Source organism: Nelumbo lutea, chromosome 6 (genome assembly GCF_056320005.1).
Source record: "Nelumbo lutea isolate HS-2025 chromosome 6, American lotus-T2T, whole genome shotgun sequence".
In the NCBI taxonomy this organism is placed as follows: domain Eukaryota; kingdom Viridiplantae; phylum Streptophyta; class Magnoliopsida; order Proteales; family Nelumbonaceae; genus Nelumbo; species Nelumbo lutea.
The window spans coordinates 140,701-284,879 of record NC_142689.1 but is presented as its reverse complement, the minus strand read 5'-3'; the positions used below and the strand labels follow the sequence as shown (position 1 = coordinate 284,879).

At 40.1% G+C, this 144,179-nt stretch overlaps 1 protein-coding gene and 1 long non-coding RNA gene across 14 annotated transcripts; one reads left to right on the top strand and one right to left on the bottom strand.

The window, feature by feature from the left end:
* Positions 1-13,843: 13,843 nt before the first annotated feature.
* LOC148846700 (uncharacterized) lies at positions 13,844-26,221 on the top strand. Of its 6 annotated transcripts, none has more exons than XR_016100348.1 (4): positions 13,844-13,917; positions 14,346-14,470; positions 17,051-17,139; positions 25,851-26,221. It is a non-coding gene; the product is annotated as an uncharacterized LOC148846700 (long non-coding RNA). The 6 variants fall into 6 exon arrangements; XR_016100343.1 differs by lacking the exon at positions 13,844-13,917 and adding an exon at positions 13,924-14,171; XR_016100346.1 differs by lacking the exon at positions 13,844-13,917 and adding an exon at positions 13,924-14,183.
* An 18,870-nt stretch (positions 26,222-45,091) lies between these two features.
* Positions 45,092-143,455, bottom strand: ATMIN7 (HOPM interactor 7). Of its 8 annotated transcripts, none has more exons than XM_088950728.1 (34): positions 143,293-143,455; positions 142,746-142,891; positions 121,401-121,476; positions 121,040-121,298; positions 120,479-120,600; positions 120,322-120,380; positions 107,798-107,855; positions 107,603-107,687; positions 107,279-107,515; positions 107,100-107,158; positions 106,930-106,999; positions 106,785-106,853; positions 93,734-93,856; positions 93,583-93,636; positions 93,383-93,471; positions 93,139-93,235; positions 92,934-93,032; positions 92,622-92,825; positions 89,735-89,845; positions 89,480-89,664; positions 77,772-78,398; positions 77,209-77,626; positions 58,142-58,381; positions 57,905-58,028; positions 57,641-57,789; positions 56,143-56,499; positions 55,715-55,881; positions 55,322-55,623; positions 54,992-55,167; positions 53,588-53,704; positions 53,153-53,289; positions 52,736-53,060; positions 46,545-46,640; positions 45,092-45,510 (listed from the first exon to the last, which is right to left on the bottom strand). In XM_088950728.1, exons 2-34 carry the CDS (start codon positions 142,852-142,854, stop codon positions 45,448-45,450), a joined length of 5,463 nt encoding a protein of 1,820 aa, XP_088806854.1. In that variant the 5' UTR covers positions 142,855-142,891; positions 143,293-143,455; the 3' UTR covers positions 45,092-45,447. The 8 variants fall into 8 exon arrangements, with proteins under 8 accessions (XP_088806854.1, XP_088806852.1, XP_088806855.1 ...); XM_088950726.1 differs by having other exon boundaries at positions 142,746-142,882; positions 143,293-143,454; XM_088950729.1 differs by having other exon boundaries at positions 142,746-142,877; positions 143,293-143,454.
* Between the last annotated feature and the right edge of the window lie 724 nt (positions 143,456-144,179).

The following is a 144,179-nucleotide window of genomic DNA, read 5'->3' as shown; positions in this document are numbered from 1 at the left end:
AAAGTTTTATTGCTTGATGCACGGTTTCCTTTTTCAACTCTTGGTTTTAAATAAGGTTTTCAATTTACCTTCTATTTTGTCATTGGTGGTTCGTGTACTCTGTATTTTTAATAAATGTTTTAAACTTTTGATTTGTTGTTTGCTGTTCTTTCCAAAAATAGATTTCAACTATGAAGAAATTTATTTCTATCTTATTAATTGATGAGGGGTAATTTGGCCCGACCTAGTAAGCAACATATATGTGGACTCAACCTAGTGACTAGATGCATGACTCAACATTCCCGACCACCTGGCAGGTTGAATTACACCTCGACAGGTCGGATCACTCTGAGAACCTCGACCACCCCTGGAGCTCTGAAGTCCGAGCATCTCGGGATGATTTGGCCCGCTAGAGTGATGCATGGCACACATCTAAAAAACTGTCAACTGTCTCCGAACACTTCGGAATCATGTCGTCATCCCGCTCGAATCGGATGGACATGATAAGCCTTATCGGCTACCTCGTCATCCAACTTCTAGAGTGGAATGGACTCCTAGGGTTCAGGCCGAAGATTTCGGGAGTGTTTTGTGAGAGCCACGACAACTCAGCTATATAAGGGCATTAACCCCCATAGCACAAGGTACGCGCGATTACTTGCTCACTAGCTTACTTACATTCAAGCTTTTAGCTCGCTACCAAAACACAATATTAACTTAAGCATTGGAGCGACCTCGCTGGGTTAGCCACCCCGGGTACGCGCGACAACTCTGCTTTATTGCAGTTTGAACCAACTCGCTCAGCGACCAACATCCAAGTAACCTTCTAGCTAGGAGCTTCCAGATCGTGCACCATCAATTGGTGTCGTCTATGGGAAACGATCAAAAAGCTAACCTTCATACCTTACTATTTTACTCACTTAATGGCTTCTACAAGCAACACTGTGAAGAGCGTCGAGATGATCGTCTCTAGGGGATGGGAACAGATTGTGGCTAGCTAGGAGTTCCCCATGGTCTGCATCAGCTAGTTCACCATCCCCCTCACTGTCTCGGGGATCCCTACCATATCGACTCAACAGACTCAGTATCGAACACAACCGTTCCCGCTACCCCAGGTAAGCGCTACCTTCTCCGTGCCAAAGCCCTCTATGGTCCCTCCTGGGGTTAGGCCCTAATAGTTTGATGATCTGGTCTAGAGTGTCCGAGCCATGCAAATACATATGAAACAAATGCACCAGTTCCAACAGTTCCAGTAGTACTATTTTTACCAACAGTACCAACAACAATTTCCACCGTTGTAGTCGAACCAACATCAGAATAAGCAGTAGAGTCAGTACCAGAACCAGGACCAACACCGGGCCCATAATTAGTAGCAACAGCAAGGTGTGCGTCGATCTCCTCCATGGAGTGTGGGAAACCCATAGGTCCCAATCCCTCATCGGGACTGGACCCCACCTCGGGGCAAAGTTGACGGTCAACGTACACCCCCACCTTCTCATAGAGGAAACTCGAAAGATAGGCCCAAAGTCAGTCATCACATGAGGACCGATCAGCAACAGCACTCGCGGCCTAAGAATTGCGAGCGATAAGTTAGCGACCGCCGGCTCGGGTCAAGAGGTGCGGGCTCGCGACAAGACCCCTCTGCCCCCCGTAACAGTTAGGATCAAGTTCGTGATTAAGAAGATGCTGGAGGTAACTCTCGCCTTGTGACATTGTTCAGGAGCAAGAACAAACTAGATTTGAAATACTGGACAACACCGAGGTCAACAGTAACTATGTGAAAGCAGCAAAGAAGCGACAACATTGCAAGACATTCCGATCATCAGCCATGAACAACCCGCTGCCAAGAAGTAGTCAACCATTGGTACCAAGCAAGGTGAGGGAGGAAGAGAGCTTGGTAACTGCACAATCGGCTCTTGCATTGTTGAGCTGGCCCTCCCCTTGTCACCCGAGATACTGGCGGCCCCAAGGCCGAAAGATTTCAAGACGCCTACACTAGAGACGTACGACGGAAAGTTTGATCCTAATGACCATGTCGATGCATTTTGAACTTAAATGCACCTTGCTGTAGTAGATGAGGCGTGCATGTGGGTGGCCTTTTCCACCACCTTTAGAGGATTAGCCACACATTGGTACAGGAACATTGCTCTGGGCTCGATCAAGAGCTAGGCTTAGTTCGCCGGCATGTTTATTGCCCACTTTGCTACTAGTAAGAAGTGCTCGAAATCAGAAGAGAGCCTTTTGAGCATGGTCCAGAGGGAGAATGAATCAATCCGAAGCTACATCAAGCGCTTCAATGAGGAGTGTTTGCAGATACTAGACCTCGATCCAGCCGTGTGCTTCACTACGACACAAAAAGGAGTTAAGCGCACTGAGTTCACATGGTACCTCGGAGTACACTGTTTGCAGACAATCGAGAAGTTCATCGACTAAGCCGATAGGTTCATGAGCACAGAAGAAGCTCTCGGCTCAAAGACAGAGATCCAGAAGGTCGAGAAGAGAAAGAGAGAAAACGAAGGAGCCAATAGCAGCAAGTACCGACGGAAGAAGAAGCAAGTCTCCTCGTAAGAGAGGTAAGTCACCACCTCGAGGTTCTAGGTCAGGTTGGTGATTTAGGACCCCTCTTGTTGAAAAGACCTCCTATAACCCCCTTCAATGCAAAGCAAGGTGAGGTTCTAGTGGCGATCAAGGATTCTTCTTATGTCAAGTGGCGACTCAGACTATGGGGAGATCCAGCAACCAAAAACTCGAACGTCTATTGCTACTTCCATCGCGACATCGGGTACAACACCGAGAATTATCGGAACCTCTGCGACGAGATTTGAAGAACTGATCTGCCACAGATACTTGAAAAAGTATATCCAACATGAAGGCAAGGAGTTGGCAGACTGCCAGGCCGACCAAAGAAGAGAAGCTCCGGAGACGAGTAGAAGGAACGATTAGCCACCTCGGCAATCACAACCAGATGAGGATAGGCCTATCCGCGAGGTGATTAACATGATCACTAGTGGGTCCATTGTTGCGGGGTGCACTACAACAACAGGAAAGACCTCAGTCCAGGAACTTGAGCATGAAGAAGAGAACCCACTGAAGCAACCTTGGGTAGAGGAGCCCATCTACTTCATCGAAGATAATGCGCGTGGGATACAATATCCGCATGATGATCCCCCTGTCGTCAAGGTTGTGATCAATGACTTTGAGGTAAAGTTGGTCTTGGTAGACTCAGGGATTTCGGCGGACATCCTATTCCTAGAAGCCTTTGACAAGTTGCAGCTACAATGAAGTGACATGAAGTCGACAGATTCACCCGTGGTAAGATTCAGTGGCGAAGTAGTTAGACCCCTCGGCCGAGAGACAGTACCAGTCGTAGTAGGAACATGGCCTAACTCTATGCGCTTTGAGCACACATTCCTAGTGGTCACAACTCCGTCCCACTACAACGCATTTCTAGGTCGGCCCATTCTGCATGCCCTACGAGCAGTAGTGTCCACCTATTATCTATCGATGAAATTCCTGATGTGCTAAGGAGTGGGGGTAGTATGAGGTGACCAGCTGGAATCGAACAAGTGCTATGTGGCAGCGTTGAAAGGCAAGGCGAAGTTGGTAGAGGATGTTGAACTAGAGCTTTTACCCAAGCACATAGAGGAGTGAGCTACCCTTATGGAGGAAACAGTCCACATACCGATCTCCAAAGTCGAACCAACGAAGACCCTCTAGATCGGCGCTCTGCTAAGCGAACCTCTTAGGTCGCAGCTAGTAAGTTTTCTGCTTAGTAACTTAGATGTTTTTGCTTGGTTCGCAATAGAAATGCCCAGTATTGACCCTAGTATAATTACTCATAAACTTAATGTGGACCCCTCAGTCATGCCAACTAGACAAAAAAGAAAAGAAACCTCACCACAGAGCAGTGGAGGGTAGTTGATGAAGAAGTTGGGAAGCTCCTCGCAACAGACTTCGTTAAGGAGGTCCATTACCCGAGCTGGGTGGCCAATCCCATGCTGGTGAAGAAGGCCAACGGAAAGTGGTGCATGTGTGTCGACTACACCATCCTCAACAGAGCCTGCCCGAAGGAATGCTTTCCACTTCTTAGAATAGACTTCCTAGTAAAGCGACCTCGGGGCTTGAATTGCTGAGCTTCATGGACGCCTACTTCGGCTACAATCAAATTCTCTAATTAATGATTTAAATTGCTTTTTGAAAATCTTTAGAAAATTCAACATCAAGCTTAACCCGAACAAATGTGTCTTCGGGGTCATGTCAAGCAAGTTCCTTGGCTACATAGTAAACTGACGCGGCATCGAGGTCAACCCAGATAAAATAAATGCCATATTAGATATGAGACCGCCCCAAAAGATAAAAGAAGTTCAAAGGCTAACTGGCCAGGTAGCTTTCCTAAATTGGCTTATGTATAAATCGACGGGTTGGTGCCTACCTTTCTTTATAGCAATAAAGAAGAATGAAAACTTTTTATGGACAGAAGAGTGCTAGCTTGCATTTGACGAGCTGAAAAAGTACTTAAGTATTGCACTGGTTTTGTCCTGACCTGAGGATGGCGACAAGCTAAAGTTGTACCTCTCTGCGAGTGACGAGGTGGTCAGCTCGGTACTAATCAGAGAAGTAGACCGGGTTCAACGGCCTGTCTATTATGTAAGTAAAGTCTTGCAGGCTGTAGAGACTAGATGCCCCGACATTGAGAAGCTAGCGTACACGCTGGTAGTAGCATCTTGGAAATTACGCCTATACTTCTAAGCCCACATGATTATCGTCCTCACCAACAAGTCTTTGAAGTACATTCTGTAGAAGCCCAAGGTGTTTGGTAGATTGACGAAGTGGGTCATCGAGCTGAGCGAGTATGACATTCGGTTCAAGCCACGTTCAGCGATCAAAGCCCAAGACTTGGCGGATTTCATGGCAGAACATACGTTCAGCACGCCGGCCTCTGAACTGATTGAGCCGCTAGCATGTCAGAGGCGTTAACTAGTGTAGCACCGGTCTAGGTCAGAGTTGGACCGACCTGGGATGAGGAGCCTTGGATACTCTATGTAGACGACTCATCTAAACATCAAGGAAGCGGTGTTGGACTAATATTGTACGGGTCGAACGAGGTGAAGCTGGAGTATGCTCTCTAGTTCGGATTTGAGGTATCAAATAATGAGGCGGAGTACGAGACATTGATTGTCGGGCTAAGTCTAGCAAAGGAAATTGGCGTGAAGCACCTCGTAGTGTGCAATGACTCCCAGTTGGTGGTGAACCAGGTCAACAGTGACTACGAAGCTCGAGACCTGACTATGGTAGCCTAGCTAGCTAAAGTAAGAAAGCTCTTGCCGACATTCCTCTCTTGGTTCATCCGACAGATACCGAGATCCGATAACGCTGAGGCCGACACCCTGTCGTGGTTGGTGAGCACTAGTGACAACATGACGCGAATAGTGTACTTAGAAGACCTGCCTCGGACTAGCATTTTTGGGGGAGGCGGAAGAGGTCACTCTCGTGTTGCAAGCGGAATCGAGCTGGATTGATCCACTCATCAATTATCTGCCCCACGTAACCCTACTAATAGATCGTATTGCAACTAGGAGGGTAGAGCGTTAATCATCTCGGTATATTATTATCGACGAACGGCTGTATATGAGGTCCTTCACGCTCCCTACCTACGTTGCTTGCGACCTTCGGAAGACGATCGAGTATTTCATGACATCCATGAAAGACTTTGCGGAGGACACTTGGGGGTAGGGCGCTAGCCCAAAAGGCATTAAGACAAGGGTACTACTAGCCCACTATGAAGGCAGATGCACTCAAGCTTGTCAAGAAATGCAACAACTGTCAGAGGCACACCAACATCCTTCACCAACCTGCTACCGATTTGAAGTACCTGACCAGCCCGTGACCTTTTAAGCAGTGGGGGATAGACATCCTCGAACCATTCCTGTTGGCAACAGGGCAGAGAAGATTCTTGATCTTGGCGGTTGACTACTTTACGAAGTGGGTGGAGGCTGAGCCGCTAGTAAAAATTACAACCTGGAACGTGCAGAATTTTTTTTAGAAGAACATAGTGTGTTACTTCGGACAACCCAATGTGCTAATATTGGACAACGGGAAGTAGTTCGAAGACATAAAGTTCCAAAATTGGTGCACTGAGATGGGGATCCAATAGAATTTCACTTCAGTTGCATACCCTCAAGCGAACGGACAGGTTGAGGTGACAAACAGTGCAATCCTTCGCAGAGTGAAAGCTTGTTTGGCACGAGCTAAGGGGTTGTGGGTGGACGTGCTACCTAGTGTCCTCTGGGCCGAACGGACAACCATCAAGATTATAGTCGGGGAAACGCCTTTCAACTTGTCATACGGAACGGAGGCTGTAATCCTTGCCGACATCAAAGTGCTGAATCTGAGCCTTGATGCATTTGACAAGGAAGCAAACGATGACGAGCTCCAAACTAACCTGGACCTGATCGAAGAAGTACACAACCTAGCCTATATTTGGATTGCGGCCTAACAGTAGCGGGTAGCTCGGTACTATAATGCCCGGGTCAAGAGACGACAGTTCCGAGTTGGCGACATGGTGCTCTTTAAGGTGATGGTACCTAAGCCCGGCGTAGGTAAGCTCTGCCTGAACTGGGAGGGTCCGTACAGGGTGAGACGTGTGTTCAGAGAAGGCACGTACAAGCTAGAGACGATGGAAAGGAAGCAGGTACCCCGAGCGTGGAATGTTGACAACCTGAAGAAGTACTACCTGAGAGGTCGAGAATTAGACATCTGCCAAAATTAACCAAGTCTAGAAGACCACCAAGCTATCCGAAGTTACGCATCAAAGAGTGGACTATGAGTCGCTCCCAGAGCCTAAGGGCCATGATGTCGAGCTGATGACCTCAGCGCAACCTAAGACCTAGTCACTTCGACATAGGCAACCTAAGACCTAGTCGCTTCGGCATGGGCAACCTAAGACCTAGCGCTTCAGCATGGGCAATATAAGACTTAGTCGCCTCTTCGGCATGGGCAGGTGAGAAGTAGCTCGTGTGCAGACAGGTCGCTCACATACCCTATAGTGTCTGCTCACTTCGGTGTACATTGAGATTGGATTATTCTTACTTATGCATAGCTCCCTAGCTCGACACTTAGGAGTAATCCACACATAGAATTTTTTTTTTTCACAATCAAGATTTTTGCACAAGGAGAGGAACAAAAGGATTCAATTCATTCAAGGCTCAAATTTATTACATTACAAAAATAACACAAAAGGGAAAGTTACAGCTAGTTAATCGAGCTCGGAGGCTCGAGCCATTAAATATATACCGGACTTTTGGGTTCATGATGCTCTGCTGCACTTTGAGGCCCTCTCTTGAAGAGCTAGCCCCGCGGTTGGCTTGGAGCTCGGGTGCCGGAGTCTCCTTGGGTAGGTGAGGTGGGGAACTTTTACCTTGGTCCTCTTTGACCAGGTCGATAATGGGAGGTTTCACAGTAACAACGGTCTTGGCGACGGGCGGGGCAGGAGTGTCTTGAGAGCAGGCCTTCTTGGATGCCCTCCTCTTCTTCCCCTTCTTCTTGCTCCCGAAGAGTTCACCTGCGGGGATATCCTCCATGGCTCCTATGGAAAATAACAATCAGATTAGCCAATGCAATTAATGATGAATTCAAAGGAAAAGACAAGTGTGCACCGAGGTGGCGACCTACCAGGAGGACTTAGGCCGACTTTATGAGTTCTTCGGACAAGAAGTCTTCTAGCTTCATATCGAGCTACGCCCAAGAGCGGATTTCCACCTTTGTCTCCTTATCTAACTTGATGCCGGAGTCCGAAATGGTTGGCCTCCAATGAGTAGGGAATGGCCACCTCGCGGTGTTGTGAACCACGAAGTAGCGCCTCTTCTAGGTCGAAACCTTACTAGGGGCGTCATATAAGACAATATACCCGGGATGAGGAGACATGCAATAGCTACGCCTGTTCTTTGGGAGGACACATGCAGAGTTCTTTTTAATGGAGCATATCGAACTAAAGATGTCAAGGGTCAATGGCCTGTTATAGTCATGGAAGAGGGAGATGGTACCTACAATGGTGTGGATTGAGTTGAGGTGGAGTTGATCTATGGCGATGTAAAAAAACTTGACGACCTCAATGATAAAGGGGTGGAGTGGGAAGCGCAGTCCAACCACGAGCTGCTCCTCAAACACCACAATCTCATTGTGATCATGGTCCCAAGGATACTTTCCTAAGGGAATGCTATATACGAGGTTATCAGGTAGCCTGTAGTGAGCAGCCAGAGTCAGGAGCCTGTCATCCGTCATGATCGAAGGGTCGAAGCTATCTGGTTCCCGAGTGTGGCGCGAGGTGGAGGCTCCCTTCTCGGAAGCCTCGCGCTCTTGCAGGGGTTCGTCTGCCTCGGACAGGTTGGAGTAAGAACCATGCACCGAAGTGCTCACCTTCGCAGGGTTCAACTCTTCAACCTGTGCCGAGGTCCCCACCTCGATTTCGGTGGACTCATCACTTAAGCTGAAGAGACTACCAGTACTGATGCTAGACATGGCGAACTAAGTGGAAAGGAAAGACAAACAAAAAATAGAAGCGGAGACAAGACGAACTCGCCTAAAGACAGAAGAAGAGAATGAAGCAACCTCAAGAACAAGGGTAGGTGGCACCAACCTGGAGATAGATGCACGACTTCAAAACTCGAATACGCGAAATATGAAGAAGAAGATGGATCCCAGAGACCCCCTATTTATAGCCATTATACCTGGCATCGAACCGTCCAGATTTGCATGATGCAACGACTCTCATGAAAACCGGCTGCATGCCTGCCAAGGCCGAATTCGATTGAGTGCGCGTTTTGGCATCTGCGGAGTTTATAACTCGCGTGACATCCACGCGTCCCCGATATGTGACCTAGTTTTTTCTAACCAAGCCGTGCGAGTCATTGTGGTCTGACCATTAGGCTAGGTATTAGACCAGAAGGATATTAGGCCAAATCCACTTGAGCTTATCATGAACTCCCCGCACCGGGTTGAGACCCTTGGCACGGAGAGTGGGGGACAATTGATGAGGGGTAATTTGGCCCAACCTAGTAAGTAGCAGACACGTGGACTCAACCTAGTGACTAGATGCATGACTTAGCATTCCCGACCACCTAGTGGGTCGAACTACACCTCGACAGGTCAGATCACTCTGAGCACCTTGGTCACCCTTGGAGCTATGGAATCTGGGCATCTCGGGACGATTTGGCCCGCTAGAGTGATGCATGGTGCACATCCAGAAGCCTGCCAGCCATCTCTGATCACTTCGGGATCATGTTGTCATCCCACTCGAATCGGATGGACACGATAAGCCTTACCGGCTACCTCGTTATCCACCTTCTGGAGTGGAACGGACTCCTAGGGTTCATGCCGAAGATCTCAGGAGTGTTTCATGAGAGCTACACGCGATTACTTGCTCACTAGCTTACCTACATTGAAGCTTTCAGCTCGCTACCATAACATAGTACTAACTTAAGCATTGGAATGACCTCGCTAGGCTAGCCACCCCGGGTTCTCTGATCCGCTTTCTTGCAATTTGAACCAGCTTTCTCAACGACCAGCATCCGTGTAACCTTCTATCTAGGAGCTTCCAGATCGCACACCATCATTAATCATAAATCTTATTTTGGGGGATTTTTATCTAGAAAATATTTATTCAAGTGTTTCATATGTGTTTCTATTTAACTTGTGAGAAAGCCCGTTTGGTAACTAGGGACTTTACATTTTAGATTGTTTGGATTTTTTCTCAACAACCAAGGTGTTTTAGGCTACCTTTCACTATTTACAGTTCAATTTGCTGATTAGCTAATCAGTTTCAGTAGTTGTGTTGCTATGGCTGTTTTGATTCATCAGTTTAGAGATGACAATGGAAGGAGAAATAGAGAAGAAGGAGATAGAGACGACGAGAAGAAGAAGAAAGAAAAGGATAGGGCAAGGGTGACAGAATAGAAAAAGATTCCTATTTTTACTTGAAAATTTATATCTATAAGTATCTATAATCTATAAGTATATACATAAAGCAATGGGAAGGTGTATGGATAGCATTTAGAAGTTGGCAGTTTGGCACGTAGTATGCTGTTGGCTTGACAAGTATTCTCTAAAATTTTGACGTGTGTTTCTCCCTCCCTTCTCTCCTTTACCTCTTTTTCTCTCTCTCTCTCTCTCTCTTTACTCTCTTTACCTCTATAATTGCCTCTATAGTATTAAAAAATTATAGGAATGCCACATATAAGACAAACCTCCCTATAGGACAAATTCCTTATGTAATTGACTCTATGACATTTGAAAATTATAAGAGTGCCACATATAATTATTTACGAATATGCCATCATATAAAATAAAATGCCATCCCTCTTTTCTCTGCCTAATTCTCTTTCTCTCTCCTATTCTCTATCTCAACTTTTATTTATTTATTTATTCATTATTATTATTATTATTATTATCATCTGAACATTTATTAATTTAATCAAAGTAAATAGATTATTTACTTCAATAAAATAAAGGAGATTTGACATTGAGAGAGATTTTAATAAACATTTAAATTATTCTCTCTCCTTGAGTCCAATATGGGCTGTCAATGGGTCGAGTCTAGTTCGTGATAGCCTATACCAGTCCCATCTCAATTAGGGGTGTAAACGGATTGAATTCGAATTGAATCAAACAATATCCAAATTCGAATCTAATTAAATATTAGAATATTCAATTCAATTTTTTACTAATTAATTATTTTATATAATTAACAAATATATAAGATAAATATTTTATTGATATAAGAATATAAATACATAAATTATTTATATAACTTAATTATTATATATAAATTATATAAAATATTTTATATATTATATATAAGAATTAAATAATCAATCAAATTTGGATATTTATTGAATCGAATCTGGTCATATCTGAATTCGAATCCAATTAACTATTCGATTTGAATAGGATATCCCTTGACACCCCTAGTCCCAATAAAGTTTTTTTTATTCATTTATTTATTTTATTTAATTTAATAAATTATTATATAAATAATAATTTATTTTAAAAACTAGTGTTAAATTATTATTTATTTTGTGTCGATTAATAATTGGGTCATTTTCATTCTTACCTGTGTAGAACTGATTTAGATCTAGAATTGATTATTTTATGAAATATATAATTTTTTTTAACTTTCTTGTAATTTTTATCATTTTTTATGTTGGAATAGTGAATTTGATAGATAATAAATTAGATAATATTAGTTACAAATGTTTAAATTATTAATATAAAAATAATTTAGTATTTTTTTATCATTTTTATTAAGGTTATATTATCAAAATTTAAGTTATTATTTGAATAAATAACTATTGTTTTCAATATAATAGTGCCTAGGATTTTATCCCAATTAAATAATTGGTTCAAGACTGGTTCTACCTAGACTTTACCCATTGACAGCCTTAAACAAGACTGGGGCCCACTATAGCTATTTATTATTTATAGTAATATTGTTATAGTTATTTTATTTAACCAAAAACTAATTTATTATTATATCTCCCAATGGCGTTTTTCTCATAGGGGTCTCTCTGCTAGTATTTTATAAAAAATAGCGTTTAATTGTGATCTTTTCGTAAGTGCACCACAACACACTAAATGAATGTAGAGAGAGGACTCTTTTTTTTTGTGGGTTTCATGTAGGGGGCTAGTCCATCCCCCATCCCCTTAAAAGTCCCAAGCCTAGTGATGTAGTGGCAAAACGAAGGAGCATATGCACCAACGACACCACCAATCAGTTGGAGAGAGAGAGAATCCATATGTAGCTAAGAGCCTAAGACAAATTTTTGGCAAAAAAGAGAAGCAACTTCCATTAACTAGAATAAAGAGAATGTACAACAAGTGATATAGTAGGTTTATACACGTAAGAAAATTTTCTTCAATATTAATTACTTGAATTTTAGATATATCATAGTTAAAATAGAAATTGAAAATGAACAGAAGTAATAATATAATTAAAAATAAACTTAAATGCTTGTTGTAAATGTGTAAATGCATTGCATATGGAGATTTTAAATTATTATAACAATTATTATTGTTATTAAATTTTTTTATTCCACTTCTGTCATAAATAAAAAATATTTTTTATTTAATATGATAAATATCTAACATTTGAATTCAAAAAAATTTTATACTTTTCATTTTTGCTTGTGTTTTATCTATTTTTTAAATATTTTTATTCAATTATGACATCATGAGTTTTTTTTTTGAAAATTTTGATCATTTACCCACCATCTATATAAGAAAATATCTTTGCTTTTGGATCAATTTTAAATTACATATTTCCTCTATTTTATATAAATAATTTTTACTTGTCACACTTAATTTTTGTTTGTCATAATTAATATATATATTTTTTCTATATTCTTTTTATTACTTATACTTTTTATTTTTTATTGATTTATTATTTAACTATCATATCATTGATTAATCCCTTTGACTCAAACTACTAACCCATCAGCCAAAAAGAAAAATAGTTTGACTTCTAGGTTAACCTCACTACAACAAAACTGACCTATAGTGACGGATTGTCTAGTGGCGTATGTATATTTGCCACTAAATATATAATTTTTTGTGACAATTTTATAAAAGCGCCACTATAAATATGATATAGTGGCACTATATATATTTTGTTAGTGGCAATTATTCATAAGCGCCACTAAAGACCAATAACAGTTTCTCATTAAACATTAGAGGTGTAAAGTGGGCCATGTTGTGGCCGTGTCAGGCCGATCCCAAACTTTTCACCAAGGAGGCCAGCATGGCCCGTGACATGGCCCAAGCTCGATATGGCCGTGTTGATGGTCAGCCCAACATGGCCTGAGCTTGAGCGGGCCCGTGCCGTGTCGCGGGTCAGGCTGGCTCGTGGGCCAAGCCTTGACCCAAGCTGGGCCAAAGCTATTTTTGCCTATTTATTTATAAAAATTGAAAAAAGAACTTAAAATTTTGATGTATACAATTAGTTATATATATAATAGTTAAATAAATTAGTATAATAAAATTAAAAATATTATTTATTTTATTAATATATTATTATATAACTATAATTTATATAATATATTATATATTATATAAAAATATATATAAATAGTATATATAGGTTGTGCTGAGCCGTGTCACAAGCCGCAAGCAGTAGGGTCCGCTTGGTCATGCTGTACCAACCTGGCCCATGAACATAAAACCCTAGGCCTAACATGACATGTACCATTGTGCTGGGCCTGGCATGGCCCGCATGCCATCATGTGTTGGGCCAGTCCAGAGTGGGGTCGATCCGCAGGTGGCACGTATTTTTTGCCCTCTATTAAACACCTACGTCAACAGCTTGGATCATTTTAGATCATTTAACGAATGAAAATAAAAAAAGATATTGCACGGGTTTTTTGCCCGGTTGAATGAACTCTCCCACCATATTGGACGATTGAGTTCTTCGTCGTCTCCAACTCCGCTCCGCTCTCTCCTTCTCTACAATGGAATGGGTAAAGATAATGGTTGGAACCGATTAGGGTAATCGCGTTTTTTGTTTGTGCATTGATGGAGGGTCGATACCAGGTCGCAATAAGGGTTTGAGCTAAAATCATCCTGAACTATGGGCACATAATTCAGTTCGAGGTGTACGAGCCTTAGTTCGAAAACAACAATTTGAGGTAAAAACCAGTTCGGGTATACCGATCTATCCTCAATATAATCCCGAAAGTCACTTCAACGGTTCTCGAATTTTGCAGAATCACGCCTCATAACAACTAAACATTATCTTTTCATCCAATTCGGGCAGAAGTAATTGACCTTATCAATTGATAATGTTATTTCGAGTTAACACGGAAACAGATTCTATCAAGACAATGATCTCGGAATTACTCCACGAAACCCGCGATGACTCCATTATATAAAAGCCTCGCTCCTCCGGGGCCCAAGGTATATGCACTGTTTATCAACTCTTTTGCTTTTTAGTCACTTTCAGTACTAACTTAAGTATCCGAGTGACATCACCGGATTGTACGTCAGATTCTCCACGTCTGTCTACTCGGGGCCAAGTCACCTCCCGCTAGTCGGATTGCGTCGCATCATGCATGATTGATGAAATTCGGAAATTTTATTTTTAACCTTTTTTCTTCTTCTTTGCAATCAAACATGTCAACCTCTTTTTCTTCTTGTCTGCAACCGAGTAGGTAATAGATAATGTAATCGTTGAAACCGAACAAGGCAACCACACCACACTTTATTTGTTCGTGACTACTCTATTCGGTTTCAATCGAATAGGGTAATCAAGTTCCTGTTTGTGCATCATTGATGAAATCTGGAATTTTTTTTGACCTTTTGTCTTCTTCTTTGCAATCAAACAGGGCAACCTCTTCCTCTTGTCTGCAACCGATTAGGTATTGTAATCATTGAAACCGAACAGGGCAACGGAAGAGTGACCGTTTGAATCATTTAAGCAAGGTTTCTTGACCTCCCTCCGTATTCGAAGGTGCTTAGTATACTGTTTGCATTGGTTTCCGTAGATTGCTTCAGAGCTGAATTCTGATTTCTGCAATTCTTACTTGACCCTCCGTATTCTCTATGTTTATATTGCTCTTAGATCTGAGTAATTTGTCAATTGTTGTAAAGTAAATCCAGTTCATGCTGAGTTTGTAAGCTGAGTAATTTGCATAGTTCTTTGGCTTTCTTTTGAATGATATTTTCGTAATGTTTCTGTTAGTTCTTATAACATATGGTTTTATAAACTAATATTTATACCTTAAGATAAACAAATAAAAATTTTGTTTTTTATTAGTTTTACTCTCCAAGGGTCCTTTGGTTGAGAGGAGAAATAAGGAAGAGAGAATGAACAAAAATAATAGTAGGGCAGAGTTGAGAGACCGATGAATAGTACTTAATATTTAGTTTGCGAAGTTGCTGTATGAGACTTCCTTTTTGTAATTGTTGGATGTTGAAAGATTAATCTCAAAGTGCTACCTTACCACCTTAGTAGGGGTTGTAATCAATTTCCTTTTTTTCTTTAATGAAAATTTTCTTTTACTATAAAAAAAGAGAAAACTCTAAAGCTTTTGAAACCTAAAATGTATCATCACACACATTATCTTTAGTCCTCTAGCCCTAATCCCCCCTCCCAAATGAGTCCATAAATTTACGGCCAACGACCTAACTTCCGTTGGACATCAATTTTAGGATGATGCAATTGTGAAGGGAATTAAAAAGAAACAAAAGAAAAAACAAGCATATAAAACATGCGGGATTTATATGGTTTGACATTTTTTACCCATGTCCATGGAAGATCCCTACAAAACTCACCATTCTCAATTCAATTTTGTACAGTCCTAGTGAACAAGCTAGTATATATACTCAGAGATTACTGAATTAGGTTTTCTTGAGGTTCCTAATTTGTTTGCAACCAAGAATCCAAGAATGAAACATTTATTGAAAATACCACTATATTCAGAGATTATTGAATTGGGTTTTCGGTTTTTCTTGAGGTTCCTAATTTGTTTGCAACCAAGAATGAAACTTTTATTGAAAATACCACTCTATGGTTGGCATATGGATGAATTTAACATTACCATTTGGGTTGGGGTTCTGTTCCCTAGACCCTAATGCCCTGATGCCTTACCATCAATGCACAGATAATGTGTTTTGAGTGTAAGGGTGTAGTACCTTTGTAAAGCCTTCATAAAGTACTGGATTTGTACAATGTTGATTGCAGTGTGTGTGTTGAAGTCTTTCCTTGTCTCTCTTATTTTGGTCCAAAGACTGAGGCAAGAAGTGTACTTGGAAAAAGAAATTTTGTTTTTGGCCTGTCTCCCCTGTGGAACTTACTAATAGATCAAAGATAGGCCTTACATGAAAATGGTCAACGATCCAATGCTGTAAGGTGGATATAGGTCTACCAATCTCAAAACGCCCTCTTTCTAGAATGATCAAATTTTCTCTGCCAAAAAAATACAAGTAGCAGAAGTTGGTGCAGGGTTACTTGCATGTGGTGATATTATAGTGGAGGTTAGAAATCCTGAGTGAAAGGTTATCTCTCATGAAATTTTTATCTGGATCTGACCTAGTCAGTAATCCTGAGTGAAGGCAGATAATTATAGAACCTTTGGCAAGGTGCAATTGGAGATGTAGGTATGCCCTTGTGCTGAAACAATGAAATTGATGGCAATATGAAAAGCAACATTGAGAAGTACCCTGCAATGTGGAACATAGTGGGCTTCCCTTCAAGGGTAAGACAGAGCAAAATGCAATATGGTGATAATTCTATCCATTCCCCATCTCCCAGCATGACTTTAACTTTCTCGTACAAGGAGACTTTGTCAACACTAAACCCCAAAATCAAATTGTCATCACCATTTTCTGAAACAGAAGACAACACTTAACTTTCAGCTTTTGAGTACTTGTGTTGCTTTATTAGGACTGGAATAATTTAAGCATGCAATTCTTTTTAAGATTCCAAACCATATTTGTACATAGTTGTATGAATCTTCATTTTGGTTTGGGTTTTGGGATCTCATGGTGTTCATATGTTTCCAACCATATTTGTACAAGCAATGTTGCTTTAAAAATCAATGTTATTAGAAGCTGAACCAGATAGAGACCCCTAGGACCTGAACTAGAATGTGATTGGGTCAATTAGGTTCTTGGGTCAACCTGGATTTTAGGTAGATGCCATGACCCCACAACAGGATGTTGGTAGTCCTTTTCATTCTACTTTCTTCTCCCTTCCCAAGGAAAGAGGGTATATTTTATTGGGGTTCATGGGGGTTGGTATCCTTTGGTTTGATCTTGCTTAATGTATCTTTATCTTGCATTTCGTTATATGGAGATATAAATTTAATTCTGGGTTTTTGTATTTGTTATTTGATCTTGCTTAGTGCATCTTCATATTGATTTGTTTCTTCTTTTCGCGGTAATTGATTAGAAGCTTATTTGATTAATATTGATAGTTAGCTTAATATTAATTCCTCCTTTCTGGCAATTGGATTTCGTATCTTTATCTTAACAACATCCTTTTATCTCCCATGTGGACTAAATGTCCTTTGTTGGTTCCCCTTTATAGGTTTCTTCTTCTCAAACTGAATAGAGGCAACCACAGTTTCAAGTTTTCTTCCTTTAGCATTGGACTTTGGTGAGGAACTCCCTTTACAGGTATTTTCTTGTTCACAAACATGTAGAGCCGCATACAAAACTTCAAAAGTAAGGCTTAGTTTGTTTGCAGTATGGTATAGATGCAAGGTAGCATAGTTAGTCTAAGTGTAAAATCTGGTTTACTTTTGCTTTAGATTTAATTGTCTTATTTATCTGTGAAAAATAAAATAAGAAGAAATTGTTGAAGTTCGACCTGCCCTAGAATTCTGTCTTGTTCGTTGACTGTAAAGTAAAGTGAACAGCAAGAAGTAGAAGTAGGAGAGGAAAGAAGAAGAGAGAAAAGAGAGAAGGTCTGGTTCGAATTAGAGAAAAAGTTATCCATAGATTCGGCCAGACCTGTTATTATATTATTAACTTATTAGAAAAGACTTAAGTGCCCTTATTTAAGGAAGAGGCACTCGAACTAACATAATAATACACATCAACATTCTCAACAAGTGCAAAGACCAAAATACCCCTTCACTAACACCACTAACACTCCCCCTCAAGCTGGTGAGTATATATCATATAATCCCAGCTTGTTACATATGTAGTCCACTCTCCCCCGACTCAAACCTTTTGTAAACAAGTCTGCCCACTAGTTTCCCTTATTAACATATGCAGTTTCTATTACTCCATTCAGCACCTTCTTTTTCACAAAATGACAGTCAACTTCGATGTGCTTGGTTCTTTCATGAAACACCAGATTGGAAGAGATATGAACCACTACTTGATTGTCACAATAGAGCTTCATTGGAGTACTGATGTCATATCCTATTTCCTGTAGAAGGTTCCTTAGCCACACTAATTTACAAGCAGTATGTGCTATGGCCCTATATTCTGCTTCTGCACTGCTTCTTGCCACAACTGTTTGCTTCTTACTTTTCCGCGTTACCAGGTTACCCCCCAGAAAGGTGCAATAGCCTGTGGTAGATCGTCTATCAGACATAGAACCTGCCCAATCAGCATCAGTGTACCCTTCTACTACCAGTTTTCCACCACTCCTGTACAACAAACCACGACCAGGAACTCCTTTCAGATACCTCACAATCCTTAGCACTGCATTCCAATGTTGGACCAAAGGTTTCTGCATGAATTGACCCACCACACTAACCGCAAATGAAATATTTAGCCGAGTAATGGTTAGATAGTTTAGTTTGCCTACAAGTCGTCGGTATTTGCCAGGGTCTTCAAATACTTCACCTATATCATTGCTCAGCCTCGTATTTGTTTCCATAGGTGTCTCAGTCGGTTTAGTACCCAGCAATCCTGTTTCTTCTAGTAAATCAAACACATATTTCCTCTGGCACAAATTAATGCCATGCTTAGATCGTGCTACCTCTATGCCCAAAAAGGATTTCAACTTGCCAAGGTCCTTTGTCTGAAAGTGTTTCTGTAGGAATGCCTTCAATCTGTCAATGCCCATTTTATCATTCCAAGTCACAACGATATCATCCACATACACCACCAATATTATTTTGCCTGCTGGAGAGTCAAGACTGAAGACAGAATGGTCAACTTGGCACTGTTTCATACCAAACTTCTTGACCACCTCACTGAACCTACCAAACCATGCTTGAGGGGACTGTTTAAGTTCATATATCGCCTTCTTAAGTCTGCATACCTTACCATCCTCCCCTTGAGCAACAAATTCTGGTGGTTGCTCCATGTAGACCTCCTCGAGCAAATCACCATGCAAAAAGGCATTTTTGATATCTAGCTGATGTAGAGGCCAATCATGCATAGCTGCAAGGGAGGTGACGACACGAACTGACCCTATTTTAGTAACCGGGGAGAATGTCTCTGTGTAGTCAATGCCATAGGTTTGGGAGTACCCTTTGGCAACCAGCCGTGCCTTCAGGCGCTCAACACGACCATCTGGCAAGTACTTAACACTATACACCCACTTACAACCGACAGCCTGCTTCCCAGGAGGAAGAGCGGTGAGGTCCCAAGTGTGATTATGATGCAGAGCAGAGAGCTCTTCTTCCATAGCACGACACCACTCTGGAGAGGTAAGGGCTTCCTGGACATCCTTAGGAACAACCACGGAGGATAACAAAGAGATGAACTGGCGATGGGAGGCGAAGAGGTGAGTAAGTGAAACAAAATTGGAAATAGGGTGAAGGGTGCAGGTACGTTTACCTTTCTGGAAGGCAATAGGAAGATCTAGGTTGGAAGTTGGTGTCGGAGCTGGAGCTGGATCTGGATCTGTCGACGGTGATGAAGCCGGAGGAGCTGCAGCCGGTACACGCGGGCGATGTGTATACACGTGACGGATGGGTGGACGGTCAACAGACAGTGGCACCAGAGGCAAGGACGTACGCATGACTGGAACCAGAGGAGGTGGATCAGCCATAGGAAGAGGAGGAGGAGGTGGTGATGTGGAGGAAGTAGCATCACCGGACCCCACGAAGAATGGAATAGACTTGAAGAATGTAACATCAACACATACCAAGGAACGACGAGAACTGGGATGATAACACTTGTACCCTTTCTGAGTTCGGGAATAGCCAAGGAAGATACACTTCAGGGAACGTGCATCTAACTTGTCAGTCCCGGGACCCAGATTATGAACGAAGCAGACACACCCAAATACTCGAGGAGGAAGCGGAAATGGAGACATGTTGGGGAATAAGACACTAAAAGGAGAATGACCATCAAGAATAGACGTGGGCATCCGATTAATTAAGAAACAAGAGGTGAGCATTGCATCGCTCCAAAAGGTTTTGGGGACATTCATGTGGTGCATGAGGGAGCGTGCCGTTTCTACAGGATGTTGGTTCTTTTTCTCAGCAACCCCATTTTGTTGTGGAGTGTAGGCACAGGAAGTTTGGTGTATAATGCCATGTTGGTCTAAGTATTCTTGAAAAGATGAAGACAAGTATTCACAACCATTATCAGAACGGAAAATTTTGATGTTAACGCCAAATTGATTGCGGATCTCAGCAAATTTCTGGAAGATGGCAAATAATTCACTTCTTTCTTTCATTAAATAGAGCCACGTTATTCTTGAACAGTCATAAACAAAAATAACAAAATATCTGTATCCATTATATGACATCACTTTATAAGGACCCCAAACATCTGAATGAATTAAAGAAAAAAGACTCGACACACAGTTATCGACCCTAGAACGAAAGGGAACACAATGGTGTTTCCCAAATTGACATGACTCACAATCTAAAACAGGATGTTGACTCAATGAAGGGACTAAGGACTGCAACACTTTCAGCGAAGGATGACCAAATCTACAATGCCACTGGAGAGGAGAAATGGATGATTGAAAGGTCGTTGACGTTCTTCCACCACCATCAAGATAATACAGTCCACCGGCTTCATGCCCTCCACCAATCTTCATCCTCGTATTGAGATCCTGAAAAACACACATAGAGGGGTAAAATGTGATGGAGCACTCAAGGGACTTGGTCAACTTACTAACAGACATAAGATTAAATGGAAGCTTAGGTACAAATAAAACAGAGGATAGGGATACAGGGTCTAGGTCAACATTACCAACACCACAGATAGATGATGTGGAGCCATTAGCAAGGGTAACAGATTGTGATGTTGAGCAATGGGTGAGAGATGAAAACACACCTGGAGTTCCTGTCATGTGATCGGAGGCTCCAGAGTCAATAATCCAGGGGTTGGGTGTGGATGCCAAACAAGCCATACCTGAGTGTACAAGGGTAGTTGTGTTTTGCTGCGACTTGGATTGAACAAACCTTTCATACTCATCCCGAGGAACACTCACCATCTCCTTGCCTGGACCATTTGAGGGAGTAGAAGGCATCGGGTCAGTTGACCGGTTCTCCTGTCTAGAGCTGAAACTAGTGTCACTAGTCATGGCATGGTTGGCCCACGTCGAGGGAGGACCATGTAAGTCATAGCAGTAGTTAATAGTATGTCCATCCAAACCACAATGAGTACACTTCCGTGGACCCGAGCCACGTCCTCTACCACGAGCTCCCCCTGAATCTCTGCCTCCAGTACGACCACCACCACGGATATGTGTAGGTCCACCACTACCACTCTTGCCAGGCTGGGCTCCTCGAGCCCCACTTCTGCCACCTCGACCTCTCGATACTGTAAATGCTGATTTATCTGAGACATTAGAATCCATAGATCCAATGGAAGCCCTCCGAAGACGAGCAAACACCTCCTCTAAAGATGGAAGAGCATATCCCCCTAGTATCTGGGCTCGTACTGGTTCATACTCAGACTTCAGCCCCACCAGAAACCGTGTCACATCAAGCTACTCTCGCTGTTGCTGTTGAACTTTGACATCAGAAGTGAGAGGATGATAGACGTTCAACTCATTACGGATATTTCTCACACTGGCATAGTACTCCTCAAGGCTCTGATTTCCCTATTGCAGATTGAAGTATTCCTGATACAGTTGATATACCCTAGTGGTATTATCCTGACCCGAATACAGTTTCTTAGCATGATCCCACACCTCTTTGGCTGTGTCAAGAAACATGAAGTTCACACTGATTCTGGGTTCCATACTGTTCCACAACCATGTGATGATCTGTGCATCTTCCTGTTCCCAGTCTTCATACTCTTGAGAATTAGCAGGGGGTTTCTCCTCTCTTATGTGCTTCACTTTCTTCTTCGCCTTAAGAAAAACCTCTACAGACTTGGCCCAAGGGACATAGATCTCTCCATTCAGTTTAATGGAGGTCATTTGGACATTCAGGTAGTCAGTAGATATCATGACACTAGGTTTACTATCACTGTTATCTACCATTGCCGAACTCCCTTATCACTGAATTCTGAGCACTACACACTGCACACTAACACAAACACTTCACCGAAATCTGCACACTGATTTCAACAGTAATAAATGCTGAGAACTGCAACACCACAAACCCTACTCACCGAAATTTGCACCCTGATTTCAGCAATATTAAATGCTGAAAATTGCAACACCACAAAACCTACTCACCGAAGTCTGCACACTAATTTCAGCAATATTAAATGCTGAAAACCACACTTGTAACACCACAAACCCTAATCCACAGCTACTGGGAGCTTCACCATTAAGTAGACACTATTGCCCTTCGAATCACACACAAACCAGAATAAACCCTAGCATACTGCAATCTGAAAACCCATCATACGAACTGTACTACACCTCTCATGTATTCCATAACAGAAAATATGCATAAAAAAAAACTTTACCTCATCGCCTGAAGGCCAACCACACGAAGGACTGAAACACCACTGCACCACACGTACCAGCCCTAATTAGGGCTTAGAAACCACAGCAACCAATCACCAACGACACAATCGGAGGCATAGGAACCTCCAAGGGAAGAGGGCGATCACTCATTTTCAGCCCTTTTCCCAGTCTCCAACTCACAGCTGAGAAATCCAAGAGAAACCCTAGTTCGAATGCGCAGAAGACAGAATTCTAGCAAGTCAGATTTGTTCAACCTGGCTCTGATACCATGTTGAAGTTCGACCTGCCCTAGAATTCTGTTTTGTTCGTTGACTGTAAAGTAAAGTGAACAGCAAGAAGTAGAAGTAGGAGAGGAAAGAAGAAGAGAGAAAAGAGAGAAGGTCTGGTTCGAATTAGAGAAAAAGTTATCCCTAGATTCGGCTAGACCTGTTATTATATTATTAACTTATTGGAAAAGACTTAAGTGCCCTTATTTAAGTAAAGAGGCACTCGAACTAACATAACAGTACACATCAACATTCTCAACAACTGCAAAGACGAAAATACCCCTTCACTAACACCACTAACAGAAATGATTAGTTGGGATCAGAAATGATTTAATTGTCATATAGTTGGGGGGCTTAGATGATGATAGTCTATTGGATTTATTCTTAGTTTATTGGATTTAATTGTTCTCTAGGCCATCTTCACTCACTGATAGTCTATTGGACTTATTCTTAGTTTGATGTAAGTTGTTCAGGAGGGTTTTGGTTTCTTCCCCAGATCTCCAGAACTAACCAACTTCCATGTAGCAGGAATGACATGGTCAATTCTGTAGTAAGCTGATCCAAGCTAGATTTGTCCACATTATCTCTGTTCCTCATTATGAAGTACAATGAGAGAGCAATAGAGGGCATAGCGGTTTAGAGCTTGATATAGCAAATTCATTATACATGGGCTGAGGGCTGGAACTGTATGAGATCTTGTAGGATTGCCATAAATGTCTGTGGGTAGGAACACTGGTGTCAATGGGATAAAAGGCTTTTCAACTCTGCTCTCCATTTTCAGTGGCAGGTATGGCAGCAGGCAGAGCTTTCAAGACCTTTCACTCAACATTGATCAGTAGATTCAGTCTTACAACTAGAATCATGTTTATGGTGCTTATAGCTAGGAAAAGGTCCAAACCAAGACCACTAAAACAATGAAGATAATAAAACAGGAAAGAGTATCTTTTGCCTTATGGTAAGGTTAACAGTTGAGAAGAGCAGAACTTTGTAAGCTATGACAAATTAAGATGATCCAAGAAATTGAAAATCTTCCAACTACAAGAAGTATAAATTTAATCAAAGAAATTAGGACTACTGAAAAGCATTTTTTCTTGTTTTAACTAATCAGGACCCACCACTAGATGGGGGTCCCACTGCTTATCTATCAACTGATCAGCTTACTTTTTAAGTTTTTAACCAACTGACTTATCTATGATCCGGGGGTAGGGACAGAGCAGGGTGCACTTGAGGCCCAAAACCTCATTTTACAGGTTTGATCCCACACCTCAATTACCTAGTCAAAGCCTTCACAATATTTCCAAAAATGGTTTCTTGATGGCCTGGCTCTTGAACTATCATGCTTGTCTACCATGGATGTAATCTTTGTTTTTTGCTTTATGTACTTCAAAACACCACCTTTTCTCATCCTTCTTTGATGGTTTGAGGTTTTCTTGTTACTGAGGAAGTAGTTATTGATTTTATCTATGCACATATCCCGGAAAATCTTGATTGTTTCAATTCCCTTATTGAGACAGCCTATGGATTCTATCTCGAGTATCCTCCTTAAAAGTACCCTGTGCAACACTTATAAAAATGAACTTTTAAGTCAAAGTTCACATGAGCTTTTTTAAGTTAAATCTGGATTCTGATATTTATAGAAAAATGTAGGAAAAGGATGCATGGTTGTTGACACCATCAGATTTAAGGAGGAAGTTTTGCTTTACTGTTATTGCCTTCAGCCTATGTTTTGCTTTATCGGCCAACCATATGATAGACTGTTTGTCTTGTCCTGTGGCCAAATGCCCGTCAACACCAATCAGGTATAGTTTTCACCTGTAACCACCAATCAGGTATGCCCACAAGAAGTTGGGACTCATTTAGCTTGAAAAAAAAATCCTAAACCGACAAGGTAACCCCAAATTTCTACAATTTATGCAAGAAGCAAAGGATATAGAGACAAACCTGTTGTGCCGCTGTTGCTGCAGTAAGCTGGTTTGTATATGGAGAGCAGTTGGAATAGCGGTTAGGGGGAAATGAGGATGGCACCAGAGGAGGTTGGACAAGAGAATGGAGGTAAGGGGGACGGAGTTGTGTGGGGGATTCGAAGCCATTTCTAGCTGGCTGACAAGGACAGAGAATCACAATTTTGCCAAAACCAAAAACAATCGTTGGGCTAATCACAATTCACAAGCATCAGAATAAAAGGTATGAGAAAGGCATTAGTGGGTAATGAATATGATCCTACCAGCTTCTGTGAACTGAGAATTCCAGTTGCTACAGAAGTTTGTTGCTGATCTTGCTGAAGCATCTTGTCTGGTTGAATACCAATTAAAGCTTCATTCAGCTTTTAAAACTGAACTTTGATATAGCTACATGAGTGATCCGGGGAGAGCAGGCATATGGGATGTTTTCAGGTACCACTTGGGCTCGGTAGTGGCTTGTATTCTGGGCCAATTGGAAATGGTGACGCAGTCAGAATTGTTGGCACTACTGTAAGGGGATTCAAAACTGATTTTATCAAGTGCAATTGGGCACTATAATTCATTGATAGCAGAGTCAATGACTCTAACCAATGTCTTAAGCTGCTTGCCTTACAGAACCACGTGGTTGGTAATAATCAAATTATAAAATTTGGTACAAAAGAACAAAATCAATTTCTCAGTATTTGATTTCTTTTCAATCATGACACATAACCTCCCTCAAACATTCAATTAATGTGAAGTTAAAAGCTTCATTTACTTGGTATAGATTGGTTTAAAATATAGAGAAGCTTATGCTATCATAATTTTTTTGTTTGTTGGCTAATACTTCTATAAAAATTCAGCATTGTTCCTATTTTTTGATGAATAGCTGATTTGTGTTTTTTTAAAACAAAAACGAACAGTTAATATATGCAGGTTAAGTACTTAAAGTTTATATCTGTTTATCTTTTGTACACCTGCCTTTGTTGTTCTCCTTTCAACCAACCTTTGTTTGTCCACTTGTACAAGCAAATTCCTGAACTCTAAGTCCTTGCTATAAACTAGAGTCCATCAAGCACTACTTGGCCTTAGTATCCTTATAATCTTTTTGTTTTCTTTTACCTTTTGATACACATTTCTAGTACTAGATCAATTATTGTGATCAAGGAAAGAATTGGACTGCAAGAGCACTGAACTGAGTGGCCCATGACCCAATCATACAACTAGCTGGTTATTTTGATTAATTCTTCTAGACTTGAAATTGTTTTCAAAAAATTCTATTGTTCTTCCTATTTTACATTTTGGAAATTGTTTATTTTTATTTTAATGTGCTAGGTTGATATGAGGTGGCGATCACACAGATTACAGTTGTCCAAATCAACTTCAAATGAGCCCCAATCAAATGAACCTACACCACTACAGCAGAGCCAAATAGAGACACCACAACCTGAGTTACCACCTCAACAAAGCCCAACAAATGCACCACAAGTTGAAGAGGACTCTAGCTAATCACAATCACCTCAGCAAAATGATTCTATGGATCATAGTACATTTATTATGATGGATGTAACAAAACAACTAGTTATTAAACATTTATTATGATGGATGTATAGAAACTTTAAAATTTGGATACATATGGATATATTATATTTTGTTATTGAATTATTTGTAGTTTATAGTTACAAAAATATGATATTTTGCATCAATAGGTTTTACAGGTTTGGCAACTTACGAATTCATTGTTATTTAAATTAATCTGTACAAATTGATACAATGGCAGTTATAGTCGCCGCTATACATCACCTATCTGTCGCTATAAATATATAAACTTTTATAGTGGCATATATAAGCACCGCTATACATAGAATATACAACACAAAATAGTTTATAGCAGCAGTTATATCTGCCACTATATATCCAATATATGCCACAAATTAATTTATAGCGGCAGATATAACCACCGTAGATATGCCACCAATTAATTTATAGCGACGAATATAATCGTTGCTATATGTAATATATATGCCACAGATTTGGTTATAGCGGCGGTTATATCCGTTGTTATATGTTTTATACTGACGAAATATCACTTTTAGTGGCGGTTACAAACGCCATTATATCATATATAGATATCATGATTTTGATCTATAGTGGCGGAGTTGCTATTGATTAATCCAACAACAAATGTCATATTTTTAGTGACATATTTCCGCCGTTAATTGTTGCATTTGTGCCGCTAAATTATAGGGATTTAGTGGCACATGTTTTATGCGCTGCAATTTGCTTTACCGATGCAACTTGTAGCAGCGTAAGTTTAACCGCCACTAATACGCCGCTACATTCCTTTAGTGGCGTATATCGGATGCTTTAGCGGCGGATAGATCTGCTGCTGTAAGTTAGTTTGTTTTTAGTGCCTTAAACTTTGTACTATATTTCCATGATTGATAAAATTATTTCTTATGTATAATATTTATTTTTGTTCAATATATTGAATGTATAATATTAGAGATGTACCCAATATTTTATTTTTTTATAAATAAATAACATTAGATATATGTCCGAAAATTTCTATACTTTTTTCTTTTGTAATTCTTTGTATTTTCTATTTTTAAAAGTTTTATTATTTGACTGTGGCATCATTTCATTTCTAGGTTGATTTTAAATTTGGCATTCCATTTACATCATTAATAAAAATACTTCTTACATTTCATACTTATTTTTGTTTAGTATAATGAATATACAATATTAGAGATATGCCCACTTCTTTTTATTTTTTGTATTATATATTTTATTTTATTATAGTTTATTTATGACATTATTTATTAACCCATTTGACCCCAAATGGTTGAATTGCTTACCCACCACCGGGCAGGAAGAAAAGGTTTTGTTTTCAAATTACTTTTTAAAATATTTATTTTATATTATTAGTAGAATTTAATGATGAGAAAAATATATCTTAAATATAGGATTTAAAGAGAAAATATACCATAGATATGAGATTTAATGAGAGAGAATAGGAAAATAGTTTTATTTCCAATTGGTTTTAAATTTTGCATTCTATTTACATCATTAATAAAAACATTTCTTATTTATCATACTTATTATTGTTTAATATGTTGAATATATGATGTTAAAAATGTTCCAAAATTTTTTAATTTATATATATTTTTTGTATTTTATCTATTTTTGAATATTATTATTTAATTTTGGCAACATAGATTGGCCCATTTGGCCCAAAATTGTTTAAGTATAAGTTTTTATGTAATTTTATACAATTGTGGTTGAAGATACTATTTTTTCCAGGTAGATTTTAAAACTGATTCAATGAAGGTGAATGCAAGTTAGGCCATGTTTGGAAGTGCTTAAAAATAAGTGCTTCCACGTAGACTATCCTCTTCGTCACATTGGTTGCACTGGCCAGCTTGGAAAGTGCATCGACCTCTGCGTTCTCGGTCCTCGGTATTTGCTAGATGTACCAAGAGTGGAAGCCGAGCAGGAGCTCTCTCACCTTGGCCAAATAGGTCGACATGGCGGGCTCTCGGGCCTTGTATTGTCCATTCACCTTATTCACAACTAGTTGAAAATCACTACATACCATGATGTGTTTTTTGTCGACCTCCTTCGCCAAAGTTAGCCCGGTTATTAATGCCTCGTACTCAGCTTCTTTGTTCGATGCCTTGAATGCTAACCAGAGAGCGTACTCCAACTTCACCTCACTAGGCACGTAGAGTATCAGCCCATCTCTGCTTTCTCGTTGGTTAGAGGAGACATCGACTTAGAGGATTGATAACTCTGCATTTTGATGACTTAAGGGCATCATTTCAGGGGTATTTTCGGCCTTAGAATAGTCAAAGCATGCCCTTTTCCTAGTTAAATTCAATGTTGTGACCTCTGAGGGTCTCTGTGCAAATTCTATGGAAAATTGGGAAAGTTACATAGCTGAAATGCAGTTTTTGGGAAGCTGGTGTGAAGTCTAGTTGAGAGGGGGTGTTTTTGTGAAAAACTAAGAACAGGAGGGCACTTCTTATCTCCACCCTCCACCTCTTCTAATCTCCACCATCCATTCTAGGGCACTCTCTTTGTAGTTTTTAAACCCTAGGGCGCCACCTAATTGCTAATCCTCACCATTCAGCCCCTAACCAGTAGATCTCAACCCTCCATTCCATCTTCTATCTCAACCATCCACTCTAGGGCGTCACCCACCTCTTTTAATCTCCACCTTTTAACCTTAGGCACCTCAATCTCCTCCATTCATTTATGGGCACCCAAAGCTCAGCTCTACATAATATTGGGCGCTCTCTTCTTTTGTTCTTAGCCCTAGGATCACCCTAGAATCATCCTAACCCTCCATTAGAAACTTTAGGGAACCCATAACTTTGCTAAAACCCAGCTGCTACCCCCATTTTTCTCTCTATTCCCAGTTGTGTCCACTCTTCTCTATAAAAAGAACCCCAGGGGCCCTGAGAAGGGGTTGGTCAATTCACCCAGTTCACAAGGCTAAGGTTTCTTGAGGAGTTTAAGGGTTGTAGAAGGGGGGATGCCTAGTTCTTGTTAATAGGGGTTCATGCAAGTTGTTCAACCAATTTGCAACTATCGCCACTGGATATGATCAATCGTCTTTTTATTTTCTTCATTTTATTTTTTGTTATTTTTATTCCAGCACTCCTTTAGATTTAATTTATGTTCATTTTGCTGATCCAAATTTGTCTGATTCAAGGCTAAGATGTCTCGAGGGGTTAGAGGGCTGAAGAAGGGGAGGACACCCAGTTCTTGTTAGGAGGGGTTCCTGCAAGCTGTCCGGCCAATCTACAGCTACCGCCACTGGATCTGAATTTTGGATCACTTTTGTTTATTTTTTTTGTTGATGTCAATACTCCTTTAATTTCTGATTTTTAATTATTTTCTTGTTTAATTTCGAACCTTTAATTTCAATATTAATAGATTTTATTTTCTTATTTTCTACAATTCCTAGTTCCATTTTCTTTTTATTTGTCTAGAACGAGAAAATAATAATATTTCCCTCGCTTCCTTGTGGGTTCGACCCCTTCCTCACCGCGTACTATGTTGTCTAAGGTTACGTGAGGATTGGAAAGTTATAAATTATTAAACTGGCATTCCGAAGTGGTTAACAACACGCTTTTGGATACACCAAGGATCCTAGGCCGAAACTTTCTTGGTCGGGATGGGTGCTGTGTTGGTTAACGCCTCTAACATGTTAATTGGATCAGTCACCCTATGGGCCGACGTGCTGAACGTGCACTCAACGATGAAGTTTGCCATGACATATGCTTTAATTGCAAGGCGTAACTCAAACCGGATGTCGTACTTGCTCACCTCGATTGCCCATTTCATCAACCATCTTGAGACCTCAGGCTTCTGGACAATATGCCTCAGAGGTCGATCTTTTTGGACTATGATAGTATGGGCTTGGAAGTAGGGCGTAGCTTCCAAGTTGCCAAGACTAGGGCAAAGGCCTGCTTCTCGATGTCGGGGTACCTGGTCTCAGCTGCATGAAAACCTTACTTACGTAGTAGATAGGTCATTGCACTCTGTCTACTTCTCTGATTAGCATCGAGCTCACTACCTCATCACTCATAGAGAGGTAGAGTTTCAGCTTGTCTCTAGGTTTAAGTCGGGTCAACAATGGAGGTGAACTGAGGTACGTTTTGAGCTCGTTGAATGCGAGTTGACACTCCTTGATCCACACAAAGTTTTTGGTCTTTTTAATTGCCTTAAAGAAGGGTAGGCACCGTCCATTCGACTTAGACATAAATTGGTTTAGGGCAACGATCTGGCCTATTAACTTTCACACGTCTTTTATTGACCTAGGTGGTCTCATGTCTAAGATGAGTTGGATTTTGTCTGGGTTGGCTTCGATGCCACGTCGGTGCACTATGTAGCTAAGGAATTTACTCAATGTGACCCCGAAGATACACTTGTTTGGGTTGAGCTTCATGCTAAACTTTCTTAAATTTTGAAAAGCAATATTTAAATCATTAACTAAAGAACTTGAAAATTGGGTCTTCACAACCATGTCATCAACATAACACTCAATTTTATACCAATTAATAGAGCAAAAACTTTGTTTACAAGTCGTTGAAAAGTTGTTTAAGCATTTTTTAGTCCAAAGGGCATAACTTTATAACAGTATAGCCCTAGTTTGGTTACAAAACCCATTTTCTCTTGGTCTTTGAATCCATCCTGATCTAGTTATAGCTGGAGTAGGTGTCCATGAAGATCAACAACTCATGCCCTAGGGTCGCGTCTACTAGGCGGTCTATTCTAGGGAGCAGGAAATTGTTCTTTGGGTAGGCTCTGCTGACTTTGGTGTAGTTGATGCACATGCCACTTACTGTTGGCTTTTTTTTTACGAGGGTTGAGTTGGCTACCCAACTCGGGTACTGGACCTCTCTAACGAAGTTTGCTGCAAGGAGCTTCCCGATCTCCTCATCTACTACCCTCCACCTCTCTAACGAAGTCTGCTACAAGGAGCTTCCCAAGCTGCCTCCGACCTCGGGGCCTCCTGACTTTTCCTAATGGCCGAGTTCCTCCCAATGGGTTCTAGGTCACTCCCAAAAAAGGAACGCCCCGATCCGCCTCTAGTCACCCCAGGGTAAAGACACTTTGAGTCAGTGCCACTAGTGTAGCTCGGCACAGGCGGCTCTGTGTAGCTCGCCACTTGCAGGGTAGCTCGGTGCAGGGTAGCTCACAAAAGAGCGGTTCGACATATCACAGGAAGATCTCCTGCCTAACAACTATGCCCGACAAACCTGGAGACTACGATCACGTCTTTTGTCAGACAGTGTCATGCCCACCACTTCTGGAAGATGTCCTACATCTGACAAGTACGTACCTTGCAACGACGGCTCCGCACGTGCCACCTCAGCCGTGGCTGTAACAGCTGCGGCAGGACAACAGTGGTGGCTATACCTGCCCTGACAGAGGCAGGTGAGCCTAATTTGGCAGAGTTCTGTTATAAGTAGTCCCAATCCCAAAGGGCAGGTAATTTTTTGATACTCGCGCTATCTGCACTCTTAGCATCCTTTACTCTCCTTGCATCTTTCACAGAGCTCTAACTTAAGCGTCGGAGTGTTCCCGCCGGGCAAGCCTCCCAGGGATTCCTTATCTTCTCCATCTCAGGTACCACACAGGAGCCACGTACCCGCTAGCTAGGAGTGACCGGATCACGCACCATCATTTGGTGTCGTCTGTGGGAACGACTTCAAAAGCCTCCCCTTAGTTTCTGCAACTACCTCTTAAGACTTAGCATCCATGGCTTCTTCAAGCAACGCCAGACGCAACATGGAGATGGACATCGCCAGGGAACAACTCCAGGCTCCCGTGGTCTGCATTGGGCAGTTCACCATCCTCCTCTCGGTGGACGGAGTCCCTAGCCTGAATGTGCCATGGGCAATGGCACCTATGAGTGTTCCCCTTCCCCCCTCTGTTGAGACAACCTTCGCTGAACCAATTGTTGTCCCTTTGGAGACCGGCCAAAACCAACTCGATGATTTGATGCAGTGCATGCGGACCATGCAAGCCCAGATGCAGTAGCTTCAGCAACACCAACTCTACCAGCAACAGGTGCTGCATCACGTTTCTCAGTATCACTATTAGCAGCAGTTCCCTCAGCAGCCTCAGCTTTAGCCTCAGCCTCAGCTCCCTCCTCGGCACTCGGCCTCATGACAAGCTAGGTCTTGCCGCCAGGATGAACGCCCTTCTCGCCAAGAAGAGGCTTCCCAAAACCCCCCTAAAAGCCAAGCCTCCTCCTGTGGCAGAAAGGGAAGACCAACCACTCCAGTTTCGCCGTGGGCAGTCAGGTCGGGAGGATCCCAACTCATTAGGTTTGCATCACCCTAGCAATCGAAGTTCGAAGCCCTACTTTTGGAGAACTGGTTCGAGATCTTGGCTATAGACCCTAAGCAGAACCCCTTTGTCCGCAGCCATCACCAGCAGCCTGAGTTGCTTCCTGCGCAAACTATCCCTGATAGTACGGAGGTGAGCAACACCAACGCGGAGCCCACCAAGAAGCAAAGACGCCGCCGCCAAGCTCGCTGAACCGCCACCCACAACCTGACCGAACTCAGAGGCAGGGAAGAGGTAAGCTCAGGTGAAGTAAAAGATCCCCTCCTTTCTGTTCCATCCCCCCTATCTCCCGAGCTCCTGGTTGTTCCAATGCCCAAGGACTTCAAGCTCCCCCCTCTCGATAAATATGACGGGTCGTTCGACCCGAATGATTATGTAGACGCTTTCCAGTCACAGATGCACCTAGCAAGGGCCAGTGAGTCTTGCATGTGCGTGGCCTTCTCCATCACTTTCAGAGGAGTGGTCCGCACATGGTATTGGAACCTTGTACCCAGATTGATAAGAAGTTGGGCATAGTTTGCGCAAGCCTTCACGTCCCACTTCGTCACCAACAAGCGGTGCCCGCGAACTGAGGAAAGCCTTCTCAGCATAGTCCAGAGAGAGGGAGAGTCCATCCGGGGCTATATCAAGCGGTTCAACGATGCATGCATGCAGATACCACGCCTAGACCCTGTAGTTCGCCTTGTAGCAGTCAAGAAGGGCGTGGCGCATAAGGAATTCAAGTGGCACATGATTGTCAATTAGCCGGTGACCATAACTGAATTCCTCAAGCTCACAGACAAGTTCATATCCACGGAAGAGGAGATCAACTAGAAGGGCGAGAGCGCGCCCAAGAAGAGAAAGAGAGAAGGGGAACTTTCCAGTCAAGGAGACAACCGAAAGAAGAAGGACTTAGCTCGGGGGGCCAAACTGGGTCAGCCGTTCTGAGCCCCTATAGCGGACCGAACTAACTACACCCCACTGAATGCTAAGTGGGCCGAAATCCTGATGGCAATCAAGGATGCCTCGTACATGAAGTGGCCACCCCACCTGAGGGGGAATCCTAATGAGAGGAATAAAAATTTATATTGTAGCTTTCACAGAGACCACGGTCATAGTACCGAGAACTGTAAAAATCTCCGCGACGAGATAGAGGAACTCATTCGTTGCGGATATCTAAGGAATTTTGTACAAAATAGTAATAAAGCAAGTCGGCAAGGGGAGCACGGTAAGGATGTTCCCGAGTCTAGCAACAGGCCGACAGAGCAGTCACAGAGGCAGCCCCGTAAGAGAGGCCAGTTCGGGGCACCATCCACATGATAGTTGGAGGCTCGATCGTTGCGGGCTGTACCTCGGCGGCAGCTCAGACATCAGTTCACGAAGCTGCCAGAGAAGAGCAGAACCCTTCGAAGCGGCCGAAGATAGAGGAACCAATCTTCTTCACGAAGGACGATGCAGACGGGGTCCACTACTCCCACGACGATGCGCTCTTCATAAAAGTAAGGATCAATGATTTTGAGGTCAGACGCGTCCGCGTTGACTCAGGTAGCTCGGCGGATATCCTCTTTAAAGCCGTGTTCGACCAACTTTAGTTGCAGGGAAGTGACTTGAGGCCCGCGAATGCTCCCCTGGGAGGCTTCAGCGGAGAAGAAGTCAGGCCCCTGGGGAAAATAACAGTACCTGTGGAAGTCGGCGCATGGCCCAATGTTGTAAGGCTCAACCAGGATTCTTATGGGTCGTAACCCCCTCCCCGTACAATGCCATAATAGGCCGGCCGATCACCCATGCCCTACGGGCAGTGGTTTCTACTTATTATTTGGCAATAAAGTTCCCTACAAAATTCTGAGTGGGGTAGTGTGGGGCGACCAACTTGAGTCTCTTAAGTGCTATGTTGCCGCCCTCAAGGGAAAGACCAAGGAGGCCGGCAATCTCGAACTGGAGCGACCTACGGAACAAGGTGAAGAACGAGTTGCACCCACAGAAGAAACAATTACTATTCCAACTTTAGCGGAAGACCCAACTCGGACAGTTCAGATCAAAGTTTTAGTCCAGGAGCCCCTGCAATCCGAACTAGTAAGTTTCCTACTTCAAAACTTAGATGTTTTTGCATGGTCCGTGACAGAGATGTCCGACATTTACCCTAATCTCATAACTCACAAACTCAATACTGATCCTGTAGTTAGGCCCGTTAGACAGAAGAAATGCAACCTAGCCCCAGAGCGATGGAAAGCAGTTGACGAGGAGGTCAGGGAGCTCCTCGCAGCCGACTTCATAGGAGAAGTCCATTACCTGAGCTGGGTAGCCAACCCCGTTCTGGTAAAGAAGGCTAACGACAAGTGGCGCATGTGCGTCGACTACACCGACCTGAACAGAGCCTATCCAAAAGACTGCTTCCCCCTCCCCAGAATCGACCGACTAGTTGACATGACCTCGGGGCACAAGTTGTTGAGTTTCTTAGACGCCTATTCGGGTTATAACCAGATCAGGATGGACCCGGCGGACAAAGAAAAAAACTGCCTTCATAATAGAGTTTGGTCTGTATTGTTACAAGGTTATGCCCTTCGGATTGAAAAATGCTGGGGCAACCTTTCAAAGGCTTGTAAATAAACTATTTGAGCCATTAATTGGCAGGAAAATAGAGTGTTATGTAGATGACATGGTCGTCAAAACCCAATTCTCACATGAATTAATACAAGACTTACATTCTGTCTTTCAAATTCTACGACAATTTAACATGAAGTTAAATCCAAACAAGTGTGTCTTCGGTGTTACCTCGGGTAAATTCCTAGGGTATATCGTCAACCGGCGCGGCATTGAGGCCAATTCGGATAAAGTTAAGGCCATCCTAGATATGAGATCACCCAGGAAATTGAAGGAGGTTCAGATGTTGAATGGCCGCATAGCCGCCCTGAGCCGCTTTATGTCCAAGTCGGCAGACCGTTGCCTAACTTTCTTTAAGGCAATTAAAAGCAAAGGGTTCGAGTGGACCCAATACTGCGAGCTCGCATTTGACGAGCTCAAGAAACATCTCGCTAGTGTACCCATCTTAACTTGGCCCGAAGAGGGCGATGTTTTAGAGCTGTACCTCTCGGCAAGTGACGAAATGGTCAGCTCAGTACTAATAAAGGAAGTAGATCGGGTCCAACGACCCATCTACTACGTTAGTAAAGTATTGTAGGGAGCAGAGACGAGATATCCAGAGATAGAGTAGCTTGCCTACGCGTTGGTCATCGCAACTCGAAAGCTCCACCCGTATTTCCAAGCTCATACTGTTATCGTCCTCACCGACAAACCTTTGAGGCAAGTCTTACTTAAGCCCGAGGTCTTTGGTCGACTGACGAAGTGGGCTATTAAGCTCAGTGATTACGACCTCCAATACAAGCTACAAATTGCTATTAAGGCCCAAGCCTTAGCAGATTTCATTGCAGAGTGCACTTTCAGCTCCGTAGTCCCCAGGCTGGTTGAGCACGAGGCCCCCAGTTCGGGTAAGCCCGGAGCTCCCAGGTCACTTGAGTCTGAGCCCCGTGAGACAGTAGCCAGCGCGAAATCTCTCCTAGTTAGGCCAAGCGCGAACTGGGATGAGAAGCCTTGGATCCTTCACGTATATGGCTCCTCGAACTAGCAGGGCAGCAGAGCCAGAATAGTTCTACTCGACCCAAGTGGCACAAAATTGGAGTACGCACTATGCTTCGAGTTAGTGGCATCCAACAACAAAGTGGAGTACGAAGTGTTGATAGCTAGACTAGCTTTAGCTAGAGAAGTGAAAGCCAAGCATATCGTCATCTACAGCAATTCCCAGCTCGTGGTCAACCAAGTCACAAGAGATTACGAAGCTCACGAACCAACTATGATTGCCTACTTAGCCAAAGTAAGAGAGACTCTGCTCAACTTCCAATCACACTTCATCAAGCAAATCCCAAGGTTGGAGAACGCTGAGGCCGACGCTCTGTCCCGGTTGGTCAGCACCAACGATATCACCATGAGAACCGTGTACATAGAGGACCTGCCTTGGCCTAGCATTCTTGGGGGAGGGGCAGAGGAGGTCGTTCCCGTCGTTCAAGCAGAGCCGAGCTGGATTGACCCACTTGCGAGCTTCTTACTGCACGGGACCCTCCCTACAGATCGCAATGCGACCAGAAGCGTAGAGCGCCAAGCGGCCAAATACGTCATAATAGACGAAAGCCTGTACTGAAGATCCTACATGCTCCCCTACCTGCGCTGCTTGTGACCTACCGAAGCTGAGCTCGTACTCCGCGACACTCATGAAGGTCTGTGCGGCAGACACTTGGGGGGCAGGGCCCTTGCCCAAAAAGCACTACGGCAGGGGTACTATTGGCCAACAATGAAAGTAGACGCCATCGAGCTCGTAAAAAAATGTGACAAATGCTAGAAGCATACAATATCTACCATCAGCCTGCTGCCGACCTCAAGTATCTCACCAGCCCGTGGCCTTTCGCAAAATGGGGCATCGACATACTTGGACTGTTCCCGCCAGCGACAGGCCAGAGGAAGTTCTTAGTAGTAGCAGTGGATTACTTCACCAAGTGAGTAGAAGCTGAAACCCTCGTAACCATCACAACCTAGAACGTCCAAAACTTCTTTTGGAAGAACATTGTGTGCCGCTTTGGGTTACCCAGGGTACTAGTTTTCGACAAGGGCAAGCGGTTCGAGGACATCAAATTCCAGAACCGGTGCCAAGACATGGGAATCCGACAGAATTTCACTTCAGTCGCACACCCTCAAGCAAACGGTCAAGCAGAAGTCACGAATAGAGCCATCCTCCGCAGACTGAAGGCACGTTTGGACCGAGCTAAAGGATTGTGGGCAAACGAACTACCTAGTGTTCTATGGGCTTACCGAACCACGGAGAAAACCGCCATAGGAGAGACTCCCTTCAACCTCACTTACGGCACCAAAGCAGTTATCCCGACAGAGATCGAAGTACCTACGCTGTGACTGGAAGCATACAATGACAAGACAAATGAAGACGAGCTACGTACCAACCTCGATCTCCTCGATGAAGTAAGGGACCTCGCATACATCAGGATCGCAACTTACCAGCAAAGAGTAGCTCGGTACTATAACGCCAGGGTCAAGAAGCGGAACCTCCGTGTCGGTGACCTGGTCCTTCGTAAAGTTATGGTACCTGAGCCCGACGTTGGCAAGCTCGGCCTAATTGGGAAGGAACTTACCGAGTGAAGCGAGTGCTCGGGGAGGGAACATATGAGCTCGAAACCCTTGAAGGGAAACGGATACTCGGGCATGGAATATTGTCAATCTGAGGTAGTATTACCTGTAGCCGCTGAGCAGACCACGGGTCACTCAGAGCCCAAGGACCGAAACGCCGAGCTAACATGAACCTCGGCAACACATGGAGACCAGCCGCCCCTTCGGCACGGGTGGATAGACTATAAGTCACCCCCACTTGGCTTAAGAGCCAAGAAGCCGAGCTAGTAAGAGACCTCAGTGCCGCGCACGACTTAACCACCTCATTTTGGCTGAGCGAACACCGAGTGATACATAGCCCACCTTGGCATATGCCAAGAGCGAATATCAGCCGAGTAGATAGGTCGAGCACAAGCCTTTCTATGTCCACCCCGACGTATGGAGTCTACTTGTAAACAATGTATATAGTCCAAAGAACAGCAAAGGAAAACCGTATGAAACATGTACTTTCATTAATTCTACAAAATTCTTTACAAGGATTGAAGAAGGAATCAAAAACTGAGCTCGCAGGCTCAGGGTACAGGGACTGAACTACTTTGGAGGCTCACTACCTTTGCTTGGAACCACTTCAGGGGCATCAATTGGATTAGTGGCCTCTGCATCATCATCGGTGCCTTCATCCTCGGAGTCCGGGTCATCCGCTGATTGACGCACCATGTCATCAGTGATCCGCGAAGTGGTGATGGCACTTGTATCAAGACCGGGGTAGGTATGCCTGATTAGCCACCGACTGAGCTTGAAGCCCTTATGGTAGGCCTCGGTCATCACACTGTCAAACCTTGGAGACTTGACATAGTCAATGACGGCCTGGACCTTTGTCTCCTTGAGGGCATCTTCGAAGATCTCGGTCTTCTCTTTGATGTCGCCTCTGAGGTACTCCACCTCGTGCTCTAACTTCCCTTTCGCTTCCTTAAGGTCTTGCACCTCGAGCTTTAGTGCATCACTGTCTACCTTGAAGCTGTCCACCTCGAGCCTCAAGGCCTCTTGGCCAGCCTTGAACCCATTCACCTCAGCCCTCAATCTGTCCTTGTCTCGGATCAACTCACTCTTCTTCACCAGCAGTACCTCGATGAAGCTCTTCTAAGCTGAGGCATCACTCTGCAAGCAGTGGATCTAACCATGAGCCGCCCTCAGTTCGGTGAGGGTTGTGCAAGATGACTTAGCTGCCAAAGCCCATTTTAGGTGCCGATTAGATTGAAGGGTCAAGGCATGCACGACTGAGTTCACCTACAAAAAGGAGACCAGTCAAAAAAAAAAAAAGGGAGAGAGAAAGAAAGAGAATCCTTCGCAAGGAACTCACCACCATAGTATGAGAAGTAGCTCGGGCACCGAGCTGACCAGGAGTGAGATCAGCCCATTCTGTGACCTCCTCCGGGTACGCAGTCTCCTTACTCTTCAGAAGGCTGCACTGGGGGTTCAGAATGCTTTGACCCTCTTGACTCCCCGAGCTGGATACCAACATCTCTGCCGCATAGGTGGACTCCTCGAAAGCTTTAGCGGCGACATCAGCAGGACGAGCTTCGGCTGTAGCCTTTGCGGGGCGGATCTCAACTGCAGCTTCAGTGGCATCCCTGGCAGCAGTCTCGGCAAGATTGGGCTTTGCCGCCACCTCGGGCCCCTGAGGCACCATGTCTCCCTCCAAGTCGATCACGGGGGGAGCATCAGGGAGCTCGGGCTCCAGAGCTGGGACCTGTGGAGGCTGGGCCTCGGTAGGAGTTTGCGGAGACTCGGCGCACGCCTTCTTAGCTACGCGTTTCTTCCTCTTCATCTGGTGGAAGATCCTCTGGCTTTCTATCTTCTCTGCCTCCATGGGACCTACAGTGAAGCTCGGCGTTAGTAACTCTGAAGTGAGTATGTAACCGAGAAAGCCGAAGTAAAGACAAACCTACCTGGGCTCAAGCCAGCCTGGATGAGCTTCTCCTCAGTTGTGAAATCCTTGTAGTTCATCCCGAGTTGAGCCCACGACTATAGTGACTTCTTGGTCTTCCTATTAAGGATAACACTGGGGTCTTGAACGACCACCCTCCAGTCAGTGGGGAAAGGCCACCCCGTGTTGCTCCGAACTACGAAGTACTCCCGCTTCCAGGCCGGGACTTTACTCGGGAGATTGTACATTAATTTAAAACCCAGGTGGGGAGACAAGTAGTAGGCCCACCTGTGCCTGGGGAGAATCTAAGTCTATAGGGAAGGCGCGGTTGAAGCAGAGGGAAATGGTCCCAACCACACTATGTATGGAATTCGGGTGGAGTTGGTCCAAGGTAATGTTGAAGTGCACCAGCACCTTAACGATCAGGGGGTGAAGAGGGAGACGGAGTCCAGCGACCAGTTGCTCCCTGAAGACCACGATTTCATCAGGACTGTGCTCCCATGGAAAACTGCCAGTAGGAAGGCTATAAGAGTACTCCCTAGGAAGGTGAAACCTCTGTATGAGATCCTGAAGTCTCTCCAGAGTCATAGTGGAAGGGCCAAACTGGTCTGACACCCGACCTCGGTGGGAGGATGCCAGATGGCCCGAAGCCACTTGTACCTCGGACGGCTGGGCGGCAGAAGAAGCACCCTGAGCCGAGGTACCCACCTCGGGCTCGTCTATAAGACTGTCTACACTAGACAACATGAAAGCACGGAAAGAAAAGAAAGTTTAGAAAAGAAAAGGAAGCTCGAGGACTCGCTATAAAAGACGCAACCGAACTGAGGAAATGACTGAACTAGAAGACCCGAGCTAGGAACCTCAGACACGAGCTCAATACTGACGCTGAAGACTTTGTGGCGAAGAAAATGACTAGGGTCCCCCACTATTTATTGCCACTATATCCGGGCATTGATGGTCGAGATTGAGACAATCCGACGACTCTCAAAGAAATCGGCTACGGGCTCCTCGAGGTGAAATCAATTTAGCGCGTTTTTTTCCATTTGCAAAGTCCAAATTGCGTGATGTCCGCGTGTAAGCCGAATGTGACCCGAGTTTCTTTTGATTGAGCCAGGCACCAGATCGGTCTGGCCAGGCAAATCGCACCGAAGCCAAATCCACCGGGCGCATCATGAACTCCCCGCATTGGGTCAACACCACCAATACAGGGAGTGGGGGGCAATTGATGGAAGGTGATTTGGCCCGACCTTGTAGCACGAGGACACGTGGGTATGACCTTGCCTAAACGATGACTCAGTGTGACAACACAACAAGCATAACCGAAACTCGGTGAGAAGGGCTCACCGAGTTTAATCCGGCAACCCGGCGGGTTAGGCTACTCGCCGAGAGTTGTCTGCCTTGCACCTTCTTCCCAAGGCTGAAGCGCTCCGAGCTGCCTCCGACCTCGGGGCCTCTTGACTTTTCCTAATGGCCGAGCTCCTCCCAGTGGGTTCTAGGTCACTCCCCAAAAAGGAACGCCCCGATCCGCCTCTAATCACCTCGGGGTAAAGACACTTCGGGTTAGTGCCACTGGTGTAGCTTGGCATAGGCGGCTCGGTGTAGCTCACCGCAGGCAGCTCGCCACTTGCAGGGTAGCTCGGTGCAGGGTAGCTCACAAAAGAGCGGTTCGACATATCACAGGAAGATCTCCTACTTGACAACTGTGCCCGACAAACCTGGAGACTACGATCACATCTTTTGTCAGATAGTGTCATGCCCGCCACCTCTGGAAGATGTCCTACATCTAACAAGTACGTACTCTGTAGTGACGGCCCCACACGTGCCACCTCAGCCCTAGCTGTAACGGCTGCGGCAGGACAACAATGGTAATTATACCTGCCCTGACAGAGGCAGGTGAGCCTGATTTGGCAAAGTTCTATTGTAAGTAGTCCCAATCCCAAAGGGTAGGTAATTTTTTGATACTCGTGCTATCTGCACTCTTAGCATCATTTACTATCCTTGCATCTTTCACAGAGCTCTAACTTAAGCGCCGGAGTGCTCCCGCCAGGCAAGCCTCCCGGGGATTCCTCATCTTCTCCATCTCAGGTACCACACAGGAGCCACGTACCCGCCAGCTAGGAGTGACCGAATCACGCACCATCAAAATAAACTGTCAAGCCCAAGCTAACTATAGAAATTCGTTGACTGTGGCTGACTTCATTTTCAAACTTCAGCATAGGCAAGACTTCATGAACCCATTTCAACACTGTCCAGATTATCATTGGGGAGCATTGTAACTTACTATCCATTCTACGCCAATTTCTTTCCTTCCAAATTTCTCAAACTGCGAAGCAAATCACAAGGCCCACAAGGGAGGACCATTGATTATGCGACTTGTTTGCCGCTAGAAACCAATGATAGAGAAAAGTTCGCTTGCACTTGCAACACCTCTAAAAGGCAACCCCGATAATCAGTTAAAATGCATCCACACTTTTCTAGCAAGGCAACCATGCTCAAAGAGATGATTAATGTCTTCTATTGAAGGCCGTTGACAGCAATCACATTTTGAGACTAGAGGGACTAAGATCTCTTATGTCTGCATCCACTCCAACCTTGCCAACCATAATCTTCAAGAGAAACAAACTTATCTTTGGTTGGAACTGCTTTATTCTAGACTTCCTTGTACCAATGAACCTTCGCGTGCGGAGATTTGACTCCACCGTTCACATTATTTTATGAAGACGATTAGATCCCATCAACACCTAATACATCTCGAACATGTAATTGAAGATTAATAACGTCAACATGATTGACCCAGTCAATCAAAGGTCCCAAATCCAAGCCAAAAAATTAATATTCCCTTTCCCCACCATCCACCTAGATAATGTCACCAAGTCATGCCTCAATTCCAAGTTCAGCCTCCAAGTTCGAGAGGTAAACATTGGACATTCGACTAGGGCTTTTGACTTTTTTTTTTTTTTAATTTGTAATCCATCTCCTTGAAAAGGTCTTATTCCTTATCCCAAGATACCCAACAATGTTTTTTTCTCCAAATCTGTATTGGCCGACAAAATTCATCACGTGAAGAGGGATGCTATTAAGAACATGGAGATTTTGCCATATCTAATTTCAGCACCACATTGCCATATCTACTTGTAAGTACTTTCACCATAATCTTACAACAAAAATTTCCCAAACTTATAGGACGAAAATTCACAAACGAACTTTACATTTAGGTTGTGTTTGGTTTGTAAAGGCTTCCCTACATTTTCCTTCTTTTCACAATTTTTTTCTTTTAAATCAAACATAACCTTAGGGATTAAGGTAATAAAGGACAAAGTGTATCTCACCGACAAATCACCCTTATTGAAAAAGAACTGAGCAACCTTCACTACATCAGCTCCAATAATATCCCAGCAAGAAACATAAAAGTGACAAGTAAAACCATCTGGATCCAGACCACTAGCACAATTCATTGACCAAACCACCTTCTAAATTTCCTCAGCTAACGACATAGCCACCAGAAGATCATTATCCTCCCCTCCCGTCTCACCAACTTGGGGATAATGTCAAGCATCTCAGCATCAGGTTCCACAGCCTCTTCTAAAAAGGACACTAGAAAAATAATCCACTGCCTTGGATTTGATATCCACTATGTTCAGTTAGCCAAACTCTACCAGAATCTTTGATTTTACTTATTTTATTACACACCCTGTTCACCTTTACAGATAAATGGAAGAACTTAGAATTACGGTCCCCCTCCTTCAGCCACTTAGATCTAGCTTTCTGTCTCCAAAAGATTTCCTCTTAACATGTTCTCCTCATGGAGTTTTTTCCTTTATTCCTGTAGATGAGCAAGTATTTTCGGAATTATGGTGTAAATGGTTCATTTCAGCATAACACTTTTCTACAACTCTTATTGCTTGGTGAATATTACCAAAAACATTATGATTCCACTACTTTAGCTGAACCCTTAATTTATGTAAATTGAGGAAAAGTATTATTAGGCTGCGTTTGGAATTGGTGTAAAATATCATCAGTGTAAAAGTACATTGACGATATTTTACACCAAACCGTGAGAAAGTGACCATTAAACTTTGAAAAGTGTGATGATAAAAGTGTAAACTTTTATATTGTTTGATGAGGTTTTACATCGATTCACAACGTAAAACTCCACTCCATCCAAATGCCGACAAATCTAAACCGGGGAGTGGAGTTTTACATTGATTTTTATTTACACTACATCCAAACGCCGACAAACCAAACTGGCATAAACTTTTACATTGTTCTTGATTTACATTGTTTTGAAATGCAGCCTTAGCAGATTTGCATGAATTTCCTTATTCCAACACTCATCAATACGATTTATGATACTAGCATTTTGAACCTTGGCTATTACAAACCCATAAGCCATATTCAACCACTACAAACCCATCATTTATCCATTATAAATCATATTCAACCATCACAAATTGAGGCTCAATTGTTACAAACCATTATAAGTCAATACTCAACTAACCCCTACTCAACAATTACAAACTCATATGATTCAACTATTACAAAGCTCTACATACCTTTTTCTCATAGATAAGACCTCTATATACCTGTCTCTCAAATCTGATTTAGCCTATCAATTGATGCTACTATAAATTATATATACACATAAAGTGCAACCATTAAGACTTGATCACAAGTTACTACATGAACAAAAAAAATTTATCACCAAGTTATAATATTATAAATTATCAAAATGACAATGCTTCAAGTTTTAATTTTCTAAGCCATTTTATCAACATTTTTTTATTATTATCATATTACCAGAAAATAAAAATTAATTAATTAACTAATAATTTTCTTGACATGGACCATATTCAAATTCTTTCATCTGCCAATGTTTCCTTGGTATAATAGATAGTTTACACTACGCATAAACCATAAAAAATTATGTTGTGTATAATGTGTATATACCTCCATTACAGTGATTTTTGAGACGGGTTTAATTTTATTGATGTATTTCTAAGAATTATTTGATTCTTTCTAATGAATCCATACATACCTTGAATTTTTTTACTGTATTCATTGGACTCAATAATATTAATTCATAAAAACGATTTTAAGTTTAAAATACTTCGACATAAACAACCTTTGGCCAAAGAGATCACACCGGCAGCACTACTTTGCAACCCCACCTCCCACTATACACGATACATTTTCTGTTTTAAATTCAAAACGCAAGCAATGTTTTTGATTTGATCGACGGCACATCCACGTTTCATTGGCGAGGGGGTCACAAGGTGGTACTGTGACCGTGCTGTGACGTGACTCCAAAATGGATCCACCAGGAAGCGGCGCCGTAGAACAGTAGAAATAACATGGAACTTCTAGTTTTGCTAGTACTTAGGAAAAATGCCACGTAAGGAAAGAAATTAAATTAGTATGATGAGTATGAATTCGTTTTAATGATATTTAACCTTTCAATTTGAGTTGGTGCTAGATACTAAATGCTTCAAGGTTAACCCAACCAAGGCCCAACCTAGTACATTACCTGTGAATCAGTGATGTCGTCATCTTTTCACCTCTAACATGCAGCCCGACCATTTACATAATTATGGAATGGTAGAGGACATAAACTCCCCAAGTCAAAATGTACAAATTTCAATTCACAAAATAAGGCTTTGTTGATTACCCTTTAGCTATAAATCAAATAGGCTATAGTTAAAAAATTAAATAAAAGTAAAGAAAAACTATAAACCTCATTATCAGAGCAAGCTCCCGAACCTAGAACTTATTCTCTCTTCTGACTATAGTACATCCTCAAAAAAAGAAGAGAATGACAAAGCAACTAGGCTTTCGAAATAGACAGTTGCATGGTATGGGGCTTGCATCATTAATGAGAACTTGCTAGTTATGGAAAATGGATGTTGCAAAGGATCCACATACTTGAATTCCCACCTTCAGCATCATACAATATGGCAATACTGTATAAGAAAAATCATAATACAATATGCAAGATGGCTATGGTAAGAGTGTGGTAAGTTGTCTACTAAAGAGATAACCAAGGGCTGCACGAACATCCATCTGCAATAAAACAAAACAAAAAATCGGATTAACAAAAATAAACCTCGACGATAACTGTTGGAAGGAAGAAAACCCACCTCAGTGGGCAGAGCATACTAGACAATCTTCACTATGTAGTCAATAACACTCTTTTGGACTACCCATAAATCCTTGAAGTTAGTATCAACAAAGCGAAGTGATATTTGGTTCAGAGAGATTTACAGTACAATCACTAAATGGTAACCCTGAACGTAGTGCACGTCTATACAGAAAAATAGATATTAATTTTTGTTTTCCTCATCTTGAACTGGTTTGAGTATTGTTAAAAAATACAATGAAACAAATAAAAGAACTAAGCCTGGTCTAAAAGGAACACTTTTTTTTTTTTTATTGTTATTAATAAATATAAGTGCCAAGAGCAGCAACTCTAACCACCATCCTTCACAGGTAAGCGACAAACTACCAGCCATACCAAGTGGCATAAGTGGGAAAGCAGAAATACCTTCCCACTTGATAATGCACAGCCAAGATGGCCAGAACTGCACAAAAGCCTACACCAGTTGGATTCTAATACTAACACATAAGAAGTACATAAAATGCTTTAAAGTAGAAACCTTGGTGATTCAAGACAAGAAGTTGGAATCCAAATATAAAAATGTATTGCAGAAAAATGAGAAATTGAAAGTTCAGGCAAGGACATTGAATTTGACTTATTCCAAAAAAAAAAAAAGAACACAACTATGGGTTTTCAAAGATGGATTAAGATCAATAACAGAATTTTTGTTAGGATCTCCAAGTTTAAATCTTGCTGAATACTCGTATAAATTACATGATTTATAATCACTTTCAAGTTGCTTACACAAGTCCCTACATTCTTTTGCAATTGCAAACTCTACTCAATTCTGCAAGGCCCAAACAACAGCTCCAATCATATGGGCCATGTTAAAAATTTTCCCAATAAAAAATACAATCTCTAAATACTGATAGATGCCCATGAAGACAGGTCCTTTATCATAATTAATTTTAAAAGCATTTACTTGGAAGTACAGAGTTACCTGATCACAGCATACAAGCTTGGTGATCAAGGGATAAAACTCGCATAGATGTTTCCTGAAAATCTGATGGTTCATAAGGCACATCCCTTCAAGCACCTAGAAACAGAAATGAATACAAATAGAAATTTTTGCCTGTCATATGAGTGTTGGCAAGCAAGGAAGAGAAAAGGAATAATACCAAACTTAAAGTCCATACTATCCACTAAAGTCATCAAAATGAAAATAAATAAAGAGAAGATTACAAAATCCAATTAAACCATTCAATTAACATATGATAAAAGTCTAGGAAGTTGGGTATACAATACACCTTGTTGAAAACAAATGTGAATGGTCTACTCAAATTCTAAAGAGTAACTACATGATACATTTAAGTTACTTCGATAACCAAGCAACTCTAGTATTTTAGAATAACTAGTAAGTGTGCATGTGGTGATCTTTGATGATGATGATGATGATGATAGTAAATAATATGTTACCAAAATTTGTTACATTTTTTTATATTTCTATGTCTATAAAAATTATTGTTATTTGTCACACTTATTTTTGTTTGATATGATGAATGTATGATATTGGAGATATGCTCAAATGTTTTCTACATTTTTTTTTGTATTTTTTTATACATGTGTGTGTTTTCATCATTTTTAATTTTTATTATTATTTAATTATGACATCTAGGGTGACACATTTGGCCCAAAAGGTCGAATTGTTAACTAGCCACCAAAGAGCAAAACAACTCCATTCTGGGTTGGTTTTAAATTTGTATTTTATTTTATAGTTAATTACTATAGGATTCAATGAAAGAATGGGAGTTAATACCCTAAATATAAGACTTAATGAGAGAGAACAGAATGAGAAGTGTAGTAGTTCAAATTACATTTTGTTGCCTCACAATTAGAAAGGGACCAAATTCAAAAATAAAGGTATTTTAGTCAAGAATAAGATTCAATAAACGTTAATGGGAATTAATACTTAAATAAAGGACTTAATGAGAGGGATTTCAATGAGGAGAAAAGTGGTTCAAATTACATTCCTGTCCTTACAATTAGATAGGGACCAAATTCAAAAAATTGGGGTATTTTAGTCAAACAAAAGCTCTGTACTTACCACTTACCTTTTAAATTTTAATAGTAGTATGGGTATTTGGATGACAAAACAAAATCCACTTCAGCACCAAGCTGAGGTGACACATTATCCGTTTAAGTCACACTTTGTGAGGTAAAAAAGAAAGAAAAGAAAGAAATTAAGTTTTAACCTGGAGAGCTCAAAACTCTCTCGGGGTGCAGGGGTGTTCCAAAACTGTGTTTTCTAACAAATGCTTTAACCTCCCCTGCGTTCCAAAAAGTTGCTTTCTCAGGTGAACATATTTGGGGGTATTTTGGTCAATAGACACTAATATTGTCTTCATGGGAATATTAGGAATTTTAAAGTGTTCAAGAGCATGACATCTTCACTTTTGGTTAGGTTCTTAACTAATGGAAGGGGTCAAAGTACAGGCATTGTTAAAGCACTTATCAGAAAAACAAGGAAGATTTAAGTAATTTACTCATCAACTGGCTTTTACATTTATTTTTCATTTTTTATTGGTAACATCGAGTTAAATGAACAAAGAGTTTGTTTTGGCCTGGTAGTTTAAATCCCTCCCCCGCCCCCCCAAAAAAAAGGAAAAAACAATTTGTTGAGATTATGCACTGTGGGCAGGGGTATTTATGCATGTTCTCTTTATTTGTATTTGGGTACCCATTCAAGGGCATATATGTAATTTTTCTTTATTTTATTGGGTGTGAACAATAACACACCCCACTCTCCCAAAATCTCCTCTTCTCCTTCCTCTTTGTTCTCTCTTCTCTTTCTTCCTATAATCTTCACTTCAACTTGGTATCAAAGCAGGTTGGGATCTAGATGAGCCTCCTCTACTGACCTTCAAACCCAGGAAGACCTACCAACATCAGACCACCACTGGATGATGTTAGTAGTCCGTATAGGTGCCACCAGCAACCCTTGAATCTGGTTCAGCCTTGTGCGCCCTGATTCTAGAAACATTTTAGTATGAGTTTCATCTCTCCATTGGATGCTTCCTTGCTTTTTTCCTGAGCTTTTCAATAAAAAATTAAAGAAAAATGCAGTTTCAATATTTGGGATTTTTTCTTCCCATTTGGAGTTGTTTCTTACTTGAAACCTGTTGTCCTTAGGTTGTTTTACCTTTATGGAGGTGTGGAAAGTGGTTCCACAATTTTTTTAACCCTAGTTAATCTTTGGGAAATTTTATTCTCCCTTTTGTGCCACTAGTGGTGTTTTTGGCTTCCTATTGGCTCCTAACCGAGTGTTGACCTATTTTGGTGGCTTTATTGTGTCCTAGTTGGTTGTTGGAGTGCAATAGGGCTGTCAAGTTGCTAGTCCAAGTCCAATGGAATTGCCTAAAGAAGTACAGACCATTTCCGGAATGCTCCCGAGCAGTGTTTATGCTTCTAATGATATGATAACCACTATAAAACTTAATTGGAGCAACTTCCTCGATTGGTCTCAATCTTCCAAACTTACCATTGGAGGATGGGGTAAGATGGGAACAAGAAAATTCTTTGGTTATGTCATGGATGGTCTGTTCAAAGCAGCCACATATTGCTCGCAATTACATGTTTCCTCTAATGCCATGGACATTTGGGATCATGTTACTGCCACACACTCCAATGTAAGGAATATAGCTCGAGTCTACTAACTCCGAAGGGAAGCTTGTAATATGCATCAGGGGAATGGGTGTGGCTATGCACTTTCTCTTCCTTATAATCTCTTTGGGAAGAAATGGATCATCTGGAGGCCTTGGAATGGAAGAATCCTAAGGATGGTGAACAATATTGAAAAATATGTTGAGAAGAACCGAGTATTTGATTTCTTGGTCGACTTGAATGTTGAGTATGATTTTACCTGACAACACATCTTGAATATATTGTTTCCCTTGCCATTGCATACTCCTAGGTACAGGGAGAGGAGAGTAGAACGGCTGCCATGATGCAGACTTTAGTAGTTGATCATTCGGCTTATATGTCCTCCAAACCCAAGCTAATTGTAAACAAACAGGGTGTTAATGAGAAAATTGAGGTGGTGTGTGAATACTGTAAGAAGCCCAAACACACTAAGGACTGGTATTGGAAATTGAATCCACATCTAAAACCTAAGAAGCTTAAAACAACAATGAAGGGAAATGTGCATCTTGATATTGTGGGAATTGATTGTCCATCTCCTAGTGTTCAAGCTCCTTTACATGATTCCTTTGATGTGATGGAGAAGCTTAGGAGTCTACTAACTCAGCTTAAGAAATCTGGGTCCTCCACCTTAGTTGGCTCTAGAGATCCTTCCAATACTTTTGCTAAATCAAGTATTGCACTTGCTTGTCAATCTTCTTCTCCTGGTTCCTAGATTATGGACTCTGGAGCTAGTGCTAACATGATTGGTATGACTTCTCACTTCACCTCTTATAAATTAGCTCTAGGGAAAGGAAAGGTCATTGTAGCTGATGGATCTCAGACTCTAATCTCGGGTCTGGGTGAAGTCAAGCTCACTCATAAGTCATAATATTTCCCTAAACTTTGTCTTTCATGTTCCTATGTTGCACAAAAATCTTTTATCTGTTATTTCTTTTACCAAATTCCATAATTGTTTGGTTTCTTTTGTAGGACCTGAGGGTAAGGTCCTAGTGGGTGTATACAATTAAACATTGGGCGGATGACTCAATTGAAAGATACAAAGCTAGGTTGGTGGCAAAAGGATACACCCAAACATATGAGATTAACTATCAGGACACCTATGCACTTGTGCCAAAACGAACTCTATCCGAGTGGTTATGTCTCTTGTTGATCACTATTCATAACCTCTATACTAAATGGATGCAAAGAATGCCTTCCTCAATATAGATCTTCAAGATGAGGTCTAGATGAATCTTCCCCTAGGAGTAACTTGATCGTGAGGGGAAGGTTTTTCATTTGAAGAAATCCCTTTATGGGCTCAAGCAGTCTCCTAGAGCTTGGTTTGACAGAAAAGGCTATTCTTAAAATTGGATTCACTCAATCACAAGCAAATCATAAAAAGAGGTAATGGCCAGGTAACTCTACTGATAGTATGTGTTGATGACATTATTGTCACAACTCATAAGAGATGATAACCCTAGAATAGTCCAACTAAAGTCATTTCTTGCTTCTGAATTTGAGATCAAAGATCTAGGGAATCAAAAATAATTTCTTGGAATTAAAGTGGCAAGGTCAAAGGAAGGGATTTTCATTTCATAGAGAAAGTATGTTCTTGACTTCCTTCATGATGTTGGCAAGTTGTGGTGCAAACAAGTTGAAACTCCTATTGGCGCCAATCATAAACTAAATACTAATGACGAAGACATTCTTCTAGACAATGTTATCGATCAGAGACTAGTTGGTTAGCTTCTCTACTTGTACTTGACTAGACCAGATATATCCTATGTCGTGAGTGTGGTGAGTCAGTAAATGCATAATCCTAGAACTTCAATATATTTTAATGATGGAGATATTCTTCCATATAATATTTCCGACATTTTGACATGTTTCTTATATTTGGTGACCAACATTTTCACCGACACCGACAATTTAAACCTTGCAGTTAATAGGATCCTTGCCTACTTAAAGGGGTACCCAAGTAAAGGAATGTTGTACTCCAAACATGGGCATTTCAAGGTTGAGGTTTATATTGATGCTGATTGGGCAGGTTTTATAGATGATAGGAGATCCACCTCTGGTTATTATGCATTGGTGGGAGGTAATGTTGTGTCTTGGAGAAGTAAAAAACAATCAGTAGTAGCTCGATCCTATGTAGAAGAAGAATATAGGGCCATGGCTCACGGTGTATCAGAATTACTTTGGCTAAAGACCTTGTTATCTGAGATTGGAATCAAAGATGAAGCTCCAATGAGATTGTACTATGATAACCAAGCTGCTATAAAAATTGCACATAGTCGAGTCCAACATGATCGCACAAAACACATTGAGGTTGATAGACACTTCATTAGAGAAAGAATAGCCAGTGGAGAAATATGTGTACCTTTTGTCAAGTCAAAAGATCAACTTACCAAAGGCCTCCACAAGCCGAAGTTTGATAGAAACCTAGGCAAGCTAGGCATGATAAATATCTATGCTCAACTTGAGGGAGAGTGTTGAGATTATGCATTGTGGACAGGTATTTATATCTTTTCTATTTATTTACATTTGGATGCCCATTCAAGGGCATAGTAATTTCTCTTTATTAAGTAAAATGAAAATTTTCTTGGGTGCAAATAGTAACACACCCTATTCTCCTGAAATCTCTTCTCCTTCCTCTTTGTTCTCTCCTCTTCTTCCTATAATCTTCATTCAAGCTGATCTCATTACATTTGATCCTAAAAGAAATGTTCCCTACTTGTCCCTTGTTTTTCCGAAGTGTCAACCAAACCAATGGATGCTCTACACACCCAATTGAGATTCACATGCAATTCCCTAGTCAAGCACTACAATTCCTTTATAGTGTACTTAAATTTCCACAGCCCATTTTTTTTGTTCTTTAACCAGCTAACTACTACCTTCAAGTGCCCTTCCACCACAATGTTTCTGCACTTTAGTAACTACTCTCAAGTCTCAACCTATGTAATACTACTAGAAATTCTGCATATATGGGACTTCCATAGCCAACTAGACTGGAAAACTAAAATTGCTTCTCTTTCATCACTAGACTCCTACACCGTAAGGCCTTGGATTGCGCACACTACTTAGGCCTTTTTCTGAAGAATATTACAAGTGTTGATTTTTCCATAAAAAACCTCCCAAGAGAAAGCCATAATTTTTGGCAGCAAGTGTCCATCCCAAATTTGTTTCACCAGAAATGTTTGTGAAAGAATGGAAGCAATTTGTTCAGTTATTATCAAAAAGCAGCATGCAGGAGCTGGACTATTCACAAAAACACAAACAACAAATATCATTTTATAAGCAATCATTCACAACACACAATACATAATTTGAGTTGTTCCCAGGCAGTCTTAGTGGTCTGGGTTTTGTTGTATTAAGCATCTTTTTCTGTGTGGAATAAATTACATTACCTTTTTCCAAAAAAAAAAAAAACAATACATAAATATATTACGAATCAACAACTTCATATTCAACTGCAACGAAAAAAAGTAGATCATTCCAACACATACTCCATACCTTAACAATAATTGGAGAACGCAACTCCAGAACACGATGAATATCTACATTAGCAGTTTCTCCTGTGACAGACTGGAGGTCAGATGCCTCCTTCAGTATCTGTCCACAGAAAGAAATTAGTTTCTCTTCTGCTATGCACTCAAGCTGTTCTGAATTAGGATTTTCAGGATAGTGTGGATCGTTGACTGACGTCACATCAACATGGGAACCAACACTACCCTGCATATCCTCACTGTTGATATTAATTCTCGAAGTCGTCTTCTGTAAGATATCCAAATATATGCAAGTTCCTGCTAACTCTTGCCGAAGAAGATTCAAAGGTGGCCTGTCCAGCAAGAGTTAAGGTTAAAATAAATCATGCTCTCAAGGAATAAGCAGCAGAGATAGGAAAAATGAAAAATTTCCAAAATCACCTACCTCTCAGCCGGCATATGATGCATACGCATTCTAAGGTTTGAATATGAATTATACGAAGCAGAAAACTCCAAAACAGACAGCAAAATGTCCATTATGGTAACTTTTTGCAGGGCTTTTAACTTGCTCCAGTATTTCTTCTGTAATTGATAAAGATGTATTAATGAAGAACCATTCAAAATGAAAACCTACCTCCCCAGAATTTTCTGATTCTAAAGTCCACAATTTTAAACAATGTATTAGAACAGCAGAACTTGAGACATTTTCTTCCTATTACCAACTTGTCCTCTGAATGCAAATTAAAGCTATCAAGTTTATTTTTTTATCAGACAATAAATATCTGGTATCTCATTTTAAACAAAGCTAACAAAACTTGGATTACTAGAAGAAATGAGATGTTTAAAATTAAATGGAATACAAAATCAGTTAGACTTATACCTGAATACTATCAATGGCACCAAGTAATAGAAGTTGAGTGATGCATTTTCCCCTAACAGTTCCCAATAGTGGACTTTCTTTTTCAACTCTAGAATCAGATTCAGCAACATCAGGAACCTGCAACAGTGTGCAAACAAGGGAGAAGAAGTGAAGCATCATGTATCCACAAATATAATACAAAAAGAAAAAGGTTCACTGGATCTATATCTATAACAGCCAGAAGCTCAATATTTTGTGGACCAAGGAATGAAGAACCTTGGCAACTATAGCTTCAAAACTTTATGGAAACATGAACATTAATCAGATATTCACTTCTTATAATCAGCATCTATAACCTGATTTTTTTAAGTGTTGAGGTAAAAAGAAAAGGAAACCGCACCATTTGATAGTGCTACTGGAAGGGGGCAATGATGAAGACTTGACTGGCAAAAAGCCAACATAGAAATGCATTTTAATGCATGAAAATATATTGCAAGCACCATGGTCCAGGTACCCCACTTCAATTTTATCAGCCAATCTAAAGATTTATCTGAATGAACAGTTCATATTGGATTTTCTTGTAAGTAGAATGGTTGGAAATATTGGTAAGATTTTGCAAAATTTCCCTATTTCACCAGGGGGCAATATGAAATATTCTAATAATCTTTTTCACCCACAGATATTTGATACATTGCTAATATAACAGTGAAATTTTCAACCACATTCATAAGTTGCATATCTAAAATTCAGAATTTTAGAATTTCATTGAAACTTTCCCATATTTAATAAAATCATCATTTTGTTTTGAAAATCTTTTTCTAAAAGAACAAGTTGTTATTCTAAAATTTAATGATTTGCTTATTATTTTGAATATGATTCTCCAAGTCACTATGATTCAGAAAAAAAAAAGGAACAGAAAGACACAACTACAAAAAAGAAGTCACAATCTAATTGAAACACATGGTTACAAAAAAGATAAAAGGTAGAATAGATAGTGAATGACATATGTCAGAAAATAAAAAGGGGAAGAGGTTCTGTTTTATTTAATGCATGAGAGAGAAATAGAACAGCTGTAGGGAAAAAAATAAGAACCATTTTTTTCTTCTTATCATCTCAAAACCTTAGGATCTTTTAAAGCTCAATAACAAACCCCCCATAGAAAAGCACAAGTTATATATAATGTATAATAGGATGTATCAAAATACTTTTTTCTTCTTATGCAGCCAAAGTCCCTTATGATTTTTGCCCAAATGGAGGGATCTGTATCATCTAGGTGGGTGCCTAGTTGCCTAGACAGGTGCCTTTTGGATTTAAGTCAAGGTGATCAGGTGAGCCACTCAGCTAGTCACCTAAGTGAAACCTTGACAACTATATTATCAGCATTAACATACAAGCAAAAAGTTAAGATATTAATTACCACCTCACCTTAACAGGAGAAGGTATTAATGAATCTGAAGGACGGGTCCAAGATTTAGTGGTAAAACTTCGTAGCAAGAGGTTGTCCATCATATTTCCCATAATCTTTTGACCCAATGTTTGACTCCGTTGAAAGCCTGCAGCTTCAGCAGATTTTTGACCTTGTAGGGATGGTGATGGTGAACCTACAAGAGTAGTCTTTGTTAAAAATTATTGTTATTTTCAGATGCACGAATCAATTAGAGTCTCGCAGCATGCATTTTCCTGACTGCTAGGGTAGAAACACACTAATTTTCCCATATCTAAATTTACTAAAACATTGGCAATGTAATTGCAAACCTTCAGATTCCTCCAAGTTTGCAAATGAACCCATTTCTTGATTATGCTCCTGCAAGATTGACGCACTGTGTTTCTTCCCAGGACTGTCATTACCAATATTTATGGATGTATGACCAAACATTTTTGCATTCTCATTGGGATCAAACAAATGGGTCCCAACTTCCCCACTCTCAGCAGGCATCTGGGAAGGACTTCCACTGGTGTGGACCTCTGAATCTTTAATAACCTTCAAATAGCCCTTTGAGTTTTCAAAGCCCAAAGAATTAAGCAACTCGAGGGGTTGGGTTGCGTATGAAGCATCTCTGACAGTCAAAACATATAGATAATTTAAGTAAATATAGACAATAAAAAATAAACAGAAACAAAGCAACACGGAAAAGATGTGATATTTACCTAATACTGTTTAGTAAGGTATCCCAGTCATCAGCACTGAACTGGTGGCCTCCGACTTCTATGAGATGAACTAAAGCACCCAGAGAGAGAGAAACCACGGATTGATCTGTCTTTTTTGCACAATCCAAAAGTAAACCTAAAAGTGGTGGCAGCATAAAACAGACCTCCTGTACATAATGAACTTCCAATAAATAACTAAAGATTTCAAGCTATTCCTTGTACAAAATAGTAAAAAGAATCAAGTACAAAAAATATGTTCTCAAAAATTATATTGTTTACAGAATCTTTTCTTTGTCTATTTCATGTATAGACTTGTAGTTTTATATATGAACCCCCCTCCAAAAATAACAAAAAAAAAAAAAGGAAAAAAGAAAGCAACTATAGATTTACAACTTATTATCAAAATGAAGGATAAAATTTGTAGAAACCTTATAGAAAGTGTTAAAAAGGTTGCATAGTAACTGCAGTGAGTGAATGCTGGTTTCCCGAAGCCATTCATCGCCAGAAGAAGACAAACCATCCCTTCCAGCATATCGGACATGATCAAAAATGGGAAACAGGACGCGGTGGAAAATGCTCTCCCAAAATGCTGATGAAAACTTGTGACCTCTCTCATTCAACAAATCAAATAGCACTTCCAGTGCACAGTTTCTGACCTCCACTCTGGGATCTGATGTCAGGTCAGATAAACCAGCCAGCATTGGAAACCAGTAATGCTCAGTCACATCAAACATTGTATCGACATTGGCATCGATTGGTTTCAAAGCACCACCAGGTATAAGGCCCTGAAAAAAAGAATATGACGGTCAGAAGAACTTACAAGTAAAAAACGAATGCTAACCCAGATAAAAGGTACAATACTGAGCACTTCTAGAAGCATGTTAGGAAGATAGTAGATTTATGAAACATGGAAGTTCAAGATATTGTATTAGACTAGAACTTTTTTCTTATCAGCAGTAAATGTTTCTATAGATAGTACAAAGAAGAATCAATCATCAACTATCACAAAAGAAGAGGAAAAGTAAATTAGAATTACACCAGATGTAAACAGGAATGGAAAAAAGGGCAATCCCTCAGTAAATCAGAAAGGACGGGAACAGCAGACTCCATTTGGTCCTTTGAACACGCTTCCCGGAAAGACTGGCAGGCAATAATTTACCAGATCATAGGATCCATATGAACAATATGTACTCTGCGGATGCTGAAGCTCTAGTCTTCCTCATGTGGTAATCTAGTGAGTAACATATGAAAGAAGGGACTGTACATAGTTCATTTGTAGTGGGCTGAAAGTTTACAACTGATAGAAGAAAGCAACTCAAGCATGTACCAAAGTCCAAGCCCATAACCAAGACTAAATCCAATTTGGATTCATAGCCCATACCCATATCCAAACCCATGTTCATTACCCACAAACCTTTACCCATATCACCTATAAACGCATGCCCATTACCTATATCCAAACCTATGTCTCTAGCCCATTATTAAAATCCAGATCCATAATCAGTCAACCCACAAAATTAAAACATGAATTGGGAATTAATGCATGTTTCATGAAACTTTGTAGTTTGTATTGGAGTTTCTCAGAAACGAAGGTAGCACACCCCATGATATTTATTACCCATAGGAAATGATAGAACTCATCCACAATATTTTTTTATAAGAAAGCAAAAAATTTTATTGATACAACACAAAGACTAAGAGCAGATGAGAACATTTGTAGATGACCAAGCAATATGAGAGATGGATAGTTGCAAATTTTCTATGAATAATCAAAAAATTTTACTAATGAAAAGAATGACAGTGACTAAAACACAAGGTAAATAGGTAATGTATGCTATACATTGTAAACATTGCATTGCATAGGATGGATAAATATAATTCATTTTCTTAATAATAGATAAATTATATTTAAGTATTAAAACAAACCTCTGCAAGACGATCTTCACATATACGCAGGAGTGCAATAGCCTTCAAACTTATGCGGTGTGAACTTTTATTATTGGCAAATCCAATAAGACAGTTAACACAATCCATGAAGCAGTCTCCAACCACCTGATCAAAATGTTCCAAGATAACTGCATATACCACTTCAATCAGAATAGTGCACAACATGTGGACATGACCAAAGGAAGTACCTAATTTCAATGTCTACTGGTAGCTGTGAGGACTAGAATAATAAAAGGACCATACCCTGTTCCACATTCTCAAATGCACTTTCAACAATGGATTCCAACTCATCATCAGCAGCGGCAGTGAAGATCATAAATACACTACGCCAGCCTGATTTAATATTTCCAACCTTTGATTTTATCATCTGCAGTAAACATAACAGCAACCAATTTCAACTGACATTGTCTGTTGCAATGCAAAGGAGCTAAAGCCAGCTGATACAATGATTAAGCTTCAAAGCTGGGGAAGTATTCATACTTGAACAATGCAGTCGACAATTAAGCCCCGTAAGGATTCACTTCGACTATTACGCATAAGAACAACAAAAGGTTTTAAAATGTCATTTTGGAATGTGAAATTGGTGAGCTCTGCACGTTCCAAATACTTCATACTAAGCTGCCTCAGTGAATCAATGGCATACATTGCAATTTTCTCATCATGGTGACTCCCAGCTGAAATGAAATGATTTGCAAGGACATACCATATTCTAGCCCATACCTGAAAGATGTAACAATATAAATGCAAAGAGATGAGACTAATTACTGTTAATAAGACACCTCTCTTGACACAAAAGAAGAAAAAATCACAGCAAACCAGACCTGCACTTTCAAGTATTTGGTGTAAATGACATGATGGTGAGGTGGAAAATTGGGTATTGACTAATGATGAATCCGAAGGAGCTATCATGGACTCTAAATTGAGGGAGTGGTCATTGTTTGCTGGTTGAACTGATAGAACAAAACAGGTAATGATTGAACAGATACCACCTGAGGTGGACTGAATCAAACCTAATCCTGATAGATAATGCCATGGTTAAAATTGTCTAAAATATTTTCTAATATTTTCACAAAATACTTCTATTCCATGCATGCTAAAACGAAATATTATTGGTTTATATCTCGGCATATTCCTTAGTGCTTCAAAATCATTTATAATGTTTTCAACAAGTTTATTTTGTTAATTATATCAATGTAAGGTTTTCAATCTACATAAACATAGATATTATCCAAATCATTATGTTTTAATAAGATTCCTTTCTTTTTAAACTATTACTTTTCAAGTTTATCACTAAAGAAGACTTTTCATTCTCAGTTTCCTTTATAAAATATTGGCAATTCTACACAATTTAAAAACATATAGTCAATGTTTTAATATCTTAAATTTTATTAAAAGATGAGACAATATAAGTACTGGATATGTAAATTATAACTTTTATATTAAATAAAACATTCTAAAATAATAGTCATAACAAGAATATCAACAATGGATACTATTACAACAAATCTACACAATTTCTGATAATATTTATTACTTTGAAGTGGTCAATGTTCTCACTGAAACTGGCATTTTAAAACTTGGATGTTGGCATGTTGCCTTGGTAACCCAGGGCATTCTGGAGTTGGCAATGTATTTACAGGTTGTACAGGAACCATATTGCTAAGTTACTTAACACAAGCACGAGAAGCAATTTCCATTAAAGGCAAAACAATTTTCCTCCTCTAAGGGACAGAATTGATTATTGAAGGAGACTGTTAAATAGTAGTCAAATGGATCTCATAAAGGAAAGAATGTTCTTGGCCCCTAAGACATTCAACAAGGAAAGCTAAAGAATTGGCTCATAATATGAGCTGCTTGTTCAATTGAACACATTCCAACTACCTTCATCCCCACTTTTACTACCTAGCCCTCCCCTGCTCTACCCAAAGATTATTGCCCCTCCCTTTTCAACCCACTAGCTGCTCTATCATAGTCAATATCACATTTTTACCTCCTTTTCTGCTATATCATGATTGGACTCTCTACCAATTCCATATCAGCTACATGTGTCGTTCTCACAAGGTTCAGTGATTCACCATCCTCACAACTCTCATTTCCTCTCCCCATTCCAGCCATCACCAGTATCACTGAAGTTAGCTTCAACCGGATTTAGATTTTCTTCCCAACAGCACAATTTCCACCCCTTCCCCACTGTTCAAACCATTTAAAGTAACATTTAGTGTAGCTAGGGGAGAATGATGCTATGCAAGGGCAACGTTAATGAAGATAAAACCAGGATCCAACACAAGACCTATATTACATCAGGGCCAAGATTTTGGATTGGGTTGAGGAATGTTTAGGGCACTATGGTGTTTGTTATAATTCGGCCTGCCTTTGAGTTCTTTTAGGGCACTATGGTGTTTGTTATAATTCGGCACTATCGGTTGAGGATTGTAACACTTGTGCCCTTTTTGAGTCTGAGAGTAGCCAAGAAAGACACACTTAATAGAGCGTGCATCCAGCTTGTCTATTCTAGGACTCAGATTGTGAACAAAGCACACATAGCCAAAGATACGGGGTGTTAATGGAAAGGGAGACAAGGTGGGGAATAAAATAGAAAGGGGAGACCGACCATGAAGAATGAAGGAGGGCACCCGATTAATAAGGAAACATGCAATAAGTACAGCATCACTCCGAAATCGTTTAGGAACACTCATATGATGAAAAATAGACCGAGCAGTTTCAAGGAGATGACTGTTCTTTCGTTCAGCCACCCCATTTTGTTGAGGAGTGGATGCACATGAAGTTTAATGAATGATGCCATGTTGTTCTAAATACTGTTGAAAGGAAGTAAGAAAGTATTCACGACCGTTATCTGAACGAAGAACTTTGATTGGAACACCAAATTGTGTACGTATTTCAGCATGAAACTTTTGAAAAATGGAAAATAATTCACTCCTTTCTTTCATTAAATAAATCCATGTCATTCTTGAACAATCATCAATAAAAGTGACAAAATACTTGTAACCATTATAAGACTCTATTTTGATCGGGCCCCAAATATCTGAATGAAGCAAAGCAAAAGGACTCAACATACGACTTTCAACTCTAGGACTGAAGGAAACACGACGATGTTTCCCAAACTAACACGACTCACACTGTAACACTGACAAATGACTCAAAGACGGAACTAGTATCTTGAGTGCCTTGAGAGAAGGATGTCCCAGTCGACAATGCCACTGTAGAGAAGTGAGTGAAGTCTGAAGTGCAACTGATGATCCACTACCGTCAAGGTAATACAATCCACCAGCTTCATGCCCCCCACCAATCTTCTTCCCCGTCCTGAGATCTTGAAAAACACAAGAGGAAGGGAAAAAAGTAACAGAGCAGTTAAGAGTCTTGGTTAATTTACTAACACACATAAGATTGAATGGAAACTTAGGGACATATAGAACAGATGATAAAGAAAGAGAAGCCATGTCAACATTGCCAACACCACAGATGGGAGAGGAGGAACCATTGGCAAGGGTAACAGTTTGAGATGTAGAAGTTTCAGAGAGAGAAGAGAACACACTTGGAGTCCCGGTCATGTGATCAGAGGCTCCAGAGTCAATAATCCAAGGAGAGGGTTTGGATGACAGATAAGCTATACCTGAGTGGGCAAGGGTGGTAGTAGTATGTTGTGAAGTAGTCTGGAGGAACCACTCATACTCATCATGCGGTACACTCACCATCTCCTTCCCGGAAACAGATGTAGATGTGGAAGGAGTTAGATATGCCTGTTGGTTATCACTGACATCAACCCCACCAGCTACTGCATGATTGGCCCATGTAGGAGGGCCATGGAGATCATAACAAAAATTCACCGAATGTCTGTCCCTGCCACAATGGGTACACTTCCTTGTAGAGTTACTTTTTCCTTTACCACAGCCTCCCCCTAAGTCACGACCACCACCATGGCCAAATACGGAACCACCACGACCTCCTCAGGAGGCATGTCCTCCCCCTTTAGTACCACATCCACCTCCTCTGGCTATCACAAATGCTGATCTATCAGACTGTGTGGGATTCTCTGTAGGCCCCAAAGAAGAGTAGAGCCCCCTAATATTTGGGCCCTAACTGGTTCATATTCTGATTTCAACCCCACTAAGAACTTAGTGACATCTAGTTGTTCCCTCTATTGTTGCTGAACCTTAACATCTGGAGTGAGGGGATGATAGACATTGAGTTCATTTCTGAGGTTCTTCATACTAGCATAGTACTCTTCTAGGGTTTTATTCCCTTGCTGCAGATCGAAATACTCCTGAGAGAGCTGATATACCCTTGTAGTATTATCCTGCCCAGAATAAAGCTTCTTGGCATGTTCCCATATGTCCTTAGTTGTATCTAAGAACATAAAGTTGGCACTTATTTTGGGTTCCATACTTTTCCATAACCATGTCATGATTTGGGCATCTTCTTGTTTCCAGTCATCAAACCCTGAAGAGTCAGCAGGTGGTTTATCTTCCTTCACATGCTTCACTTTCCTCTTTGCCTTGAGAAAAACTTCCATTGACTTGGCCCATGGTACTTAGTTCTCACCATTAAGTTTAATTGAAGTCATCTACACACCCAGATAGTCAGAGGGAATCACCACACTAGGTTTTTGATCACTACGACCATCTCCAGTTGCTGCCATGATGCTCTTACAATGCTACTTCTAATCTGAATTCCCGGTAGCCAACTAAGTACTGCTGTTAGGAGTTTGATGTTCCAGACACTACAGCAGTCCCCAAACACAATTGATAGGTACACAAACTTTTGTTCTTGTTCACACCGCTACTGATTTCACAAAATCATGAATCACACTGACATTAATTCAGCAACTCACTGACTGTATACAAGCCCTCTTGAAGTTGCTCAATAGAGATTGAGCATCACAAGCACCACCACACAACCATAGCTGTCACACATGGTACAGATTTGTCTGACCTTTTCAGAGGGCACTACAAGTCCAAAGAAAACATCAACTACTGTCACTTCAGTAACCTGTCATTCAATTCAGGTCACTTGTGACCAACATGGGCTTCAAAACAACTACAGACCAACAAAAAAGGGTCAAGCATACCCTTACACCATTCGGCCACTGTAAACACAGCCTGTTCTTGGACCGTTCTTTCAAGAACCAAGGCTACAAACAACCTAGTTCTCTAGGTTCTGATCAGTCCCCGCAGATTTTGAAGGCTTTCAACCCAAAAATACCAACAACACAAAAAAAAAAGGAGGTAACCAACCTTCGATGGAGAGCTTCAGTCGACCATCCACTTTTGAAGTTGTTCTCTTGAAAAAACAATTAGGTTCTGCGTAGAGAAAGAAGAACTGAGGTGTTCTCAGACCTAGGTTGAATCTGTGTTCTTCATTTTTCAGCCCAAAAAGAAGAAAAAAAATGAGGTCACGAACAGAAAGGAGCAGGTCACGAATCTGTGAGGAGATTTAGAGAGCAACGTCCTGCTTTGATTCCATGTTTGTTCTGTAGCTACAGTAGTTCGAACCAAAAGAAGAGAAGAAGAAGAAGAAGAAGAAGATGAAGAGAACAATCAAACTTGATAGATTAAACCCTATTAGTCGACCCTTAATATGGATTAGCCTCTAATTAGTAGTACAAAGACTAAACCGCCCCCACTTAAGTATGGGATTGGAAGTCTCTATTAAGACTACCACATAAGCACATAACTTAACATAAATAAAATGACTAATCTACCCTTATTCGGCTAGCTCTAACAATAAAAAAAAAATCACCTAACAAACAAGAGCTGATCAGAAAAGCTCTGGCCATATCCAAACGCAACAACATCCCAAAACTGCTCATACCAAGCTCAGGGAGCCTGTTTCAAACCATACAGTGATTTATTTAGGTGGCACACCAAAGAAGGATCGTTGTAGTTACCAGGAGGAGGCTTCATGTAAATGGTCTCCTTCAACTAACCATGAAGGAAGGAATTCTTAACATCTAGCTGGTAAATGGTCCAAGATTGGATAATTGACAATGCAAAGAGAACATGAACTGCAATGCTCTTGGCAAGTAGGGAAAAGGTTTCTTCATAATCAATGTCATACTCCTAACTATAGCCCTAGGCAACTAATCGAGCCTTATATCGATCAAGGGATCTAACAGATTTTAGTTCTCACCATTAAGTTTAATTGAAGTCATCTACACACCCAGATAGTCAGAGGGAATCACCACACTAGGTTTCTGATCACTACGACCATCTCCAGTTGCTGCCATGATGCTCTTTCAATGCTACTTCTAATCTGAATTCCCGGTAGCCAACTAAGTACTGCTGTCAGGAGTTTGATGTTCCAGAAACTACAGCAGTCCCCAAACACAGTTGATAGGTACACAAATTTTTGTTCTTGTTCACACCGCTACTGATTTCACAAAATCATGAATCACACTGACATTAATTCAGCAACTCACTGACTGTATACAAGCCCTCTTGAAGTTGCTCAATAGAGATTGAGCATCACAAGCACCACCACACAACCATAGCTGTCACACATGGTACAGATTTGTCTGACCTTTTCAGAGGGCACTACAAGTCCAAAGAAAACATCAACTACTGTCACTTCAGTAACCTGTCATTCAATTCAGGTCACTTGTGACCAACATGGGCTTCAAAACAACTACAGACCAACAAAAAAGGGTCAAGCATACCCTTACACCATTCGGCCACTGTAAACACAGCCTGTTCTTGGACCGTTCTTTCAAGAACCAAGGCTACAAACAACCTAGTTCTCTAGGTTCTGATCAGTCCCCGCAGATTTTGAAGGCTTTCAACCCAGAAATACCAACAACACAAAAAAGAAAGGAGGTAACCAACCTTCGATGGAGAGCTTCAGTCGACCATCCACTTTTGAAGTTGTTCTCTTGAAAAAACAATTAGGTTCTGCGTAGAGAAAGAAGAACTGAGGTGTTCTCAGACCTAGGTTGAATCTGTGTTCTTCATTTTTTAGCCCAAAAAGAAGAAAAACAAAATGAGGTCACGAACAGAAAGGAGCAGGTCACGAATCTGTGAGGAGATTTAGAGAGCAACGTCCTGTTTTGATTCCATGTTTGTTCTGTAGCCACAGTAGTTCGAACCAAGAGAAGAGAAGAAGAAGAAGAAGAAGAAGATGAAGAGAACAATCGAACTTGATAGATTAAACCCTATTAGACGACCCTTAATATGGATTAGCCTCTAATTAGTAGTACAAAGACTAAACCGCCCCCACTTAAGTATGGGATTGGAAGTCTCTATTAAGACTGCCACATAAGCACATAACTTAACATAAATAAAATGACTAATCTACCCTTATTCGGCTAGCTCTAACAATAAAAAAAAATCACCTAACAAACAAGAGCTGATCAGAAAAGCTCTGGCCATATCCAAACGCAACAACATCCCAAAACTGCTCATACCAAGCTCAGGGAGCCTGTTTCAAACCATACAGTGATTTATTTGGGTGGCACACCAAAGAAGGATCGTTGTAGTAACCAGGAGGAGGCTTCATGTAAATGGTCTCCTTCAACTAACCATGAAGGAAGGAATTCTTAACATCTAGCTGGTAAATGGTCCAAGATTGGATAATTGACAATGCAAAGAGAACATGAACTGCAGTGCTCTTGGCAAGTAGGGAAAAGGTTTCTTCATAATCAATGTCATACTCCTAACTATAGCCCTAGGCAACTAATCGAGCCTTATATCGATCAAGGGATCTAACAGATTTTAGCTTGAAAGTGTAAACCCAACAGCTCCCAACAATGGAAGCATCTGAAGGAGTAGGCGCAAGATCCTAAGTGTCATTCTTATGAAGAGCCTGAATCTCAACATCTATGGGTTCTCTCTAATGAGGATTCCTAATGGCTTACTGATAAGAACGTGAGATATCTATGGAGGATGATAAAATCCCAAACTATTCCTTTGACTCAAAAAAGAACTAGACATAGAGGAACTAAGATAAGTTAAGGATGCTTCTGATTGAGATTTCAAAAACGCTAATGCAAATAGGCAGCCCACCCTACGCTCCTTCCCTTTTACCCTCCCAGCCTGTCGGTTCTAGATCAAACAACCATTATGAGAAAAGGTGAGAATATTTCCTTCGTCAACAAGGTGCCCAACAAAAGTTCAGTTGGTAGTAAGATTAAGGACAAAGAAGGTTTTTAAAAAGGAAAGGGTATAGTGGGGGAACGTTTCAAAAACAAGTTATTACTACCAATGATGCTTAGCTTTTCAGCATTAGTAATAACTATGGCCCCATTTGGCGCGTCTTTCCGCGTGGTGTTTTGGTTGTTTACAAGCCAGGCAGACCACACCACGGTCTTTTTCCGTGTGGTTCATAACAGATCTAGCTACCAAAAGTCGGTGCACCGAAAGACACGAGAAGCCCATTTTGGGCTGATTTCAGGAAGCTCCAAATGGAGCTTTTCACGTCTTTCTCGCTTTTTTCTCACATGGAAAAACACAGAAAGATGCGTGGTAGTGAAAAAAGCTTTGGGCTGCTCAGATCTTCATGCAAAAGCTCAATGCGTCTTTTAACTGTTAGAGCTACCAGAAGATCTTCCCAAAAAGACTTGCCAAATGGCCCCTATGTGTTTATCATGGGTTTCAGTAAGGTGACTTCAATGAGTGGAATAGGCTCTAGTCATATGGTTGGTGGCACCATAATCAATAATTCAAACATGTGAGGGTGAAGAACAATAGGCGGAGAACTTACCGGATTAAGGACAAAGAAGGTTTTTAAAGAGGGGACATAGTAGGTGAACACCTTGTGATTAAGAGCAAACTCTAATTGGAATTGTCTCCATTTTGCAACCATCACTCTACACTGAGCAAGGGCTATTCTCTGGCCTGCATACACCTTGTGATTAAGTCTAGGTTTGACAGAGGTTCTCCCCCCTTTTTAAATGTAGATAACATCCCCCCCCCCTTTTTTTTGAGAAAAGGTTTACTTAATTCAAAAAGAAGAGGTACATGAGGCAATGTACACAACAGATAAGCACTCAGAAAGTTACATAGGCATAGAACTATCACTAAAAAGATAATCCCTGTGAGCACCAGATTTAGCTAGACTATCAGCTTCAGAGTTTAGCCCCCTTGGAATCCAGACCACATGGGCATTTAAAGAAGCAAGAATGTCTCTCACTTCAGCCAGGTAGTGAGCTAAGGCCCAAGGCCCATTGTCAGGATTAGAAAACCAGTTAATGGTGTTGGTTGAGTCTCCTTTAATGGTAAGATTTAGTAAGTCCATGTCTTTTGCAATCCTGATGCCAGTTAGAGCTGCCATGACTTTGGCCTTTGTTGAGGAGGCAATTCCAATAGGCCCACTAAAAACCCAACTGATACCATTTCTATTTCGAATTACACCTCCAATACCCGCTACACCTGGGTTTCCGAAAGCACTCCCATCAAAGTACAAGGTCGTCTCGCCATCCACACCTGATCTGAACCTACAGGGAGTAATGAGTTGTATTTGATTAGAGTGAAGGAAATTTACTATGCTTCTTTGGAGGTCATCAAAGGTGACACCTCTGAAGTGAGTTGAGTTGGAAGTCCACAAGAAGCATCTGTGTATAAGGCTTTTGGTTTCTCCAAATTCTGTGCACTTGCTCCAAGAGTGATAACCCAAATGTAGTGGGGGCATCGCCTTTTCCAACCTCTAGAAACTTCCTACCTTTAGGGTTCAAAGAGTCTATCTAAGGTAGACAAGGATACATGTAGCAATATTGGGCCAAATAGGCTTGAACTTATTCCCTGTTTATGCCTTTTTTTTTTATGTTAATGGGTGTCCTCTTTATGGGCCTTTAGCATACTTCTTATTTGTTTATAAGCTGACACCCTCTTAAGGGCACTCTTGTAATCCTACAGTGGTTTCTAATTAGATCTAATAAAAGTTAAATAGGGGCTGGGATGAGACATAATCTTTCTCATCTCCTTCTGTTGTTTTCTTCTTTGTATCAAAGGCGCAAAGCGATACTACGTTTTTCTCTTTTTTCTTTAATTCCATATGTAGTGTATGGAGAACTGAGTTGGTGATTAACTGAAGATACATGCGACCTAGTTGTAGAAGATTTCTGGAGAAAATAGCCATTCATATTGGTGCCCAAAACTGTTCTTGGAGATTTTACCCAAAACCCTAGCCAATTGAAGAAACCAAGGTAACGGCCTTGGAGTTGGTTCCAACCTAGAGCTCAGAGCGTGAAGGGAAGTTTTTTTATCATCATTGAAATCGATCCAAGCTGAATTGATTTCTGGAATCTCTAAAAGGAATGGCTGTAGTTTCTTATTTTTCCCGGGTTGCAAGATTCTGCACAACCCCAGTTCTTGGTCCTATTCAGGTTAGTATTGGGTGTTCTCCCTTCCAGTTATCCCTGTTTTATATCTGAAGACTATTTCTTGAATCATTGAATTAATGGAAAACTCTGAAGTAAATATTAAGCAAGGCTTAGAGTCGAGACTAGGTCCAGGAGAATTTGCAGATTCTCTTTTGGCTGCGACCACTATGGAACTTGTTTTTCTTTTTTTTAGAGAAGGTAAAGTAAGAATATAATAAGAAAAACAAACATGTGCAACAAGATGATATACACGGACTAATAAAAGAACTTCCCTAGCAACACTATACCCCCCACCCTGCTTTACAAAAAGGGGACCGAAACCTATATTCTTAAAAAACGAATGGTCCATAAGCCAGGAGTGTATTTTCCCCAAAACTTGCAAAACAGAATCTGAAAAGCTAATCTTATTTTTGAAGATTCTTGCCTTTCTCTCCTTCCATAAGCACCAAAACACCACTGCTGGGATTATGTTCCAGATCACTTTTCCTCTTTTGCGCAGACCTCCCACCCTCCATCCTTTTAAAAACTCCGCTACTGATCCTGGGTAACAGCTTTGCACCTCAAAAAATTGAGCTACTCTGGACCATATCTCAGCAGAAAAACGACAATGTAACAGCAGGTGGTCCACAGATTCTGAGTGGCCTTCACAAAGGACACAATCTGATGAGTCCAAAAGCATTCCCTTCCGCAGATTCTTACACCAAATGATGTTGGCAGGAACTAACTGCCCTTCTCTAATGGTTAAAGCATCGTGAAAAGATTTGGTTGTGAACTTTACTGCGTTGTCCCGTTTCCAAACTCTATAGTCATCCCTCCCAATTTCTACTTCAGTGTTGTAAAGCAGATTCATTTTTTCCATCAACGCATCCACCTCCCAGTCATTTAAGTTTCTTCTAAAATGAGGAAAACACACCACACTTTCATCTTCCAAAACTTCACCCTCAACCCATCCCCAATCTTGAACTTCACCCCTTTTGCAAAAGCACCAAAAGCAACTCCTTTCTAGACTGAGCATCCATAGGACCGGCTAGCAGCTCCTTGGTCCCACCCAAGATTTCTGTCGCCATACTTAGCAAGGATCACTCTTCTCCACAAACCCCCTTGATTTTCTCCAAAATGTCAAAACCATTTTCCTATAAGGGCAGTACTGAAATCCCTGACTCTTCTCACCCCTAAACTACCCTAGGTTTTTGGTCTGTAGACTTAGCTCTAGTTAGCTAGATGAAACTTCTTTTCTTCTTTCCTACCTCTCCAAAGGAAATCCCTCATTTGCTTTTCTAGGATATTGGGCATTCCTGAAGGTATCGGGTACACATTGGGAGTAAATACAAAGGAAGGGATGACAGCACACTTTTATGCATTCTTACTTGCAGACCTGATACAATTTTGAATCGCCTCAGCAAATCCATTATATTGCGTAGTTGTTCTTTGGATTCATCACAAAATAGGACAGTGTCATCAGCAAGCATACTGCAGAAGAGACACTTCCACCCTTCCATTCCCCACTTCAAAACCTGTAGCAGCCCTTTTCACCATTCTACTGAGAGCTTCCATAATACAAATGAAGAGGAAAGGGGAAAGTGGATCCCCTTGTCTTAAGACTATTGAGATTTTAAACTTCCCACAAGAAGTTCCATTTATTAGAACCAAGAAAGTGGGTGTGGTAACACACTTTCATCCAATTTCTCCATTTAGATCCAAAGTTCCGTCTTCTAAGGATATAATCTAAAAAGTTCCAGTTCACACGATCAAATGCCTTTTCCAAGTCCATTTTGCAAAGTAGTTTAGACCTACCACTTCTCAGCCTTGAGTCTAAAAGTCCATTTGCAAAGGAGATTCAATGCAAAAGTTCATTTGCGAAGTAGTCTAGCACTACCACTTATCAAGGAGAATGATCCCTCCTATGATAAGTGGATGCAGGAGAACTATACTATCATAGAGTGGCTGGTAAATTCAATGCAACCCCACATCAGTCAACGCTACTTGTGGTGGACTTTGCAAATGAGACTTAGGATATTGTTGTAGAGAAATACTCCCCAAAACTGAATGTGGTCAGGACATATAAGTTGAAGAATGATTTGAACAATCTATGACAGGGGGAGAAACCTTTAGCAATTTACTACTATATGCTGAAATCTCTTTGGTAAGAGATCAATTTGATGGAGACAGTGGTTTGGGAAAGTACAAAAGATGGTAAAACATAGGAGAGTAGTGGATACAAACAGGGTGTTTGAGTTCTTGACAGGTCTGAATCTAAAGTATGGCATTACTAGGCAAAGTATCTTGGAAAATGATGATATAATTCAATCACAAGTGTATGCTACGGTTAGTAGTTAGGAAAGCAAGAGGTAGGTTCAGGTTCAGGGAACAACTCCAGTAGACCATTTTGCTAATGTTGGTGTGAAACCTAAGACAGTCGAGGATATGAAAGATGTTATATGTGAGTATTTCAAGAATAAAAAGCACACAAATGACACTTGCAGGCCCACACCTTTTGCCAGCCCGTTTCAGAAATTCCGACAACAATAAGAAAGCTAGGAATGGGAAGAGTGGAAACTCTAATGCAGACATGGTTCCAAATAGTGACAAGGGTTCTAGTGATAAGAAGACTACCATTGAACAGTTGGCAGCAGTAAAGACTGAATTTGAGAAGTATGGGAAGTCCATTAATCGCCTTAAGAACATAGTTGCAACTTCTAGCTCTTTAGACAATTCGACTTCCTCTGCTTTTGCATTTAGGTATTCCGGTTTCTTGGAGAAGCAAGAAATAGTAAATGGTTGCTAGGTTGCCACTGATGTTGTATTATGATAATCAGACTACCATCGATATAGCACATAATTCTATTTAGCATGATTGGACAAGTATATCAAGGTGGATAGACATTTCATCAGGGAGAGAGTGGCTTCCAGAGAAATTTGTCTACCATTCATTGCTTCTGGAGAGCAATTAGCTGATATACTTACCAAGGGAGTTCCCAAATCTAAGTTGCAGTAGTATGTACACAAGCTAGGCATGATTGATGTCCAGGCTCAAATTGAGTGTAGCAATATTGGGCTGAATGGGCCTTAACTTATTCCCTGTTTATGCATTTTTATTTATCTTAATAGGTTCCTCTTTATAGACCTGTTAGCATACTTTTTATTTTTTTATAAGATGCCACACTCTTAAGGGCACTCTTGTAATTCTACCATGATTTCTAATTAGATCAAATAAAAGTTAATTAGGGGTTGGGATGAGACATAACTATTGTCCAAAAAAGAAGGAGAAGAGAAGTAAGAAGAGAGAAGAGAGAGGAGAGGAAAAAGGTTTGAGAGCCAAAAAGTAAGGCTGGTGGGGCCAGCTTTTGGTATTTATATTAGGGCAACATAAACAAATAAAAGAAAGGGAGAAATTACAATAGTACCCCTACGGTACTAATTTGAATATAGTAGCAGACTTTTAACACTCCCCCTCACATTGGAACATATATGTCAATCATGCCCAACTTGTCACATAAATCATGATGCCGCAAGTGATGTAACCCTTTTGTGAAGATGTCTACAAGTTGGTCTTCAAAACTGACATAGGGGGTACATACTTCCCCTTTGACAACCTTTTCTCTAAAAAAATGTTTGTCGACTTCGATGTGTGTATTTCTATCATGCAGCATTGGATTAGCAACAATGTTTATAGCTGCTTTGTTATCACAATATAAGGTCATAGGTCCATCAACTATAAATCCCAACTCACTCAACAAATTTTTTAGCCACATAATTTCGGCCACTCCATGAGACATTGCCCTATGTTCAGCTTCAGCACTAGACCTAGCCACCACATTCTGCTTTTTGCTTCTCCATGTGACTAGGTTCCCTCCCACAAAAATATAGTAGCAGCTGGTAGACTTCCTATCATTTAGGGATCTTGCCCAATCTGCATCAGTATACACTTCAACTTTCAAGTGCCCATGCTTTTGGAACAATAAACCTGCACCTGGAAATTTCTTAAGATATCTAAGGATTCTTTCAGTTGCTTCAAGGTGGGCGGTCTTACGGGCATGCGTGAATTGACTAAGAGCACCTACTGCTAGACCTGGCAATTGGGTTGGGCGGTTCGGGTTCGGGTTCGGGTTCAGGCTCAGCCTTGGGCTCGGGTTCGGGTTAAGACACTTCGGTTTGCTTTTTGGCTCGGGTTGAATTTCAGGTTGGGTTATCAAATGCTAGACCCTAACCCTAAATGTTTGGGTTAGGGTTGAGCCATGGGTCAATTCGAGTCATCCCAAAAAATAAATGACATTTAAAAAATAAAGAAAAACTACATGAAAAATGACAATCGGGTCAGTGGGTCGACCCATGACCCAACCCAACCCAGTTTTTTTCATGTTGGGTCGGGTTGGGTCATTCTCACACTCAGGTAGCTAAATATGAGACCCTAACCCTGTTTTTTTGGATTGGGTTGGGTCAGGTTCGTGGGTTGAGTCAACTTTTTGCCAGGTCTACCCACTGCATAAGCAATGTTTGGCTGAGTCATAGATAGATATAGCAATCTTTCTACAAGCCTCTGAAATTGTTTCACATCCTTGATGAATTCACCTTGACAACCACCTAATTTGTGATTAGGATCAATAGGAGAATCAATAGGTTTCACTCCCAAGGAAGTACCTTAAAGGACCTAGATCTTTCACCTCAAATTGAGTAGCAAAAAATCCCTTCAACTTTTGAATTTCATCTTTCCAATCACCAATGATAACTATATCATCAACATGCACTATCAGGGCTGCAATTTTTCTTTCCTCTCTTTTCACAAACAATGCGTGATCAGATTGACACTACTTGTAGCCTCTTTGTTGAACAAATACATAAAACTTGTTGAACCAAGCTCTTGGTGATTGTTTCAGGCCATATAATGACTTTTTTAACCTGCACACTCACTGTTCATCACCTTGAGCTCGGAAACCAGGGATTGTACCATGTACACTTTTTTAACCTGGACACTCACTCTAATGGAGTTCATCTTAGCAATTGGTGCAAAATTTTCTACATAATCCACTCCATACATTTGTGTAAACCCTTTTTCCACTAAATGAGCTTTATACCGCTCCACTATGCCATCAGCCCTATGTTTTACTATAAAAACCCATTTACATCCAACCGGTTCCTTCCCCTCAAGAAGATCCACCAATTCCCATGTACCATTTTTATACAAAGCATTAATTTATTCCTTCATTGCATCTGCCCATTAAGGCACCAACAAAGCTTCTACCACATTCTTAAGAAACAAAATGAGAAATGGAATGTTTAGTGGTGCAAGACCTAACGCCTTTCCGGTGAGCAATAGGAAAGTCAAGGTCATCAACAATGGAGGTATCAATAGCAATAGGGTCAGAAACATCAATGGGAACCAAGGTACCTAGTTGGGTAGGGCCCAACCCCATAGAATTTGATGGCATTAGTGGTACAACTTCTAGGTGCTCCACAACTCTTGAACATGGTTGGTCTTTGTGACGACAAAAGAAAACACAAAAGGGAGGAGGAGAAACAGGGAAGATAGGCTCATTCTCAAAGAAAGAGACATCCATAGAAACATAATATTCCTGAGAGACTGGATCAAAGCACTAGTACCCCTTCTAAGTTGTGGAGTACGTCAAGAATATGCAAGGAATAGCATGAGGACCCAATTTTGCATGGGTGGATGAAAGGTTTTGAACAAAGCAACAACATCCAAACACACGTGGAGGAATAGAAAGAAAATGAGCCTTGGGAAAAAGGAGTTGAAGTGGAACTTTGCACTCTAACCAACGAGAGGGCATACAATTAATGAGATAAGCAGCACTAAGGACAACCTCAAACCAAAAACGTTTTGGGACATTCATATGAATCACTAACCCCCAAGCTACTTCAAGAAGATGTCAGTTATTTCTTTCAGCAACAGCATTTTGTTGGGGTGTTCGAGCACATGAGCTACGGCGAAGTGATCCACACGAAGCAAAGAACTCCATGAGATCATTATGAAAGTATTCATAGACTTAGATCTCAGTTTGAAATTGGGTGAAGATCATCCGTTGGAAAGCTTGGATAATTCTTGGTACTTCATCCCTAGTTCGCATTGGATACACCCATGTGTATTTGGAATACTCATCAATAAAGGTAATAAAAAACTTGTAGACACTCTCAGATGGTAAAGTAACATGGCCCCAACAATCAGAATGAACAATATGGAAAGGAAATTCAGATTTATTATTCTTTGAAGGAAAATGAGTTCTACAATGCTTACTCAATTTACAAGTTTGACATGTAAACTCTAACACTGATACTGACTTAAACAACTCTGGAAACACCATTTTCAAGGACTCAAAAGATAAATGACCAAGACAACTATGCCATAAATAGACCTAACTCTTACTAGACTGACTCTTAGACTCTGTGACTGTAAGACCAACCATATTCTCCAGCATGTAGAGTCCATCCATCGTACGTCCTCAAACAATCATCTTCCCTAATGCCAAATCCTGGATCAAACAATAAGACGGAAAAAAAAGGTCACTGAGCAGTTTAATGAATTAGTGATACTACCAACAAAGAACAAATTAATAGGGAATTTTGGAACATATAAAACATTAGAAAGGGTAAGGCCAAAGGAAAGAGAAATGGTTCATTGACCAGCTATGGTAGAGTGTGAACCATCAGCTACTCTCACCTTGTCTCTTCAGAGGGAAAATGATAGGTCTGAAAGTAAGTAGACTTACCAGTCATATGTTTTGATGCTCCAAAATCAATTATCCAAGGAGAGTCAAGGGAATGGGACGATACATTGAAAGCTGTGGCAGAATTACCTGATATAGACGCAAATGAAGTTGAAGGAGGAGGAGCATCCATCTGACGAATTGCCCCACCATAGATTTCTAAATGGTCGGTCATGAAGGAATTAATGACATCCTCCCTAGGGTCAGAACCAGAGGTGTGTCTGAGTCACAATAGTAGTAGGGGGCTGATTCTCCTGAGTAGTGATGTTTGTTGTAGTGAGCTTTCTCGGACCTTGCTGTCCTGATTTCTTATTCAGATCTGAACCTTATTTCTTACTCAATTCCTAAGCCCATTTTGGCTTCCCATGAAGTTCCCAGCATGTATCACGGGTATGTCAAGACTTCTAACAATGGGTGCACCATAGTTTGTCTTCCTCATCCACCCTTTTTTTAAAGTCCCCCTTCTTAAAGGGATTTCCCCCACCTGTAACAACATTCCCTTTCGTTTCCAATACAACTGCATCCCCCTCAGAATTATTCATCAAATTTCTTCTACTTTTCTCTGATTGTACTAATGCATATACCTCCTGGATAGATGGAAGATCTTTGCTGCCTAAGATCTAGACTCGAATGGATTCATACATAGGGTTTAAGCCATGAAGGAATGCAAATACTCGCTGATGGTAAACAAGGGACTTGTACGCTTTTGCATCTTCATCACACTTCCATTCCACTCTCCGATAGTGATCTAACTCCTTCCAGATGGAGGTTAAGTCTGAATAGTACACAGAGAGACTCCTTTCCCCATGTTTACAAGTAGATGATTCCACCTATAACTGATAGATCTTTGCATAGTGACACAATTTAGAATAGGTTGACTTTGCTTGTTCCCAAATCTCATAAGTCGTTTCATCCAACATAAAATTTATTCTCACCTGAGGTTGCATAGACACTTAAAGCCAGAACATAACCATGCTGTTTTCCTGGTACCATCTATCATATTCAGCACTCCCAGAATTAGGTTCTTTAATTCTCCCATTTATATACCCTATATTTTCCCTTGCAGTAATGTACAACCTGATCCCTTTCGACCATTCCAAGTAATTTAGACCATAAAGGGGTATGACAGCCATAGGGAAGGATAAATCCATACCCCCACTCAACCCATTCTGCATAGAGGAAACACCAGACGTGGCAGAATCTTCACCACTCATGATAACTGTTTCAGGTCACACCCAAAGTAGTCACAAAAACCTAAAACAGTGCAATCCACCACCCCAGAAAGTTAATATTTATTTAATTTGTCTCCAGTCCACACAATTCCCCCTTAGCACACTGTATTACTGTTGAAAAAATGGCTTTGCAGCAGGAAACTAGAGACAACCACCTTTCAGTTCAAACACAGCCTTTCAATCACTAAAGAAATAATTCTACTGCTGTTACAGCACTTACAGGTCATCAACAACCTACAAACCAACCACAGGGCTGCTGTCACAGCACATGCAGGTCATCTCCTGACCTACAAACACACACCATAGAGCTTCTGTCACAGCATATACAGGTCATCATCGACCTACAGAGCATCACAGGGATCAACCAATCCCACAAAAAAGGAAACAATAGGTGCTGATCACCTCACATCAGTTAAGTGAACCTACTACAGGTTCTGTCCTGGTACACGACCAGAAAAAAATAAAAAATAAAAGAGAGGCAGAGAAGGTACTTCTGGAATCAGTCCGATGCTGTACTCTGGATCTTCAGTAAAACAAACAGCAGCTGGTGAAGAGAGAAGACAGAAAAAAGGCTTGATCGATCTCCTTTCAGATCTAATAGTCCCGCTCTGATACCATATTGTCCAGAAGAGAAGGAGAAGGAGAAGAGAATTAAGAAGAGAGAAGAGAGAGGAGAGTAAAAAGGTTTGAGAGCCAAAAAGTAAGGCTGGCGGCACCAGCTTTTGGTATTTATAATAGGGCAACATAAACAAATAAAAGAAAGGGAGAAACTACAATAGTATCCCTGCAGTACTAATCTGAATATACTAACAGATTTTTAACAATAGCTCTTTCTCATCTCCTTCTCCCTTTTTCTTCCATTCTTCTTCTTCTTCTTCCTCTCTTCTCATTCTGATTTATCTTTCTATATTTCTCTCTCATCTTCTTTGATTATTTCTTTTTGTTCTACTGTTGTTTTCTTCTATACACTGTTGTCATCATCTACCTACAAATCTTTATTTTCCACAGTCATGTTTACTCAAAGGAACACATGCGGTCCAGCTGTGTCACTCCAGTTCATATGGTTCAACAAATCTAGATGTAAAGTGGAAAAACAAGCTCAGTTTACACACCTGGTATTTTTGGAAGCCATGGCTAATTTTATTGGAATCATTGGAAGATATGATCCTTGACATAAAGACATCATTCATAAATAGGTATGTAAATGGCTCCAAAATGTCAGATATAACCATGCAAAGTATAAATATTAACCGATAAAGGAGTTACCATGCGTATCCGAGCCATATTGTAGTAGCTGATCTCAACAAGTTTCTGCAAGCTGAAAACACGAGCCGGAGTTTGTTTAAGTTCTTCAGCTGATACACCACAAAGAGCTGTGAAAAACTCCACAACTGAATCACTGGGCAATTTTACACTGTTCACAAATACTTGTTCAGCTGGTTTCCCAGCCAAATCCTTGAGAGAATGAAGAACTGCATCCCTGGAAATTTGATTTGATCCATGCATAACAGTAGCTGCAATAGCTGGAGTTGATGTTATAAATTCTAACCGAGAAACACATTCTAAGACAGCATTCCACGTGTCTTGCAAGGAATCTGTCTCTGAGTCGCAAAGAGAAAGCAGAGTCCGCAAGGCCTCCACATTTTTACTACGCATATCCTTTGGGGCATGCAAGAAAGTAAATCTGAATGTAAATTCAAAAGCATGGAAGTTAAGGCAAAGAATGCTTTGTGTTTGCTTATCCAAAAACAAAACAATAATTATTGGGAAATACGTCAAAAGGAAATAACTGGAAATGCTTGGGGAAAAAGAATCAAAGGACGATTTACCTGACTAAGGACGTCAAAAAAGCATAACGCATTGTATCCATTCCAAGAACACGAGTCATGTGTATACCTGCTCTAAATCCCTCCATGCACAATAGAACCCTAGGCTTATTCTCACCTTCTTCCATTGTAACTGAGAATGTAGCAAGCAATGGCCATCCTACAGCTTCAACCATTGGCCTTACAATTTCAATATGCTCTGCTGTATAGAAAACACCTCTTTTTGCCCCTTGTTTTCTGAAAAAAGCCTGTGTTTGTTTTATGATATCTTCACTATCTGACTTACTATCACCAGCTGACTTTCTTCTGGGGAGAGCCAAATTAAGAATGTTGACAATACGACCTCTCTCTTCTGTCTCTGGCCTTTGTCTGCTGCTTTTGCCACCACTAGTTATGTCATTTTTCATTTTTATCTCCTCCTTAACAATTGAATCATAAATTTCCACCAGGAGATCCTTCGGAGCACACTCCTCTGCATCACTTACAGTATTCATGCGTATAAAATCATACTTCGACATTTTAGGCCACACCATCGGATTGTGTGCATCAGTATTCAACATGATAACTGCATATGCAAGAACATATGCAGTATCTGCATTCTTGAAAAGTCCAGGATTATCAGCACAATACCTGCATAAAATCCAATATATTGAAGATTAAATTGCAAATAGAAACAGAAAAGGATGTAGAAATAGGAAAGTGGGAGCCTCGGGGCTACATATCTTCTGAATGCATATGTATTATTACCTAATAGTATCTGAAGTAGGACTGAGATTAAAAAACGAAACCAAACTCATACTTTTTTCTAGGTCTCTATGGGCCTTTGTATGGTTCTCACAGCAGGCTAGCAATCAGGTTTAACTGAACCTGATCACATTCCATAGTCTTGAAAATATTCATTACCAAGTCCAAGCCCAAGCCCTATAAATCATTCAGTTGAGCCTAAGGCCCACAAATTTGATCCCATCTCAGCAAGCCCAATAAGTTAGTCGCACATTTGAATGGACCCATATTATAAACAAGGATTCACTACCAATCAAATCTTCTTAAGATTCCCATAATGAAATTACCAAAAATAGAAGATTTGTTTGGATACTCAAGAATTTGTGTATATTTATAGGAACTTAAAGACAATATTTTTTTCTAGCAAATCATTTTTCTTTTTAATAAAGATTAATACCTAAATAGTTGTAGGAATTCCTGAATAAGCATACTTTAAATCTAAAATGAGATGCATCCGCCATGTAAATACATGTAAACACTCTATTGAGCATTAAATGGATAATATAAAGAGCTTTCCCCATTGCTGTGTTTGGTGCTGACTCCAAACTTATAGAAATCCTAATAATCTCTAGATGGTAAATGTGAGTCTCTCAACTTCAGGTTTAAATTGGGACTTTGGGTTCAGAAGGGATCTTAGGGATTCGGAATGTGAGTCTCTTATGTCTCTTTTGGCCAGACTTGACTCAGTTTTTTTGGATCAAATTGTCGAGGATACCAGAGTATGGTCAATCTCCCCCAATGGTCTTTTTACTTGCGCTTCCTTCTTTAACTTCTTAACTCAGCCAGCTACCATGGGGGCAATTTTCCCGGTGAAAGAAATTTGGAGTAAGCCAATCCCTCCTAAGGTTCATGCTTTTTGTTGGTAAGTCTTCCTTGGAAAGATAAACACTTGTAATATGCTGCAGAAAAGAAGGCCAAATAAATGCCTCTCCCCTCATGTGTGCAGCCTATGTAAATGCAATGGTGAAACTGTTTCCCATATCTTTCTATTCATCCCTTTTGTGCTTTGTATTTGGGAGCATCTTTGTTATCTTTTTGGGTGCAGGTGGAATTCCCCACAGGAGGTGGTGGGCCTTTTTGACCCTAGATTCATGAGGCAACCAAAACAAAGAGCAAGATTATTATGGATATCGGCGAGGGCTGCCTTGGTTTGGACTATTTTGGGAAGAGAGAAATGGAAGAATTTTCAATGAAAAAAGCAGATCAGAGATGGAAATTTTTGAAACAATAAAGTTAAAAGCTGCTCACTGGGTAGAAACTCTGGAAGACTTCAAAGTCTTCTCTTTAAATGACATCCTCAGAACTTGGAAGAAAGTGGCTCTTTCAGCGCAAGGAAAAGAAAAAATATATATGGAGTGGAGACCCCCAGAAACAAATTTCGTGAAGCTGAATTTTGATGGAAGTTTCCATGGTAACCAAAATGTAGCTGGGATAGGAGGTGTCTTCAGAGATTCAGGAGGAAAGGTGTTAGCTTTGTATTCAGGGCCTCTAGAAAATGGGGACGCACCGACTACAGAGCTAATTAGATTCCTGCAGGGATTAAGATTTGCTAGGTACTTTGGGTTCCTTAATTTGGAAGTGGAAGGGGACTCTCAAGTGGTCATTGCTTGGACAAGATGTAGCACCCAAATCCCATGGATCTATAGGCATACTTTTAGGGAGATTTTGAGCATTGTAAGAGAGTTGAATGTTACTTTGAAATGGGTGAGAAGAACAGCAAATGGGATGGCAGATACTCTAGCTAAACAAGGGACTAGGAGACCCCAATTGTTTTGGGCTGAACTGTAAACTGTAATTTGGAAAAGAACACTCTCACCCTGTAGTAATTTTCTGTTCTAACTCTAATAAAATATTATCTCATTGATAAAAAAAATCTCTAGATGGTAAATGATGACTCCAAGAGAAACCCGGTAGTATTATGATCTATCTTTAGTTCACCTCCTCCATCTTTTCAGTTCTCATCTTATTATCTCGCTGTTTTCCTTTTCATTTTATTTGTTCGTTTGTTACCGAATTTCCACAATCCTCATATATATGATAGTATCATAAACATTCTTATCATTACAAACCCAAAGGCCCTTTACTAAACCTCTAACAAGCCCTTTATATTTACTCAAACATATAAGCAATGACAGACCATCTTTACCCAGCAATCAATTCTGTCTCCCCTTGTGTTATCATTATTTTAGAGATTCTCCAAAGTTCTTTCCATCCCATTCTTTTGTGAACGTTTAAGTTAAATATCAAAACTAGAAAGCTAAATCCCTCTTGGTTCCATTAGATATTCATGGTAGCCTCACCTTTAGTTTCGAGTTAAGTTTTTCAGTCACTTGTCTATCAGTCAAACATTAGTATGTGTGGTTTTCCAGTCATACACACAATTCAATGTCAACCCAGAACAATATCCTGTGGACCACTTGCTAAGCCCATAAGTAGTAGAGCAACCACTACAAATACTTTACAATAGTTCCACTTCGCAAGAAAATATGGAACGTCTAGACACATATAGCTGCTGTACAAAATTCTGGAGCCATCAAATAAGTAACGAGTCCTCAAGCAGTGCCTTTTATGATTAAATAGTCCTTTTTTCAGATAATGAAGGAAAACTTACGATTAAAACCAAGTTAAGGAGGTTTCACCTAAAATCAACTGTAAAATGAGTCATCAAGCAGTGTCTTTGATGATTAAATAGTCTTTCTTTCAGATAATGAAGGAAAATTTAAGATTAAACTGTTTTCACTTAGATCCATTAGAAGAATAGAAGAAGCAGGGATGGTGGCACCCTCAATGGTATTTATATGTATCAGCAAACATATAAAAGATATGGAGAATTACAAAAATGCCCCTATGGCACTAACTAATAATAAAACAAGAAAAATAAAACTAAGAATGAGCTGACAACAAAAACCAAGGCAAGGAGGTTTCACCTAAAATCAACTGTAAACAGCTTACAAACTAAGACCAAAAAACAGAGATCTACTATGATTCATCAAGAACATCTAAAGTTCAACATAAATCTGTTATGAAATGCAGTTAGTCTAGATGAATAGCTTTAGTTTTATTAGAAATACTTTATAACTATTTGTTAAATTTTACATCTGGTATATTTTTTATACTATTTTGAGTATTGATTTAACTGGGATTTCTATAGAGCAATTCTATGGGATCTATTGCTGCACTATTAGTTATTTTCCTTTCAAGTTCTGGTGTAATTAGAAATTTTAGGAAAAGAAACTTGCTCCTTCAGTTTTATTAAATATGAATTATTAATTCCTTTCCAAGTTCTGTGCTCGAAGTAGAAGTATGTCAATATGAAGGGACCCCAGATTACTCAAAAAAAGATCAAGGGACCCTCTCTATACATGATTCTTCATCCGTCCAATCACAACCTGTGAATTGTCTTGACCTCAATGCTCTCAAAACCCAGAGAACACCCAAACCCAGGCCCTTAGCAGAGCAAAGGGCTCTGCCCCAACAGACAAGCACCAAAAGGATTGTAATGGCCATGCCACTAAGAGTACTTTGGGCAGTATAATTGGTAGATTATGATGCCTACTAGTATTATGGAACAACCAGAGGTAGATTATGATTCTTCATCCGTCCAATCGCAACCTGTGAATTGTCTTGACCTCAATGCTCTCAAAACCCAGAGAACACCCAAACCCAGGCCCTTAGCAGAGCAAAGGGCTCTGCCCCAACAGACAAGCACCAAAAGGATTGTAATGACCATGCCACTAAGAGTACTTTGGGCAGTATAATTGGTAGATTATGATGCCTACAAGTATTATGGAACAACCAGAGGTAGTTTAGGATGCTAATATTGCTATTTTGTAGGGTCTTATGAGACTATAGAAGCTCTAAAATTTGTTCATGCATGTTCGTCTTATTGTAATTGAACTGTTTCTGTTTATATAGTGAACAAAAATTTCATTAGAAAGAGAAAAGAAGAAACATATATCATCATAAAATCCAAAAGTCAAAACTTATCAAGCACATCAACTCCAGAAATGGAAAAAAAAGGAATCAACATACACATTCAAGCCTAAACAAGCTCTCGTTCTCCTCTAAGTGGTCTTAGGAAAAGATAAGCAAACAAGACCAAATACAAACATATATCCACCCCATGTCGATTGAACCCCAAAAAGGAAAAAAAAAAACAAAAAAGAAAAGGAAACACAGGCAGCATAATCCACTATTGCTACAATACAACTATCTATGACCAAAATACCAAGCCTTCCCAAGAAATCATGAATCTAAATCAACTAAATGCTAACCCTTAACCAACTAACCGTTGAGCTTCTTACCAAGTTACCTCTACTGCCAAAACACCCAAGTAACTTTTCTGTCTGCAGAAAAAAAAAAAAAGAATTGGGTTCCTTCTGATGTTCTCTCTAGTCAGCTGCTATTAAGAACTGATTTGCTTGCTCTCACTCTACATCTATTGATTACTAGAAGAGATCCACTTCATCTGTTATGTGTGTGCTAGTTTGCAACTTCAGGTTACATTATCTTGCTCCTTATCTATTAGCTGTGGCTCAAATGAGTATGCTGAGATGGATGAGTAGAAAAGTTAGAAAGGATAGGATCAGAAATGAAGTCATTCAAAGAAACCTAGGAGTAGCTACAGTAGGTAATAGAATGAGAGAAAATAGACTAAGATGGTTTGGTCATGTGCATAGAAGACCACCAACAGCACCCATAAGAAGTGGTCTGTTGCAAGTTGAAGGGGAAGAAGGGCAAGGGACAGACCAAAAAGGACATGGTTGAAGTAGTAAGAAATAATTTAAGTGCCCATAATTTAACAGTTGATAATGGCATTAAACAGAACAGAATGGCAAAACAGGATTCATGTAGATGACCCATATAGTTGGAATATTGCTGGAATAATGATGGTTAGATTGCTCTTGTTTCTGCTATAACCCATTCACTTGTGATAATCAGGTTGGGGTTTCACAAGTTTGAAGTTGGATCTGTGTCCAGGACTGACAACAATGGCAACTGTGAACGGAGACGGAGGCAACTGTGAATGGAGGACTGACAACAATGGCAACTGTGGTGCAGGACAAAAGCTGTAAAGGTTACAAAAATAGAAAAGGACCAGCGTGGGAGGGGTTGGGGAAGAAGATGGGGAGCGGAGATGTGGTACAACCCAGGAAGGAAGATTCCAAACACCAGTAGGAATCTCTCCTACAAGAAAGTGGTGGCAGCGAGAGTTTGGCCAAACTTTGGAGCAACAAAGCAAAAGATTGTTGGGGAGAAGACTGTGCTAGAAATGTTGGTGGAGGGGGTTTGGGCAAGGACAGTGTTTTTGCAGGGGTGTTTAGTAGTCACTTTGATAGAAAGTGTCTGGCAGAGGAAGTGGAGGCTTGGGCGGAAAGGTGCTGGATGGCGGTGGGTGGAGTGAGGGTAAAAAAGCTAATAGAAGACCTTGTACCTTTTCATAGTTCCGCAAAGGAGGAGGTGGACTGGGCGCTTAAGAATGGACCTTGGAGTATTGACCAGAACAGATTGGTACTAGATTGGTGGGAAGAAACAATGGTGAACTGCACACCAGAGAAATTGGGGGAAACCAGAGAGCCGAAAGAGATTTGGATCAAAGTTTTTGGGCGGCCACTCCCCTTGTGGTGTCCGAGTGTTATGCAAGGAATTGGAGATGTTTGTGGGGGATTTCTAGGTACAGACAATTCAATGGAGGAGCTTAAGACCTATGAATGGGTTAGAATGAAGGTGAAGGTGAGGGGTAAGATGCCGGAGAAAGTGGAGATCGAAGCAGGGACTTGTCTTTCTGTGTGTGGCTCTGGCCTGAAAGAAGACCACAAGTGTTTTACAGAGAGTCTAGAGGGAAAGGGCCAAGGGAATCAGGGGGAGTGGGAGGACTTGATGGTGAGTAGAACGGTAGTAATTGCCGAGGAAGAAGAGGAGAGCAGAAGATAGAGGAGCTTGTCGGAGAAAGAGAAAACAACAGGAGAAGAAAAGATGGAGCTGCGACCCATACTGTGCACGATCCCTGATGAATCCCGTCCAACCTTATGGGAAAAGATGGTTCCAATCAGCCACAAGATAGCCATCCAATGGACTTGGGGGAGTAGAAAATAAACAAAAGGAAATTCAAATTTTAGACACGGGACAAATTTGGGAGGGCTTTTCAAAAACCCGGCTTAAAGAGGCAATGGTCGAGTGTCTTCTTGAATTGAACCTGCTGCCAGCTGGAAGTCATTCTGGAGAAATTTGCCTCAAATCCTTTCCACAACCCCTCTTCCCCAACTCGGTTTACAAACAAAGATAAAATCTCCATAACACAAATGAAGAGCAGTGGGTACAGGGGGTCTCCTTGTCTTAGGCCTTTGGAACTTTGAAGAAATCAGCCGGCTCTCCATTCACAAGAACCGCAAATTTAGGGGAAGAAACACACACTTTAATCCTATTCCTCCATTTCTGGCCAAAGTTCATCCTTTCCAAGACAAAATCAGACATTTCCAGTTGACATTATCATAAGCCTTCTCAAGGTCCAGCTTACAGACAGAAACTACAGAGGAGCTCCAAAACCAGAGCTAGAATATAGAGAACCAAGCCCAAAACTAGGTTACAGCTCAAACAAACTTCTAGACCTCAGCCGTGCACTAAGAGCCCTGGATTGAAACCCTTTCACAGCTGAAGTCCAAGACACTAATTTCCCCACACTACAAGATACAAGACTGTCTACATCTTTAGATTTGTTTTGAAAAACTCTTCCGTTTCTCTCTGCCCAGATGGTGCTGATCACTGCTGCAGGAATAGCCAACCACACACTTTTTGCCAACTTGAAGAGGCCTTGAAGCTCCCAGTTTCTTAAAAGATCCATCACTTTACTTGGCATGACCCAGGAAAGTCCCACAGAAGAAGAAAATGATCCCACAAGGCTGTTGAGACAGGACAATGTATAAAAAGATGGCTGTTGTCCTCTTCGTTTTGGCCACAAAGCACACAACCCAAATTTTGAATTTGCATTCCTCTTCTAACTAGATTCAGCTTAATAAGGTTTCTGTCCAAGGCCACAGACCAAAGTAGTGCATTTATTTTATGAGGGGGAATCTGGCTCCAAACTTTTTCAGCTGGGAAATTCTCACTATTCCCCCCTGACAATTTTTGGGCAAAGGACTTCACTGAGAATAAACCATCAGACGACCACTTCCACACCCAGGAGTCTTCTTCCTGCACTTTTAATATCTGATTTGAGAGCAGAGCAAACAGATCCATCACTTGATCCACTTCCCAATCTTGAAAAGCCCTTGTGAAAACAGGATTCCAGGAAACCACATTTTCTCTCAGCTCATAGCAGGATTCCATAATTTTCTTCCACAGAGAACATCCCAGAGACGGGAGGTTAGAAATGGCTAGCCAGTCCCCACTGTCAGTTTCATATTTAGCTGCTAAAATTTTCCTCCACCAGCTGTCTCTTTCCATACCAAATCTCCATATCCATTTCCCCAACAGGGCCCTGTTAAAAGTTTTCAGCTTCCTCACCCCCATTCCTCCTTTTTCTTTCGGAGTAAACACCTGATCCCATTTTACTAAGTGAATTTTCTTCTCCTCCCAACCTTTCCACAGAAAATCCCTCCGGAGCTTTTCTAACCTTTGAGCCACTTTTGTTGGGATTGGGAATAAAGAAAGAAAATAGGAAGGTAAGTTGGATAGGGATCTCTTGAGGAGAGTAATTCTGCCCCCCAAAGACAAGTATTTAGCTTACCAAGAGGTTAATCTTCTTTCCAACCTCTCCACCACTGGGTCCCAAACTAAGGAGGAAGTGAACTTAGCCCCCAACGAGAGGCCAAGATACATAGTGAGCAAAAAATCCAATCTGACAGACAAGAACTTCTGCTAGAGCCTCAAGATTCTCAACCCTCCCAAATGGAGGTATAGGTGATAAATGTTTCTGCCAGCCCACAAATTTCCCCACAAAACCCAACCAACTGGTGGGGGGCTTCTTATCTCTACCATCCAAAATCCCAATTGTTTCCGTTTTCAGCAATAAAGGAATTGAGATTATTGCTGAAAGAGATCTTCTATCATTTGCAAGATAGTTTGCAATTTCTGATTAAATTAGATGGGCATTGTTTTTGTTATAACTCTTTCTCATTTTCTTTTTGTTTTATCAGATGGGTCTTGTTTGCAGATTTCTCAGTTGATGAGTTGCTAAGGAATTGGAAGGAGATTGCAGAATCAGCTTCAGCTAAAAAGCTTCAAGTTCCTGCTGGATCCCTCCACCTCATGGTTTTACTAAACTGAATTTCGACGGCAGCAGTATGGGCAATCCAGGGCCCTCTGGAATAGGGGAGTGATAAGAGATGAAAAAGGGAATCTGTTAGCTATATATTCTGGTCCAATTGGGATGGGAGATTCTTTGATGGCTGAGATACTAGCAGCCCTTGAAGGGGTACAAAGGGTCAAGGACATGAATATTAATAAATTGATCATAGAAGGAGATTCTGAAATTGTGGTGAACTGGCTAAAAGAGGACAACTCTAGCCTCTGGAATTACAGCAATTAAAAGAGAAAATTTAAGTGGCTGACTAAGGACATTGAAATTCAATGTACATGGGTAAAGAGAAGTGCAAATTCATTGGCATATGGTCTAGCTAGGCAAGGGGTGAACAGAAACTCTATGTTTTGGGCTGTGCTGTAATTTCTTTACATTTTGGGTGTACATTGGTTGTATTTGGGAGTTAAGATTGTTTAGCTCCTTTGCTTTGTAATTTTCAATACTTTAATAAAATCCACTGTTATTGATCAAAAAAAAAAAAAAAAAAACTTTCATGGACCTGTTAAAGATTTAAAAGAATGATCTGATTAGCGTGACTCTACCTCTAAAGGTGATAAAAAAATATCTTGCTTATGGAGGCAAACTAATGTTGCTGAAAAGTATTTTATCTTCCCTACCCATTTACTTGCTGTCTGTGCACCCAATTCCAGCTAGTGTGGTAAATAATGTAGAAAAGAAAATGAGACAGTTTCTGTGAGAGGATGGAGGGATGAGAAGAATAAATACCAGCTGGGCAATTGGAACAAGATCTGTAAGTCTAAACAGCAAGTAGGTTTGGGTGTGCGTGGGCAAGTGGTATTAGAGGTAATGGAAACAGTCAGGGAGGACTTTGGAGAAGAGTGATTGCAGCTAAGTATGGCTTTAGCAATTCAGATTGGGAACTAGGAACTCCAAATCAAAGTTATGGATGCTCAGTACGGATAGTTTTGAGAAATCTCATGACCCCTTCTTAAAAGGAATGACATTTTTTTATCAGCCTTAAAAGGAGTAGGATTTAAAATCGGAGATGGACTCAGGGTAAAATTCTGGGGAAATGGGTAGTGTTAAGACAGACCACTTAAGGAGATTTTTCCCGCTCTTTTTGATGTGGCAGTAAACAAAGAATCAAGCGTGGCAGAAAATATGCAGGTGCAAAATAGCAGTGTGGTGTGGGTTTCTCAGTTCAGAAGACTTTAATGATTGGGACGTAGAGGCAATGGTGGATTATCTGCAAAGATTATATGATATTCAGGTAGATAATGGAAGAGCTGATAGAAGAGCGTGGAAATGGGAAAAATCTGTGAATTTTTCGGTTAGATCCTTCTATAATGCTATCTCAAGGCCAGAGGGAGCAGTATCTCCCAGTAAAGGTTGTCTTGTGTAAGAATGTCACACTAAGGTGGCCTTCTTTGTTTGGCTGGCCTGCCTTAATAGACATTTAACCAGGGACAATTTGGTAAGAAAGGGTATGCATTTGGCTTCGACTAGCTATATCTTCGGTGAGGCCCAAGAGGAATCTCTGAATTATTTGCTGCTACACTGCATTTTTGCCCAAGAGGTATGGTTCAAAGTCTGGAACCTGTTTGAAGTAAAAAGCTGCTGTCTGGAATCAGTAATGGATTTTGTAAGAGGTTGGAGAGTAGGAGGTTTAACCTTGAAAGGAAATTTGGCTAGGAACATGGTGCCTGCAGCAGTTTTTGGTGCATTTGGCAGGAGATACGTGCAACAATTTTCAAGAACAATAGCAGTTCTTCCAACTTGGTGTTTCATAGAATAGTGGGCAAAATGTTGTCTTGGCTATCTGTATATAACTGTTCGAGATAAGAGATACAACACTTTTTTTGTACATGAGAATCTCTTTTTATAAAGCAGGGCCAGGAGGGTATAGGTCTACAGGGGCAGTGTTTGTAAATCCCAGGCCCAGGCTGGGCATCTGGGCTAGTTGTATAAAATAATAAAACTATGTTTTTAAATAAATTTTTAATTTAATTATAAACTAAAAATTACAAAACATATATATATATATATAATTATTGTATATATTATTTTTTTATCAATATGGTGAAATTTTGTTAATTGCAAAATGAAGGTATTACATCAATGTGGCAATTTTTCCACCAAGAAAAAAAAACTTTAGAGTTTTGCCCAAAATATTTGTTGTCTAGGCAGTCCCTTGTATATATTAATTTATTAATATATATACCATATATGTCATATATGGTTTTATATAAATATATATATGAAAATATGGCTTTTATTACATACCTATAAGGTATTAGTATATAAATATATGGAATATACATATATACCATACTTCCCAAGCTGGGCTGGGCTGGGCTGGACTGGACTGGGCGGGCAAAGGATTTGCTTGGCCCAGGCCTGGAAAAAAAAAATGGCTGCAACCACTGCCCAGGACCAGAAATTTCTGGGACAAGCTGGGCTGAGCTATGCGGGCCCAGGCCGAATGATCAACCCTATTCTCCCAATCCATCATGTGTGATTAAGCATCTACTTCCCCAATTAATTTATCTAATTCCCCAATTTTAGAAAAAATATGTACACCTATAGAGATACAAGTACATAGCATAGATATATGCACAGGAAATTGCACACACAAGCAATTAACATGTATACATGTATACTTCCATACCGCTCAGCAAATTTTTCCATGATGCGATCTATTTTCTGTGCTTCCCCTGGAAGTCGAAATCCTCTTAGGAATTCACGTATTGCAATATCAAATTTCATTCCAGAAAAGTTCATTGAATCCACATACGCATGCATGACAGCAAGGGGGAACTCCTCATGTTGACCCAAGTAATCACCAATCATAGCCTGCAAATCAATGAGCTTAGATAAGCTTCTTCAAAAGTAAAAACTAAAATCATACTACTATAAGCCTCACCTTATCCAAACTGGGAGTGTTCCTCAGAAATTGAGCAACTGAACCAGGTGACTTCTCTACCAGCATATTTGTAAATAAATACTCAATTCCCTTGACAGGTTGTCTGTTGAACTGACAAAAAACAATGAAAAACTCTAATCCTTGGATATTTAAAAGTTCAAGGATAAAATATCAAAAAAAAAATATATTCTACATTATTAATCCAGAGATGGATGAAATGAACAATACAATTCTAAAATCCTTTATAACATTTTAGTTTCCAACAATGTAAAGTTTTCGATGCAAACACAGAAGCGAGGAAAAAAATTGTGTAAGGAGAAACCAAAATTATTCATGAACAGTGACAATTGCATAATGTTTGCATGATTTGGATTTTAGTATTTTTTAAGTTTTTTCAAATTTAATTTCTAGCTTTTTTTGGTGCGTAAGGAATCACATTAAGTTACAATATTTTAGAAATTTACTTTTCTTGCTGTAATTATTATTTATAGTAGTTTCTGTAATTTCTATTTTTAAAATCATGGCATACTATTTTTGGTAATTTCTAGTTTCCTACATCAAGTTAGTTTTACTACACTTAGTAGAGAGTTATAAAGCTAGTTTGAATGGGAAATTACCATAGCCAACAACCACAGCAGGATTATTTTTGCTTCTACTTCAATTTCTCTTCTTTAGTTGACTGTGAGTACTTGTTGTTGAAGCCAAATGTTGCACTCAAATAGTTTTCTACTTTTATTGGCATGAGAATACGAGGTTATCGATCTGCCTTTTTATAGATACACAGCAGGTAGGAAGATCAACCCCAAAGGGAAGAAAAAACAAGGAACGTAGTGAGTAGAGAGGACTTAGAAGCAATGCAACAGCAGATTAAGCATGATGTTAATGTAGAGCAGATGGATAGAAGGCAAGGTCGATGGGTAATCCTGCTTAAAAATCCATACAAAGTATGTGCTGGGTAATTGGGCCTTGAGGAGCATCCTGGTTCTTTTGACTATTTCTCTTTTTATTTCATGTTTAATGGGCTTTAGTTGTAAAGGGCCTAAAACCCTTTTTCTATTTCTTTATTCTTGCTACCACCCTATTAAGGGTGGGCTGAAAGACAGCCACGATCTCTTCCTCCCAAAATCTTCTCTTCTCTCTACTCTTCTTCACTTCTATTCTGATCTGTTTTTTCTACATTTCAGAACATCTTCTTTAATCAAATCACAAGATTTACTGCTGTGCTTTCTATCAACTTAGTATCAGAGCAGGTTCCTTTATTTTTCGTTTTTAAATCCATACACTACTAGGATCAGCAGTGTCTATACAGGATTAACTTGCTGATCATCTGAAACGAAGAGGTGTCTGAAGAAGATGATTAAGGTGAGGGCAAGTTGGCAAAATGCCTTGGGCATCTGTCCAATAGTTTGTGGTTCCAGACTCCAGAGTTCCTGGAAGAAGATTTTTTCCAAGAAAAGCTTTGGATTGTGTGATTTTTTTCTATTTAGATCGATGTAATGTTGTGTTTAGATTGTGCTGTCCCAGGTGTTGCCTTAACACCTGCTGTTGATTATATTTATCTTTTTTTATTTTAATGAATACTTTTCCTTTTACCTTTTATAATAATAATAATAGTAATAATAATTAAATAACAAAATATTGAAGTGAAAAGTAATAAATCCAACTTCATTCAACAACTAAGGAGCTTGCAACCTCCAGAATAGTTTATTCACACAAACACAAAGAAATATTTTATTCAGTTCAGCCACTTCAGATTTTATTAAAAGGGCCCTTACTACCTTTAGAAACTTCAAGCTTCTTTAAGTTTCGCCACTTTAACTGATATCAAATGGCCCCTTACTGTTTTTAGAAATTCCTAGTTTCTCAATTTTAGGTTTAGTAGAAACAATAGACTTACAAATATTTCCTATTCCTAGTAGAATTTGAATTAAAATAGGAAATCACACCTTGATTATTATTATTAGATTATAAATATAGGTAACAGGTCTTGTTAACAATGCTATTATTCTAATAGTTGAACATCAATAAAATAGCTTCTTCTCTGCTCCTACCACAGCCAACAGCTACAGTAAGATTTATTTTTGCTTGTACTTCTAACACTGTCAATGGGTAGGGTCTGGTTCAGGCAGTGTAGACCCAGACCTGACCCTAAGTAAATATACAAAACTAGTTCTGAACCAGATCTCATAGGAATTGTAACAAGGACTATTGGGTCTGGCCTAAGACTTGTCTCTAATTAACAGTTATACTTTTAACCCATAATTTGACAACAAACTTATTTGCTAGATTGACACATTTGGATATTGTAATATGATAATATTATAAGTATACCATGAGATAAATTTTTTTTAGTAAATAAGTACAGTAGGTACTAAACTATATAGGATTTCCTCCCCACAAAAACTCTGCACGCACCCTGAAGCAGTAGCATCCACTCCACCCACACATTGGAACATCTCCCCATGAATTTAACACACATTTACAGGAGGTATTCCTGTGTGGGCGGATGCCAGTGTTTCAGGGTGCGTGCAGATTTTTTTTTTTTTTTTTTGATAAGTGGGTGCATGCAGAATTTTGTGGGTTGGGAATCCGGGGCTGTATTAAACTGGGGGTATTTTTGAATATACCCAATATTCTTATACATAATTATATATATACATATACATATGTGTATGTATAGCTAGTTCAGGTCTTAATTAGTCCAGAACAACCAAAAATTGATCCCAATCCAGTTATAATTGGGAGACATGGCCTGATGGGTCTACCCAACCCATTGACAGCCCTAAGTAATTCTATATTCTCTTCTTTATTTGTTTGTCAATTCTCGTGACTAGAGCTGCATGTGAGTTTTCTGCTTTAATTACAAAGTTATCCGCTCAGCAAATACCTCCGAGATAGCAGCTTCCATGGTTGATTTATGAGCCTTGGCCTTCTCAAAGTTACTAGGAGTGTTGTCCTCCCTGCTCTTAGGCTCAACAGATTCTCTTGCCAAAACCTCTTCCTCTACCGATTGATTGTTTCTTTTCTGTTTTTCAGATTCTCTGCGTGACTTTTCCCAATGAACCAGTGATTTGAGCACACTCACAAGGCTCTGCGCAAGTTATAAAATATTAAATAAATGGATAGGGCCAAGAAATGGTAAGCCAAAAACTCAATCAATGTGTGCTTCCTTACAAGAAGAGAGAAAATATGAAATTACCTGAATAGATGAACTTTTAATTGATGTTGATGGGGAAACAGAAACTGAGTTTGGATCTGCATTTTGAGTCCCTTGTGCTATTCTTGATAAAGCAGTAACCTTTGAAATACCAGGTATTAAAAGATATAAATGCATTAGATGTGCGTAGGACACACAAGCACACAGAAAATTTACCATCACATCAGAATAATGTTCAATAGTATACCATGCACTCAAACAAATTTGGTGCCTCAAGGTCACAATCATAGTTAACATATATGTCAACAAGCATCTGTGGATCCTTGCAAACTTTCTCAAGCATCCTGCAAGCAAAATAATATCAGAACTGCACAAGGTAAACAGATAAAACAACATATATTAGAAAACCACCCCAACATGCTAATAATGTATAAACCAATTAAATCTAAGAAGAAAAATGAAAATTGGATGAACCACAAAGAGCATTATACCGGAGAACACTTGTTCTTTGGCTAAGCGAACTATCAGAGCTATCCAATGACCGCAGAACTATCAAGGGGAAGAAAATCCCAATTTCGCCCTGAAAAGGGTTTATGTGCAAATAATTGAGAACAATTGAAGCAGAGGACACTTGAAAAATCTTTTGGAAAAAAAAAAGTAAAGGGAAAGCTCCAATCAATGATAGACATACTTTAAGACTTTCCCTAAATCGCAGCAAAAGCACAGCAAATATCCCTGTTGCATACTGCCAAAAAAGGGAAACATATATACATATATACCACAACAAAAGATTCCAACTATTTCAGACTAAAAGGAAGGACAACAAGAAGCAGGCTGGTTACCTGAAATACAACTGGGGACAGAGAAACTGCAGCTCGCAATAAAGCATAGGAAAGATATGCTTTGACTGAGTCAATGAAATGGAAGTTCTTGGTAAATGATTGGCTAACTCCTTCCAATAGACCCTGCATTAGCACCATGTGTATAGAAGATGACATGATAAATTAATAAATAAATAAAATATTCAAACAAAGTATTAAGCAATGGGTCACTGTGGAGGGTGAAAAAAGTGGAAGTTATGGTTTCAGATCATAAGTCTTTTGACCATTTGCCATTTTACCTCCCATCACCTTGCATTTTTGAAAAGCTATGGTTATCTGCAAGATTTTCTAATTGAATTCCATGAGATCTCCAATAACAGATAAAAGTCAACTAAACATCACTTGGAACTATATAACAACCTTTGACATGCTTTTGCATAAACCGTCATGAGATGTTGATTAAATATAGCTAATTACATTAAATAATAGTGTTAAAAAGTATAATACAGTTTTCTTTCCTCAAGCCTCTTCATCTAAGAGCTCCCCCTCCAATAGGCTCATAAATAATTTAACTGTCTATATCTTTCTCAAGGCATAACCTAGCTATCCTTCCTGGCAACCAACGACACATAGAACCCCAATCAAAAATAAAAATATTAGTTTGTATCTGGAAGAAAAGTCTGTATCTAATGGACAGATGAGGCAAACCAAGGAAGAGTTTCTGATCATCGGACAAGCTCAAAAAATTGAAAGAAGTTGAGTTGCAGACACAAGCAAGCATCTCTGAAATTGAAAAGAGAAAATGGAGTCCAAAGGTTTCTCACCAGCTAGGAAGTGGAGAAACATCTTGACAGTAGAAAGGAAAGAACTACTGTTGGAAGAGATCATCTACCAGAAAGAGTTCATGATAGAGGTAAGAGAAGGAAGGAGAGGAACGATACCGCTAGTGGGTGCAGCTGTAACCTGGTTTCAAAGCTTTCTTGACAAAGCAGTCTATGTAAGCTGGTGCGAAATATGGAACAGTACTTTCAGGGACTTAAGGAGGGAATACTTTGCTGAGAAAAGAAGAAACTCCAAATGTTGGTTTGTAACCCTGGAAGAAAAGTTCGAAAAAGGGAAAAGCAAACGATTACCATTCCTGAAGGCAACAAATTGCAGGGTTGGACTGTGATGGCAGTGAAGGCACGGGCAGATGGAGTAGATGGAGAACCAGGAAGGAGGAAATGATGGAAAGAAGGAAGAGGTTGGAAAAGGTTGGGTTTAGAAGAATCTGTTGAAAGCCAAGAACCAACGGTGGCTTTTTTTTTTCTGATCACCAAGAAATTTTCATTAATAACAGAGAAATTCAGTTACAATAGATAAAGATTGCAGAGAGACATTGGTCTAAACTGCAATCTCCAGCAATCAGTTACAATTCTGCCCAATACAATGAAGATCTATTTGCCCCTTGTTTTGCTAGGGTATCTTCCATCCCATTTGCATCCGCCATTTGACCCAACCAAACTGAGAGTTGATCCTCCTTGCAAGTATGTCAATTTCTCTGAAGATAAATTTGAGCTTCCAAGGTACTGATGTGATGTTTTTGGCCCAAGAAATGACCAATAGTGAGTCTCCTTCTATTTCTAAGTCTATTGTTCCCATCTGCTCAGCCATCTTTAGACCTTGAAGTAGGGCTAGAGATTCAGCCTGAACTGAGTCACCAAAACCTATTGGTCCTGAGTAGAGTGCCACCACCACACCCAGATGATTTCTAAACACACCCCCTATGCCCGCCCTTCTTGGGTTGCCAAGAGAACTCCCATCAAAGTTTAGTTTTAGTTTGTTCAGTGCCGGTGGCTTCCATTCCATACTTACAAATACTTTGGGTGCATATGTTTGTGCTACTGCAGCCCAATTTCTTAGAATCTCATTCGCAGAGTAGTTTTTGAATATCTCCATGGTCTTCGCCCAATGTGCAATTTTGATTTTTATGGCTTCAATAACTTCTTCCTTTGTTTTACTTTTTCTAGAAAAAATTCTTAGGTTTCTTTCCTCCCATATAGTCCATACTGTAGCTGCTCTTGCTGCCTTCCATAAGCACTTTCCTCTTTTCTGTTGACAATAGACTTACCGCATCATGTGGGGGGACCCATTTGCATCCAAAGAGAGAACAAATAACATTCCAAATACCAGAAGCAAAAGAGCAGGATAAAAGTAACTGGGTTAGGGTTTCACCACAACCCATACAAAGGACACACATGTGACGAGAGAGGCAATTGTTTGGCCTCCTTTTCTGTAGCACATCACAAGTGTTTACCTTCCCTAGGAACACTTCCCAACAGAAAGCTTGTACTTTTGGAGGGATTGATTTAGACAAGATTTCTCCCACTAGGAAGTTCACCCCCATAGGATCAGTATGAGTGAGAAAGCCAAAGAAAGATGCATAGGAAAATAAACCATCAGAAGTTGGGGACCAAACTCTACAATCAGCTATAGGTTGGTCCAAGTAGACACTCTCAAGTGATGAGATCAAAAGCACTAGAGACTCACATTCATTTTCCCTCAACCCTCTTCTGAATCCAAAATCCCAGGAGATACCCAAATCTGAAAGCAAAACAAACCTAGCAACAGGTTTGTTTTTATGGTTTGATAAGGAGTAGAGGTCTGGGAATTTGACCATAAGAGGCACATCCCCAACCCAAAGGTCTTCCCAAAATAAAACTCTATTGCCACAACCAACATCAAACCTAATAAATTGAAGAAAGGTTGGGTATACCTCAAAGATTGCTTTCCAAGAAGAATTTGGAGTTGCATTGGGGTCTAGTTTTGCATCCCAGCCGTTATCTGCTTCACCATGAATGCTTTTAATGACCCTGTGCCACAACCTATCTTCTTCACAAGGGAATCTCCACAGCCATTTCCCTAGAAGGGCCTTGTTTTTCTTTATTAAGTTCCCTATACCTAATCCACCCTGCTCCTTAGGGTAACAAACTTTCTCCCACTTCACTAAATGACCTTTCTTTTCACCGCCTGGTTCCCACAAAAAGTCCCTCATAATTTTCTCCAACTTCCTAGCTATTTTCACCGGGATCTTAAAGGTGGAGAGGAAATAAGTGGATAGGTTTGCTAGGGTAGATTTTATCAAAGTGATTCTTCCCCCCAAGGATATATATTCCACATTGCCAACTTCTTTGTGAACCTCTCTAGCACCGGTTTCCAAAAGCTTTCAGCTTTCGGATTCCCACCCAAGGGCATACCTAAGTATTCTAGAGGCCAATTTTTCACTTCACAGAATAGCAGATTTGCCATGGCTTGAATGCCCCCCCCCCTTTCAATGTTGATTCCAGCTACACAGATTTTCCCTAATTGACTTTCAGTTTGGAGGCCTGTTGAAATTCGTCCACCAATCTTTTCAGATTCCTTAAACTAGATTCATCACAGCTTTCACAGAGAATGATTATGTCATCAACAAATTGCAAATGAGACACCACCACTTCTGATCTACTCATCCTCCAACGTTTAAACTGGTTTTCTTGGTCAGCCTTGGTGATTTGTCTACTCAAGACCTCGGCCACAAAAGTGAATAAGAATGAGGATAAGGGATCACCCTGTCTTAGTCCTCTTTTAGCCTAGAAGAAACCCTTTGCTACCCCATTCATCAGAATAGAAAAAATGTGCTAAGCTAATACATTCTTTAATCCACATTCTCCATCTTTCACCTAACCCCATCTTTTCCATTAAATTCAATAGGAAGGACCAATCCACCATATCATAAGCTTTTTCTAGGTCCAATTTACAAATCAAACCTTTGCCACCTTGTTTTTTCTTAGCTGCCGCTAAGATTTGATCCACAATTTGTCTCCCTTCTACAAATGCTCCTTGGTTCTGAGAGATAACATAGGGCAAGACAATCTTCAACCAACCAGCCAGAACTTTAGCAATGATCTAATACAAGCTACCCACAAGACTTATTTGTTCGTAATCCTTAGGGGTTTTGGCCTCCTTTTTTGGCACTAAAGCAATAAAAGTTGCATTTGCTCCAGGCGATAACTTTCCTTTTTGATAGAACTCCACAAATACATCCATTAATTCATCTTTCAAGATTTCCCAACAATCCTGATAGAAAGCCATTGAAAATCCATCCGCCCTAGAGCTTTAGATCTATCCATCGAGAAAATTGCTTCATGTATCTCCTCAATACTGAAAGCTCTTTCTAGGAGGTTAGCTTCGGATTCTGGCACTCTGTCCCATTGTAAATCTCCCAATTCTGCATTGTTTTCATAAAAGGATGCAAGGATTGATTTAAAATGATCCACGAAGCACCTTTCAATTTCCTCCTTTGCATTTACTACTCTTCCCTCCACCTCTATACTGGAGATTTGATTTTTCCGTCTTCTCCCGTTTGCTAGGGAGTGGAAAATCCGGTATTTCCATCCCCCTCCAGAAGCCATTTACACCTAGATTTTTGCCTCCAAGAACTTTCTTCCTTTCTTAGGATCACTTCCAATTGCACTTTAATGTTCCATCTTTCAGCTCTATCCTCCGGCCCGCACTCTTTATGGGCCTCCTTTTGGTCCACTTCCTCTATTTTCCTAGCTAATTCCTCCTTTATGACCTCATGTTTTCCAAATTCCTCTTTGTTCCACTCCTTGACCTTTTCCTTCAATCTTTTCAAATTCTTGGAGAAACTCACCACTTTATCTCTAGCCCTTATTCCACCTTCTGACCACCATTCTTTTACTTTTTGCAAAAAATTTGGAACTTCTAGCCACATATTCTCAAATCTAAAAGGTGTGGGACCTCCAATAAGATTTTCTTGGTAGAGGCTTAAGGGGCAATGAACAGATGTCACTCTAGGTAGGGCTTTCAGTGTTAAGGCTCCCCACAACTCTTCCCAATCAATGGACAAAAGGAATCTGTCCAGTTTTGAGCACACTTGATTTTCTTGAAGATTTGACGAGGTGAAAGAGGCTTGTAACAAGGTAGGTTCTTTTAGTTCTAGGGATTCAATCAAGGAGTTGAAGTGTCTCATACTAGTTGTTTGTCTCATTTGTATATCTTATTACATTGAAATCCCCACCCAAACACCATGGACCCTCCCCAATGCCCCTCACTGCAGCTAGCTCTTCCCAGAAATTATTCCTCTCTCTATATGAATTCGGGCCATACACATTGGTCAACAACACCCACTCCCTTCCATCACTTATCCTCTTGGCTTTTATTGATACTGAGTATTGTCCTATCAATTCCTCCTGACAATCAACTTCCTCATTCTTCCACATTGTAAGGATCCCACCGGAGGCACCCCACGACAGGGCAAAAGATCAACATAGACCCCTGCTACTCCAGATACTTCTTATCCATTCCTGATAATGGATTGTCTCCAGTATTGTCTCCTGTAGCATGACAATTACCGGTCTCTCTGTTCTTATCACATTCCTGATAAATCTCCTTTTCTTTGCACTTCCTAAACCTCTTACGTTCCAACAAAGAACCTTCATTCCACTTTTTTTCTCAACCCGATCTTATTTCCAATTCCTATTCTTCCTCTTTTCTTCTCCCTTTTCCTATTTACAGACTTCTCATAGGAAACACCACAAGCTAGCCTTTGCACCTCATTCATTCTCCTCTTTCCTTCTTTGTCATCTTTTGCCTCCTTTCTAAGATAGACCTTCCCATTGGCGAATTTCCCTTTGGCTTCTTTTTGTTCCTTTCCTTTTAGTTTGGGTGTCTCTCTACAGACATCTTCTCCCTCATCTAACCCGCAACACCAGAACCAAAAATCTCACTAGTAAGGGACAAAGGAATCTGGGAGCAGAGATTAGTCCTTTCTACAAAGAAAGAGGTTAAAGAATGGAAAGGACTACTAGAGGAGGTGATGGTGAAACTTGGGCTCCATCTAACTGTCATTCTAATCCCCTTCAACGAAAAGAAAGCAGTATTGGATGTGGGTGAGGAAGCGATCAATTTCTCCACGGTGGAAACAAAGGAAGGAATAGTAACGATTGAAAACTGGTGTCCCTTGGTTAACACGATAACAACTAGTGATGGGAGCTCCAAACAGAAGCTTTTGGGTTTACCGTTTCACCTATGGCAAAAAACCTTCCAGGAAAAAGTAGTGACAGTGATGGGTGGTGTTCTTACTTCTTTCAAGACATTAGATCTGAGAGCAGTCAATGTAAGAATTGCTGGTGTTAAGCCTGAAGCCATGCCAAGAACTATCAGTCTTTGTGCGAAAGGATATTGGTACAAGGTTTGGATTGCCTCAGAAGTGGAAGTGTCGCTCAGGTTTGGATTGCCTCCGTTTCTCCTAGAGAAAAGGAGCTGCCTTCCATGGAAGTTGAACAGTCAAGCCCAAAAAGTCGAATGGTTTTGAAGGAAAAGTTTTCAAATAATTTTGAAATTAAAAAAAAAAAAAAAAAGCTTTATTGCGGGTCCATCCTTTGCAGAGATAGTTAGAAGGGGGATTCGGTCGGATCAGGGGTGGGGCCCACTCAGAGCTGGGAACAAAAACCACTTAATCCTTTCTGACCCAACCGGCCTATAATTGGGTCAGTCTGGGTCGAACCTAAAGGAGTCCCATGTTGTTACAACCGACTCATGTGACTTTTTAAGTGGTCACATGAGTCGGGTCTCAAAGGGAGTGTTGGGTGACCATAGTGATGGTCTATCATCTTCCCCACAAGTGCTGCAATTGAAGAGGACCAGGGTAGAATGGGAGAAGATTGCTCAAATCCAAGATATTCTAGGGTTAGGAGAGAGGAAATTGAAGAGGATGATGATGGTTGGGTAAATTGCAATTCCTCGAAGGATGACTTTGAGACAGAGTCAGAAACAGAGAACAACAGCCTGGGGAAAATACAGAGCAAAAAGGGGAGATGGAAGACACTTTCAGTACAGTCATTCTCTTTTCTAAGGACTCAGAAGATGTTACCTCTATGCTGAAACTCTCCGCTGATTGTGGGACATTAAATGATGCCGAATGCCTTTTGGATGCTAAGGGGGGAACCGAACTTTGGGGAGAGAATACCAAGTCAGAAAATGAACAATGGGCAGGAGCCCTGTGAGAAGACAGCGACTGATCACCAGACCTCAAATAAAGATATTTCAAGAGGGGACGAATGACAGAGCCTCGGAAGTTCTTACGAGTGTGAATCAAGTCTAGGCTGCTCCTTGCAAAACCCTATTCTGATGTCGAATTGTGAAACCAAACCGGTCATTAAATGTCCCTCAAATTCAGATCCAGGTATATTTGTGTTTTCGGATTTTGATACTAACTCTTGCTCTACCCCTGATGTTTGTACTCCAGATTCCAGACCTGCCTCCATACTGCTTGCCCATGGTTTGGAAATTGACAGAGATGGTAGTGTAGGGGAGACACAGAAGGAGGGTGAGAGGGGGGAGAGAATGTCGAACCTAATAATGGAAGAGCTCAATGAACTGACCAGGGAGGAATTAGAGAAGGAGAAGGAGAATGAGAGTAAGAAAAGTGGGACTAAAGTAGCCGAAGAAAAGGTGGAGCAGGAGAGGATGAGTGAGGGGCCTAGAGAGGACAAAAGAGAGGAGACTAAAAAGGGGAGAGAATGTGGAACCTAATAATGCAAGAGCTCAATGAACTGACTAGGGAGGAATTAGAGAAGGAAAAGGAGAAGGAGAAGGAGAGTAAGGAAAGTGGGACTAAAGTAGTCGAAGAAAAGGTGGAGCAGGAGAGGATAAGTGAGGGGCCTAGAGAGGACAAAAGAGAGGAGATTGAAAAGGGAAAAGGAAAAGATGATTCTCTAGCTGAATTTGTAGAAAAGATAGGATGCAAATAAAAAATCCAAATGAGCTGAAAGTGTACTTGAAGAATAAAAATGAGGAAGGGAAGATGAGAAAAAGAAAGTTAAGTGAAGTTGAGAGGTTGAAGTTGGATGTGGAGAGGACAAAGAATTTAGTGAGAGGAAGGATATGGGAAGGAAAGGAGGAAAATAGCGGAGAAGGTTTAGGGGGTGGGGGCAGACTAAGTTGGAGAAATGAAGATTGTGAGTTGGAATGTGATAGGCTTAGGGAATGTAAGAAAGACAGCTTTAATAAAGGATGTCCTAAGGAAAGAAAATCCAGACACTCTTCTAATACAAGAATCTAAACTCATGACCTCAGTTGGGTAATGAGCCCTTCTTGGGGTTCCTCTGGAGGGTTAGTTACTTTGTGGAAGGATGAGGTTGTGGAGGGAGTCAAAGAATATATTGGAAGATTCTCAGTTTCTATCAAATTCAACCAGGTGGAAGATGGGTTCGAATGGGTCTTAACTAATGTTTATGGCCCTAATGGCTACAGACAAAGGAATGAGTTGTGGGAAGAATTGGGAAATATTAGAGGACTGTGGTAAGGGCCCTGGTGCCTAGGAGGGGATTTCAGTGTAATTAGATTCAATAAGGAGTGTAATAAGGTGCCACAAAGAAATACTATTATGAGGAAGTTTAATGAGTTTATCAATGTCTTTGAACTGAAGGAACTGAATCTCTTATACAACAGTTTCACCTGGTCTAATCTCCAAGCTGAACCAATTTGTTCAAAATTAGACAGATTTCTAATTCACTACAGATAGGGAAGAGCATTGGGGAGACCTGGTATGAAGCAGTGATTTAAAAGGCGCGCCTGAAGCGCACCTACGCGCAAAGGCAAGGTGTGTTTTAGGGTAGGCACCTTGCCCAGGTCCTAGGCTTAGCTCTTTCAAAAGGCATACGCCTGGTGTGCTTAGACATGTGCCTGATGCGCCTGATGCGCCTCAGCCCAGGCGTGTGCCTTTTAAAAATTTCATGCTTTTTGCTTTTTTGAACCTAGTGGGGCTCCGAGGGCAGACCCTGGACCCCCATGCCACGCCCCACAAGGCAAGCCCAAACAAGTCCACGTTAGGGTCTTAAATTCTTATTTCTCACACAAAAAATAATGATTTTATAATTTTAATTGCTTTTTAAGAAGATATTTTATTACTTATCAAAAAAAAGAAGATATTTTATTAGGATGAATGAATGAACAACATTACCAAATAGGGGGTTCTCGAAGCTCCAATTCATTCAACAATATAAAATATCTTCTTAAAAAGCAATTAAAATTATAAAATCACTATTTTTTGTGTGAGAATTAAGAATTTAAGACCCTAACATGGACTTGTTTGGGCTTGCCTCGAGGTGTGTGGCACAAAGGCGGCTCATAGAATTAGTATGTTTTACATCACATTAGCTACTTGTAGTAATGCAATTGAGAAAAAAAGTGTTTGTCGGTTTAACATGCTTGAAAATGTTTTATATGTTTAAATTTATTTTAAAATTCTCATTTGAATATGCTTTACATGTTATGTTTATGTATTTTAATTTTAGATAATAGGTTTTTAAAACATTTATTTTTAAATTTAAGTTTATATTTTTTATTAATATTATGTTTAATGTTTTTTTGAATTTTTTGGCATTTTTTATTTTTTAGCTTTTTTTGTGCCTTGCTTCAAAAAGACGCATGCTTTGCCTTGCCTTGCGCCTTGCGCCTTGCGTCTCAAGCACAAATTGACCCCTATGCCTTGCGCTTTTAAAACATTGGTGTCAAGGGCATATTACTGAGAGTTACCTCTAATCATTGGCCAATATTAATAAGTTTGAGTCAGGAAACAATGGACCTTCCCTTTTAGATTTGAGAATATGTGGCCGCATCACCCGGGCTTTAAGGAGAAAGTAAGGAGTGGTGGAATGAAAATAATCCGAGGGTAAATTGGGGAAGGCATGAAATTTCATTGGAAGTTAAAAGAGTTAGGTTAAAATCAAGGAATAGAATGTTCTTCACTTTGGGAGGTTAGAAGAAAGGAAGCAACTGATGATTAACCAGATTAAGGAATGAGGAATTAGATGCAAAGGAAGAGCCAGATTATTTTGGGGAAAGGGACAAAGAGTTGGCATGGGAGCTTAGGAAAAATTTGGAGGGCATACTTTTTAAAGAAGAAATTAGTTGGAGCAAAGTCAAGACATAAATGGGTGAAGGAAGGAGATAAGAACACAAATTTTTCCATGTTATAGCCAATGGCAGGAGGAAGAAGAATTCCATTACCAAGTTGGTGGTTGATGGTACAACTTTAACCTAGCAGAATGAGATTGCAAAGGCTTTTGTGGACCATTTCAAATCTATTTTCAGAAGACCCCTAAATAACAGGTTACAGATTGAAGGTTTGGATTGACAAGTTGCAGAGGCTTTTGTTGGTTATGGGCCTTAGTTATGGGCTTTTTTGTTTTCTTTAATTATTTTTTAGTGTTGGACGCCTCATTAAGGACATCCAGGTAATTGTACTTAATTTTAGAATTAAGTTAATAAAAGAGATCAAGAAGGCTAGAGAGAGAGGTTTGAATTCTGCTTTTCTCTCTTCCCTTCTCTTCTTCCACAACCTACTGTTGAAAAATCTTTCTTCTTCTTTCTCTTCCTTTCTTTATTTCTTTTCCTATATTTTCCGAATTACTGCAGGTGTCTCAACTGCTTCCTTAAGAGTTGAATGTGTGGTTGGAAAGAGAGTTCGAGTTGGAAGAAATAAGGGATGCTATCTTTTCTATGGATAGAGCTAAAGCCTCAAGTCCTGATGGTTTTATGATGGCTTTTTATCAAGACTTCTAGGAGATAATTAAGGCTGATATCCAAAGTGTGTTCTCTGAATTCTTTGAAAGAGAGGTGATTAATCAATGTTAGAACTCTACTTTCCTTGCCTTAATCCCAAAAAAGGAGGAAGCTTGTCACCCTAAAGAGTTAGACCCATCAGTAGGTTAACAGCCTTTATAAGATCATTGCCAATGTCTTATCTCGAAGAATTAGAGAGGTTCTTCCCACAATCATTTCCCCCAATCAAGGTGCTTTTTCTGAAGAATAGACAAATTGTGGATCAAATCTTAATAGCAAATGAGAGTGTGGAAGACTTAAAAATGAGTGGGACGAAAGGGTCGGTGTGCAAATTGGATCTAGAAAAGGCATATGATTCGGTAGATTGGTCACTTTTGTTGGAAATCCTAGAGTCCTTTGGTTTTGGACAGAGGTGGTGTAACTAGATGAAAGGGTGTATTAGGACATGCCATTATTCCATATTGGTGAATGGTAAGGTGGTAGACCACTTCCCGGCTACTAGAGGTATCAAGCAAGGGGACCCCCTTTCCCCCTTCCTTTTTACCCTGATTGCTGAAGTCTTAGGGAGAAGTGTAAGAAAGGGCTCAAATTTTGTGTTGTGAGATTGCTCAGTGGCCATTAAAATATTTGGGGCTTAGGGGATAATCCTAGAAAAAGGAGCTTTTGAAATCCGGTGATTGGTAGATTCACAAAAAGGCTAGCCTCTTGGAAGAAAAACTACCTCTCTTTGGGTGGCAGGATAACTTTGATTAACTCAACCTTGGCTAATCCCCCTGTTTACTTTCTATCGGTGTTAAAATTCCTAAGAGAGTGTGTAAGGTCTTGGAAAAACTAATGAGGGATTTCCTGTGGGAACCAGGGGAGGAGAAAAGGGATCATAGAGTTAGGTGGGATATAGTTACCAAAGCTAAAAGTGACGGTGGGCTTGGATTGGGTAACTTACAGAAGAAGAATGAAGCTTTACTAGGGAAATGGTTATGGAGACTAACAAAGGAAAGGGATAAACTGTGGGCTGAAGTAATCTTAAGTGTTCATGGGCAAGAGATATATGGCCGAGATACGGGAGTCTCATCTAGGGCAACAAGAGCTTCTCCTAGGAAGTTAATCCATGACATTCTTCCTTCTTTCCTTCCTCTCATCAGGTATGACCTTTGCTCCGGTAAAACTGTGAAAGTTTGGGAACATATTTGGCTGGGAGACACACCGCTGAAAGAGCAATTCCCCTCCTTGTTTTCCCTCTCGATGTTTAAAAATGAGCCAGTAGCCACCTTCCTAACCTCTTCCAATTTCGCTCATGATTGGAATTTGGGTTTTAGAAGGGCTCTTAGAGATTCTGAATTGAACTCCATTGCTTGCTTAAGATCTTGGATGAGGTGGTTATTCATCCCTCTAGAAGGGATAGTAGGATCTTGGATGAGGTGGTTAACCCAATCCCTTCCGGCTCTTGGATACCCTTTCCCAATCTTGGAAGTTTGGGGTAGACCAATTCCTCCCAGGGTAGGTGCTTTCTGCTTGGAAGTTATCCTAGAAAAGTGTAACACTTGTGACTTACTTCAAACGAAAAGGCCTAATTGGTGTTTATCCCTGCACTGGTGCATCCTATGTAAGGAGAATGGTGAGAGCTGCTATCACTTACTGGTATCCTGCCTTTTTGTATCAGAAATCTGGTGTTGGTTTTTCTCTCTCTTTGGTTGCAGGTGGTCCTCCCTTCCAAATGTGCAGAGCTTGTTTAACTCTACTTTGTAAGGGGACTAAAAAGGAGAGGTAAAATCTTGTGGAGATGTGTAAGAGCAGCTACATGCTGGACAGTGTGGCTTGGTCAGCTCCCTTGAATACTTCCCCTATTCCAGTTTGGACTCCTCTAACTATGGGGTTCACTAAATTGAAATTTGATGGCAGCAGCGAAGGGATTAAAAGAGCCCAGCAGCTGAATATCAGAAAACTGTAGGTGGAAGGTGAGTCTAGGCTGGCTAGTAGTTGGCTGCAGAAGGAAAATTTCAGTTTGTGGAAGTTCTTAAATGAGAAACAAAATTAATCAGCTGATTCAAAACATTGAAATTCAGTTTCAGTGGACTAAGAGGAGTGCCAATTCTTTGGCATACTCTTTGGCCAAACAAGGGGTTGGAAGAGAAAATCCTTTTTGGGCAATGTTGTTATCTGATTTCTACTTTTAGGGAGGGTTAAGAGATTTTACCCCTCCCTGTTGCATCATACTTTTTTTTCTTTTATTCTAAATAAAAGTTTCTGTTACTGATAAAAAAAAAAAAGATAAATCTGTATCTCACAAGAATTTCCTTATCAAAAGGAAAAAAAAAAAAAAAAACAATGTATGGAAAGAGCAACTTTTATCTCAAGAAAGATATCAAACTAGTCAATTTACATCAGTCAAAAAAAAAGGAAAATAGCATATTAAAACATTCAATGTAGATCCACCAAATAAAAATATGAAAGTGCCAGAGCTAACCTGAAGAAGCTCAAGAGACAATAGCCTTGTCTTGGTGGTAACTTCATCATTTTCTTCCTTCATACCCATCTGTAAAAATTGTGTTTAAGAAATAAAAACCATAAAATAAAGATTACAGCATGAGCAGATTGTTACAAACCCCAACCTTGCATAGAGTCCTAAATAGCAATAAAGCATCACGCTGTCCTATGCTCATACTCTCCAGGTCAATCCCTCTGAAAATCACACAAAACTCATGGATCTAAGTAACAATTATAGCAATTGCACCCAAAACAAGAAAAATGTGAAGCCAAAACATCAGGCTCAATACCACACCTTGTAATCTTTTTCCCATCTTCGAGATGCACAGCCTTGTCAAGAACAGCCTCTAAACCCTAAAAAGGAATTATCACCATCTCAATAACCACTAGAAGCCACGAGAAAAACTAGCAAACTAAGAAATGCAAAGGCAAACGCTGCATTCCCCATGTGGAAAAATCTGACAAAAAAGGTACCTTGATATCAGCACCACCTGCCAAATTTTGTAGTTCCTCAACAGATGCAAGAGCCATATCCTTATCCCGGTTCATTGAAAGAGCATCGCCTAGAGTGATTCCTTTCTCATTTTGGACAACCAAAGAAAGTTCCCCATCCTTCAAATTTAAATCTTGTCCTAAATTGGCTTCTGTATGTGCAGGACTACTAGAAGAAGGAATAGAATCCCGAGTGCCATGTGAAATATTGTTGGCATTCTGAAAGGAAGTGACTTGATAAGATCTAATTATCTATGCATAACAACAACAAACCTAAGTGCCTGGCAATTGACATGGGATGCAAACCTGATCAGATTCCATTCGCCTGAATATAATGCTGATCATTTGTGTCAACATAGCCTTTGATGTTGCCTGATTGATAGGACTTTTGCTAAACATTGCAATCATAAAAATATAAGTAATAGCTTTTTGATAGATAAAATATAAGTAATAGTTCTGGCCCTGCATCAGATTTTCCATGGAAAAGAAAACAACAAATACCTGTTAAGGGCAATGTTGTAGCAAATTCTGATAACTCCTAGCAAAGGTTCCCCATGCACTGCATTACGACAAAGAATCTAACCGGTTATCTATAGCACATGACAGTGCCCTCAAACACCAAGACAAATGCACGTGCAAAAGATAATGAATAATATGTATGTAAAATTGTGTAGAACTATTAAAAGAAAAGCCCTGCAACATGATGTCTATGGTAATATTTCTTTAAGATCAATAAAGAAAAAAAAAATTATTCAAATAATCCAAAAGGTACATAGTTTTGGTGACAAGAAGTCACTCCAATTCTTATACATCTGTAGAGAACACTGATGTTGGCCCCACGGCTGTGGTCCCCACGGTGTTCATATGACAGCATGTGTAACCTTTATTAGTCATGTCAGTGTTAGTTGGTAGTTATCTTAGACAGCTTGTTATTTCAGTTTGTTATTTATTTCAGTCTTTTATTTGTTTTATTTGCCATGTAAGTATTAAGGGCAGTTCTATCCTACATTTAGTGAACATAACCTATAAATATTAAGAGAGTGGCAGTGGCAGACTAATTCAATATGTCCCTCCTTTCAAATCCCTTGTGCACTTCTGTTTCTCCTTTCTTCTTCCTCTTCCTTCTATTTTTCTCAATCCGAAATCAGTTGGGATTCAAGACTGATTGTAGTCTTGATCGACTACTTGGTATCAGAGCCTATCTAGGGTTTCTCATGTGAGTCTAGTCCAGCCGACCGCATGAGAACTATCTAAGGCTGGAAGCTTACAAAGGACTGTTCGTTGGCTGATTCTTGGAGGTTACCAGAAAAGTTTAGCAGCTGTTCGAAGACTTGTTGCGGCTTACAGTGTTTTGGTAATCAGGAAGAATCAGAGGAGGTTAGGGTTCAGGCCACGATTGAAGGTAGCGATCAGAATTCTCTGGGTAAGTCTTTATTTTTCCCTTGAGATTGCTGTCAGTCAAGATAGGTTGGACCTATCTAGGAGGGGCAGCCGAACCCTCCTATTTTCTCTCAGAAGTGATCAGTTTTTTTAGGGTTTGTCATTAACCCTACGGCTAGACTTGACTGTGAATTGTCTTGTAAAGTGCGGCTGAGCACTGTTTATGTGCTCTACAGAGTGCTTTCTAAGTGCGCTTCAGACCTGGTTTTGGCTTCCGAGCCAGTTTTGAGAGTGAAGACTGTTATCAGACTGCATATATTCTGATTGCCGATTGGTTTCAGATGAGATCTGAACTGATTTCATACAGTTTTCTGATTGTGATCGATTGCTTCAGTGCTGTTTTCTAGTGTGGAAACCCTAATAGTTCTTAACTACTGATTCTTGACCAAGAATGGAGTTCAAAAATCAGGGAGGTGTGTTTGGGAACAGAAGTTCTGGTAGTATGGCTGAGACTGCGCGTCAGATTACAACTGTGAGATTTGATGGATCCAATTACTTGGAATGGGCCCAATCAGCCATGATGGCTATTGGGGGAAGGGGAAAACTTAGCTATCTATTGGGAGATGTGAAAGAGCCTTCCAAGGAGGACCCAATGTATACTAAGTGGGTTCAGGAGAACTACTTGGTTATGACATGGCTGTGCAACTCGATGCAGCTACATATCAGCCGAAATTACTTGTGGGCAAAGACAGCCAAGGAGATATGGGATGTCATGAAAGAAACCTACTCCCAACCCCTTAATGTTGCTAGGGCCTATGAACTAAAGTGTGAAGTGAATAACCTTAAACAATGAGAGAAATCAGTCTCTGTGTATTTCTCTACACTGAAATCACTGTGGCATGAAATTGACCATCTGGAGACTCTTGAGTGGGAAGTCCAAAAAATGCACAAACCCATAGAAAGCAAGTCGAGACCAATAGGATGTTTGAATTTCTAGCTGGCCTGAATTCAGATTATGACATTGTGAGACAGCAGATACTGACAAGAGACAGTGTGACCCTTTCTCAAGCATACTCCCTGGTGCATAGTGAAGAGACCAGGAGGAAGGTTATGATGCAACACCAACCCATTCCCCCACCCCTGGCAGCAGTTAAACCTAAGTCTGGGGGTGATACAGAAAGGGACATGAAGGAGGAAGACAAACGGGATCTGGTATGTGAGCATTGCAAGAAACCCAAGCATATGAAAGATACATGTTGGAAGCTCCACCCTCATTTAGTCCTAGCAAAACTGAGGAATAAAAGGGGTAATGCTCATATGGCTATGAATATTGATTATGCATCCTCGTCAGGCACAAAAGGCACACCCCTAGATACCTTAGTTGTTGTTCGGGCTGCCCTGATACAAATGGAAAAGGAGGTTGGGAATTCGGCCCAGTCATCTCAGTCACCATCAGCCTCTGCCACATTTGCATTTGCTCATTCAGGTACTCGGGCCTCAGCCTACCATGCTTCAGCTCTAGGTAATACTGAACACTGTTAGGTAATAGACTCAGGAGCATCTGACCATATGACTAGCTTGCCATCATTGTTCACTACTTATCACTTGTCTTCTAGTAGAGATAAAGTATCCATTGTTAATGGCTCTCTTGTTCCCATTTCTGGCAAAGGTGACATCAAGTTATCTGATACTATCTCTTTATCCTCTGTCTTGCATGTTCCTAAACTTGATACTAATTTGTTTTCAGTCAGTAGTATTACCAAACACCAAAACTGTTCAATAACCTTTTTCCCTGACCGATGTGTTTTTCAGGACTTGGAGACGAGGAAGGTGATTGGGACTGGTCGTGAGACGAATGGGATCTACCTGCTTGGAGAGAGTCCTCATTGGAAAGAGCCAGTGGATAAGAAGTCTTTTGTTTCTCAGTGTGGAGTCTGGTTATGCTTTGGCATAATCGATTAGGTCATTTATCTTTTCGGTCTTTGAAGAGTCTGTTTCCTACTTTTTTGAGTCTGTTGAGATGTCAAATTTGAGATGTGAGGGTTCTGAACTTGCCAAACATTGTAGAACATCTTATTCCTTGAGTAATAAAAGAATTAATAATCTTTTGATATTGTGCATACCGATGTTTGGGGGCCATATCACCTCCCTTCTATGGGTGGGTACAGGTATTTTCCGTTGTTTGTTGATGACCATACCCGTTTTTCTTGGATCTACCTTATGCATTCTCGAGATGAGGTTCCCACTCTGACTCGAAACTTTCATCAAATGATTTTAACCCAGTTTGGGGTCAAAATCAAAGTCCTCAGATCTGATAATGCAAAAGAATACTTTGCTAAGCCACTGGCCTCTTATCTACTTGATCATGGGGTTATTCACCAAAGCACTTGCCCTCATACACCAGAGCAGAACGGGGTTTCCGAGAGGAAGAATAGGCACATTTTGGAGGTGGCTATCCGTGCCTATGCGTTTCTGGGGTGATGCTTTCCTCACAGCAGTGTATCTCATTAATCGGGTTCCTTCACGGGTTCTTAATATGAAGCCTCCGTTTACCCTTCTATACCCAGACAAGGAGTTGTTTACTGTTCCTCTTAAAACCTTTGGGTGCACCTGTTTTGTTCAGCTTCTTGGACCTCATCATTTCAAATTTGACCCTAGGGCCTCCAAATGCATTTTTTCTCGGTTATGCACAAACTCAAAAGGGTTATTGCTGCTATGATCCTGTTTCAGGGAGGAGATTTGTCTCGATGGATGTCACCTTCTTTGAGGAGGCACCCTATTATCCTAGGGTTTCTCCTTAGGGGGAGAGTAGTGAGAATGCGAATTTGGGTCTTTTTCCTCAGGGGGAGTGCAATGAGAGTGGGGTTAACTCATCTGAGGTTGTTCTTATTCCTCAGGGGGAGCGCAGTGAGAGTGGGGTTAACTCATCTGAGGTTGTTTTTATTCCTCAGGGGGAGTGCAGTGAGAGTGGGGTTAACTCATCTGAGGTTGTTTCTTTTCCCATTCCATGGAGTGATGAAGGTTGTACTGGTGAGGGTTGTCAGAGGGATTAGGAGTTGAAAGTCTATCACAGGCGATGCAGGCAGGTTGATCTCGATCATCAGCAGTCCAGACCAGCCCCAACTTTTTCTGTGGATCCAGATCCAGGTACTACAGTCCCAGGGCCCACTGAGATACCTTCCACTGTTGCTACTTCCCCTCCTTTTTCGGATGACCTTGACCTTGACCTCCCTATTGCGGTCCGTAAAGGGAAACGGCGTTGCACCACATCCACAGCTCACTGCATTTCCCAAGTCCTATCTCCCTCTTACAGGTCCTATCTCACTTCCATTGCTGATATCCCTATCCCCAGAACAGTGCAAGAAGCCTTATCAATTCCAGAGTGGAAAGATGCAATGAAAATTGAAATTGATGCCCTTTTGAAAAATAATACTTGGGAGCTATTTGGCCTACCCAAAGGAAAGAAACTAGTTGGATGTAGATGGTTATTCACTATGAAATATAATGCTCATGGCTCCATTGAAAGGTACAAACCCGGTTGGTTGCAAAAGGGTTCACTCAAACTTATGGTATAGACTACTTGGAGACCTTGAGCCATGTCCTCTACCAGGGCTCCCCCAGAATCTCTACCTCCAGTACGACCACCACCACAGTTATATGTAGGTCCACCACTACCACTCTGGCCATATACCCAACCACTGCTACCACCACAGCCTCTCGACACTGCAAAGGCTGATTTATCTGAGACATTACAGTTCTCAGTAGATCCAACATAAGTCCTCCGAAGTCGAGCAAACACCTCTTCTAAAGAAGGAAGAGTTTATCCTCCTAGTATCTAGGCCCGTACTGGTTCATACTCTGATTTCAGCCCCACCAAAAAATGAGTCACATCAAGTTGTTATCTCTGTTGTTGCTGAATCTTGACATCAAAAGTGAGGGGGTGATAAACATTCAACTCATTATGGATGTTTCCCATACTGGCATAGTACTCCTCAAGACTCTAATTGCCCTGTTGCAGATTAAAGTATTCCTGATACAACTGATATATCCTAATTGTATTGTCTTGACCAAAATACAATTTCTTAAAATGGTCCCACACATCTTTGGTAGTGTCAAGAAACATGAAATTTACACTAATCCTAGGCTCCATACTATTCCATAACCATGTGACAATCCGTGCATCATCTTGTTCCCAGTCTTCGTACTCATGAGAATCAGTGGAGGGTTTCTCCTCTCTTATGTGTTTCACCTTCTTCTTTGCCTTCAAAAAAACTTCTACAGATTTAGCCCAAGGGACATAATTCTCCCCATTCAGTTTAATGGAGGTCATTTGAACATTCAGGTAGCCAGTAGGTATCATCACATTAGATTTGCTATCACTATTATCTCCCATTTCTGAATTCTGTTATCACTGAATTCTGCACACTTGCTGAATTCTGTTATCACTGAAGTCTGCACACTGCACACGACTTGATCACACTGATCACACTGGTTTCAGCGCTTGTTATTACTGAAAGTTGCACTCGTTAGACCACAAACCCTACCCTACGACTACCTGAAATCTCACCACTATGTGAGCACCACTGTTCCTTCGAATCACACAAAAAACAGCATAAACCCTAGCACACTACAGTCTGAAATTCCACCATACGAATCAGCCCTACATCGATTAGGGGAGGGCTTAGAAACCACAGCAACCGACCACACAAGACACAACCGGAGGCATAGAAACCTCCAAGGGAAGAGGGCATTCACTCCTTTTCAGCCCTTTCCCTGATCTCCAATCGATGGCAGAGAATTCAAGGGAAAACCCTAGATTGAGTGCGTAGAGAACAGAATTCTAGGCAGATCCGATTTGCTTAGTTGAGCTCTGATACCATGTTATAATTTGGCCTACCTTTGATTTTTGTTTCATTGTTAGCAGTCAAGAAGAAAGAGGAAGAAAGAAGGAAGAAAGAAGGAAGAAAGAGAGAGAGAAAAAAGGAGAAAAGGTCTGGTTCGAATTAGAGAAAAGTAACCCTCCCATTCAGAGGTGAGGGGATGATACACATTCAACTCATTACAAATGTTTCTCATACTAGCATAGTATTCCTCAAGACTCTGATACAGCTGATATACTCTAGTTGTGTTGTCTTGACCTGAATACAGCTTCTTAGCATGGTCCCACACTTCCTTGTCAGTATCAAGAAACATGAAATTCATACTAATCTTGGGTTCCAAACTGTTCCATAACCATGTAATACTTTGTGCATCTTCTTGTTCCTAATCATCATACTCATGAGAGTCAGTAGAGGGTTTTTCCTCCCTCATGTGTTTCACTTTCTTCTTTGCTTTAAAAAGACTTCTACAGTCCCAAGGTACATAATTTTCTCCATTCAACTTAATAGAGGTCATCTGAACATTCAAGTAGTTGGTAGGAACCATCACACTAGTTTTACTGTCACTGTTGTCTACTATTGCTGAATTCTGTTATTGCTGAATTTTGCACATTGCACACTAAACCACACTACACACTGAACCACACTGTTCTCAGCACCTATTATTGCTGAATACTGCACTCTCTACACCACAACCCTACCACACGACTACCCGAAACCTCACCACACTGTTTGAAGATCATGCCCCCCACCCTTCAAATCACACTAAAATTTGCAGAAACCCTAATACACTAAACTTGAATTTCCACCATACGATCTGGAACATACTAATCATTTGATTCACAATAAAAAACTGCATAAAAACCACTTACTTAATCACCAAAAAATCAGACTATACTCGATACCCACTGCCCACTTACAAACCACAGCAACCACCCACGAACTGCACGACTGGAGGCATAGAAACCTCCAAGGGAAGAGGGTGATCACTCCTTTTCAGCCCCTTCCCTTATCTCCAACTGTTGGCGAAGAAAAAAGGAGAAAACCCTAGACTAAGTGCGTGAAGATCAGAATTCTGGGCAGATTTGATTTGCTCAACCTAGCACTGATACCATATTAGAATCCAATCTGCCTTTGAATTCTGTTAGAATAGTAATAGTAGAAATAAGAGAAAGAGGAGAAGAAGAAGAAGAAGAAGAAGAAGAAGAAGAAGAAGAAGAAGAAGAGGAGGAGGAGAATGGAGAGGGAGAAAAGTCTGGTTCGAACAAGAGAGAAAATCAATCTCTCTCAGGTCGGCCAGATCTATTTATATATTTCTGTTAATCAGAAAAGGACACCTTTGCCCCTACTTAAGTGAGGGACACAAGTACTAACATAACTTTACACATCAGCAACTTAAACATAAGCATAAAGACTAAAATACCCCTACACAGTCAACATTAACAGATATGAACCAAGTCCATAATAGGATTCAGTTCTGAATCCCTCACCCGCCCTTCTCAAACCCATATCCCAATCAAAGCCAATTCTTGAGTTTGAAGAAACCAAGAAATAAGACAGGTTTATTTTTTTATCTTAGCAGGGCAAAGACAGAGGGGAATCTATCTTTCAAGGAGAGTCCACCCACCCAAACTTGTTCCCAAAATTTTATAAGATCGCCAGAACAAAGGCCATACTTAACAAATGACAAAAGGCAAGAAATAGGGGAGGATAGCATGGATGGCCTTCCAAGGGGAAGCCCTGATAGTCACAGTCAATAATCCAGCATCCCAACCATCAGCTGCAAGCCCATCAATGCCTACCACTATCTTAGCCTAAATCATATCCTTCTCCCCAGGTAGACTCTAAAGCCATGCCTCTACTCACCACTTCTTAGCTCACCCTATGGTCCATTTTATCCTCCCCCAGTTCCCACAAAAAATCCCTCATCAACTTTTCCAGTTTTTTATTAACACTTACCGGCATCTTAAAAACAGACATAAAGTACACAAGCAAATTAGCCAAAGTGGCTCTTATCAATGTTATCCTTACCCTAAAGATAGCTAACTTTTCTTCCATGCAACAAGTCTTTTAACAAATCTTTATACTACAGGATCCCAAAAACTCCTTTTTGTAGCTGTCTCCCAAAGGTAGCCCCAAATATCTCATTGGCCATTGTGATACCTCGCAACCCATGATGCTTGCACACTCCAACATCTCTCCTTCCATGTTAACACCCACAATACAACTTTTGTCAAAGTTCACCTTAAGATTGGAGATTACCTTAAAAGGTTGAAGTGTCAGCTTAAGGTTCCTAACCTAATTCTATTACCTCCTTCACAATATAATAATGTTTCATCTACAAATTGCAAGTGTGTTATTTGAACTCTACCACAACCAACCTTCCAACCCCTCACCAAGTTTTGAGTCAGCCCTAGAGATTAGCTTTCCAAGAACCTCAAAAATTACAATGAGAGAGAGAGAGAGGGTCTCCTTGCGTAATGCCCAACAAAGCCGGAAGAAATCCACCACGGTTCCACTCACCAACAAAGAATAATGACATGTCCTTATACACCCTCTTATCCGCTTGCACCATCTCTCCCCAAAGCCAAAATTCCTCAAGACTTCCAATAAGAAAAGACTAATCCACCATATCATAAGCTTTCTCCAAATCCAATTAAAAAATAGGCTTTCTTTCCTTATCTTCTAAAGTCCTCCACACACTCATTCGCAATCATAATTTGGTCAACAATTTACCTACCCCTTACAAAAGCACCCTGATTTGGAAAGATAATAGAGGGGAGAGCGACCTTAATCCTCAAAGACAAAACCTTAGCACAAATTTTATAAAGATTGTTCACCAAGCTAATGGGTCTAAACTCACAAGGATGAGTTGAATCACTTTTCTTGGGCATCAAATCAATAAAAGTAGAATTGAGGGCTAGATTGATTACCCCTCTTTCAAAGAACTCATCAAACACTTCCAACAACTCTCCTTTCAAAAAATCCAAGCAGTCCTAGCAAAAAGCTATTGTGAACCCATCCAGCCCAGGGGCTTTTGTCCATTGAGAAAACAACCTCCCTAATTTCCTCCATCTCAAAATTCCTCTCCAACCATCTCTTAATTTCACCTGGAATCGTCAGCCTTTCAAGACCCTCAAGCCACACTCTTTTATTGAAATGTCTTCTATAAATTGATCTAAAATGTTCTTTAACTACTCCAGCTATCTCACTCTGATGTGTTAAAGAAACCCCATCCACCAATAAACTTGAAATGTGATTCCTCCTCTTTCTTCCAATTGCCATTGCATGGAAGAATTTAGTGTTCCTATCACCCACCTTAATCCATTTATGTCTTGATTTCTGTCTCCAACTTATTTCCTCCTTATGAAGTACATCTTCTAGTTGTTTCCTCAAGGACCATCTAATTTCGTTATCTCCTTCCTCAAAAGTACCCCTCTCCTCCCTTTTACCTAATTCCTCAATTTGATTGATTAATGTTTGTTTACTCTCTTCAATCCTCCCGAATTCCAAAATATTCCACTCCTTAATCTTGGATTTTAAGTCTTGCAACTTCCTATGAAATCTCATCCCTTTCCAATCAACTCTCGAATTACATTTCCCCCACCATTCTCTAATCTTTTGTATAAAGCTTGGGTGGCTCGGCCACATGTTCTCAAAGCAAAAGGGAGCTGGTCCTCCACCATCAAACTACTCCTTACAAATAGAGATAGGTCAATTGTTCGAAGTTAGTCTACGCAAGGCTCTAGACCCTAGACCACCCTAGTGCTCCTCCCAATCCACCGAGAAAAGAACTCTATCCAGTTTAGAGCAAATGGGACTACCTTGGAGGTTGGACCAAGTAAAATTACTATGTAAGTAGGGCAATTCCTTATACTCAAAAACATTTATGAACTGATTAAACCTTCTCATAATTGTGGTGATGCCATGTCTCCTATTATTTGCTTCTTCAGTAAATCCGATTACATTAAAACCTCCACCAATACACCAAGCTCCTCCCACAACCCTCTTATAGCACAATTCGTCCCACATTTTATTCCTCCCCTATATCCACTCAAACCATACAGATTTGTTAATACACATTCAGAACCATCCTTTAATTGACAAAACTTTATAGATACTGCAAATTTACCCGCAAGTTCTTCAATTCCAACCATCTTCTCCTCTTTCCATAAAGTTCCCATGCCCCCAAAAGACCCCCAAGATGGGGCCATTGGCCAACTTACTCCACTGGCCCTCCATACACTTCTTGCCCATATAATATCAAACTTTTCCACTTTGATTTCCTAAGGTTGTGTTTGGTTTGAAGGAAAAAGTAGGGAAGGGAAGGGAAAGATAGGGAAACCTTTACAAAACTTGTATAGGTTTCCCTACCTTTCCCTACATTTTCCCTCAAACCAAACATAGCCTAAAGGACAACTATATCGGGATTCTCTTTTTTTTGCCACTTCCTTAATAATAGCTCTCTTCCTAGGACTACCTAAGCCACAAAAAATTCCAACTTAGAATCTTCATAATTTATATGGGGCTCAAGTAGAGAGAAGAATTAGCTCAAAGGAAAGGAAGAGAGATGGAAGTTGAAACGAGAACTAGAGGAAACCCTTAGGAAGGAAGAGGTAAGTTGGAGACAAAAGGCAAGATGTAAATGGTTGTAGGAGGAAGATGGTAACACAAGGTTCTTTCATAATTTCGCTAATAGGAGAGAATGAGGAAGATTAATGTAGTAAGTTTGGAATGGAATGGAGAAGTTCTGATAAGAGAGGAAGAAATTACAAGAGCTTTTGTGGAGCATTTTAAGTCCATCTATGATAATCCCAACAGAGTGAGAGAGACCCTAGTGGATTTCCATTGGCATTTTGGAGAGAGGGAGCTTCTAGAACCCTTAGAGAGGCCTTTTGAGGTTCAAGAAATAAAAGATGCCTTGTTCTCTATGGATAGGTCAAAATCCTCAAGCCCAGATGGTTTCACAATGGCTTTTTACCAAGATTGTTGGTATATTCTAGGTGATGACTTGGTGGTGGTTTTCTCAAAGTTCTTTGAAAGGGGAAAGATCAACATGGGTGCAAATGCTACTTTTATAGCCTTGATCCCCAAGAAAGTGGATGCAGTTCAACCAAAGGGCTTTAGGCCTATCAATTTGATGGGTAGCTTGTAGAAAATCATTGCTAAAGTTCCTAAGAATAAACAAAGTCCTCCCCTCCTTAATTTCTCAAAATCAAGGTACTTTTGTGCTAGGGAGACAAATTGTCGATCAAATCCTAATTGTGGGTGAATGTGTGGATTTTAGAGGGGGTGAAAGGAAAGAAGGGTCTAATTTGCAAACTTGATTTCTCAAAATCTGGTTGCTCCCTATGGCTTGTCTTTCCATGTTAAAGAAGTTTGGTGTCAATCTATCCCACCAAAGGCTGGGAGTTTTTGTTGGAAAGCTTTCCTGGAAAGAATCAACACAAGTGATTTGCTTCAAAGAAAGAGACCTAACAGATGCTTATCTCCTCATTGGTGTATTCTTTGTAAAGCTGATGGTGAGTTTGGTTATCACTTATTAAAATCTTGTCAATTTGCAAAATGCATTTGGGAATGGTTTACTTCTTTGTTTGGGTGCAGGTGGAACCCTCTACTGAATGTGCAAGCTTGTTTGCTTCTTCTTCATTAAACTGGCCAACGAAAAGAGGAAGGATAATGTGGAGATGTGCAAGGGCTGCTGCTTGTTGGACTGTTTGAGAAGAAAGAAACACAAGACTCTTTTCAGACAAGGAGAGAAGCTTAGAAAATGTGCTAGAAGCAATCCACATTAGGGTTGTACACTAGCTGAAAACTCAAGATTTGTTCCCAAACTTTTCGGTGGATGAAATGCTAAAAAATTGGAAAGAGATTGCAAGTTCAGTCCCAGCTAAGAAGACTTCAAGCCCTATATGGACTCCTAGTGGCTTCATCAAGCTGAACTTCAATGGCAGTAGTATTGGAAATCCAGGGCCCTCTGGAATTAGGAGAGTACTAAGGAATGAGCATGGGAATGTAATAGCTCTATTTTCGGGCCCAAATGGAGTAGGTGACTCTCTTAAGGCTGAGGTTCTGACAGCTTTGGAAGGGGTAAAAACTGTTAAAGACATGAATGTTGGTAAGCTGATCATAGAAGGAGATTCTGAGCTAGTACTGGGCTGGTTAAAGGAAGACAGAAATGGTCCCTGGAGTTACAGCAACGAAAAGAGAAAGCTTAAGTGGCTGAAAAAGGACATTGATATAAAATGTACTTGGGTGAAGAGAAGTGCAAATTCCTTTGCCAAAGGGCTAGCTAGACAAGGGGTAAACAGGGATTCCATTTTCTGGGCTCAGTTGTAACTGTAACTTATTTCCTTTGGATGGCTTTTGGCCTCCTTGGGGAGCTAAGAAAGTTTAGCTCCCCTCTTTTGTATCTTAATATTTTTTCTTTATGGAAAGTTCTGTTATTGATCAAAATATAGACAGAAGAGGAAGAGAGGAAGATGTTGGGAGAACAGCCAAAATGTATGAGGTGTGCACCCCTCACTTGTATTTTTTATCAATCACTAATTTACATATGACATGACAGTACCTTCCCCTGGACATCTATCTCAAAGAAAATAGAAATAAAAGTAGAATAAAACAGAAATTAATAAACAAATCTCTCAACAGTCATTGAGTAGAAAATGGAAGGATTAGGTAGCTAATGCTAGTCTATTTTGGGAGTGTTTGGCATTTGCTGTTGCATATAGCTAATGCTACTCAGTTTTCATATTTATTAGTTTGTACCTCTGAACTTGGTTGATGCTACAGCTGTAAGAAGCACCTTCAACACTTGTAGAATAGTACTGTAAATTACACATGCATTTTCCGGGAAAAAACAAGACATTAGCATCAGTAAGCCACACAAACATAGGAATAATGAACAGAATAGATGATTATATACCTGTCAAATGATGAATTGTCAACGCAACCACAAACCATGTTGAGAATATTAGTAAATAAGGGATCATTTTTACCACCTTCAAGACCAGGATCACCTTCTAGATGATCATATGCAATGAGTTTCTGCAGTTATGACATTTGCATCAGAATAATATAATTGGGGCCTGTGCACTGTATACCACCAGAATTTTAAGAAAATTTTCACTACGATTGGCATAAAGCCAAAAATACATACCAATTTGACATACAAAATCACTTTACTAGGGAGATATGAACATCTTTCAACCAGATAAACAGATCAGCCAATGGTCTAATCTACCAAAGAGAATGGAACAGTTTATGACATTATAATTCCGTTTTTTTTTTGTTTCACTTTCTGATCACATATATAATATATGATATAATATACATAATATAAACTCACAAATGACCACTGTATTTTAAATCACTTTGCTTTGCTTTAAAGGGAGTCTTTCTATTGCTGATAAGGAATACATAGTTTCTGACGTAGGAAAATGTAATTTGTGGAGTAAGACTCGATACTAGACAACATACTACGTACATGAAGACAGTCCAATGCAGGCTCCAAAAGTTTCAAATTCTTGGTCTCAAATGCAAGACGTAGTGGCTGCAAAACAAGCTCTGCCTCAGCTACTTCTAAAGTATTCCCAGCGCTTGCTAAAGCTGCTGTAATAGTTCGACCAACCATGCCCACAGGTTTATCAATACGTTCTGCCCCTTCCACAGTATGTGAAACAGAGTGAGAACCATCTGGATCCACTCCATCTTTCACTGCTTCAACACCATCTGAATCATTTGAACTAGCAAATAAAGCAATTCCAAGAAATCAATCTAAATTCAAAAACATGAAATGAAAAGACATATCAAGTAGAAGATTATATAATTTGTGTATAGGTGTAAACCTCCCATCTCCACCCGAAAATACTGTTTGATTCTTTCCACTTGAGATGGAGTGAAGATGGATCTCCTTTGTGCTATCTGTTGAAAAATAGGCACCAGAATGATGAGATCTTAACCAATCAATAAATGTAAAAGAAGAGAGCAGCTACAAAAGGAGGACCTCACCCCAGTGAAATTCAGATTAAGGAACATTATCAAAAACTAAAGAGTAAGAGAAGCAACAAAACAGATTCAGAATAGGAAGAAGTTTCCTTTCCCAAATTGAATTGTATCATCATAATACATAACCAAATCCCTACATTACCAAACCAAATCCGAAGCCAATAAAAATTATTTTTTATTGAAAAACAATTACACTAAACCAGAACCAGATATAGCAAGATATGTCATCGCTAATAGATAGAAGCCAGAAAACAAACCTCATAGAAGCAAAATAACAATATAATTACCCTATATGTTAACATCCAGTCCATTAGTGGATGGACCAAGAGTCTAACAGCAAAACATAAAAGTTCAGGTCAAACTCCACCCCCCACCCCCAATTATAATTATCTTATCATCCAAAAAAAGAAAATCGATTATCAAAGAAAATATCTCTTGATGCCAATCATAAAAATAAAAAATAAAAAAAATGTATCTTTCTGTTAAGCAAAGGCTTCAAGAGGAAATTATCAGCACAGAAAATTCATGTAAGGGGGTGGAAGGAATATAGAAATGGACAAATTCACATTACAATCATTCTATAAAGCTCTCAAATATCAGATTGAGCATTCCAGCATAGAAGGCATTTGGGTTAAACCCTGCTCCTCCAAAGGAAGCTTTTGCTTGGCTGGTAGCTTTGAACAGCATTCTCACTCAAGACCAAATTGATAAGAAGAAGCTTTCAAATGGTTAACTGATAACAGATGCTATTTATGTGGCAGAAATGAGAAAGACATAAGGCATCTTTTTTTTGTTTTTTTTGCAGAAAAGACATAAAGCATCCATCCTTTTTTTGGAAAAGGTAATGTAATTTTATTCAACACAGAGAAACAAAAACAAACTGCAATTCAGATTCAGACCCAAGAAGGCAGTCTGAAATGCAGCCAGGATTACAATCTCCACCAGGAGCAAGACTGAAACAAAACGGGCGAGCTAAGATCTCTGAACTCCCCAGAAATGGAAATCCAAGAAATCAGCTTGACCACAGCTCTCTGAATTACATCATCAAGACCCTTAGACCTATTACAGAAAACTCTACCATTCCTTTCAGCCCAAATGGACCACAAAACAGCAGCTGGGATTGTCTTCCACATCAGCTTTCCTCTCTTACTTAGACCCTTCAACTTCCAACTACAAAGGTGTTCCTTAACTGATCTCGGCATGACCCACTTAGCACCCAAATCTTTAAGAAAATGCATCCAAATCTGACAGGAGAACGGACAATGAAGACAAAAATGGTCTGTAGTTTCTGTAGCAGTCCCACAAAGAACACAAGTTGAATCCAGAATTGGAATGCCACTCCTCAACAGGTTAGACCTGGAAAGGCATTTGTCAATGGGCATCATCCAAATCAGAAAATTAGATTTTGAGGGGCTCATAGAATTCCAAATCTGTATAGCTGGGAAATCAAAATGCCCCACACTACATAATTTTGCAGCCATGGACTTCACTGAAAAAACACCATCTGGCTTCCATTTCAGCACCACTTATCATCCCCAAGCACACCAATCTTCTGCTTATGAAGGAGAGTCATCACCTCCAAAAATCATCCAGCTCCCAATCAAACAAATTCCTCCTTAAGAGAGGGGACCAAGACTTTGAATCCTCAAAAAAGAGAAGTAATCAGCCACAGTAGCCTCTTGGTTGACATCACATCTAAAAGGGTAAGGGAAGGAGACCACAAGGGGGCCTTCCAAACACCACTTATCCTTCTAGAACTTTGTTTTATCACCTTCACCCACATTCACAGAAATTCCTTCCCAGAAGATAGGAAAACTCTTCATAATTCCTTTCCACAGAGAATTACCCCAATTTGGAGGGGGATCTCTAGTTCTCCAGCTTCCCCAATCTACCCCATATTTTTCAGCAATAAGGGATCTCCACCAAGCATTCCTCTCAGCCGAGGATCTCCAAATCCACTTGCACAAAAGAGCAGTATTGAAATTCTTCAATTTCCTTATTCCTAAGCCACCTTCAGCTTTAGGGAGACAAACTTGGTCCCAACTAACTAGATGAACCCTGTTATCCTCCTCCCAGCCCTTCCAAAGGAAATTCCTCTGAAGCTGCTCCAATCTTTTAGCAACTCCAATTGGGATAGGGATCAGGGACAGGAAATAAGTTGGCAGATTTGAGAGTGTACTTTTAGTCAAGGTTACCCTTCCTCCAAAAGAGAGGTATTTAGCCTTCCAAGATGATAATTTCCTCTCCAATCTTTCAATGACTGGACCCCAAATCGAAGAAGAAAGCCAATTAGCCCCCAAAGGTAGACCCAAATACTCCACAGGAAGAAAATCAGTCTTACATGCCAATACCACATCACACTTCTCTAAGTTACAAACCTGCCCCACTGGAATGATAAAGCAGTTGTTCAAATTCGCCTTTAGCCCAGAAACCACCTCAAACCAGATTAAGATTACAAGAATGAGATCCAACTGGGACGGAGAAGCATCCACAAAGCACAAAGTATCATCAGCAAACTGGAGAACTTTCAAAGGGGACAGAGGGTCACCCTGCCTCAGCCCCCTAAAACTTTCAAAAAAACCTGCTGATTAGCCATTAATCAAGATTGAGAACGTAGGAGAGGTTGTGCAGACTTTGATCCAATTTCTCCATTTCTACCCAAAATTCATAAGTTGCAAAACCGAATCAATGCACCTCCAATTAACATGGTCATAAGCCTTATCAATATCTAGCTTACAAATTAAACCTGGAATTCCCTCTCTTCTTTTTGAGTGAATTATTTCATTAGCAATGAGGATCGAATCAAGCATCTTCCTACCAGCACTTTGATTATTAGAAATGACACTTCCTAATACCCCTTTCATTCTCTCAGCAAGGACTTTAGCCAGGATCTTATAAAAACTGTGAAGGAGACTAATTGGCCTGAAGTCTTTGATATTCACAGCCCCTTCAATTTTTGGGATGAGAGTGATGAAGGTAGCATTTAAACTTCTTTTTAAAGAGGCATTATCATGAAAAGCCTGAAAAACCTTCATAATGTCTTGCTTTACAATGCCCCAGCATTTGATGTAGAACAGATTGGCAAGGCCATCCGGACTAGGCAATTTATCTGCTGCCAGCAAGGAAATAGCAGCTTTGATTTCCTCCTCCGTGAAAGGCCTCTCAATGTACAACTTTTGGTCTCCACTTAACTGCTTAAAAGGGAGATTTCTGGGGAAAGGTCTAAAAGCCCAAGATTCTGTGTAGAGCTTTTTATAAAAACCTGTTGCCATCCTCTTTATATCAGCACCAGACTCCCCAATCTTTCCTTCCCACTCCAGCTTAGAAATAGAAGAGACCCTCAGTCTGGCATTTGCCATCTTATGAAAAAAAGTGGGTATTTTTGTACCCCTCTTTCAGCCACCTCACTTTAGCCCTCTGCCTCCACTTAATTTCATCATCCACTGCCAATTTGTCATACCTTAGCTTTGCTTAGGATCTCTTAAGCCTGCTTTCCTCAGAAATAGGGCCAACCTCTTCAGCTGAATAAACCTCCTCAATGATACTAGATAGGGCTCGCTTTTCAATTTCTGACTTCAAGGAATTTTCCTTTTTCCAGAGTTTTAATTTCTCTTTAACTGCACCAAGTTTTCTTGCCAAGATATAAGAACAAGTACCTTCCAAGAATAACAACAAATGTACAAAGAGAAATGTGCCAAAACCCCACAGCTATAATGGGTGAACTAGAACCCCACCCCTTTGCCAAGCTTTTACTTAAGAGTTAAGACACATCCTTATCATGTACCCCACTTGTAGACCCCCAAAATAGATGCTCCCTGCTACCCCTTATCTTGCCAAAGCACCTGCCATTAAATTAGCTGTTCTACTAATCCAGTTGAATGTGTTCTTAGTTCCCTTGCTAAGCCGGTTGCTTCTTTCATGGTGTGTCCATAGCACCAGGGACTTTTTCTTTTGTACTCCAGCCATCCAATAACCATGCACAAGTCACCTTCAACCCTGCACCAGTACCAATAATTCTGCATTGATTGAGTTACTGTGCCCTATAGGACCAGAGAACATTGCCAAAATCGCACCTTCCTCATTTCTGGAAAAACCCCTATCCCAGCCAAACCAGGGTTGAGTAGGCTGCAGTACTGCACCCAGCAAAATTTAGTTTAATAACATTTGACTTCAGGGGAGACCAAGTGCAAACTGTGAGAGATTTTTCCATGGATGAGTTAGCAATCTGCTGCCAGCCTCTAATTATATCATCCATGAAAAAGGTCCAAAGAGAGCTGTGTCTTAACCCAAAAGGCTACCTTAGCTACTATATTGTCAAATATCAATCAATGCTATGGTTTTGCTCTTCAAAAATTCTGGCATTTCTTTCTTCCCAAAATAGCCCAAATAACGGCAGCTCTAGTACATCTCTAAAGCATCTTTCCCCTTCTAGTCGTTGGGGAGATGCTATTAGCAAAGAAACTAGCCAAGTGAGTAGGAGAGGACCACCTGCATCCAAGAAGCTCAAAATATTCCCCAATTCCAGAAGCGAAAAAGCATGAGATTAGCAAGTGAAGAGAAGATTCTGCTTGATCAAAAAAGGCAACAAAATGGGGTGACAAGCACCAATTAGGACTCCTTTTCTGCAGAACCACACAGGTCTTGATCTTGTAATGAAAGACCTCCCAGCAAAAAGCTCCACCTTTCAGTGCAGTGGAGCCTAGCCAGTAAAGCATCATTTCATTAAATGTAACTTCACTAATTTATATGGGATTATTTTTTCTTTTTGTTCAGAGAAGGCTTGTGGAGTCCGAGAAATCCCACGGAGATCTTTTCAATGTGGCCTACTTTATGTAGGAGCAAGAAGGCAAAGATTTTTTGGAGTTGCAATCCATTCACAGTTTGCTCCAACTATTTGGAAAGAATGAAATAGAATAATCCTTGAAGATGGGAAAAAGAATCATGAGAGACGAGGATAGGGTGTTGTTATGGAAACATTTTTTGGGAGGGGGATTCACCCGGTTGAAGGATTGTTTCCCTTCCTAGTTCCCACTCTCTACCTTCAAAGGTGAACCAATTTCAAAGTTCATTGTGCCTTCCTCCTCACACTCTATAGTTGGGTCTAATTGGGATTTGGGGTTTGGGGGGTTTGGGGGGGTAAGGGATCATGAGCTTCCTAATGTGACATCCTTGCTTCAAATTTTGGATGGTGCTTTTGGACCCTTCATCAGTGGATGGGTGCATTTGGATCCATAGTTCCTCTGGGGCCTTCTCTTGCTCTTCATTTTTAAGGTCCTGTCTTCCTCTTCTCCCCACCTTTTCTGGTCAAAGATGTGTGAAGTAGCTCTGTCCCTTCAAAAGTCGGGGCTTTGTGTTGGAAGTCTTCCATGGAAACATTAATACTATGGACCTGTTGCAGAAAAGAAGGCATAATTGCTGTTTATCCCCTAACTGGTATGTTCTTTTCAAGGATTGCAGTTAGAGCTGTTATCACTTGATAATCCCCCATTCGTTTGTGACTTGTATTTGAGAACGGTTGTTCTCTTTATTGGTGCAAGTGGGTACCCCCGATGATTGTGGCTGATTTTTCTTCTCCACCTTTACATCATTGGCCAACAAATAGAGCAAGAATAATATGGAAATGTACACAGGCTGCAGTAGTATGGAATGTGTGGGAAGAAAAGAAAGCAAGAACTTTTAGGGAACAAGAGAAAAGCATGGAGGCTATTATAGAATGTATCAAAGTGAGGGTGGCTCAGTGGATAAAAACATTAAGACATTTTCCCATCCTGTTCAACTGATGACATAATCAGAAAGGCATAAGTTTTGAAACCCCTACAAGTTATGGAGTGGACACCCCGACAAGAAGGCTTCTTAAAGTTAAACTTTGACGGCGGTAGTAGGGGAAACCTAAGGCAATCATGTGTAGGGGGTGTTTAGGGATGAGGGATGTAATGTAGTTACGATGTTTTCAGGGCTAATTGGGAATGGTGGCTCACTGAGGGCAAGTGATGGCAGTGAGAGAAGGGATTAAAAGAGCAAGAGAATTAAATATAGAGAAATAATTATAAAAGGAGATACAAAGGTGGTAATAAAATGGCTGTTAAACCATGAGGAGGTTCCATGGATTTATAGAAACGAAGTTAAGAGGATAAGATAGATGTCAAGGAACATGATTGTGAGTATGGGTTCCAAGATCAGCCAACTCTATGGCTGACACTCTAGCTGAGAAAGGGGTTCTGAAAGAACAAATGTTTTGGGATTTGTTGTAATATATATGGATGGGTGAGGGACTGATCTTGTCTATACACATTATTTTCTTTTTAATGAAATCAATGTTATTCATCAACAAGAAATCATAAGAGACCATGCTTGGAAGTAGGAATTACAATTATCAATTGAATCTTGATCCTTAATGATTTTGCTAATGTTTGACAAGTCTTTAGGATCAGCTTTTAGGTCAATTTTAGAACTGTTGGGAGGGCCTACTTGATTTGTAATCTTTGTATTTTATGTTTAATGTTTTTTTTTGGGTCTCTTGCTGATAGGGTGTTATCCCATCACCCTTTTTCAATGTATTATGATCTTTTGTCCTTATTAATCAAAAAAGAATGATCTTTTGCCCTTAAATAAAATTTTATTTTGAATTTACAATCAATGTTTAGATTGGTGGAGTGGTTATGAGGTTTTGGGAAGATGATTGCTGTGGAGTAGGGAGGTTGTGCAATCTTTGCCCAAGGTCATACAGATTGAGTACAATAAAATTTATCTATCAACCAATGTTACAAAGTAAGAGGTGATCTGGTAGCCTGGTGTCCAACAATAAAAGGCCTCTTCTGGATAGGAGGCAGAAGAATATATCCTACCATTACGTAAACTTGAGGCATTGGTTACCATAATGGGAAGGGATTTAAGATGGTGGAAATAATGCAGCAAAGGTTGTTTTCAGTGAAGCTGAACTTTGATGGAAGTATTTAAGGAATGTACCTATCTCTCATTTTTCTCTAATGAAATGTTTCTGTTACTGATCCAAAAAAATGGAAGCAATGAAGGAAATCCATCCTTCAAACATTGGACGAATCTTCAGAAATGAAGAAGAATTATTGCTCTTTTTTTTTATCAATGAGATAATACTTTATTAGAGAATTATTTCTCTTTATTCAGGCCCGATTGGCAAGAGTGATTCTCTGAGGGCTGAAATAATGGCTGTGATGGAAGGAGTACAAAAAGCTAAGGAACTACACATTGCAAACTGATTGTTGAAGGGGATTCAAAGTCAGTAATAAGTTGGCTGCAAAAAGAGGGAGATGCCGGTTGTTTGTAGTATTTTTTAAAAGTGCAAGGTGCAAGGAGTGCAAGGTGCAAGGCAAGGCAGGCACCTTTATGAAACAAGACGCAATTTTTTTAAAAATCAAAAAAAATGCAAAAAATACAAGTAAAAAATAAAAATAAATTAAGAATATTATAATATTATTAATTTAAAAGGTTCAAACTTTCACTTTAAATTAAAAGCCTATTAACTCAGGTTAAAATACATAAGCATAACATTAAAATAGATCCAAAGTGAAAATGCAAAAATAAAATAAAAATAGTATGCAAAACATATTCAAGCATGTCAATCTTTTAATTTTTTTATATCTTTCCCAATTGCATTCTCCGAATAACTGTTGTGATGTTAAACATATTTCATTCCGAATTTTATGAGCCACCTTTGTACCAAGCCCCTTGAGGCAAGCCCAAACAAGTCCATGTTAGGGTCTTAAATTCTTAATCTTTACAAAAAATGATTTTTAATTTCAATTATCTTCTAAAAATATCTTCTATTAGGATGAATCAATAAACAGTAGTATATAGGGGGTTCTCGGAGCTTTGGCGAGCCAGAAAAGCGAGCAAAAAAGCACATTTTTAAAAAGGCATATGTTTGGGCTGAAATGCAAGGTGCACCAGGCACACCATCAAGGTTATGCATTGATTAAAAGTACATCATCTCTTCAAGGGCTTCTCAGCTGACTTAATTAGAAATTGGAGTGCTATAGCTGTATCCTCTCCTTCCTCCCCTGTGGTACAAGAAAGTTGGGTACCACCGCCTCAGTTCAGGGTGAAGCTAAACTTTGACGGAAGCTCCTTGGGTAATCCAGGTCAGTCGGGAGTCGGGGGTGTGTTCAGAAATGAGAAAGGAAAAGTATTAGCCTTTACTTGGGCCCAATTGAGTGGGAGATTCATTAAGGGCAGAAGTAATGGCCTTCAAGGTTTAAGACTGGCAAAACAATGGGGAATGCAGCAATTAGAAGTGGAAGGAGACTCCAAGCTGGTAATGGGGTGGATGCAATCTGGAAACTTGGGAGTTTAGTCTCTTAGATAGCCTTTAAGAGAGACTATTAGCTTAGCAAGGGAGATCAAGATGTATTTTAAATGGGTAAGAAGGTCAGCAAATGGAATGGCTGACACTTTAGCTAAGCAAGAAGCTACTAGGGAGGCTTTGTTTTGGGCTTGTTTGTAAGTTTTTGTTTTTTTTTCCATCCATTTTGTGGGTGGTAAGTCTGTGATCATTTCAATTCTCTAATGAAAGTTACCGTTTCCTAACAAAAAAAAGGTGCACCAGGCACACACCTTTTGAAAGTGTTGCACCTGGGACCTAGGCAACACACATACCTTAAAGCGTGCCTCACCTGAGATGTGACTATTAAAGCACTCATTGGCTAAACAAGGATGCGAAAGAATCAATTATTTTGGGCTTTGTTGTAAACACGTGTTATATTCTTGCTCTTTGTATCTCTATGTTTTAATTTAATGAATTTCAATTGTTTATCAAAAAAAATGGTTGTTTTCATTAAAACCTAGTACGATGCAATCACCAAAAATCAAGTGAGGATCTCTAACATTAAAAGAGGCTCGAAATTGGTTGTTTTCTCACCATTGCCAGCCTTTTTCAAAAAAAAAAAAAACATATGAAAAAAAAGAGGCTTGAAAATGGCTACATATGTGTTATGCACAATTAAAATGAGAAAGGCGTGATGCACTTATTCAACACATGCAAAGTGACAGATTTTCTTTGGAGGTTTTCTTCTCCCTTGTTTGGAGTACAGGTTGTGATCCTCATAATCTAGATGAAATTTTCTCTTTGTGACTAAGGGCACATGGAAGCAAGGAAGGCTAGAATATTTTTGAGCTACATTCCATTTGCAATACGTTGGCATATATGGAAGGAGAGATGCAGAAGATTGTTTGAAGAAAGAAGAACTATCAAAAGAATACGACTCAACATTGCATACATGATTGTAGATTCGTTGCTGGTTATGAAGTGAATAGATCAGATTTTGATGCAAGATTTTGGAATACTATTGTATGGTCAAACTATGGTCTTTTGAAATTTTTTATAATAAATAAAACAAATTTTATTAATTAAAAAAATAAAAGATCTAAGGGGGTGATAAGTAGACTCCCAAAACAACCAAGGGAAACAAAAACTATATTGTTTTTTATTACAATCTACAAATTTGGCTTCTGTAGCTGAAGCTCTACAAAGGTCCAAAAGGATGAACTAAAAATATCCTTCCACATATCTTTTAAATTCTGGAAATCAAAATCCAATGCAAAATCATGTTTCCAATTGGGGCAAACAATTTTCACAACTCTTCTAAACATCTTCAAAGATTCATCTAATTCTTCCCTTCCAAATACCCCGAACCACAGCAAAAGGAATTTAACTCCAAAAGATTTTTGCCTTGTTACTTCCTTTAATTCTAGGCCATTACCTAAAATTCTAATTGGAACTCTTGATTCTCACCCATTTCTAAACAAATAACAGAGATAACCCATTATGAACTTGGAAAAGACACATGTGATGAACAGATAAGATCCATCTTCTTTGTTTCCGTAACAGAGATAACACCCAATAGGAAATTGAAAACCCATTCTCAGCAAACTATCCAACACCATCGACCATGCAAAAGCGTTTACTAGGAGAGATCAATTTTTTTTTTCATCAAAGGAGACTTTTATTTGAAATTAGATTTAAAAAATTTTACAACTTTGTGCATGGGACTAGAAGTCCCACACTATTACATATTTCTGTCCCTGTAAAAATGTGGCCCAAAACAATTGTTGCCTCAAAGCCCCTTGTTTAACAAGATAGTCAGCTAGCCCATTTGCACTCCTTCTAACGCATTTGAATTCTGCCTCTACCTCCCTTGCAACCTTTTCCACTCCCCTTATCACTTGTTTGAAAGTCCACGGAGTAGTTCTATTGTTGTTAGCCCAAGAGATGATCACCTTGGAATCCCCTTCAACCTCAATATGCTTCATTCCTAGTTGTTTGGATATCTTCAATCCTTTTAGCAATGCCATTACCTCAGCTTTTAGAGAGTTGCCCATACCAATAGGTCTAGAGAATAAAGCTAATATTCTCCTTTCAGAATTTCTAATTACTCACCTGATACCTGACAATCTCGGATTTCCAAATGAACTTCCATCAAAATTCAGTTATAACTTTACCATCTGGAGGTTTCCATTCCGTCCTTACTCTCTCTTTCACTCTTGAAGATTGTGCTACTTCTGTCCAGGATCTTATAATGTCTGTGACTGAGAACTCTTGGAAAATATGCAAAGAGCTTACCCAATAGGCTACTTTAAATTGCCTCAAATGCCTCTCAAATCAGAACTGTCTGGCTGATTCCATTTAGCTTATTATAGAAAGATTTCACTTAGAATTGTCCCAAATGCCTCTTAAAGTTAGTGCTTTCTGTTGGGAAGCATTCTAGGGAAAAATAAATACTGCAAATCATTTGCAAAAGAGGAGGCCTCTTCATTGCCTATCTCCAAACTAGTGTTTTCTTTGCAAAGCTATAGGGAAAGTTGATACCACTTACTAATCACATGTCTATTTGTTGTACGGATTTTGGAAAGTATTTTCTCTTTATTTAGGTGTAGGTGGATCTTGCCTCTGGAGCTACATAGGCTTTTTGACCCTTCCACTTTCAAATGGCCCAAGAGAAGAGGCAGAGTTCTTTGGAGATGTATAAGTGTAGCTCTGGTTCAGACCATTTGGGAAGAAAGAAATGCTAGAATCTTCCTAGAAAAAGAGAGAAGTGAGGAAGTGGTGATGGAATGCATAGAAACAAGGGTGATTCATTGGGTCAAAACATTGGATATTTTTGCACAGTTCTCTTTTGATGATTTGGAGGAATTGGGGGCTTAGTGGCAAGAAGCTCTTCAAAGAAAGAGGTTGCTTTCCTTTGGTCACCACCTTATGAAGATTTTATTAAGCTTAACTTTGATGGGAGCAGCCAAGGAAACTCAGGCCCTTCCGGTAAAGGGGGTGTTTTCAGAAACAAGGAAATGTTCTTGAACTTTTCTCAGGACCAGGTGGAGTGAAGGAATCAGTTAGAATTTGGCAGAAGTTTTTCCATTTCGGTTGGTCGGGCTTCGCTTCTGTGCCTTCAAGGACTTGTTTCAAGTTATGGTTTTATCTCTGTAGGTTATGTTGGGAATTTGGGGGTATTAAGTTATTCTTGGGTCAGGTTGGGTGTTAAGTTGTATTTGGGCCAATTTCATCTTGTTTTTGGGTGCTTTATTTCTCCTTAGTTGGTCTGGAGGTGTTACCTTAACACCTGTCTAGGTTGTATCCTTTTTTTTCTTTCAATGAATTTTCTTTTACTATCAAAAAAAGAACAAAAGAAGATTTCATTCATTAATTGAAATAAGTACAATAAGAAGTTGTGTGTACAATTAGTGAAGTATAGTTATATCCCATCCCTGCCCATATACAAACTTTTACATTACAACCCAAAACATTGTTGTTTATTCACCCCATGTTTTGCTAAGCCATCAGCCAATCAATTGTCTCATCATTGGTTCAGTGTATCCAATGAACTTCAACCTACATATCCCTTGAAGACCATTTGGCCCATCTGAGTCATTCCTGAAACCCCGAAAGCAGCCTCTGTCTTCTTCAGTAATCAGCTGATAACAATCTTGGAGTCCCCCTCGATAATCAACTTCTCTGATCCCAACTACATATAGCTGAGCTTTTGCTGTACTTCAGGGGTACAGTTAGCAAGACAGTTGAATTTTGATAAATTGATCATTGAGGGAGATTCTAAGGTGACGATTGGATGGCTAAAGGATATGAAGACAGTAATATGGGCTTATAGAGTGGAGATAAAGAGCTTTGACTTTAAGAATACAATGGGAAAAAGAGGATGAATAATGGAATGGCAAATTCTCTAGCTAAACAAGGGGTTCTCAAGGATCAATTGAATTGGGCTCAGTTGTAATTTGGGCTGTTTCCAGTTAGAGGTTACACCTAGCACTTCTCCTTGGGTATTTGTAATCACCATGAATCTTTTTCTTAATAAAGTTGGTCCCTTTTACATATCAAAAAAAGAAAAAAATAATAATAATTGATTATGGATAAATAAGAACAGTATTTACATGTTAATTGTTAAAAAAACTGTATGTTAGCTGGCCACAGCTACCTAGCCTAAATATCTGAAAAAAAAACACCTAAGCTATAAATCCCAAACCTCATCCCAACTATATGGGACCAGCTACATGGATCCTGTTTCACCAGTTTTTTTTTTTCTTTTTTTCTTTTTTTTCTTTTTTGATCAGCAACACAAGAAAAATTTTTATTGATTAAAGAAACAAAGGAACAGATTACAACAAGAGTTGTGAAAGGACAGTCCGAAACAGGACTAGCCCCCCAAAAAATTACAAACGTGCCCAGTACATATTGTTTCTTTCAACCCCATGCTTAGCTAAGCTGTCAGCCAAGCTATTCGCAAATCTCCTAATGCATCTAATTTGGATATACAAATCCTTTGAGATCCACTTGAATCGCCTGAATTCATTTTTGAGTTGCCAAATTAGGGATGCAAACAGATAGGATCAGATTGGATTCGAATCAGGGTATATTCGAATCCGATCCGACACTATTCATGCCGAATCTGAAGATCCTATCAGATCTGATAGGACTCGATTTGAATTCAAATCCTATCAGTGTTAGACAGTTTTGTATGCCCTTAGCTTCAATCTGATTTGATGTACTTTTGTTATTTAGTGGAAATAAATAAAGTGCATGTTTGATTCATGTTGTTTGATTTAATTTTGTGTAAAACCCTAAAACTGGACATTTATAGAGACTCGTGTTAGTTTTAAATGTTCACAGCCGCTGGATAAGTCTGGGGAGATTTATCCTGCCAAGGCTGATACTGGTGTGCCACCAAGTGTTGGGATGGCCTGTCTCAGCCACCAGGGTAAAACCCGAGGCACATGCAGTATAGGATTACTTGAATCCTTGAACCGGACCAGATTTCCAGTATTGCCCTGGACCTTGGAGATAGATGGGCAAAACTGGAAAGTTACACCTGACCCCTAGACTCGATTATGACATTTCACTAGGTGTTGGATCAGGCTGCCTTTGATATGCCAATCAGTGAGATCCCTAGCGGGGATCAAAACCTGGGCATGTTGGGGCAGTTTGAGAATTCATCTGAGTGGGTGATCATAGTGACAGAATCAGCCACTTTGTCGGACAAAGGGTAATGATCGGGAATGCACTCTCACTGATGGAAACCAAACTGCCGGCAGTTGATTTCAATCGTTGGAATTTTGTTTTGCAAAATTAATATATTTATATATATATGTACGGTTTCGAATTGTTTGCAAATGGTTTTAATTCCCGGGATCCATGTGAGAGGAGAGTGCGGCACTGTTCCTTGCAGCCGAGGGAGAGGTCCTCTCTTGTCGGGCAGTGCTTGATCATTAAGGGCTGAGAGGTTAAGTGTAAGACCATTGAGGATAATACCTGATGGGCTAATCTTGCACCTGCCCACAGTCCCTGGGTTTTTATAACACGGCTTGGCCCAGGGACCACTTAATGTAAGTGTTGGGCCCATAGGGTCCATATGATGGACTCAAGGGGTTCATTGAGTTTTTCAGTGAATTCGGCTGGGCCTTGTTTTAGAGGCTGGGCCGAACCCATGTGGCTGGTGTGTAGATCAATGCTTGGGTCCCACGCCATACAAAGAAGCCCAACTGGGCAGCAGATTGGAAAGTAATTAGACACTGAACACTTAATGGGCCAGAAGCCCATTTCGATGTGGGCTGATATGATCACCCATCCTTGGGGCGAATCTGAGATTAATGTTAGTAAAAGGATTGGGCCTTTAGCCTTATCCACTCTTGGAGACCAAATTCAAATTAGATTTGAATCTGGTAACCTCCTGATAAGATCAGGAGTAAACTAACTTTATCTGCAGATAGGATTAAGATTATCCCCTATCCAAATACTGATTTGGATTGGGATAACTCCTAATAAGGAGGTTTCTTAATCAAGAAGAAAGGAGGAAAAAAACAAACCAAGATAGAGAGAATTACAGCAGTTTTCGAACCAAGAAAAATCGCAAGAAAGGTTCCTGCGAATTGAGATCAGATCTCATACTCTCCAGAAAAAGAGAAAAAGCAGTTCAGCCTTTTTCGTTTTGGAGATCTCCTCCTGCCGCCGCCATCTGCCATTGCAAGATTAGATCTTTGCAGAAAAGAAAGTTAAGAAATCTGTTCTTGACATCAGTCTTGCAAGAAAGACTGAAAAAGATTCAGTGTTTAGTACTTCCAGAGGATTCTTGTGAAGGATCCAGTGTGTAGGACGCACCCTGCTGGTTCTGTTCCATTCACAGCTGTGTCATCTTCAGCAGGAACGGATCTTGGAGCATTCTTTGGGCGTGAACACCAACTTTGGGAGATACTGCTTCTCCGGATCAGGTATATTCCTCCCATTTATCTTTTGGTACAGATCTGGTTTGATTATGGTTCAAGTAGGATCCTTGAATATTGTATTCTAAATTTAGGGAATATGATTCCCAGTTGGGAGAAGGTAGGAAATTTTTGAAATTCGCCCACCCATTCCGCAACCTTTATGGCGTCCATTAGATGGATCCTACCATTCTTTCAATCAGTAAGTCGGATATTCGGATCTGATCTGATCCGCCTTATTTTCTTTAAAAATTAATAAATTATTAAAAGAAAAATAAAATATACTAATTTAAATAAAGTAAAAACAAAAATACGAGTATTTTTTAATTATTTCCATCATATATATACATGTTATAAAAAATCAAATAATATAACAAATTTATAAAAATATAATATAATATAAATAAATAAATAACATATAAATACGTACTATGTATATTTATAAATATATAATATATCGGATCGGATCTTCTCGGATCGAATAGGGGTGATCCGAATCCAATCCAATTTCTAATTGGATCCTATTATCCGATCTGAAGATCCAAACAGGGGTGGTCCGAATTCGACTAAATAGATCATGATCCAATTCATTTGCACCCTTATGCCTAGGGGTGGCCACAACCCGAGCTCTTCACGAGCTATTCGATCTCGACTCATGAAAAGCTCAGCTCAGCTCGGTTTCAACCGAGCTTTGAGCCGAGCTCAAATATACATAATAAAATATAAAATTATAGAAAATAATATATAATAAAAATATTATAAATAAAATATTTTTATTTTTGTATACAATAACAACTAATTATTATAATTCTTAATTTTTCAAATATCAAATAAAAAATATTTTTATATATAAATTTTTATTTTATAAAACATTTTTCTCAAGTCAAGCTTGAGCCGAGACGAGCTCAAGCTTACGACTTTTGACTCGAGTCGAGCTCAAGCTCAAGGTTCTAGCTCGAACCAAGCTCAAGCTCGAGCTCTGGCCTCGTACTGCCTTGGCGAGCCGAGCTCGAATAGCTAGCTATTCGGCTCGGCTCACCTGTAATATTTTTGTAATAGTTTATGTTCTGTTTTTTGTTTATAGAGAGGTAGCATCTCGTGCCTCTCCAAGGGATGCTTGTAATGCCTATACCTTCAAAATTAATAAAATCTATTCTCATTTATCAAAAAAAAATCAGCTTGATAATGCTCATTTCTTTTGTTTTTCATACTCCAAAAACTGATGCTAGAAATTATGCTTTTATTGAGTCCCCTTGTTCAGTTGGGCCAGAAAATAAGGCCCAAATACCCCCCCAATCCCTAAATACCCTGCCAATGCCTGAGGCCCCAAGGTTACCCATACTGCTACCATCAAAGTTCGTCAATCATCATCATCACCATTGCCTTATCCCAACTATATGGGGTCAGCTACATGAATCCTATTTCGTCAATCCAATCTATTTAAAGTCATAGCCACTGTTAAGTAATAAGTGCCTAAATCATTTCTTACTACTTCAACCCATGTTCTTTTAATTGGAACCATTGGTGGTCTTCTATGCATGTGACCAAACCATCTTAGTCTACTCTCTCTCTCTCTCTCTCTCTCTCTCTCTCTCTCTCTCTCTCTCATTTTATCACCTATTTGAACTACTCTTGGGTTCCTTCATTTATGATCCTATGCTTTCAAGTTTCTCCATCCATCCATCTTAGCATTCACAATTCTGGTTTCTGCCACATTCATTTTTTGGACAAGTTGTTTCTTGACTACCCAACACTCTGCTCCATACAACATAGCTGGCCTTACAAGTTACGGCAGTTTTTTTATCAATAATAGAAACTCATATTATTAAAAAACATATAACTTACATACAGCACTTCAGGGAGAGATAAAATAACTTAACTCTCCCCAAGAGAACAAGAAAGAAGGAATTATAAAATAGCCCAAAACATTTGTTCCCTTCCCACCCCCTGCTTCGCCAAAGTATCCGCAAAAGCATTTGTGGTTCTCTTCACCCAGTGAACTTGAACTTCCAACCCCTAGTTAGCCATTTAACCTCCCTCCTCTCATTGGCATATTTCCAAAGTCTATTGTCCTTCTGAAACCAGCTTAAAAATGGCTTGGAGTCTCCTTCAACAACTAGTTTTTGAATATTCAGCTCCTTTACCTTCCTTAATCCTTCCAATAATGCAAAAATCTCGCAAGTTGCCAACCAGCTGGTTGGTAAGGCCTCCTTCTGGTCGTAGCAAATACTTGGGATCATGAATCCCGCCTACACCTGGATTGGGGGGGTTATGGGTTGGGGGATGGGCTACCCCCCGTTGTGTAGCCTTTCAAAAGATATCAAAAAAAATAACTAAGAAGCGAGGGAAGACTATGTGGAGGTGTATTAGGGCAGTGGTTTGCTGGTCTTTGTGGGAAGAAAGAAACTCACGCATATTTTCTGACAAGGAAAAAACTTTGGAAGATTTGTTAGATCGAATCCTTATAAGAGCGGTCCACTGGCTAAAATCTTTGGAGTTGTTTTCAAATTGTCCTATGAATGACTTGCTAAGAAACTGGAAAGAGATTGCTTTCACTGCAAGATGCAAGAGGACTCTTTGTTCGTTCTGGTCCCCTCCCCCCTCGGGCTTTTTAAAGCTGAATTTTGATGGCAACAGTGTAAGGAATCCAGGGCCCTCTGGGATTGGAGGAGTCTTCAGGAATGAGGAAGGGATTGTTACTGCTTTATTCTTTGGCCCTATTGGAGAAGGTGACTCTCTTAGGGCTGAGATCCTTGCAGCGCTTGAAGGAATTCGAAGAGCAAAAGATCTAAATATTAGCCGTTTGATTCTGGAAGGTGACTCGAAGGTGGTGATTAATTGGTTGAAGACAGAGGACAGTGGTTTGTGGAACTTTAACAATGAGAAAAAACAGTTCTTATGGCTGGGTAGGGACATAGAGATTCAATACAGCTGGGGGAAGAGGAGTGCCAACTCATTTGCGGATGGGTTGGCCAAGCAAAGAGTGAATAGGGAGGCTGTTTTCTGGGCTAGTTTTTAATTTTCCCTGAGTTTTCTGATTTTTGGGGAGCTAAGTTATTTTATCTCCCTTTGTATTCCTTTCCCTCTATTCTCTTAATTTAATGAAATTGATGTTATTGATCCAAAAAAAAAAAAGATATCAAAAAAAATAAAGCAAAAATCTCAGCTCTAAGAGAGTCACTAGGGATTTAAAGAAAGAATCACAAGAGAAAGCACCAAAGGGGGATAAGGTCCAAGAAAGAATCCCATTAGTTAAAACAATGTCATCCGCAAATAACATGCACCATGGAACTTCTTCTTGAACATATTTAGTCAATTCATCTATTATCAATGCAAATAGTTAAGTGCTAAGTGTTGAACCTTGGTGAAGACCCATCATAGCTATAAAATCTAAAGTCTCTCCCACTAGTTTTCTAACATTGGTTGTTGCCCTCTTTATGCATTTCCTTAATTAGGTCTACATGCCTATTTTGAACCCCATTCTTTTTCAAGACCCACCATATTATCTCTCTAGAAACTCTATCATAAGCCTTTTTCTAGATCAATGAACACCATATGGAAATCATTCTTCTTCTCTCTGAACCTTTCTATCAATTGTCTCAAAAGAAATATAGTTTCCACGATGATCACCTTGGCATAAATTCAAATTGGTTCTTTGATACACTTTTTTTTTGAAGAATAAATGAATATTCATTAATCAAAAAAAGTGAATTACAATCCATAGGAGACAAGGTGGCACCTCACCACACACATCAAAACAAACTCTAATTAAGAACAAAAACTAATCCAAATTACAATAGATGAATTTCAAGAACATTCCAAAAATTCTCCCCCGTCTCTAATCTGCTGATTTGATCAGAATTTGGTAGCACCCAAATCCAATCTGCTACTAGCTTCCCAATCAAAGCTACTAGTGTTCCAATGTTTTTTTTTTTTTATTTGTCTTCAAAAAGTCTTCTATTTCTTTCATTCCATAGGACCCAACATACTGCGAAGGGAATGCCGCTCCAAACTATCCTTGCTTTCCTGATACACTTGTTTCAAGTCGTAATCTTTGTTCAATTATTCTTCCCAAAGTTTCATAGTGTGGCTCATGAGTTTAATCCTCCAAAAGTTATTACAACTTTGTATATCACCTTTGTTCTTAAATGTAGGCATCATATTGTTTTTTCTCCAATCATCAGGCATCTTCTTTTCTTTTACAATCTTATTAAATAGTTTAGTTAGCCATAATAAGAAGCCTACCTCTCCCATACCTTTCCACACTTCTATTGGAAACCTATCAAGTCCTAACGCATTTTCCTTCTTCATCTTATGTAGTGCCTCTTTCACTTCAGTATATCTAACTCTAAGAAGATACATATTATTTTTAACACTACCAATCTCCTTGTTGTTCATTTAGTAATTTTTCAAAATAGTTTTTCCATCTTTGTTTGATTTCCTCATCTTTTACCAAGACTTCTCATCTTCAATGCACCTAACATGATTTAAATCTCTGGCTTTCCTTTCTCTCAGCTTTGCTAGTCCATACATTCCTTTTTCTCCCTCTTTAGTGCCTTATTTATGGTAAAGCTCAATATAAGCCCTACATTTAAATTCATTCACTTTCTCTTTAACTTTCTTTTTTATGGTTTTATATTTTTCCTAGTTTCTGCATTTTTAGATTTTTGACATTCTTTGTAGCATGCTCGTTTTAATTTGATTATATTATGAACATCTTCATTTCACAACCAAGTTTCTTTAGTACTTTTTCATTTTCCTTTATTTCTATTAAGACATCCTCTGCTACTTTCTTCTTTTTTTTGAAGATAACATTTTCATTAAAAGAAAAAAAGAAATGAGTACAGCATGGGTGATAAGATATCACCGGAAACAAGAAAGCAATCCCAAGAGAACCAAAAGGCCTATTGGCACCCTATCACACACCCAAAACAGACCAATCAAAACCAAGAGAAAGATCAACGAAGACCCAAAAAGGACCCAGAAGACAACAAACACCAAACCGGCACTAGACTAGAATTGCAAGCCCACCCTGAAGCACACTTCAATCTTGATCTGTAAACTCATCCTCTTGGTTCGCAAAATCCTTGTCCCAAACCTTGTTCCCCTAAATATAGGCTTTTTTCTTCTTTCTCATCCTTTTTACTTTCAAAAATCTCAAAGGCCTCCCTGGAAAATTCCTCGCCACCCCAAAATAGCAGGCCCAAGCTTTTCCCAACCATAACCTCTGTCAACTAATTTCTGGATATCCACACTGCTTGGGTTTTCTTCAACCCTGTCAGTCTCATGCATCAGCTGGATTCTACTAGAGCCAGTAATGACATCACTCACCTTTTTTCCTGTTGTTCCTTCAAAGTAGGAGGAGATTGTGGCTGAAGTTGGACCGCCACCCCTATCTGATCCGAATCAGAAGTTCCAATACCACTTATTCCTTTCCTTCTGTATACCCATTTGTATTCTTTTTAGGTCCTGGCTCTGCTACTTTCTTTATGTTGTTTGCCATTCAAACCAAATTCTTGGATGCCTATTTTCTTCCTTATTTCTCTTCCATTTCCTAATGTGTACATCTACCACCACTAATCTATACTATGTTGCTAAGCTTCTTACAGACTAACTTTGCAATCTTTACACATCATTCTTCCTATTCTCCTAGTAAGGAAAAAATCTATTTGATTTATGCTTTTTAAGAATAAAGAATAAATTTTCATTTAAGGAAAAAAAAGGCATTACAAGCTGAATGGGTGTCAACATGACACACCAATAGAGCTAATAAAGATGAAAAAGATTCACATTACAAGCTTGAATTTCAAGAATACCCAAAAAGCTTTTTGTAAAAGGAATATGGTCTTTTTCCTTCAAGCTTTTCAGCAATAGAAGATTTTTTTATGGAAAGATGAAGAGCAAAGAAAAATTAGTGGCAACAATCAGCTCAAAGCTCATTGATTGTGTTTTAATTCTTCCAGAATGTATAAACAGCCAAAAGAAAAAGAAGATTTTGGTTCGAATTTCTGGTCTACTTTGTTGGTTTAATTTTGAATGGGCTTCGAATCTGGTCTGTTTTAGTATGGTTATAATGTAGTTTCTCTTTTGTATTGCTGGGTGGTGACATCTTGTCACCCAAGACGCTTTTGTCTTTTTTCTCATTAATAAAGTTTCTTTTTTATTAATCTTAAAAAATATATAGTTTTGATTCCTCGTGATGTATCTCCTAATGTTCATGTTGTTGGTTTGAACAAATTGTCATTGATGTTCTTCGCTTCTGTTCTAGTCAGTGAACACATATATACATGGATCTATGTCCGATCTAATATTTCTCACAGTTAGAAGCAATCAACGTTGTGAATTATGTTTAGAGAGAAGATCCTCTCTTGAGAAGGGTAAACATCAATAAGACAAAATAATAAATAAGAGTAAATTTTAAAAACAAGGAAATTGAGATAAAGAAAAACAACCTAAATAGGCCTGGATAGCCTTCTGAAGCTCGCCATACTTCTTCCCCGCGCACTCTTTCAGCATGGACTCGAAGGACCGAGTGATGAACCCACCCGCCGCACCCGCCATTGGTAACTCTGCCTCGATATGCCCTGAGCTATAAATCCTGCTTCGCATAAGTATAACTTCTTTCGCCTTTAAAAGGATAAGAATGTGGGTGATCTAAACGTTACAAATTCGAAGATACGGATTTGGGCATGAAAACCAATCAAGTGTGAATTTGTGATAACGAGTGAACTGGTGTTGCTCATAAAAAATGTAAATATAAAAATATAAATAAATAAACGCATCTGAACTCGGTGAGATGTGCTATCTGCCAACTGTTACAAATTTACAATTTCAAGATATTTGGTGTTGTCTTATGGCTTTTCTTCCACTCTTTTTAGAACGCATGATTTTCTATGGTTGAAGAACAGCAAAGCGTAGCATGTTGATTCTCTAGTAACCGAAGCAAATTTGGAGATTTCGCAGATGGAAATGTTAGGGATTTTAGATAGAGAGAATTACCTGCAGTTAAGGATTACAGACGGTGTAGAGATGGAATGGGTTTACACAGATCTGAGAGTGGAAAGAAAAAACCACTTCATGCTTTATAAACCCCAGCGGGTTTCCAGAGTCCCGATCCATGGAAGTCCATGGTGATTGGTGATGATGCCTTCTGAGTTGACTAGGTTGAATGGTTGACTCGGACGGGTTATATATTAGATTGGGCAACAACGGGGCATGAGCCTAGGGTCCGTGCCGGGCTTTGGGCCTATGACTTTTATTTCTTGAAAATTTATTTAACTACCCCTAGGGCTTTTAACAAATACTTAAATTCTGGTTTTTTTGGTAAAAAAAAAAGATTATTACAAATAATTCTGGTTTAATAATAACTAGCAGGGACCGTGTGATGCACGAGATTTATTAAGCGAAAGATAAATAATAGTGATGTTGCGCGATTCGGGCGTTCTTAGCTAGCGGAAACCTAACTCCTAGCTGGTGACGGACGGTACATGAGACGATAAGGAAGGTGAAAAATTCCCGGGGAGCTCGCTCGGCGGGAACACTCCGATGCTTAAGTTAGAACTCTAAGAAGGCTGAAGAATACAAATAAAGAGTTGAGAGTGCAAATGGCACAAGTTCAATACCTTTCTCCTCGAGGGTTAGGATCTTTTTATATTAAAGATCTCTCAAATCAGGTGTAACCGCCTTTGCCACAGTCGTTGTTGTCAAAGCCGAGGTGGCGGATGTGGGCAACCGTTGTAGGGTATGGACCTGTTAGGCGTGCCACATCTGGCAGAAGTGGCAAGCACGATGCCGCCTAACAAGAGACGTGGGCACAGCCTCCAGCTTCGGCATGTACTATTGTCAGTCAGATCTTTTATGCAGGTTGCCGAGCTACATTTGCACCA

Coding starts and splice junctions, on each gene's coding strand:
- ATMIN7 (XM_088950723.1), bottom strand. CDS start 142,854: ATGGCGGGTGCGGCGGGTGGGTTCATCACTCGGTCCTTCGAGTCCATG. Junction 120,381..120,478: donor GACAATTCATCATTTGACAG/GTATATAATCAT, acceptor TGTAATTTACAG/TACTATTCTACAAGTGTTGA. Junction 93,033..93,138: donor CAAATTTGTTTGAGTGCATG/GTATACTATTGA, acceptor GGTATTTCAAAG/GTTACTGCTTTATCAAGAAT.